This window comes from Xenopus tropicalis, chromosome 8 (assembly GCF_000004195.4).
Source record: "Xenopus tropicalis strain Nigerian chromosome 8, UCB_Xtro_10.0, whole genome shotgun sequence".
NCBI classification, from domain to species: domain Eukaryota; kingdom Metazoa; phylum Chordata; class Amphibia; order Anura; family Pipidae; genus Xenopus; species Xenopus tropicalis.
The window spans coordinates 124,607,035-124,751,213 of NC_030684.2; the positions used below are offsets into that span (position 1 = coordinate 124,607,035).

Below are 144,179 nucleotides of genomic sequence, written 5' to 3' on the forward strand. Positions count from 1 at the left end.
CACCTTATCTCCCACATAACATTAGGTACCAAGAAAACACACCCTAAATATGAAAGCCAAGGGTCCGCTGAACAGTTTGATGCCCATTGTGCATAGGATCAGCACTGTATCTGGCATTTAGAGACCCCATAAGGACGTCAGTGCATAGAGATTGCCCCAGAGGTCTCTTTAGCTACTGAAAATTCAACACGTTTACTGCATTTTCGGTGGGGTAAAAACACAAAAAAATACATTGACCCCCCAAAACCATATATTTTTGGAAAGTACACATTCGGGCGAATTCAAAATTGGTACCCATGTCTTTCTACTCCAAACTACAGAGTCGCAGTGCTTTCCCAAAATTGCTAGTTTTGGTGAAATACCTGAAAATCACATCAAATCTTCCACTTTCAAGCACCTTATCTCCCACATAACATTAGGTACCAAGAAAACACACCCTAAATATGAAAGCCAAGGGTCCGCTGAACAGTTTGATGCCCATTGTGCATAGGATCAGCACTGTATCTGGCATTTAGAGACCCCATAAGGACGTGAGTGCATAGAGATTGCCCCAGAGGTCTCTTTAGCTACTGAAAATTCAACACATTTACTGCATTTTCTGTGGGGTAAAAACACAAAAAAATACATTGACCCCCCAAAACCATATGTTTTTGGAAAGTACACATTCGGGCGAATTCAAAATTGGTACCCATGTCTTTCTACTCCAAACTACAGAGTCGCAGTGCTTTCCCAAAATTGCTAGTTTTGGTGAAATACCTGAAAATCACATCAAATCTTCCACTTTCAAGCACCTTATCTCCCACATAACATTAGGTACCAAGAAAACACACCCTAAATATGAAAGCCAAGGGTCCCCTGAACAGTTTGATGCCCATTGTGCATAGGATTAGCACTGTATCTGGCATTTAGAGACCCCATAAGGACATCAGTGCATAGAGATTGCCCCAGAGGTCTCTTTAGCTACTGAAAATTCAACACGTTTACTGCATTTTCGGTGGGGTAAAAACACAAAAAAATACATTGACCCCCCAAAACCATATATTTTTGGAAAGTACACATTCAGACGAATTCAAAATTGGTACCCATGTCTTTCTACTCCAAACTACAGAGTCGCAGTGCTTTCCCAAAATTGCTAGTTTTGGTGAAATACCTGAAAATCACATCAAATCTTCTACTTTCAAGCACCTTATCTCCCACATAACATTAGGTACCAAGAAAACACACCCTAAATATGAAAGCCAAGGGTCCGCTGAACAGTTTGATGCCCATTGTGCATAGGATCAGCACTGTATCTGGCATTTAGAGACCCCATAAGGACGTCAGTGCATAGAGATTGCCCCAGAGGTCTCTTTAGCTACTGAAAATTCAACAAGTTTACTGCATTTTCTGTGGGGTAAAAACACAAAAAAATACATTGACCCCCCAAAACCATATATTTTTGGAAAGTACACATTCGGGCGAATTCAAAATTGGTACCCATGTCTTTCTACTCCAAACTACAGAGTCGCAGTGCTTTCCCAAAATTGCTAGTTTTGGTGAAATACCTGAAAATCACATCAAATCTTCCACTTTCAAGCACCTTATCTCCCACATAACATTAGGTACCAAGAAAACACACCCTAAATATGAAAGCCAAGGGTCCGCTGAACAGTTTGATGCCCATTGTGCATAGGATCAGCACTGTATCTGGCATTTAGAGACCCCATAAGGAAGTTAGTGCATAGAGATTGCCCCAGAGGTCTCTTTAGCTACTGAAAATTCAACACGTTTACTGCATTTTCTGTGGGGTAAAAACACAAAAGAATACATTGACCCCCCAAAACCATATATTTTTGGAAAGTACACATTCGGGCGAATTCAAAATTGGTACCCATGTCTTTCTACTCCAAACTACAGAGTCGCAGTGCTTTCCCAAAATTGCTAGTTTTGGTGAAATACCTGAAAATCACATCAAATCTTCCACTTTCAAGCACCTTATCTCCCACATAACATTAGGTACCAAGAAAACACACCCTAAATATGAAAGCCAAGGGTCCGCTGAACAGTTTGATGCCCATTGTGCATAGGATCAGCACTGTATCTGGCATTTAGAGACCCCATAAGGACGTCAGTGCATAGAGATTGCCCCAGAGGTCTCTTTAGCTACTGAAAATTCAACACGTTTACTGCATTTTCGGTGGGGTAAAAACACACAAAAAATACATTGACCCCGAAAACCATATATTTTTGGAAAGTACACATTCGGGCGAATTCAAAATTGGTACCCATGTCTTTCTACTCCAAACTAGAGAGTCACAGTGCTTTCCCAAAATTGCTAGTTTTGGTGAAATACCTGAAAATCACATCAAATATTCCACTTTCAAGCACCATATCTCCCACATAACATTAGGTACCAAGAAAACACACCCTAAATATGAAAGCCAAGGGTCCGCTGAACAGTTTGATGCCCATTGTGCATAGGATCAGCACTGTATCTGGCATTTAGAGACCCCATAAGGAAGTTAGTGCATAGAGATTGCCCCAGAGGTCTCTTTAGCTACTGAAAATTCAACACGTTTACTGCATTTTCGGTGGGGTAAAAACACAAAAATATACATTGACCCCCCAAAACCATATATTTTTGGAAAGTACACATTCGGGCGAATTCAAAATTGGTACCCATGTCTTTCTACTCCAAACTACAGAGTCGCAGTGCTTTCCCAAAATTGCTAGTTTTGGTGAAATACCTGAAAATCACATCAAATCTTCCACTTTCAAGCACCTTATCTCCCACATAACATTAGGTACAAAGAAAACACACCCTAAATATGAAAGCCAAGGGTCCACTGAACAGTTTGATGCCCATTGTGCATAGGATCACTGATGTATCTGGAATTTAGAGACCCCAAAAGGAAGTTAGTGCATACAAAGTGTATATACTGCAATATAAGCTACCAGCATGTGCATTATGCGGCATAAGACCCCCTAACAGTAAGGAGACCCTAGAAAACTATACATTTTCCAAAAGTACACAATCTGACAAAACAAAAATGGGTAAATACATCTTTCTACTGCAAACTACCAAACTACAAAGCTATGCTAAACAGAACGTTTTTTTTGACATTTCTGAAAATCCTCACAAAGCTTGCATTTTACCCCATTATGTACCCCCACATTTTGTACCGTATCAACATAAAACATTCTAAATATGAACACCAGGGGTCTACTGAACAGTTTGATGCCCTATATGCATAGATATACCAAACTATGTGGGGTACAGGGGCACCCAAGTAAAAATAGTGCATATGAATTTTCACATAAGACGCTCCAGCTCATGCAGTTTTTGCACCCAGTATGTGTATTATGTGCCATACGACCCCCTAACAGTTAGGAGACCATAGAAAACCATACATTTTCCGAAAGTACACATTCTGACAAAACAAAAATGGGCAAATACAACTTTCTACTGCAAACTACCAAACTACAAAGCTATGCTAAACAGAACGGTTTTTATGGCATTTCTGAAAATTGTCACAAAGCTTGCATGTTACCTCATTATGTACCCCCACATTTTGTAACATATCAACATAAAACTTTCTAAATATGAACGCCAGGGGCCTACTGAACAGGTTGATGCCCTATATGCATATATTGGCCAAACTGCGTGCCGTACAGGGGCACCCAAATAAAAATAGTGCATATGAATTTTCACATAAGACGCTCCGGCTCATGCAATTTTTGCACCCGGTATGTGTATTATGTGGCATAAGACCCCCTTACAGTACCGAGACCATAGAAAACCATACATTTTCCGAAAGTACACATTCTGACAAAACAAAAATGGGCAAATACAACTTTCTACTGCAAACTACCAAACTACAAAGCTATGCTAAACAGAACGGTTTTTATGACATTTCTGAAAATCGTCACAAAGCTTGCATTTTACCCCATTATGTACCCCCACATTTTGTAATGTATCAACATAAAACTTTCTAAATATGAACACCAGGGGCCTACTGAACAGTTTGATGCCCTATATGCATATATTGGCCAAACTGCGTGCCGTACAGGGGCACCCAAATAAAAATAGTACATATGAATTTTCACATAAGACACTCCAGCTCATGCAATTTTTGCACCTGGTATGTGTATTATGTGGCATAAGACCCCCTAACAGTACCGAGACCATAGAAAACCATACATTTTCCGAAAGTACACATTCTGACAAAACAAAAATGGGTAAATACAACTTTCTACTGCAAACTACCAAACTACAAAGCTATGCTAAACAGAACGGTTTTTATGACATTTCTGAAAATCGTCACAAAGCTTGCATTTTACCCCATTATGTACCCCCACATTTTGTAATGTATCAACATAAAACTTTCTAAATATGAACGCCAGGGGCCTACTGAACAGTTTGATGCCCTATATGCATATATTGGCCAAACTGCGTGCCGTACAGGGGCACCCAAATAAAAATAGTGCATATGAATTTTCACATAAGACGCTCCAGCTCATGCAATTTTTGCACCCGGTATGTGTATTATGTGGCATAAGACCCCCTAACAGTACCGAGACCATAGAAAACCATATATTTTCCGAAAGTACACATTCTGACAAAACAAAAATGGGCAAATACAACTTTCTACTGCAAACTACCAAACTACAAAGCTATGCTAAACAGAACGGTGTTTTATGGCATTTCTGAAAATTGTCACAAAGCTTGCATGTTACCTCATTATGTACCCCCACATTTTGTAACGTATCAACATAAAACTTTCTAAATATGAACTCCAGGGGCCTACTGAACAGTTTGATGCCCTATATGCATATATTGGCCAAACTGCATGCCGTACAGGGGCACCCAAATAAAAATAGTGCATATGAATTTTCACATTAGACGCTCCAGCTCATGAAATTTTTGCACCCGGTATGTGTATTATGTGGCATAAGACCCCCTAACAGTACCGAGACCATAGAAAAGCATACATTTTCCGAAAGTATACATTCTGACAAAACAAAAATGGGCAAATACAACTTTCTACTGCAAACTACCAAACTACAAAGCTATGCTAAACAGAACGGTTTTTATGACATTTCTGAAAATCGTCACAAAGCTTGCATTTTACCCCATTATGTACCCCCACATTTTGTAATGTATCAACATAAAACTTTCTAAATATGAACGCCAGGGGCCTACTGAACAGTTTGATGCCCTATATGCATATATTGGCCAAACTGCGTGCCGTACAGGGGCACCCAAATAGAAATAGTGCATATGAATTTTCACATAAGACGCTCCAGCTCATGCAATTTTTGCACCCGGTATGTGTATTATGTGGCATAAGACCCCCTAACAGTATGAAGACCCTAGAAAACCATATATTTTCCGAAAGTACACATTTTGACAAAACAAAAATGGGCAAATACAACTTTCTACTGCAAACTACCAAACTACAAAGCTATGCTAAACAGAACGGTTTATGTGACATTTCTGAAAATTGTCACAAAGCTTGAATGTTGCCCCATTATGTACCCCCACATTTAGTAACGTACCAACATAAAACACTTTAAGTATGAACGCCAGGGGTCTACTGAACAGTTTGATGCCCAATATGCATAGATTTACCAAACTAAGTGGGGTACACAGGATGCCAAATTGAAATACAGCAGACAAAATATCCATGTGCAAAGACAAGTAATAAAGAACAATATGAAAAGCAACAAAATTGATAAAAATAAAGAAAAAATCACTAAAATCATTTTTTTTTTTGCCTAATAATATCTGCGGTCAGAATAACAGTTTGAGTATTCTGGCTTGGGCAAATAGGTTTTACAGACAAAGGTCAAGCGAACAACAACTATGCATAACTGAAAATGCAATAACATGGCTAAACATGCAATAAAATACCCCAAAATGCACCGAAATCACAGAAAATGTAGTAGAAACACCAAAATAATACACAAAAGGTATTGCGCAGTGCGGTTAGCGAATACACTATCCGCAATGGCAATAAAACATTTTTTTCAGGCAAGAATAAAAACGATGCAATAGAAAAAAAAATTTTTTTTACAAAAATACATAAGTGTGTAAGTGAGTGTGTACACATGGTAAAATGTGTTTTGTGTGCATGTGTGCAAGTAAGTGTGACTATGAATGTGTGTGTGCAAGTAAGTTTGAGTGTGAATGTGTGAAAACCACCCCAAAAATGCATGTTTGTGTGTGTAAGTGTGAGTATAAGTGTGTATTAGTGTAATAAGTGTGTGATTGTGTGTTTTTGTGTGTGTATGTGGCACTTACCTGGCAGAAGAATCTGGAAAGACACAGCAGAGGCAGCTGCACACAACGATCTGTGTGTAGGCGTGACAGGAAGCAGGGGGGCCAGAGGGGGAAGCTGCAGAAGGCAGAGGCACTGGAAGGGAAAACATCGTGGACTCCAGGTATTTCCCATGGGGCCCCTGGGCGATCGCACCCCAGGGGCCACTCGTTCCCCACCTCTGACTATTGTCTGGAGGCTGGGGAACGAGCGGGGAGCGAAGAAGCGGCTTGAAAAGCCGCTTCTCCGCTCCCAAACCCGGAAGTGCCCCAGGACGTAGAATCTACATTCTGTGGCACTTTGGTCCTTTAGTACCCAGGACGTAGATTCTACGTCCTGTGGCACTAAAAAGGTTAAAACCTAGAAAAGCCATTTCTGGCCAGAAAACTGATTTTAAAGTTGTTTAAAGCGTGCCACGTCCTGGACAGTGGCATGCAGGAGGGGGATCAAGCAAAAATTTCTCTGAAAAATACTTTGTAAAAAATAACGCCAAAAAAAAAACGCCAAAAAAAAACCGCAAGCTATTCCTATGTATATGCATAGGCGATAAAACGCGGCGGAAAAACGCGGCGGGAAAACCAAGGCGAAAAAACGTGGCGCCAAAAAAAAACGCGGCGAACCCAAAGTGGCGAACATCGGCAAAAGTCCGCGAATTTTCGCGAACGCGAATACCCGATGTTCGCGCGAATTAGTTCGCCGGCGAACAGTTCGCTACATCTCTAATTCGAGCTAGGGAGAGGCACTAGACAGGGGTGCACCCTATCGCCCCTCCTATTTGCTCTAGCCAGAAAGCCATTAGCAGCAAAATTAAGAGAAACACCATTATTTTATCGACAACCCTTGAGAAATTTGTGGAACTAAGTGGTCTATGGATAAACAAGATTAAGTCAACATTATTCCCCTTGGGGAACATTGCTGTCACAGAATGTACCTCCGCACTTACGACAGTAATTTGGGCATTATAGTAATGACAGACTCATCATTATATGTGACTGAGAACCTAAAGCCCATCCTCACAAAATTCTAATTAGTAACTCCACATTGGATCAAGTGGGGGTAGGGTCAATTTATTTAAGATGTTATACTTAACCAGATTTGAATACCCATTGAGGAATTCACCAGTTTATACAACCAACCAGTTTTTTTACAAAACAATGAATAGCAAACTAATATATTTTATCTGGGCCAATAAATCCCTGAGACTAGCATGGCTTACTCTTACTGTTCCCAACGAGAAAGGGGGAATTGCTCTCCCTCATCTACAGCATTACTACTTTGTATCCCGGCTAACCTATATGCACAATTGGCTTAACCAAAAAGCCCCTATGGAGAAATTCCAGACTTTCACACATGAAACAACTAATTAACTTTCATTACTGGCCACAGTGACACGTCAAGCATCTTGATGACCTACTGGTTGAGGGGTGTTTCGTATCCCTAGAGCAATTAAAGGCCAAATTTAACTGTCCAGATATTCAGTTGTTTTGCTACTTTGAGTTGAGACATGCATTTCATGTGCAATTTTGATCCTACCTGCCTCATACCTTCCATGTTGGCATAGGAAGCCAGACTTTGGTCTCTGGACCCCTCATTACTTATATGTATTTTTTAATATCACTCAGAGACAGAATTGTCCAATTTAAGATGGTTCACCAAATTTATGTTACACCTTTGAGACTGAAAGCCATGGGTAGGCTAGAAGGAGAATGTGTGAAATATGGTATAAGAGAAGCAGGATTCCTCCACCTGATTTGGGAATGTCCAAGGGTAGCACCATACCGGATGGAAGTTAATCGCTACATTAATGAATGCCTATCACTTCCTGGAATTAGATCTCCTTAGACCTGCTTACTTGGTATACCAGATGACACAGTACCCCTACAAAAATCTAGAACACTCCTGCGCTCTATCATGTTCTATGCAAAAATTTAGTAATTATGAAATGGATGAGCCCCAATTCTCACATACTCTAACAGTGGGTTGAGCTAATGAACAGTTTACTACCCCTAATTAAACTAACATACAATGCTCGGGGCACACCCGGTATATATAGGAACTGTGGTTTGATGCCAACCCCAATATATCGCTACCAGATGACTAAATTCTATGTAAACCTGATGAATACCCCAATAATTCAATATTACATACGATCTTTGTGCTTTTGAATAAGTCACTGTAATATGATGCAAACTTTTGCACCAAGCCTTGATGTAAGTGCCAAATATGTCTGTTTAATTGTTTTTCTTCTGTTGTTTTTGCTTTTGTAAAAAATAAAATAAAAACCTATTCCACTATTCTAAAAACAACATTTTTGATGAAAATGGCTCCTCAACTTTATCTTATTTATCTTTATTTTTGAAAAAAACAACCTTTATACAGCATGTGAACTTCCCCAAACATTTTTCAAATGTTTATATTTAAAAGAATGTGCAGCAAGATTGTGGTGTTAAGTGAACCTTCTTGCCTTAAGACTTCTACAGTATATATTAAACAGACAACAGATAAAAATGACACAGCAGAAAAACTTTCCTTTGGGAATTTAGATTTTTGGAGATCTCCAAAAGGAGAGTTCAGCAATATCCAAAATACTGTATGTTATTTTCCGCTCCACTTCTGCCTCAGGAATATCCGGTTAAATATATAGCCCTGAGGGTAATTGCGATTCAGTGAAGATTATAGAGTGGGAAATTGTCTCTTTTATTTTTAAATAGCTGAAAGAATCAGAAACCTGAAATTCCGTGTGTCAGAATAACATGCCCTTTTCTGTGGCAATTCAGGACTTACCATACAGATGTACCTCAGGCAGAAATAACATTTGATAGTAATAAGTATTTTACAGCAAAAATGGAAATTGTAAATTATCTTATGGTCTTCTGAGGTCAACTTACTGTAAGGGGAATTTTTGGTCTTACAGTAGAAAGTATGCTTATTTCATTATGTTTTATTATTTAGTCTTGTATGAAGGTGGAGGCAGCTATACCCAATGTGGTTATGCAGAAATGCACCTCTGGTTTTTCTCAACAGGGTTTTTCACAGCCAAATTTACTTTTCAGTTCAGACAATATATATTGTTAAAGGATTCTGTCATGGTTTTTATGGTGTACATTTTATTTATAAATTATACTGTTTACATAGCAAATTATTCACTCTACGATTTAATCTTATTCTTGAACCAACAAGAAGGAGCCAGCGCTACACATTAAAACTGCTTTCAGGAAACCTATTGTTTCTCCTACTCCCATGTAACTGGAGGAGTCCCAAGCCGGACTTGGATTTCTTACTATTAAGTGCTATTCTGATAACTACTGGGAACTGCTTCCTTGTGCCTTTCCATTGTTCTGCGCTCAGCAGTAAAGTGTGACTGAAGTGAATGAATAGCACAAGTCACATGGCTGTGGTACCCTGGGAAATGCAGAACATGGCTGCCCCCAAGTAAAACTGTAAAAAGAAATATAAAAACGTCTGTTTGTGTTTTTTAAAAATGGATTTTAGAATTCTGCTGGAGAAGCTCTATTAACTGATGCGTTTTGAAAAAAACATGTTTTCTCATGACAGTATTTCTTTAACAAGTTAATGTTTATTCTTCTGACACTGGCACAGACTAGACTGTTGCTGTCTGTATACCTCCACAGCCTTATTTCACAAAACCTCACCCAGTCTTAACACAACTCAGAACATGTATTAAATATATCTATACTTACAAGTTTTTCCCTCAACATTTTTCTAGATGCACAAGCCAGGAGGTTCTCCTCATTAGCTGGTCCTCATTATTGGAGAGACATACCTTGCCGCTATTGTTTTTCCATAAATGTGTCCCTCCCATGTTTTACCCCACAGTAAATTTTCTTTTCAAAAACACAACTGGGTGCTCCATATCAGAAGTTACCTGTAATAGTACAGCCCCCTAATCCCACATCAGACATCACTTAATTTCAACACCTGAATTTTTTGTCTGTTTGTTTTTAGCTTTGATATTTCATCTGGCCAGCACTGATTTGTTACCCTTTGTTAAAATCCCCTATATTTAAACCTTGTCTGAATGGGTCTGTAGCATGCAGCTACTATTACCTTGCCTGCCGCTTTGCAATCTGGCTATGCATAAAGATAATTACAGGTCCAGCAGCCCAGTATATTTTCATTGTAAAGATCTAAAGATAGAAGGCTGCAGCAAGTACTCCAGCTCTAAGGGGCATGCAGTTGTGTTAGTTAGGGCCCCATATCATAGTAGTAAATCAGGTTTTATAGGTTTGTAGTAACATTCTGGATTAAAACAATAAAATATAAGGCATTTGCTTTAACATTTGCTCCTCTTTTCTCACTAAGCATATACAAGGTATTATTGATATAGCATTTGCAGTCTTATATCACCCACTATAATTTATGATTATGCAATTCCCCTTTTTCACAAAGTCTCTAGTGTTACATTCAGGCTTTACAAGTATAATATAGCACTTAGGGATAAATATACAGCCCAGTAGTGCCAGGCTAGATGCCAGGATTGCAAATATTTCCGCTGCCACAACATATTTGCCCTTAGCGCTCATGTAGGCCGGAATAAAAGAGACCCACACGCTGCAGAACACCAACATGCTGAAGGTGATAAACTTGGCTTCATTGAAAGTATCAGGCAAGTCCCTTGCAAGGAAAGCAATGATGAAACTGACAGAGGCCAGAACCCCCAGGTATCCCAGGACACAGTAAAATCCAATCAATGATCCTTCATTACACTCAGCAATTATCTTCCCAACTTCATCTTCTATGTTATACTGTGGAAATGGGGGAGAAATTCCCAACCAACAAGCACATATAACAACTTGAACAAATGAGCAGAATATTACGATAGAGACTGACACTTTGGATCCCATTAAGTTCATTAATTTGCTTCCTGGCTTGGTGGCATGAAACACAATGACTACTGTAATGGTTTTGGCCAAGATGGAAGAAAGGGAAATAGAGAAAGTGATGGAAAACACTGTCTGTCGAGTCATGCAGCTTAATTTAATAGGTTGGCCAATAAATAATAAAGGGCAGAGGAAGCACATCTTGAGGGAGAAGAGGAGAATGTAGCTGAGATTTTGGTTATTGGCTTTAACAATTGGGGTGGTCCGATATTTATTAAATACTGCCATAACCAAACACGTAAAAAAAAAAAAAGTATTGATGAAAAAGTTATTGAGATCCCCATTTCTTCTTCATATGATAAATATATAATAACTTTATCCAAACATGTATCTTTTTTTGCATTGGGCCACTGGGTTATGGGACAAGTAATACACCTTTCCATATCTGCAGAAAGAGAGACCATAAATGAGAACCATAAATGAGAACTCAAGGGATTTTTGTAGTATATATGTACAACATTATGATTCCGTATGTTCATTGAAATTGTTCCGAATTGCACTGTTAAAATTACAGTTACATTCTGAAGGTGACTTGAATTTATTTTCTTTGTCTGAAATAGAGTATTTTTAAGAAGAGAATTAAAAAAGAGAAGTAAATTAAGCAGTTTGCTGAATAAAAGGGGTGCATTCGCGGTTATTGTTATTATTAGCAGATTATTACTAATACTATATGTATTGTTCATGTTTTTTTATATTTTTTTTTTGGACATTTTTGTGCTCTCTAACTTAAGAGGCATTTCCGGGCTTCAAAAACAACAAAAAAAATAGCTATTTTAATAATATAGGAATTTATAACAGAAAAATAATTTATTTTGTGTGCAAAAATCCAGCTGATTTGGAAAGCCCCTTGTCTCTCAAATGTGCCAATAACCGATATGTGTAGTTTTATGGAGATTTCTGACTTCTATAGATCAAAAACTCCCAGCAGTAAATTACTGAATTTTCAAAGCACCACAGGAGAATGCGGCATACTGTAGATTTCAAAGCAAAAAATCTTGGAACTGTATGTTTACCCCAGGAAATCATATATTTTTGCAAAGTACAAATTTGTCCGAATCCAAAATGGGTAATCATGTCTTTCTACTTTCACAAATTTGCCGGTTTTACTGTATGGCATGCAGAGGCACCTAAATAGATATATTGCAGACAAAATTTCCATGGGCAACACCAACTAACAAAGAATGCAGGATGCAATAAAATCACTAAAATGCTTTTCCCCCTTATGCAACCAGCAGTCAGAATCACAGTTTGAATATTTTGGCATTATTTGGTCAAATAAGTTTTATTGACAGAAAAAAAGTGAACAACATGTTCACCTACAACAACTGAAAATGCAGTAAAATGGGTTCAGGAAGTGAAGGCAACAGCAGAGATGTAGTTTGCCTGTGTCTGCTGCTGCCTATGGGCCCCTTAGCAATTGCACCCCAGGGGCCACTTGTTCTCATCTCTGCTTGTTGCCTAGGGGCTGGGGAATGAGCAGGGAATGGGTTTAAAAGCCAATCCTATGCTCCCAGACGACCCAAAAGTGCAGCAGAATCTGTGATCTATGGAACTTTGGTACTTTTATATGCAGTTCTGTCACACATATAGGTTTACACTGTTGTATATTTTTGTTTGTTCATAGAAAACAATAGACAGCAACTCGAAATTTATGAAAAGATTCAGTTTTATTCACGTATCTGAAAAAATAATACAGTTAACAGTGGCCTCGCTATTACATTTGTGTATGCTCTGCTCTCCCTTGAATTTTTTTAATTTAATTTTTTCATTTCTATTGGCTCTTTCAGTATTTCTTGAAGTGCTTTATAGCACAAACAAACCTTAAACTTACAGCAATGTCACACCGATGAACACTTCTGTTTATTACAATTGGGAGCCATAATGGTTAATTTAGTGGTGCAAATAATATTACAATTATCAGGAAAACCAATGAAAAGGAATAAAGGCACATTTGAAATCGAATCACAATTTAAAAGTAAGGTATGCAGCCATGTAACTGAATATGCGTGTGAACACATCTTTAAATAGGATTTTTAGCTCTAAACAGGAATGAATGAAAACTGAATACAGGCACCTGTACATAAACACTAATGCCCGCCCTTCTACATTCATAAGAAGTTTTTATCCAGTAAGGGTTGCTATGAAAAATAACATGACCCCATATGACACTTGGGCACACCCAATGTGATTGCCAGTTTGCTCAACCCTGTCCCCAATCCACCCAAAATGCCACTTTCACAAGAAAACCCTGTTTCTTTTTTGGCAATCCAGGGTCCCTTTTTTACTGGGCCCCTGGCAGGACTCCTGGCAAAAGAGCACCCCCACTGCTGATAACAAAAATAACAAAGTCTACTGTTTTGGCAGACATTTTGAACACCTCAATAGAGCCTTCATCATGTACCCTATGTTACATTTTGTGAACCCCAAAAGTTGCAAACTTGCTCACCTGATTGACTAGTAAAGAGAATAAAGAGTCTGATGACTTGAATAGTTGCCAGTACAAAACATAAACAATGTATTTTTTTTAACTGTCTAGCTACTAAACAGTCTCCAAAAAAAAGTACATGCAGGACATTTGACATTTTAGCCATGGAATATTACATTTGTGTTCTTGACACTAAAACTTAAATGTATTCAATCTTTTTTAAATTTATTTTTGACAGATATGTCTCTATGTATATTGATTAATTTCCCTAATGCCTGAATAATGGAGCAGAACTCCTCCATGGGTATAAAAATCCCTGAGTTGCAAGTACGGTAACGTAAAGGGGTTGGAATAGGACAATAACATTCAATGAAATGAGAATAGCAAAATAATAAGTTCAACCTAAAATATGTCCTTTAGTCCATCAGCCATTAAAATTGCCAGAATTTAGTCATGATGAAACCTTTATATAGTGACTACAAAATCTTCCCATTACACTATTTAGAGAATATATACTATGTAAATCATGAACTCTCCTACCTGCCTGAGATACAATCTAGACACTGCTATTTAAATGTTGCTCATGGGTAAAAAAGACTGGAGACCCCTGATCTAGAAACGACTACTCTGCTCCATACCCAGTGGAACTGCCCTTCTCTACAACCTTATTGGCTGGGGTTAACCTCTTACCTGGTAGAGATCACTTAGGTAGAAACTGGATTCTAGGATCTCCTGGCAATCATCCCGGGCCTTTTACTTATAAAGAGATTTAGTTGTTTATATCTAAGGCCCTCTTCCAAGATAGGAGGCTAATAATGTTCCACTAGAAGGATCTTTCACCACCAACAATAACAGCTTGGAGGCAGGCCATGAAAGAGATAGTAAGATGACAAGGGCAATTGTGGGCAAAAAAGGATAAATGTTCAATTATAATAAAATATGGCATTGCTGGACTCACAATAACTCTGCTGCCCCTCTAACCTTCCAAAGTCCCCCCTTAGCTCCAGTCCCAATTACTAAGCTTTCAGATACTGCCTCAGGCGCTTTCTCTACTGCCTCAGGTCAGCCGCTGCTGCTCTACATAATGTATAAATCTAAACCCATACTTACTGCTATAAACAGGTTTCATTTTTCTTTTGAAATGATAATGTGACATGATTACACCATAACAGGTTAATTTGTGGGGAACAAGGGGCAGGGGTGCAGGTCATCAGGGCCAGGTTGGTTTAGGTCCTGTTCAGGTTGGGTTTGCAAAACCAGAGGTCTCTAATGGAGTTGAATCTTAGTGCATTTTTTTTAGAAATTTAAACCTACTCACTACCAACTTCCTTATTGGTAAATATATTACAGAATATAGCATTCACACCTATGAGGCACTAATGATTCCTTCTCAAGATTAGAAATCATTGCTCACTACTCCTATTTGTATCACTAATTTTACCTGTTACATTAGTTATCTGGCCCTCTGGGCAGGGGATGCAGTCATAACAACAAGCTGGATATCCCACTTTAGATGTCTTTCTATATCCTGCAAGGCAGGTTTCACTGCAGGCTGAACGTGGGGTCTGTAAATAAAGAGCGAGTGAGTAGATTTGACTTAGATCTGGGATCATTTTTAATAAAACAGTTAACGAAAGAGTTACAAATAATAACATATTAGTGTATAAAACATTATATAGACCAGGGATCTGTAGCCCTTTTTGCCTGTTAACAACATTTAGCAAAACAAGCATGAAAAAAGTTCCTATGGGGGGGTGTGATTGGTTATTTGGTAGCCCAATGTGGCCTGGCGGAAGACAGAAGGCTCTTTTTGCCAGTACATGGTCTTTATACCTTCCAAACTTGCCCCCAAGTCAAGAATTCAAAAATAACTCCCGAGTTTGGGGGCACTGAGAGCAACATCCAAGGGGTTGGGGAGCAACATGTTACCCCCGAGCCACTGGTTGGGGATCAATGGTATAGACAGAGGGCACAGAATGCAGCTTTTAGCCAGGAAGAAATGGTCTTATAATAGCACAATTTCCTGAAAAAATGACAGTTATGAAGGTGATTACCGTAGCTTTTAATGCAGTAACTGTGAATTTGTGTGTAGCTCCTCGAATACATGAGAAATGAACTGTAAATCTTTCATCCAGTATGGTTGCAACATATAACAACCCCCTCATGGGGAACCCATTAATGTGTCCTCTAGAATTGTTGGCAAATTATTTTACTGTCATGAAAGCCAATGTTTATAACAAGTATCATTAAGTATCGTGATGAGCGAATCTGTCCCGTTTCACTTTGCCCAAAACTTTGTGAAACTGCTGAAAAGTTTGCAAAAAGCACACAACTTTTTTTTGCCATGACCGCAACTTTTTTCTCACTCTTCAAATTTTTGTTGCTCCTAATTTTTGGCAGTTTCGCAAAAAATTTGCCAATACTGAAATGTGGAATTTTGCTGAATCCATGCCTGCCGAGAAAATTCGCTCATCATTAATCAAGTATCATTAACAAATATCTTGCATTACCTGGCTGAATGCTGGGCTCCACCTGATAAGGGTTTCATTGATTATGAATCCTTGGGAAGCATTTTGATGGTCATAACTCCCGACTTTGATACTATGAAGTGTTTGGTTGGAGTAGATCACCCAATTAAGAATGTCAAACTTGGAATCGATTCCGCCATAATCATCAGTAGACATTTTCTCCCCTCCACTATTTGTGAAATTGATATTTTTCAAATATTTATGAAGCTTAACAGAAAAGTAAATCATCAGAACTGACGTAAATCTTTAGAACAGTTAAAAAATCTTAACACACTAATGTGATATACACTTATTATTTACACTTACGGAATGTTTTCTTTTACAGATAACTTCATACATTCATATCATTAGACTTGTTACTTGTCAGGTTGGGCAGAAAACCATGCTGCTTTGGAATACACGTTTCAATAACAGAATGATGAGCTGTCAGCCTTTTAAAGGAGAAGGAAAGGTAAAAACTAAGTAAGCTTTATCAGAAAGGTCTATGTAAATACAGCCATAAGCTGCACTGAGTCCTCTATCAAAAGAAACACTGGATTTATCTTCTTCTTTTGTGTAAACATGTTCTTCAGTGTCAGGAAAAATCCTTCAGGGCACGGGTACAAGTCTGCACAGCTCTATCCTCTCTCCCTCTCCACCTCCCTTCCCCTGCTCCCCCTCCCATCAGAATTCTCTCCCCCTGTGTAATCTGAGCTACCAGCAGCTAGAGCTGCAGAACGGAGGCTACTGAGACCAAGCTTAAATAGCAGCTGCTATCTTAAACAAACAGAGGGAGCTTCTAGGGCTGTTTAATCTGGTATGGTAAAGCTTTCTGCAGAATAAATATAGTGTTCTAGGTGGCACTAATGTGGCAAATGCCAAAATGCCTTTCCTTCTCTTTTAAGTGGGTACAAATTGTAAAGCTGCCTAGAAACTTGTACAGTTTACAGTAGAACTTCTCTGTTAGGTTCATTAGATATAAACCCAATATGTTCTGTCCTAAAGATATATGAACCCTACTACATTTCTTAATAGGAAAATACTTTTGATTAATCAAACCTACCTTCCAAGCTTCAATATCATTTCTGTTTCTATTGGGCTTCATTTTCTCCAAATGCATATGATGTAAGGCGTGGGCCAAGGCATATACAGCATTATATATACTGTAACTGTTATAAGAGAGTTCCTCATTGAACCTTTCATATTGGATTATCTCATTTCCTGTACACAGGTGATTGTAAAGAGTGGCATTCCTAATATAACTACATTGGAAAAGTTCAAACCATGCTCTTAATATAAAGATATCATTGGGGAACAAGTCAGGCTTTATGCTTGAAGTGAATTCCTTGAAGCCAGGAATTGCCCCTTTGTGAGGAGTAAAAGCCAGACTGCCATTGAACGACCCCAGCCCTTTAAAATAACCATCATTTCCAATCAAAACATCCCACTGGGAGGAGATGATCCACACTTTCTCTGATACTTGACTCAGGTACAATATATCTTGTAATATAACAACATAATCTCTGTCACCATACAGAATAATGACATTGGCTGATTTAATCTTATCTGCTATTTTGTGTGCGGCTTCTTTGTCTACTTTGCTTTGATCAAGAAATTCTAGAAAGGCCACACATATATAATTCCTGGTGAGCTCTTCCAGCAGTAATTGGCTGATCTTCAAGCCAAACTCATCATCTGGAACCAATATTCCCACCCATGTCCACGAAAAATATTTTATTAACGTAACAATGGCCATGTACTGGAAATCATCACTGGGCACGGTGCGATAAAAAAAGGGAAACTGGATCTTACCACTTAGTACTGGGTCCAGGGAACTAAAGCTGATCTGAAATAATAGTAGTAAAACATATAGGAGTAATAAGAGTGCAGTTACACATTTGGATGCTTACAATAGAGAAAAATCATAGGGCTCACTTACCAACCAACCTCACCTACCAAAAACAAATTTGTACCTATTAGCTTGAACCAGTTGTACCTATAAAAGGAAATGAGGCGACACTGATAGCAGAACACGCTAACCCCCATATGTAATAAATATCACAAAGTTAGCCCAGGTCCAGTAACTAATAGCAACCAATAAGATGTTTGCATTTAAAGAAGTGACCAATTAGTTCATTATGGTTGTTATTTGTGTTCAGACCCATAGCAAACTTTGTATCTTTTATTATATAACCCCCTAAAAGCAAAATTGAAAGCATTCACCATTAATATTGTAACATAATAAAGTGGGGTTCCTGTGAGGCTGTGACCACATAATGAATGAATACTTTAAAATAGATCCTCTCCACTACAATATATTAAAGGGGTATATACTATATCACTTTATCATGGACAGGGACACAAATATTGTAGGCTGTATTACTTAGGAGCTCATAATTGCAGCACTTTTACACATTTACACATTTGTACCCTTGCTGATAATGCTGCTACAGTTTGTGTGTTGGATTAAACAGAAGGAATTCTGGGAATAAATTCCAAACTCCTAAAAAAAAAAAATCCCATTTACATGGGTATATCCTATAGGCCCACCGGGTGAGCTTTAGCCTATGGGATAAACCCATGTAAATGGGGTTTTTTAGGACTTTGGAATTCATTCCCAGAGAGTTCTAGATTCCAGACAGGCAATCTCCTATAGAGCCCATTAAACCTTGTACATTGTACTTGATGGTAACTATGCTTAATAAAACCATTTTTTGTCACCTATTTTTTAACATAAAAACTCCAGGAATCACAAGACGAAGTAAAACAAATTAAAATCCGGAAAAAATACCTTTTATCACCAGCCCTTGTCTTATGCATCAGAAATCACTTGGATATCAGTTGTATTGTAATTGAGGAGTCTAAACACATTGATACTGACAGTAGCACAACCAAATATTTCTTATTAACCTATTTCATATATCATCAACTCTTTTTGGGCCAAGAATAAACTAAACCAAAAAGAAACATAGGATGAACCAACAAAGCTGGTAGCTCACACAAAGATAGACTTATGTCAAGGGAGTTAAGAAGGCCTGGGGTATATAGACCATAGCAGGGGTCCCCAACCAAGACTTGGAGAGCAACACAAGTATCATAAAAGTTCATGGAGGTGCCAAATAAGGGCTAAGATTGGCTATTAGGCAGCCTCTATGAACACTATCAGCTTACAGGGGGCTTTATTTGGTAGGAAATGTTGTTTTTATTCAATATAAATTTGCCACCAAGTCAAGAATTCAAAAATAACTACCTGGTTTGCATAGGCGGATGGTGACTTTTTTGTTTGGGGAGGCTAATGATGGGCCATACATAGAGTGACCTAAAGCTAATGTGAGACATTTTTTAACTTTTTGTTCAGCAGCTATCTGGTTGGAAGGGATTTATTTACCCTAGCAACCAGGCAGTGGTTTAAATGAGAGATGGGCATATGAATAGTTAAGGGGTCTGCACGGAAAAATAAATAATAAAAATGTACAATAATAATAAAATTGTAGCCGCGCAGAGCAATACTTTTTGGGTGCCAGGGTCAGTGACCCCATTTGAAAGCTGAGAAGAGGCAGAAGAGAAAGGCAAATTATTCAAGAAATATATAAAAAAATAATAATTTGGAAGACCAATTGCAAAGTTGCTAGGAATAGGCCATTCTATAACATACTAAAAGTTAACTTAAAAGTGAACCACCCCCTAGATGTGTTTTAGTTCATTTTATAGAGAGAGAGAGGCAGTGGGTTCTGACACCCCAAGCACATTATATACAATGAGACACAGTCTGTATTTAGGTTGCAGGGACACAATAAGATCTCCTGATGTTAAGAGTTCCAGGACAGTGGGGTTTTTTTGGGGTTTTTTTTTTAAAGTGCCAATCAGGTTTGGGGAGGCTTAGCCTCCCCTAGCTTTACTGAAAATCTGCCTATACATTTGGGAGCAACATCCAAGGGATTCACTGTGCTTGCCACCAAATCAGGAATAAAGAATAACGTGTAGAGATAATAGCCAGTTAACAAAGGAAAGTGTTACTGATCCCCTGCTCTATTAGTAAGGTGAGGTGGTAATAATATCTTGTGCTCAAACCTAAATAATGGCTATTTTAGGGATTTACCTGTGCGTACAGTACAACCCATTACCAATCAATTGACAGCTCTGATCAGTTGAATGCAGTATGAAAAAAAGAGATAAAATCTGCCGTTGCTTAGCTGTTGGTTTTATTGGTGGGTAAATTTCCCAGTGTTTTGCACCTTGTACAGCTGCAAACACAAATATATGTTACGTAACGTTCATTTAAGTGCACTAGAATTGAAGAGGTTGAAGATTTTTGAGGAGAGTGGGGGATAATAATTTACTGGATAACATAACTTTACCCAGTAAAACACATTTTCAGAATAGTTATATGACAGATTCTTCTACTTTCTGTAGGTCCTGCATAGTTTTTATTTTGTTGATTTACCTGTGGGACCTTGTACATCCCAAACATCCTGGCAAACAGTAAGGTCAGTCTTGTGGATATTCCATCAACAAAAGCCACCAAGTTATGTGAGAGCCCACAACGATAGTTGGGTGTTGGTACGTTTCCCCCAGATATAATGTCCAGCATTCCACTTATTGCTCTTTCTTCATTTAAACAATTGTCTACAATATGGAACCCAAGGGTGATATTAGGCAGCAGATCCGGATTGTTGTTAATCTCGTTGATAGCGAAGACAAAGGCCAGAACATTCTGGTAGTTCCAGACATTAAAACTGTCAGAGAAGTTCATAGAATATTACGTTCAACACTGTGCCACATAACCCACCCATTTGTCCTTTGTAGTGAATTGTATTCCTCCACTAGACTATATTGATCTATAACAATTGCATCTGACTTTATATACAGTATTAGTAAAATGTAATGTATTTCTATATATGTGTAAACCAACATACTGTGCTGGCTGGAAGATCTCTCTATCACTATACAAATCATGTTGCACTCATGCCAGTGACTGATCTTAGGGTTATAATATATTGGAGTTCTCCATTGCACTGCCAGGGTAGATGGGGACCTACAGTACCTGGTGAATCTGAGTTTCTACATTGGGCTGTGAGGTACTTGTTAATGAGCTGATACACACACACTGCTTTGAGTTGCTGGAAATGTACAGCAGCAATCCCCTGTTGGATGACAATGTAAGTGAGTGAATACATATTGTGCCAGAGCAAGGGGAAGTATAGTACTGAAATGTTTACCTATTTAAACATTAAAACCTCTCTTGGAAGTTTCTGGAAGTACCATACTACCCCTGACATTTGTGACCATGATGGTACTTTCCATTCCCTTTACTCACTTGCTGCACACTTTATCAACGGCACTCCTTTGGAAGTCCCTGAGAAAATTCGAATAGCATGTATTTACAGTAACAATCCCTGCAATAATGAAATCTCCATCCACATGATAATGAGGAGTGAAAACAAGATTAAGAGCACAGCCATGATTGCTTTGGCCTTGAGCAATGTCAGGAAGCAGCAGAAGGATTATTAGGAAGAAGCAGCACATATCATGCAATCAAGAGTCCGAATATTCTTAACCAACCTTTTGTTTGAGGCACTGTAAATAAAATGAGAAGCAACTGTACAGTGCCTCGGAACATAATCCAGAACATCAGGTATTTATGCACTACTCACACAGCTAAAGGCTGACAGTTGTATAATTTATGGCACTAAAATAAATGAAAATTATACACTGAAAAAAGTTAAGGCCTGTAATTATTTAATTATACTACAAAAACAGTTGTAAAACTTGTTTTTATAAACAACACATCTAGAACTAAAGGGCTATGTTGTGTATGGTGCAAAACTGGATCATGCAGCAACATTTTGCCAAAGTTTAAAACTTTTGGACCTCATTTAGAAAATATGTAAAGTGTTAAAGATATGCACAAAGTTCCCTGTTTTATGTTCTTTGGGTGTTTTCCCTGTGCAAGAATCTGCCATGGGGGCAGAAGGTAGGTGGCAAATAGGTATCCCAAGGACTGACCCCTAGACAGTAAACAGTATATCAAATGGATATAATGGATATTTCTTTCATCGGTAGAGACAAGAAATGTAGGAATGCCCAAAGGCACTAATATGGGCAGCCAATATTGGAAAAGGAACTGGGCAGCAGTTGTAGGAAATGGTATGAGCCCTCTTTAGGTCCATAGGCACAGGAAGAAGACCTCATCATGGGGCAAAAGAAAAATCCTGGAAAAATTGGAAGCCCCTCTCTTTGGAGCACAGGAGTAGGCTCAGGGACTGGTGCAGAAGGCAATTTGAAGTCCACTCCTACTTTTCTACTCTAACAACGTAATGAAAATAACAATGGGGCTGAACTCTGGAATAATGCAAATGTTACCAAAGAAAAACTAGCAAGGAAAAGCAACTAGGGGCATACTTGTGTAGGGAATCAGAGAGTCCTTTCCCCTGTTTCTTTTTTTTTTTTTTTTTTTATAAATGAGCAATTCCAATGTATTGGTAGACTAGGCCAACACAATTCAATTTATTTGGGGCCCAGTAAGATCTAATTATGCCACTTTGGCCAAAGAGACTGTGCTAGGTTTTGGATAGACCCTAAAGGTGCCCATACACTATAAGATCCGCTCGCTTGGCGATGTGGCCAAGCGAGCGGATCTTCACCCGATATCCCCACCTACGGGTGGATGATATCGGGTAGCAAGTAGCTTAAAAAAAAATAATCCAATCGTTTGGCCCTGGGGCCAAACGATCGGATTACATTAGCGCCCATGGGGCAGTTGGTTCGGGGACCGCATCAACGAGCCGATGCGGTCCCCGATCCGACTGGATTTTGTAACCTGGCCGATTTTAGGCCAATTTCAGGCCGCTCGGTTCTGCCCATACACGGCCCGATTAGCTGCCAAATCGGTCCAAGGAGCCGATATCGGCAGCTATAATCGGCCCGTGTATGGGGACCTTAAGGCAGGGTTGCTGTTTATAATAAATACTGTTACATGGTATTCTCTTTATATTAAGTTTATCTTTGTTACTGCAAACTGTGTGACTTATTTTCCTAGTGTGCTCTATGAGTGCTCCTCAGTGCCCACTAGGTGGAGGCACTGAGCTGTAAACCCCCAGTTACCAGTATCTTTCATAAGCAAAGAGGTTCAGGGCTGCTGGATTGCTTAAGGCAGAGATTCCCAACCTTTTTTACCTCAATTTACACTCAAATGTAAAAAGAGTTGGGGAGCAACACAAGCATGAAAAATGTTCATAAGGGATGCCAAATAAGGGCTGTGATTGGCTATTTGGTAGTTCCTATGTGGACTGGCAGCCTAAATGAGGCTGTGTTTGGCAGTGCAACTGTTTTTTTTTTGCCTCCAAAACTTGCCTCCAAGAATTCAAAAATAAGGTCCTGGTTTGAGGCCACTGGGAGCAACATGTTACTCATGAACCACTGCTTGGGGATCACTGCACATTTGTAATGTGTTTCTGGATTGTTAGAGATCACCAGATCTAATATAGCATTAGTTCTGCTTGGATACTTCATGCATGACAAAAGATCATACTACAACAATGTAAAAACTTGTTTCCTTGAAAGTTTGCCCCACAGTCGCTTCTCTTACTATCTGCAACTGGCTGAGCCTCTTCTTCTTCATTTACATGGGTGGGATACATTTAAGGGCAGGTCCAGCAGACCTAGTAAATATTAATTCTAAAGATAAAAGGTTGAAGCAAGACGTGGCATTGTCCCACGATATTAGCACTTTGGAAGGAAATAGAGCAGCAGTTCTCAACCTGTGGGTCGGGACCTCTTTGGGGGTCGGATGACCCTTTCACATATTTCCGATGGTCTTAGGAATCATTTTATGGTTGGGGGTCACCACAACATGAGGAAGTGTATTAAAGGGACGTGGCATTAGGAAGGTTGAGAACCACTGAAATAGAGGGTCTGCTATCCCGCATTATGTTCAAAGACACTCAACTAGATATCTATACTGCTCTAGTGGGTAGGTCAATCTTAGATAATACAGGTGCGGAACAGAGGTTAACAAACTTTATGCTAGCAGCTACTACAAAAAAGTGTAAGAACCCCCTACCTCCCAAGCTTGGAGATGCACTCTCGAGGGTGAGAGATATGGGGGAGATGGAGTACATGACGGCCAATATCCCCGACCGATGCAAACAATGGGAGAAGGTCTGGTCTAGGTGGGATTGCTATATAGCCAGCACAAGGACATAGCGTAAGATATACGCTACACAGGATTAACCTTTTATCTGACCCACAACCATGATCTGCCATTCCCCCCCCCCAAAAGATCTAAATTTCCACCTCCATGTTTTTTTCTTTCCCCCTTTTTCTCTTTTCCTTTTTATTATTACTGGCAATGGCAACTGTTAATTCTAAATTCTACTGTCAACCCAAGAAAATCTAGTTCATTTGATCAAGTCTTTGTAAACAAGGAATGTTGGGGTACTCAGGCTGAGACACTAGAACCCCTTTTTCATATAAGCTTTAAGTATTGCCAGCATTGAGGTATTATTAAAAACCATATAAGATGATTAGTTTGCAAAGGGAGAAAGTATACAGAGAAAATGATAAAAGGCCTAGGACAGAGCCTTGAGGAAGCCCAACAGAAAGAGGTGAGTAGAAGATGGTACAACATTGTAAGATACACTGGAAGAACCATTTGAGGGATAAGATGAAAACCAGGACAAGGCAGTGTCACAAAGGCCAAGAGAATGGAGGGACTGGAGGGGGGGCTGTTTTGTAGATAACAAGTTGTCTAATTGCAGACAGTGTCATTCAGTGGCTACTAAAGCAAATAAAGTGCTGTCTTGTATAAAAAAGGGCATTGACTCAAGGGATGAAAACATAATTTTACCTCTTTATAGGTCCCTGGTAAGGCCTCACCTTGAGTATGCAGTGCAGTTTTGGGCTCCAGTCCTTAAGAAGGATATTAATGAGCTGGAGAGAGTGCAGAGACTGCAACTAAACTGGTAAAGGGGATGGGAGATTTAAAGGAGAAGGAAAGGCAAAGTCACTTGGGGGTGCCAAAATTTTAGGCACCCCCAAGTGACTTTAATCGCTTACCTTTTACCCCGGGCTGGTGCCCCTGTTCGGAGAGGCACCCCCAAGTGACTTTGCCTTTCCTTGTCCTTTAAGCTATGAGGTTAGACTGTCGAGGTTGGGGTTGTTTTCTCTGGAAAAGAGGTGCTTGCGAGGGGACATGATTACTCTGTACAAGTACATTAGAGGGGATTATAGGCAGATAGGGGATGTTCTTTTTTCCAATAAAAAGGATCAGCGCACCAGAGGCCCCCCCTTTAGATTAGGGTTTAACTTGATGGACTCTGGTCTTTTTCCATTCATGCGCCACATATCGCTACCATGTCCAAGTCTGTGGAGTAAATTTTGTTTTTAAAAACACTAGGTGTTCCACATGAGTCATTACCTGTACTAGTTTAGCCCCTAACCCCACATCAGACATTGGTTCATTTCAACAGCTGCAATTTTTTTTTGTTTTTTTCAGCTTTGGTATATCAAGTGGCCAGGACTGATTTGTTGCCCTTTGTTAAAATCCCCTATATTTAAACATGCTGGATTACAAACAATAAAATACAAGGAAGATATTTGCTTTGATATTTGATCCTCTTTTCTCACTAAGTATATGCTTTGCCTAAAGCATCAGCCAAGCCAGAGAATAGCTTAATATAATAACATTTGTACAAGGTATTATTGATATAGAATTTGCAGTCTTGTATTAAAATGCCCATTGAATCACCCACTATAATTCATGATTATGCAATTCCCCTTTTCACAAAGTCTCTAGTGTTACATTCAGGTTTTACAAGTATAACATAGCACTTAGGGATAAATATACAGCCCAGTAGTGCCAGGCTAGATGCCAGGATTGCAAATATTTCCACTGCCACAATATATTTGCCCTTAGCGCTCATGTAGGCTGGAATAAAAGAGACCCACACGCTGCAGAACACCAACATGCTGAAGGTGATAAACTTGGCTTCATTGAAAGTATCAGGCAAGTCCCTTGCAAGGAAAGCAATGATGAAACTGACAGAGGCCAGAACCCCCAGGTATCCCAGGACACAGTAAAATCCAATCAATGATCCTTCATTACACTCAGCAATTATCTTCCCAACTTCATCTTCCATGTTATACTGTGGGAATGGGGGAGAAATTCCCAACCAACAAGCACATATAACAACTTGAACAAATGAACAGAATATTACGATAGAGACTGACACTTTGGATCCCATTAAGTTCTTTAATTTGCTTCCTGGCCTGGTAGCATGAAACACAATGACTACTGTAATGGTTTTGGCCAAGATGGAAGAAAGGGAAATAGAGAAAGTGATGGAAAACACTGTCTGTCGAGTCATGCAGGTTAATTTAATAGGTTGGCCAATAAATATTAAAGGACAGAGGAAGCACATCTTGAGGGAGAAGAGGAGAACGTAGCTGAGATTTTGGTTATTGGCTTTAACTATTGGGGTGGTCCGATATTTATTAAATACTGTCATAACCAAACACGTGAGAAAAAAGAAAAATATTGATGAAAAAGCTATTGGTATCCCCAATTCTTCTTCATATGATAAATATATAATGACTTTATCCAAACATGTATCTTTTTTTGCATTGGGCCACTGGGTTATGGGACAAGTAATACACCTTTCCATATCTGCAAAGAGAGATAAAGAGAATCATAAATTCCATAATCATAAGTTCATTTAAATAGTTCCAAATTGCATTGTTAAAATTACAGTTACATTTATGAAGCTTTAACACCCAGTGGTTGGTATGTTTCACAAAAAGCTACTGGACCCAATCAGGACCCCAGTAGTTGCAAAAACAGGTTCCATGAGTGAACCATTATCTAAACTGATAGATCAACACTTGTATCATTTAGTGCTATGCTTAAAAATGTACATAAAGCAAAGATAGGAAAAGAAAGGAAAGATACAGCTGCAGGCAGTGAGTTTTCACTTGGCGATTATCATGCCTGATGGAAAATCCCTGATGGCCTGTGGGTCAGTCAGTCTGGTATCAAGTGTATTGGACCATGTATACCCACCTTTATTAAGTGATTAGGTGCCCTGTGCTAAGATAGAAGGAAGGTGGTATCTGCCCCACAGACAGTAATATCTAAGTGGGTGCATAAAATACAGAAACAAATAGGAGGGTAAAAATGTGGTGCTTTACTCAAAGGTCTGGCAAGATTGGACCAGAAATTGTTCTAGTAGTAGGAAGTATCTGAGTTAAGGAGATAGCACTGGCTACGGATGGTGAGAAAAGTGTGGATTCAAAAGGAAGAGAGGTGGGGTACACGAGAACACAACTCAAGAAATGTAATGAGGAGCAAAAGAGTGATGGGCTTTAAAAGTTATATACATATATAATGTACATTAATACTTTAAAGAGTAGTTGTTTTTTTAGTGTCAGTATCCCTTTAAAATGATAATAAAGATTACACATTAGGTTAGGGTTAATTGCAGGTGGCGCTCATCATCAGTCTACTCACATTCTAGACTGCAAACAGAATCAGCCCACAGAAGCACATTGTTCATGACCATCTGACTTGGGCACATTTGTTGATACTTCTTGTGTGTTATTAGATCATTTAAGATCCAATGTTATCTATCCTTAACAATGCGTTTAAGAGATGTATGTACCTGTATGTATCCACAAAACATTTTATTAATAAATTTAGTACTATATGTTGTTTGGCCTGTGCAGTAGTAATACCTTACAAAAAAAGCTAATACCTTTGTTTTATCTTTTACCAATATTAACTACCCTATCAAACAATATATAAACTATATTACGAAGAAAGTAATTGATTTAATAACTTGCAAAACATTTTTTTTTACAGGACTCCTGGCTACACCCCCCCCCCCCCCCCCCCCCCCCCCCCCCACTCTAGATGCTGATAACAAAATTAAAAAAGCCTACTCTGAAAACATAGGCTAACATTTTGGACACCTCAATAGACCCTTCATCATGTACCATATACCATTAACAATATATATATATATATATATATATATTACCTGTCGGTAACAGTTCCATTCTGTGGACCCCAAAAGTTGCAAACTTGCTCACCTGGTTGACTAATAAAATGAGCTTAATAACTTCAATAGATGTCACTTCAATAGATGTCACATTCAGGACATTTGACATTTTAGCCATAGATAATAACATTTATGTTCTTGACAGTAAAAATTACATGTAATCAATCTTTTTAAACTTATTTTTTGATAGATATGTTTCTAAGTATATTGATGAATTATCCTAATGCCTCAATAACAGAGCAAAACTCCTCCATCTGAAGTCATGATGAAACCTTTATATAGTGACTACAAATTCTGCCTATTACACAATTTAAAGAATGTATTCTATGTAAATCATGAACTCTCCTATCTGACTGATATACAGTCTAGACCAGTGATCCCCAACCAGTGGCTCGTGGGCAACATGTTGGAAACCATCACGTTTGATGTTGCTCCCAGTAGCCTCAAAGCTGGTGCCCATACTTAGATTTCTGGCTTGGAGGCAAGTTTTGGAGGCATGCCAAATAGAACCTCTTATAGTCTGCCAGTCCACATGGGGCTATCAAATAACCAATCACAGCCCTTATTGGTCACCCCTAGAAACTTTTTTGTTGCTTGCGTTGCTCCCCAACTTTTTTTCATTTAAATGTTGCTTATGGGTAAAAAAGACAGGGGACCCCTGATCTAGAAACTACTACTCTGCTCCATACCCAGTGAAACTGCTCTTCTCTACAACCTTATTGGCAAGGGTTACCCTCTTACCTGGTAGAGATCACTTAGGTAGAAATAGAACTGGACTCTAGGATCTCCTGGCAATCAACCGGGACCTCTTACTTATAAAAAGATTTAGTTGTTTATATCTAAGGCCCTCTTCCAAGATAGTAGGCTAATAATGTTCCACTGGAAGGATCTTTCACCACCAACAATAACAGTTTGGAGGCAGGCCATGAAAGAGATGGTAAGATGAAAAGGCCAATTGTGGACAAAATAAGGATAAATGTTCAATTATAATCAAATATGGCATTGCTGAACTGACAATAACTCTGCTCCCCCTTTACTCCAGTCCCCATTACTGAGCTTCCAGATATCCCTTGCCTCAGGTTCTATCTCTACTGCCTCAGGTCAGCTGCTGCTGCTCTACATAATGTATAAATCTAAACCCATACTTACTGCTATAAACATTTTTTATTTTTCTCTTGAAATGATAATGTGACATGGTTACACCATAACAAGTTCATTTGTGGGGAACAAGGGGCAGGGGTGCAGGTCATCAGGGCCAGGTAGGTTTAGGTCCTGTTCAGCAAAACCAGACATGCACAGGTCACTAATAGAATCTTAGTGCATTTTTTAGAAATTTGAACCTACTCACTACCTACCCTATTGATAAATATACTACAGAATATAGCATTCACACCTATGAGGCACTACTCCATCTTAGCGATGAGCAAATTTTTTCGACAGGCATGGATTCATGGCGAATTGTTTTGCAAAACTTCTGTGAAAATTCGCCGGAGAAAAATTTGTTCCGTAGAATTTTTTTTGTTGCGTGACAAATTGGTAGCGCAAAAATGGGCGTGGCCGTGTCAAAATGGCGCGGTCATGTAAAAAAAAAAAGCACAGGGGACAACAAAATAGCCGCGGTGAGAAAAATAGATGCAGGCGACAAAAAAAATAGACATGGGCAACAAAAAAGACGCGGACGACAAAAAAAAAAATCGTGCAACAAATGCGGTTTGCAATTTTTTTGCCGTTTCTAAAATTTTATGGCAAAGCAAAATGGGACAGATTCGCTCATCACTACTCATTCTCAGTATTAGAAATCATTGCTCACTACTCCTATTTGTATCACTAATTTTACCTGTTACATTAGTTATCTGGCCCTCTGGGCAGGGGATGCAGTCATAGCAACAAGCTGGATATCCCGCTTTAGGGGTCTTTCTATATCCTGCAAGGCAGGTTTCACTGCAGGCTGAATGTGGGGTCTGTAAATAAAGAGCAAGTGAGTAGATTTTACTGACTTAGAACTGGGACAGTTATAGAAAGGGTTACAAATGATATATTAGTATTGTAACAGGCAGGTAGGTAGGCAGGCAGGTGGGTTCCAGTTCCAATAGGCCCTCATTGTAACTAGTGCAGATTTAGGGCCCAGTTAGGGATTTAGGGAATTAGTTTATAAGAACCAGAAGGTTCAGTAGTCAGGTCCCTTCTCTGATCAGAGTAGGTTAGAGCCCCAGGTTCCAGTAGCCGTTAGAGTCAGTCACCCCTGCTTAGTTAGTGGCCCAGTTCTACCCGAGAGGAGAACCAGGACTAAATACTGGACACTGTAATCCCTGGGAACACTGGAGAGATATCCATCAATGGATTATAAATCTAATGTACTGGATCTCAGGGATGTCACACATTGGATTACAGATAAGTGCACACCAACATAAAGTGTACACAACAAGCCGGCCTGAACTCTCAGTTATATGTGGTGCACCACAGGGGTATAAATTGTATAACTGTATTGGTTTGTTCTTACTGTTATTATTTGTACTTGTTCTCTTATGGTTTTCATTTACCTGTTCCAGTAAAATAGACAGTGCTGCATTCACTCTCACCATAAATTCAGCAAGTGTGTCATTTCTACTTTGTACCAGGCTATTAAAGGAACCCATACCTTGCCCGGCTACCCAGAAGGTAACATAATTTGGTACAGTATATATAAAGTGGGAAAGACAGAGGGCACAGAATACAGCTTTCCTCTAGGAACAAATGGTCTTTCCTGATAAAATGGCATTTAACATGTATCATTAAGCATCAGTAACAAGCATCTCGCATTACCTGGCTGAATGCTGGGCTCCACCTTATCAGGTTTTCACTGACTGTCAATCCTTGGGAAGCGTTTTGAGGGTCATAACTCCCGACTTTGATACTGTGAAGCGTTTGGTTAGAGTAAATCGCCCAGTTAAGAATGTCAAACTTGGCGTCGATTCGCCGATTTTCATCAATAGTCAGTTTCTCCCCTCCGCTATTTGTGAAATTGATATTTTTCAAATATTTATGAAGCTTAACAGAAAAGTAAGTTATCAGAACTGATCTGTAAATATTTAGACCAATCAAAAAAATCTTGTGATTGTACAGTTTGCCTACCAGGATTGGGGGCCCACCATAAGACCTTCCATGTACTGTAACTTTTGGCTGAAGCATCCCCCAAAAATGGCAGAACTCTTCTTTGTATCAGCTGGAAGAGGTTAGCCTCACTATAATTTACTTTTCTTAGAACTAAGGGTCCTTAAGGGTATAATTCTAATTTAAAAACAAATCTATTTCAGTAAGCTCAGACTTTTCCTGTATTTTTTACTGCATTATTATATTCAACCTCCCCTGCTTGAGATTAATCCTATAACATGTATTGCAGCAGCTATAGAGGCCCTGGGCCCACTGGTACCTTAAAGTAGCCCTGTGCACAGGTAACAGTAGTTTTGGGCATTGGTGATTGGGCTAGAAGTTCTAGACTGTGCTAAAACTAAACAATGTGTATAAGATACAATGGGCCCGATTCAATAAAGTCCGAAATAAGGAGTGCTATTTATAGCATGCGTTAAAAATCTTATCACTTCTTATTTTTCGCTCGATTCACTAAAAGGACACTTGTCATGATTAAGAAGCGATGTTCTTGGCGTTATTTATCTTACGATGACATATTTTCAAGCAATATATTACGCAGCGCACAAGATATTACGCAGCGCGCGATATTTTACGCAGAGCGCAATATATTACGCACGTAACCATTACTTTCTGAAAACCACCATTTCCCTGAAAACTGGAGGCTGCATCACTCTAGGGCCAACATATACTTGAAAAAATACAACTGCAAACTCCATGTTGTGTTGCCAATAGCTCACGAACCGCAATTTTCTTTAAGTACCGCCTGCCCCAAGTAGGGTTAATATTCACACAGATTAACATGATATTTTGCACGTTTAACGCTTCATATGTGTTTGTGAATCATGCGTTAGTATTATTTCTATTCGCTAATTAACGCAATGTGTTTTTTTTGTGCATGCGATATGCGGATTAACACATGTGAAATGACTTTGATGAATCGGTACTTAATTATCGCATGTTTTTTAATGAAAAAAATTATGCGATAAGCGTTATTGACCTTTAGTGAATCGGCCCCTATAACGCTTATCGCATAGTTTTTTTCATTAAAATATGTCATCGTAAGATAAATAACGCCAAGAACATCTCTTCTTAATTATCACAAGTGTCCTTTTAGTGAATCGAGCGAAAAATAAGAAGTGATAAGATTTTTAACGCATGCTATAAATAGCACTCCTTATTTCGGACTTTAGTGAATCAGGCCCATTGCGTTAATTAGCGAATAGAAATAATACTAACGCATGATTCACAAACACATATGAAGCGTTAAATGTGCAAAATATCGTGTTAATCTGTGTGAATATTAACCCTACTTGGGGCAGGCGGTACTTAAAGAAAATTGCGGTTCGTGAGCTATTGGCAACACAACATGGAGTTTGCAGTTGTATTTTTTCAAGTATATGTTGGCCCTAGAGTGATGCAGCCTCCAGTTTTCAGGGAAATGGTGGTTTTCAGAAAGTAATGGTTACGTGCGTAATATATTGCGCTCTGCAAGTGTCCTTTTAGTGAATCGAGTGAAAAATAAGAAGTGATAAGATTTTTAACGCATGCTATAAATAGCACTCCTTATTTCGGACTTTAGTGAATTGGGCCCAATAGATCCTAACAATAGAACCCTCACGGTTAGGTTCTGTGTTATAGATATATAAACCCTACTACATCTTTTAATAGGAAAATACTTTTCGTTAATTAAACCTACCTCCCAAGCTTCAATATCATTTCTATTGGGCTTCATTTTCTCCAAATGCATATGATGTAAGGCGTGGGCCAAGACATATACAGCATTATATATACTGTAACTGTTATAAGAGAGTTCCTCATTGAACCTTTCATATTGGATTATCTCATTTCCAGTACACAGGTGATCGTAAACAGTGGCATTCCCAATATAACTACATTGGAAAAGTTCAAACCATGCTCTTAATATAAAGATATCATTGGGGTACAGGTCAGGCTTTATGCTTGAAGTGAATTCCTTGAAGCCAGGAATTGCCCCTTTATGTGGAGTAAAAGCCAGACTGCCATTGAATGGATCAAGTCCTTTAAAATAATGATCATTTCCAATCAAAACATCCCACTGGGAGGAGATGATCCACACCTTATCTGATACAGGAAACAGGTACAATATATCTTGTAATATAACAACATAATCTCTGTCACCATACAGAATAATGACATTGGTTGATTTAATCTTATCTGCTATTTTATGTGCGGCTTCTTTGTCTACTTTGCTTTGAGCAAGAAATTCTAGAAAGGCCACACATATGTAATTCCTGGTGAGCTCTTCCAGCAGTAATTGGCTGATCTTCAAGCCAAACTCATCATTTGGAACCAATATTCCCACCCATGTCCATGAAAAATATTTTATCAACGTAACAATGGCCAAGTACTGGAAATCATCACTGGGCACGGTGCGATAAAAAAAGGGAAACTGGATCTTATCACTTAGTACTGGGTCCAGGGAACTAAAGCTGATCTGCAATAATAGTAGTAAAACATATATGAGTAATAAGAGTGCATTGAGTCATTAATTACATGTTTTAATGCTTACAATAGGGAAAAGTAATAGGCTCTCTTATCAACGAATAGGCAGGGTGTAAAGTGCTTATGGCCAGACGTGCAATGTGCATGTTGTTGTGCTAAGGGCATGATCCCTCATATCTAATGTTCTCGGGTTCTTTCAATAATTTGGTGCAACCATTAAAAACAAATTTGTACCTACTGCCTTGAACCAATTGTTGAACCCCATATATAATAACAATCACAAAGTTTACCCAAGTCCATTAACTTATAGCAACCAATAATATAATAATATATAGAGGTGAGCAGTAAGTTCTCACTTGTTATTATAGGTGTTTGGACCTGTAGCAAACTCTGCACCTTTTATTACATAACCCCCAAAAGAATAAATAATAAATAAAATAGATTCTCTCCACTCATACAGTGTATTAAAGGAGTATATACCATAAAAATCATTTACCATGGGCAGGGGCACAAACGCTGTAGGCTGTAGCACTAAGGATGCACTGACAGTCACAAGGAAGCCCAAAACTAAAAGCCTGACCTAAACAGGCATTGAATGTATGAGCTGTTGGTTTTATTTCTGGGTACAATTTGCCACTGTTTTGTATAAGACTCACCTTGTACAGCTGCAAACATAACCATATGTTAAGTAACGTTCACCAGAATTGAAGAGGTTGAAGATTTTTGAAGGGAGTGGGGGATAATAATTTACTGGACAACATCCAGCAAGTAAAACACTTTTTCAGAATAGTTTTATGACAGATTCTTCTATTATCTGCATAGTTTTTTATTTTGTTGATTTACCTGTGGGATCTTGTAAATCCCAAACATCCTGGCAAACAGTAAGGTCAGTCTTGTGGATATTCCATCAACAAAAGCCACCAAGTTATGTGAGAGCCCACAACGATAGTTGGGTGTTGGTACGTTTCCCCCAGATATAATGTCCAGCATTGCACTTATTGCTCTTTCTTCATTTAAACAATTGTCTACAATATGGAACCCAAGGGTGATATTAGGCAGCAGATCCGGATTGTTGTTAATCTCGTTGATAGCGAAGACAAAGGCCAAAACATTCTGGTAGTTCCAGACATTAAAACTGTCAGAGAAGTTCATAGAGTATTAAGTTCTACAATGTGCCACATAACCCACCCATTTGTCCTTTGTAGTGAATTGTATTCCTTCACTAGACTATATTGATCTAGTTCTAACATAGATGCTAAAGTGCACCCTCAACCCATAGTAATCAATCAGACCTTTGCTTTCATGTAGGTAGACTATTCAAGTTAATTTAAGGGCAGCGCTTCAGGGCATAGATTGGGGCATTATGTTTTCTGCTAAAAACACAGAGCAGAAATGGTTGTCATTTAAAATGATATTAAATCATTACTGTTCTCAATTTATTCCATTAATAAGAAAAAGTAGAAGTGTTAAGAATCACCCTATGTGGCTTAACTCTGAGGTAAAGAAGTTAATAGGAAAAAAAAGGAAAGCTTTTAAGAAATATAAGTCAGAGGGGACAGTAGCTGCATTTAATGAATATAAACACTGTAACAAGTGCTGTAAAACAGCAATCCGGAAGGCAAAGATAGAAAATGAGGAGCGCATCGCGGCCGAGGCCAAGACTAACCCCAAAAAGATGCAGGTTGAGGGTGTGGCCCCATTGAGTTATAATAACAATATGGTTACAGCGGATACAGAAAAGGCAGATGTGCTTAACCAGTTCTTTTCTTCTGTGTTTACAGTAGAGGAGCCAGAGGGCCAAGTCCCACCCAATAGCTTCACTGTTGCCTCAGCTCCAACTATACAGTGGTTGGCACAGGATATGGTGCTTAAAGGGTTACACACGATAAATGTAAACAAGGCACCTGGGCCAGATGGAATACACCCTCGGGTACTGAGAGAGCTAGGGGCAGAATTGCAGTGGCCTCTGTCTCTGATATTCTCAAAGCATTTGATACCGTTCCCCACAAACGACTGCTTTCTAAACTAAGGTCTATTGGTCTTAGTGAAGTCGTTTGCACATGGATTGAAAACTGGCTACAGGATCGGGTACAGAGGGTGGTTGTTAATGGTACGTTCTCTACATGGAATAAGGTTCTCAGTGGGGCGTTCAGGGTTCTGTACTGGGTCCACTTTTGTTTAATTTGTTCATCAATACCAGCATCCTTGCAGCAAGATCTTGACCAACTGGCAATCTGGGCGGCTAAGTGGCAGATGAGATTTAATGTGGATAAATGTAAGGTCATGCACCTGGGATGTAAAAATATGCAAGCCCCGTATACCCTTAATGGGACTGCACTAGGCAAATCCATAATGGAGAAGGACCTTGGAGTCCTTGCAGATAATAAACTTGGCTGTAGCAAGCAATGCCAGGCAGCAGCTGCAAGGGCAAACAGGGTTTTGAGCTGTATTAAAAGGGGTATAGATTCACGGGAGGAGGGGGTTATTCTTCCCCTTTACAGAGTGCTGGTAAGGCCCCATCTAGAATATGCTGTTCAGTTTTGGTCTCCAGTGCTCAAACAGGACATTATTGAATTAGAGAGGGTCCAGAGAAGGGCAACTAAGCTGGTAAAGGGTATAGAGAGTGAGGGAATACAGGTTTATGAGAGATAGCTCTCAGTACAAGTGAGGGAATACAGGGGTAGGGGAGATAGCTCTCAGTACAAGTGAGGGAATACAGGGGTAGGGGAGATAGCTCTCAGTACAAGTGAGGGAATACAGGGGTAGGGGGATAGCTCTCAGTACAAGTGAGGGAATACAGGGGTAGGGGGGATAGCTCTCAGTACAAGTGAGGGAATACAGGGGTAGGGGGGATAGCTCTCAGTACAAGTGAGGGAATACAGGGGTAGGGGGGATAGCTCTCAGTACAAGTGAGGGAATACAGGGGTAGGGGAGATAGCTCTCAGTACAAGTGAGGGAATACAGGGGTAGGGGAGATAGCTCTCAGTACAAGTGAGGGAATACAGGGTTATGGGAGATAGCTCTCAGTACAAGTGAGGGAATACAGGGGTAGGGGAGATAGCTCTCAGTACAAGTGACGGAATACAGGGGTATGGGGGATAGCTCTCAGTACAAGTGAGGGAATACAGGGGTATGGGAGATAGCTCTCAGTACAAGTGAGGGAATACAGGGGTAGGGGGATAGCTCTCAGTACAAGTGAGGGAATACAGGGGTAGGGGGGATAGCTCTCAGTACAAGTGAGGGAATACAGGGGTAGGGGGGATAGCTCTCAGTACAAGTGAGGGAATACAGGGGTATGGGAGATAGCTCTCAGTACAAGTGAGGGAATACAGGGGTAGGGGGGATAGCTCTCAGTACAAGTGAGGGAATACAGGGTTATGGGAGATAGCTCTCAGTACAAGTGAGGGAATACAGGGTTATGGGAGATAGCTCTCAGTACAAGTGAGGGAATACAGGGGTAGGGGAGATAGCTCTCAGTACAAGTGAGGGAATACAGGGGTATGGGAGATAGCTCTCAGTACAAGTGAGGGAATACAGGGGTAGGGGAGATAGCTCTCAGTACAAGTGAGGGAATACAGGGGTAGGGGAGATAGCTCTCAGTACAAGTGAGGGAATACAGGGGTATGGGAGATAGCTCTCAGTACAAGTGAGGGAATACAGGGTTATGGGAGATAGCTCTCAGTACAAGTGAGGGAATACAGGGGTAGGGGAGATAGCTCTCAGTACAAGTGAGGGAATACAGGGGTATGGGAGATAGCTCTCAGTACAAGTGAGGGAATACAGGGGTATGGGAGATAGCTCTCAGTACAAGTGAGGGAATACAGGGGTAGGGGAGATAGCTCTCAGTACAAGTGAGGGAATACAGGGTTATGGGAGATAGCTCTCAGTACAAGTGAGGGAATACAGGGGTAGGGGAGATAGCTCTCAGTACAAGTGAGGGAATACAGGGGTATGGGAGATAGCTCTCAGTACAAGTGAGGGAATACAGGGGTAGGGGAGATAGCTCTCAGTACAAGTGAGGGAATACAGGGGTAGGGGGGATAGCTCTCAGTACAAGTGAGGGAATACAGGGGTAGGGGAGATAGCTCTCAGTACAAGTGAGGGAATACAGGGTTTTGGGAGATAGCTCTCAGTACAAGTGAGGGAATACAGGGTTTTGGGAGATAGCTCTCAGTACAAGTGAGGGAATACAGGGTTATGGGAGATAGCTCTTAGTACAAGTTGACCCAGGGACTGGTCCGATTGCCATCTTGGAGTCAGGAAGGAATTTTTTTCCCCTCTGAGGCAAATTAGAGAGGCTTCAGATGGGTTTTTTTGCCTTCCTCTGGATCAACTAGTAGTTGGGCAGGTTATATATATAGGCATTATGGTTGAACGTGATGGACGTAAGTCTTTTTTAAACCCAACTTACTATGTTACTATGTAATTATTGACTATCAGATGTTAGCAAATGAGACTCGCTGCAATATAGCACAGAAATACATTTAAGGACTCTAGATCCCAATGCGTTTCAATATGGGTTCCTAGTCTTGATTTTTTATTTTTGCTGGGTTTCGAATTTTTGCCAGGTAGGGGCTTACGTGGTAAGCTAGTAGATGAAGTATATAACTGTAGAAACCAGACAGAATTGTAAATTTTATGCCAGGCAGAAAAAAAAATTAAAAACAGAAACTATTCAGACTAATCCCCACCCCCAAAAAAAGAAATAAAAAAAAATCAGTAAAATTAAAAGGTTTTTTTAGAATAGATGTGAAGCTGAACATTCATTTCAAGAACTCTCCCATAAACTGTTAGTGTCCAAGGACAGTTTTACTTTGGATTTAAGTGACTCTGCATTTCAGAAGGTGCACTATACTGGAGTTCTACATGGTACAAGGCGACCTACAGTACCGGGTGAATTTGAGATTCTACATTAGACTGTTGGGAACTTGTTATTGAGCTCTGCAGGGTTAATCAAGTAGGGTAATAGCAGATAAACACACAAAGAAGACTGCTTTGGGTTGCTGGAAGCTTTATAGCAGCAAACCCCCAGATAGGAGACATGTAAGGGAGAGAATCCATTGTGGCAGAGCAAGGAAACAAATATTACTGAAATGTTTACCTTTTTTACCAATAGAAGACTCAACCCCCCCACAAACATTTAATTCAGCATAAACTGAAATTACATTTATCCATGTCATTTCTAGAAGTACAATTCTACCCCTGATATTTATGCCTGATGATAAAACTTCCCATTCCCTTTACTCACTTGCTGCACACTTTTTTAAATTCAGGGCTTTGGAAGTCTCTGAGATAATTCAAATAGTTTGTATTTACAGTAACAATCCCTGCAATAATGAAATCTCCATCCACATGATAATGAGGAGTGAAAACAAGATTAAGAGCACAGCCGTGATTGCTTTGGCCTTGAGCAATGTCAGGAAGCAGCAGAAGGATTATTAGGAAGAAGCAGCCCATATCATGCAATCAAGAGTCCGAATGGAATATTCTTAACCAGCCAATAAGCTCAGTCTAGTTATTGAGTCCTTTTCTTCGAGACGCCGTAAATAAAATGAACGGTAAACTGTGAATACTAATGTATATTTATGCACTGCCCACATGACTAAAAGCTGACAGGAGTATAATTTGTGGCACTAAAATAAATGAAAATTAGACACTGAAAAAAGTTAAGGCAAACCTTTAATTTCCTCCTATAATTATACTACAGTTAGGAACTTGTTTTTATGAAGATAAACAAGGAGCTATGTTGTTTATGGTGCAATACTGTATCATATAAATGGGCCCAGACCTAAAACTTTTGTGATCTCATTTAGAAAACATGTAAAGTGTAAAAAACATGCACAAAAATCTGCCATGGGGGCAGAAGGTAGGTGGCACATAGGTATCCCAATGACTGACCCCTAGACTGAGCTGCATGGACCTCAGGAAACTCCAAACAACTTTCTCTGGGGTCAAAACAACCCCCAAAAAAATATTTTTTTATTTAACTGGGACAAACAATTTAAACAAAAAATCAAACTGAACTTCAGAGTTTTAAACAGTATATCAAATGGAAAGTCTTTTCTTTCATCGTTTGAGACAAGAAATGTAGGAATGCCCAGACAAAGGCACTAATATGGGCAGCCAATATTGGAAATGGAACTGGGCAGCAGTTGTAGGAAATGGTATGAGCCCTCTCCGTAGGCGCAGGAAGAAGACCTCATCATGGGGCAAAAGAAAAATCCTGGAAAAATTGGAAGCCCCTCTCTTTGGAGCACAGGAGTAGGCTCAGGGACTGGTGCAGAAGGCAATTTGAAGTCCACTCCTACTTTCCTACTCTAACAACGTAATGAAAATAATAAGGGTGCTGAACTCTGGAATAAGGCAAATGTTACCAAAGAAAAACTAACAAGGTAAAACAACTAGTGGCATACTTGTGTAGGGAATCACAAGTCCCTGTGGAATTTCCCTGAGTGCTCCTCAGTGCCCACTAGGGGGAGGCACTGTGCTGTAAACCCCAGTTACCAGTATCTTTCATAAGCAAAGAGGTTCAGGGCTGCTGGATTGCTTAAGGCAGAGATCCCCAACCTTTTTTACCTCAATTTTATACACTCAAATATAAAAAGAGTTGGGGAGCAACACAAGCATGAAAAATGTTCATAAGGGATGCCAAATAAGGGCTGTGATTGGCTATTTGGTAGTTCCTATGTAGACTGACAGCCTAAATAAGGCTCTGTTTGGCAGTACAACTGGTTTTATGCAACCAAAACTTGCCTCCAATGCAGGAATTAAAAAATAAGCACCTACTTTGAGGCCACTGGGAGCAACATCCAAGGGGTTGGGGAGCAACATGTTCCTCCCGAGCCACTGGTTGGGGATCACTGGCTTAAGGTAACAGCTATTGCAAGTGAATATGATCCTGTTCTACGATAATGTGCTAGAAAAAGGGTTTCACTTGATTACCTGCAAAATGGGTAATGTATATTTTTGGGGAGGTACACCCTCCCTTCATCAGGATCGGAAGAGTGTGACCCCTCAAAACTTTGTTGGTGAATTTAATAAATGGGATGAACTTCCTTCTTTCCAGATAATATTATAGGTGACTCTGCTTTGACTTAATTTGTTATGGCTATGGTTTTAGCACCACTGTGATCTTCAGTATATTGGAAGTGCAGGTAGACCTTGTATTTATATCTATGTGAGAATGCCAGCATCATGCAGTGTTCTGCGGTATTGTAGAGGCAAAGCCAAAGAACCACAGAGCATATGTCCTGGGTTCAGACCCACATGCACATTGAAATTCAACTTTCCATTCCTACTAAATCAATTTCAAGGACTTTCACATGTGGAATGGATTAAGTGTTCTATAACTAAGGTGGAAATGATTTTTGCAGTTTTTGACTTGAGTATACAGATTTGTGACACCACAACATGCTCTTGATATGCCTCATACATTGATAATCCTATATATACTGGGTATTATGGAATTATATTTATATTTTAATGTTTTTATTAGAAATTATTGGAAATTAGATGAAGTGCAAGCTTCAGAAATATTCCGAAAATCTTCTAAAAAAAAATGCAAAGATTTGCAGTTTGGTAGTCTAGAGCAAAAAAACATATTTACCCATTATTATATTTGTCATACATTTCTCTGTATTAAGATTAATATGTATTTTTTCTTTCCTTAATGTTTTAGGGATGTAGAGTAGTGATGAGCAAAATATTATATGTATATATATATATATACGTTGTATATAATATATAAAAAAAAGTTGTGCGTGTCAAAAAAAATTGCCCATGGATTTGAACACGTGTCCACCAGAAATTGGACACTAGATAAAGTACAGGAATTATTTTGCCACTTTTCTAACCCTTGCTAAACAGCAACATTTCATCCAAACTTTGATGCAATTGATGAGTGGTGATTGGTCAGTAATTATAACTAGAAATGGAAGTTTGAGAACAAACTTCATCTTGGGTTGAAAAACTTGAAGTCACTGAATGAAATCTGATCTGTTATTGGCTCGCCCCACTTTTTCTAACCCTGGACCACAGTTATATAGTAAAAATCGTTGTGCAAAGTTTGGGGACCCTGGTTTTAATAGTGTCTGAATAGCAGCAATTTGAATTTTCCCACTGAAAGTCAACGAGTGACTTCTGATTGGTGGTTGGTGGCTCCACCCACTTTTTTCTAACCTGAAACTGCAGTTACCCAGTGACTAACTCTGCAAAGTTTAGTTTGAGCTGCTAGTAAATGAGACTTACTGTGATAAAGTACCGAAACATTCTTCTAAAAGTCTTCGGAAACAAGGAATGTTGGGGTACTCAGGCTGAGACACTAGAGCTTTAAGTATGGCCAACATTGAGGTAGTATTAAAAACCATATAAGATGATTAGTTTGCAAAGGGAGAAAGTATACAGAGAAAATGATAAAAACGGAGCCTTGAGGAAGCCCAAAAGAAAGAGGTAAGTGGAAGATGGTACAACATTGTAAGATACACTGGAAGAACCATTTGAGGGATAAGATGAAAACCAGGACACAGCAGTGTCACAAAGGCCAAGAGAATGGAGGGACTGGGGGAGGGGCTGAGAGGTTTTTGTAGATAACAAGTTGTCTAATTCCATGCAGTGTCATTCTGTGGCTACTAAAGCAAATAAAGTGCTGTCTTGTATAAAAAGGGCATTGACTCAAGGGATGAGAACATAATTTTGCCTCTTTATAGGTCCCTGGTAAGGCCTCACCTTGAGTATGCAGTGCAGTTTTGGGCTCCAGTCCTTAAGAAGGATATTAATGAGCTGGAGAGAGTGCAGAGACTGCAACTAAACTGGTAAAGGGGATGGAAGGGTTAAACTATGAGGTTAGACTGTCAGGGTTGGGGTTGTTTTCTCTGGAAAAGAGGCGCTTGCGAGGGGACATGATTACTCTGTACAAGTACATTAGAGGGGATTATAGGCAGATGGGGGGGATGTTCTTTTTTCCCATAAAAACAATCAACGCACCAGAGGCCCCCCCCTTTAGATTAGAGGAACGGAGTTTCCAATTGAAGCAGCGTAGGGGGTTTTCACAGTGAGGGTTGGGGAATGCCCTTCCTAGCGAAGTTGTAATGGCAGATTCTTATCTTATTTATCTTAACTTTATTTTTGAACAAAACAAACATAATATATACAGCATGTGAACTTTTCTGAATATTTTTCAAATGTTTATGTTTAAAAGTATTAGAAGAAGAATGTGGTGCTCAGTGAATCTTCTTGCCTTAAGACTGGAACAGACCTGATAAAAATTACACAGCAGAAAAAAATGAGTATTTAGATGTTTTGAGATCCCCCAAATGAGAGTTCGGCACAGTGCTACTCAGAATATGTTATTTTGCATTCCACTTCTGTCTCAGGAAAATCCTGTGAAATATTTAACCCTGAGGTCATTGTGATTCAGTGAAGATTATACAGCAGGACCTCTCTTTTATATTTAAACAGCTAGAAGAATTAAAAGTCTTTTTAGATACCTAAAATTTTGGAGTGCCAGAACAACATGCACTTTTTTTGCAATCCAGGGCTTAGCATTCAGATTTATCTCAGGCAGAATTAACGTTAACAAATAGTTCATTATGTTTAACTATTTAATCCTGTATCAAGGAGGATGGCGATACCCAATGTAATTTATGCAGATATATTTAACAACAGGGTTTTCCCCAGCCCAAGTTACTTTTCAGTGTTAATGTTCATTCTTCTGACACTGGCACTGTTTTTGTTTTTTTTCAGCTTTGGTATATCATGTGGCCAGTACTGATTTCTTGCCCTTTGTTGAAATCCCCTATATTTAAAGCTTGCCACAAACTTGCTGCTTTTGTTATGGGGCCCAATGACCCGAAGCATAGCATAGGGAAGCAGGGCATGACAGGGTAAGGAGGGCAGCCCACCCCCCTTTCCCCCCTCCCCTTTTTTACTGTTTCAGATGGCGAGCCAATGGGTGATCAGGAAGATTCCCGGGCAAAGAGGAGGGTCTAACAACGGACGCCATCTTACCTCAGTAGGATCCAGACGGAGGGAGAGTCAGCAGCTCGCAGCGTGGGACCATGGAAACAGCGAGTTTGGACCAGCTGGTGAAGGACTTCCGGGAGGCAGCGAGACAGCAGGGACCTGCCTGGATCCAGGACCAGCTGAAGGATCTCTTCACCGGTGGGGAGTCCGGAAGGCAGGCCAGACCCAGGAGGAGGACCCGCCCACCAGATCGGTTGAGCCCAGGGCCTGCAGGGGAACCAGCCGACAAGACCAGACAGCGCAGAGGGACGGCGCAGAGGGACTTTACAGGAGGGGACCAGCGATGGCAGAGCAGGCAGCACCAGGAGAGGAGTGAGGATGCAGCAGGGGGACCCGGCGCCAGGAGCCAGCAGGCCAGTACCAGGGGCGAGAGGGGGCGGAGCCAAGCGTCCGAGAGGGGGCGGAGCCGAGCGTCCGAGAGGGGGCGGAGCCGAGCGGCCGAGAGGGGGCGGAGCCGAGCGTCCGAGAGGGGGCGGAGCCGAACAGCAGGAAAGAGGGAGCGGGGGCCCAGCAGCAAGGGAGACAGGGGGATGCCCCAACACAGCAGCCGGTCAGCAAAGGAGCGGGCGGGCAGGCAGAGGCACACAGCAGGTCGCAGGGGGAGGAGCTAACACGGCCCCAGATAGAGCGGTGGGGCCAGGTGCCAGTACAGGGAGCAGGGAGGATACAGACCCAGAAAGTGGAGGGGCAGGCCACAGAGGGACTCCAGGACATACAGCAGGCCCTTCCAATGAAGCCCCAGATAAGGGCACAGGGCCGGCCAGCAGCCAGGACCCCAGTGGCAGGCAGGAGAGGGCTGCAGGGGCAATGTCCAGGGCCACAGCTTTGACTGGTGGTCAGGGGGTGGAGGGAACCACGGCCCAGGGACCAGACCAGGCATCAGGGTACAGGGTGGGCCCAGAGGGCGCTGCCAGGACCCCATGTTTGGATCCTGGCACCAACCAGACATCGGTTGAGGGGAGCAGGCAGAGGGACAGCAGGTCCAGGCCCAGGGAAACCAGGAGAAGCCGATCAGGCAGCAGGCACCCCTGGAGGGGTAGGAGATGGGGATCACAGGCCAGGAGTCGGTCACGTACCCGGGAGAGCTGGAGGACTGGCACGGCTGGGGGATCAGCCAGGCGCAGGAGGGAAAGGGGGGAAAGCAGTAGGAGCCCCTCCAGGAGGAGGGATGAGTACCGGAGAAGGGAGCACTCCTGCTCTTGTGTGTCGCACAGGTGCAACTCGGGCGGTTCAGGCCGAAGCCGGTCGCGAGCCAGGTACATCACACCAGAAGAGCGGCGGGTCACCAGGAGCCGTTCACCAAGCATGGATCGGAGGGAGCGGCGTCGCATGGCCAGAGACGAAGCAGGACGGGAACAAGGCACTTTGAACCGCCTCGCCAGTGTGGTGACGGCCCCAGAGGCTTCTACAGCCAGGGGACCAGGAGGTGAGCCACAAGGGGATCCATCACAAGGGGCAGACCAGGTAGCAGGTATGGCAGGATTGCTGGCAGGGCTAAAACAGTTCCTGGCAGGTTGGGAGGGCCAAGGGCATGGCGCAGCGAAGGGGCCATCCCAGGTGTGGGTAGGTGGGGCAGTAGCAACAGGTGCTGACCCAACACCGCAGCCGGCCGCGGTGGTGACGGGTTCAGCGAGCACAGCAAGCGTGACCCCCGGGTCAGGGGGGGACACTGAGGGTAAGTCAGAAAGGGACAAGGAGAGGGAGGCCCTGGTAAGTGGCATAGCGGAGGCAGCCAGACAAAATTCCTACGTAGCATTTGCGGGTCCCTTAGGTGTACATGTTAAGCAGGAAGTAAAGGAAAAAATATGGAAGGGGGAGTATGTGGAACTGTTTTCCCTCCTCCCCCTAGATGAGACTATTGAGTTAAAAGAGGACGAGAAGAAGGATAGCAAAAAAGAGGAGGAGGAAAAGAAAAAGAGGTACAGGAAGCTGCCAAAGACCTTTGGTAATTGGCTCAGGGCCTTCTGTATCCTGGCAAGCATTACTGGGGAGAAACACCCCGATAGATGCTCGTCATTGTTTTGTTATGTGGACGGGATCTGGGAAGCATTCAAGGTTTATGGGGGGCTGGCGTGGTGGCGTTACGACGAACAGTTTCGTCAGCGGCTAGCGGCCAACACGTCAATGAGGTGGGACCAGATGGACATCACCCTCTGGCTCAAACTCATGATGGCACAAAAGGTGAACCCCTTTCAGAGGGGGGCCGGGGGGCCACAACAGAGTGGCACCTCGGCCCCCGCCAAGCTCGGATACTGCTGGCTATTCAACGATAGCCAATGCAAGTGGGGCTCTTCGTGCAAGTACAAGCATGAATGCTCCGGATGTGGGGGGGCACATTCATACCTTCGTTGCTTCAGGAAGGGAAAGGGGCCAGGCAAGCCAGGGGAGACTTCCAAGGGGGAGGACGCCAGTGAGGGTAAACGCGATGCAGCCGTGGCTAGACCGTTACGTTAGGCGGAAGGAGGCAGCTCTGATTGAGACGGGTTTTAGGGAGGGGTTTAGGATTCCGTTTAAAGAAAGGGGGGGGGAGCTGGTTCTACGCAATTTAAAGTCGGCGGTCCAATACCCAGAGGTGGTACAGCAGAAATTGGATAAGGAAATTGAACTGGGCCGAGTGGCGGGCCCCTTCGATTTCCCTCCCATGGGGAACTTGAGGGTTTCGCCTTTGGGGGTGGTCCCAAAGAAGGAACCCGGCAAGTTCAGACTGATCCACCACTTGTCATATCCCAAGGGTGGATCGGTCAACGATGACATAGATAAGGAGCTGTGCTCAGTGTCATATACCTCTTTTGACCAAGCAGTGGCTGTAGTCAAAAAAGCGGGACAGGGGGCGCTAATGGCGAAGGCTGATATCGAATCGGCTTTCCGCTTGCTGCCTATCCACCCTGATTGTCATCACCTGTTGGGTTTATGGTTTGAGGGAGCATTTTTCGTGGATCTATGCCTACCTATGGGATGTTCAATTTCCTGCGCCTATTTCGAGGCTTTTAGCACTTTTCTGGAATGGGTGGTCAGGAGGAAGGCAGGGTACAGCTCGGTGGTCCATTATCTAGATGACTTCCTTTGCGTAGGGCCAGCCGCTTCAGACATTTGTTTCCACATTCTTGATACCCTGCGGGAGGTTGCTGATGATTTTGGGGTTCCCCTGGCGGCAGATAAGACGGAGGGCCCTGCGACCACAATTCAGTTCTTAGGTTTGGAGGTGGACTCAGTGAAGGGGCAATGCCGACTACCAGTTAACAAGGTCACGGATTTGAGGGAAGAGGTCAGGAGGATGAAACAGACTAAAAAACCCACCTTACGGCAAGTGCAGTCTCTCCTTGGCAAGTTAAATTTTGCGTGCCGGGTCATCCCAGCAGGTAGGGTGTTTAGTAGAAGATTGGCTCTTGCAACAGCGGGTGCTACTGCACCGCATCACCACGTGCGGTTGGGCCACGAGGTGAGGGCTGATTTGAGGGTGTGGGAGGTGTTCTTGCGCGATTTTAACGGCGTGGTCCTGTTCCAGGCGCCAGAAGCAACGGCACAGGAGATTCAGCTCTTCACAGATGCGGCAGGTAGCGTAGGTTTTGGCGCGTATCTGGCAGGTCAATGGTGTGCGGAAAAGTGGCCCCCGGAGTGGGAGAAGTCTGGCTTGGTTAAGAACCTGGCGTTTTTGGAGCTATTCCCCATAGTGGTAGCCATGTTTGTGTGGGAGAAGGAGCTGCAGAACAGAAGCATAGTTTTTATTTCAGACAATATGAGCGTTGTACAAGGGATTAACAACTGGTCTGCCTCGTCCCCACCAGTGCTGCGACTGCTGCGAGTCCTGGTACTGCGCTGCTTTAGGCTGAACATCCGGTGCAGGGCACGGCATGTGGAGGGAGTAAAAAATGTCATAGCTGATGCGCTTTCTCGCTCTCAATGGGAGCGGTTTCGGCAGGTGGCGCCAGAGGCAGAGAAGGAGGGCTGCCCTTTCCCGCATCATCTATGGCAGCTGGGGAACGGAAGTTAATGGAGCTGGTGGAGAAGTCAGTGGCCAAAACAACTTGGGCGGCCTACAGTAAAGTATGGGAGGAGTGGAAGCAGTTGGAGCTTTGGGCTGGGGGTTTCATGAACAACACAGACCGGAGGGACGCATTGATATGGTATGTAGTGTGGCTAGCCGAGGGGGGTAAGTCGGTGGCAGTGATCGAAAAGCGGATGGCGGGTTTGGCCTTTTTCTTTAAACTGGATGGGATGGAGGACCTGACAAAAGAATTTATTATCAGGCAGGCTTTACGGGGCCTCAAAAAGGGGAAGGTATCAAGGGACACTAGACGTCCTATTTCCTTTGAGCTACTGCGGAAATTACAGACAGCACTGCCTCAGTGTTGTAAATCTGAGTTTGAGGTTTTGCTGTTCCAGGCAGTTTTTGTATTAGCCTTCTTTGGGGCATTCCGGGTGGGTGAGTTGGTAAGTGGCAGCAAAAAGGCACCAGGGGGTCTCAGGACGGAGGACGTGATGGTTCTGGAGTCTGAAGTGCGGATCCGGCTTCGAAGGTCCAAAACGGATGTGTGGGGAAAAGGTGTGGACATCGCCTTGTATCGATTGGATGGCAGTGTGGTATGTCCAGTGGGGTGCATGATGAGATACCTGGGGATACGGCCCAAGCTGGGGGAGTTTTTGTTCATCCATGGGGATGGGAGCCCACTGACACGCTTTCAGTTTATTAGTGTTCTGCGGAGGGGTTTGCAGGAGATAGGAGTGCAGCCGGCTGACTTTGGCACCCACTCATTCCGCATAGGTGCAGCAACTGAAGCAGCGCGGTTGGGGTTGGGTGATGATACGGTGATGAAAATTGGCAGGTGGGAGTCCAGACGGTTCAAGAGCTACGTACGGCCAGCACTGCTGGTGTGATGGGTGGTAAAGTTAAATTTAAAAAAAAAAAAAAAAAAAAAAAAAACCCTTTGATGTTGGTTGGTATATGGGGAATACCATGTACCATATGCTATAGTGTTTGTGTTTACGTTTGGTTTTCCTTGAACAGGTGGCAGGATCACAGTTTGGCTGATTGGTCATTCCTTCATCTATCGAGCCGGAAGGAGAGCTGCAGTTAAAAAACCTGGGATGCAGCTGGGCTTTCCTGAAGGCAAGGTGGGAGTGCACTGGTTTGGTGTTCGAGGTATGCGGTGGAGCGGGGTTTGGTCCACCCTGCTTCAAAAGGTGAAAGCCGGGAGGCGCCCGGACATTTTGGTAATACATGCCGGAGGGAATGATATGGGGTTAGTTCCGCAGAAGGAGTTGGTGGTGGCTATGAAAAATGATCTGGATAAGATACGGCAAATGTTTCCAGATATAGTTATTGTCTGGTCAGAGATGGTGCCGCGGTTAGAATGGAGGCATGCCAGAGATAGGCAGAGGATCGAGAGAAGCAGGGGCAAGGTAAACAAATTGTTGGCTGCTTATGTAAGAAAGTTCCAAGGGGTGGTGGTGAGGCATAAGGTCCTGGAGGGGAGATTGCCTGGTTATTACTGGAAGGATGGGGTCCACTTGTCGGAAGTGGGGACCGACTTGTTCAACTTGGCACTTAGTGAGGGAATTGAGAGGGCCCTAGGGATTCTGGTTGGCGGGTCATGGCGTGCTTGAGGAGTCAAGCAGTCATGCCTGTGGCGGAGGGTACCTTACTCTGTGCCCCCAGGGGGAAGTTTAAGGGGGGTACTTGACAAGGAGAGTGTAGCCCGGTAGGCCTGGGGTCCTGACCGGAAGGCAGTTAGCCTTGGTTTAGGGCTGGGGAAAAAGGAGGCAGGAACCAGGCGTTACATTTGGGCTCAGGGTCAGTCCCTTGGAGGCGAGTAAGGATTGTTGGTTACTGTAAATGTTTGTTATACAAACGGTTTTGTTACTGTTACAAAATGTTAATTGATGTTAAGTTTTATGTTAATAAATAAATAACTGCGGCCTTCTCTCCCAGCTACTGTGTCTATGTGCGTTGTTTGCAAGGAAGGGTTAGAGGTGTGGGTTTAACTAGGGGAAGGGGTAAGGGTTGCAGGCTCGACAATGCACCTGTCATGGGTCTGAATGGGTCTGTAGCATACACCTACAATTATCCTGCCTGCTGCTTTGCAATCTGGCTATGCATAAAGATGATTATAGATCCAGCAGCCCAATATATTTTTATTGTAAAGATAGAAGGCTGCAGCAAGTACTCCAGCTCTAAGGGGCATGCAGTTGTGCTAGTTAGGGCCCCATAACATAGTATTAAATCACAGGTTTTATAATTATGTAGTAACATGCTGCATTACAAACAATAAAATACAAGGAAGATATTTGCTTTGATATTTTATCCTCTTTTCTCACTAAGTATATGCTTTGCCTAAAGCATCAGCCAAGCCAGAGAATAACTTAATATAATAACATTTGTACAAGGTATTATTGATATAGAATTTGCAGTCTTGTATTAAAATGCCCATTGAATCACCCACTATAATTCATGATTATGCAATTCCCCTTTTCACAAAATCTCTAGTGTTACATTCAGGTTTTACAAGTATAATATAGCACTTAGGGATAAATATACAGCCCAGTAGTGCCAGGCTAGATGCCAGGATTGCAAATATTTCCACTGCCACAACATATTTGCCCTTAGCGCTCATGTAGGCTGGAATAAAAGAGACCCACACGCTGCAGAACACCAACATGCTGAAGGTGATAAACTTGGCTTCATTGAAAGTATCAGGCAAATCCCTTGCAAGGAAAGCAATGATGAAACTGACAGAGGCCAGAACCCCAAGGTATCCCAGGACACAGTAAAATCCAATCAATGATCCTTCATTACACTCAGCAATTATCTTCCCAACTTCATCTTCCATGTTATACTGTGGGAATGGGGGAGAAATTCCCAACCAACAAGCACAAATAACAACTTGAACAAATGAGCAGAATATTACGATAGAGACTGACACTTTGGATCCCATTAAGTTCTTTAACTTGCTTCCTGGCTTGGTGGCATGAAACACAATGACTACTGTAATGGTTTTGGCCAAGATGGAAGAAAGGGAAATAGAGAAAATGATGGAAAACACTGTCTGTCGGGTCATGCAGGCTAATTTAATAGGTTGGCCAATAAATATTAAAGGACAGAGGAAGCACATCTTGAGGGAGAAGAGGAGAACGTAGCTGAGATTTTGGTTATTGGCCTTAACAATAGGTGTAGTTCTATATTTATTAAATACTGCCATAACCAAACATGTGAGAAAAAAGAAAAATATTGATGAAAAAGATATTGACATCGCCAATTCTTCTTCATATGATAAATATATAATGACTTTATCCAAACATGTATCTTTTTTTGCATTGGGCCACTGGGTTATGGGACAAGTAATACACCTTTCCATATCTGCAAAGAGAGATAAAGAGAATCATAAACTCCATAACCATAAGTTCATTTAAATAGTTCTTAATTGCATTGTTAAAATTACAGTTACATTTATGAAGCTTTAACACCCAGTGATTGGTATGTTTCACAAAAAGCTACTGGACCCAATCAGGACCCCAGTAGTTAAAAAACATGTTCCATGAGTGAACCATTATCTAAACTGATAGATCAACACTTGTATCATTTAGTGCTATGCTTAAAACTGTACATAAAGGAAAGTGTGAATGTACTATATGTTACTTTGTCATCTCTCTTTGGAAAGATACAGATGCAGGCAGTGAGTATTTCACTTGGGGATTATCATGCCTGATGGAAAATCCCTGATGGCCTGTGGGTCTGGTATCAAGTGTATTGGATCATGTATACCCACCTTTATAAAGATTAAGTGATTAGGTGCCCTGTGCTAAGAGACATAGAAGGAAGGTGGTATCTGCCCCACAGACAGTAATATCTAAGTGGGTGCATAACATACAGAAATAAATAGGAGGGTAAAAAGGTGGTGCTATACTCAAAGGTCTGGCAAGATTGGACCAGAAATTGTTCTAGTAGTAGGAAGTATCTGAGTTAAGGAGATAGCACTGGCTACGGATGGTTACAAAAGTGTGGATTCAAAAGGAAGAAAGATGGAGTACACAAGAACACAACTCAAGAAATGTAATGAGGATTAATTATCCTAATACCTCAATAATAGAGCAAAACTCCTCCACCTGTATAAAGATCCATTAGTTGTAAGTACTGTAACTTCAAGAGGTTGGAATAGAACAATAACATTCAATAAAATGAGAATGGCAGAATAATAAGTTCAACATAAAATATGCCTTTTAATCCATCAGCCATTAAAATTGGGCTTCAGTGTTTTGTCACTGTAACACTCTAAGCTGACTTGATCATGCAACATTTTTTTATATTTATAAAGGCGGTGCAGCCCTCCCCAGTCAAACTACATAAAGTCATGATGAAACCTTTATATAGTGACTACAAAGTCTGCCCATTACACAATTTAAAGAATGTATACTATGTAAATCATGAACTCTCCTATCTGCCTGAGATACAGCAACATGTTGGTAACCATTACCTTTGATGTTGCTCCCAGGGGTGCAGGTCATCAGGGCCAGGTTGGTTTTGGTCTTGTTCAGGTCCTAATGGAGTTGAATCTAGAAATTTGAACCTACTCACTATCAACTTCCTTATTGATAAATAGACTACAGAATATAGAATTAACACTACTCATTCTCAGTATTAGCAATCGTTGCTCAATACTCCTATTTGTATCACTAATTTTACCTGTTACATTAGTTATCTGGCCCTCTGGGCAGGGGATGCAGTCATAGCAACAAGCTGGATATCCCGCTTTAGATGTCTTTCTATATCCTGCAAGGCAGGTTTCACTGCAGGCTGAACGTGGGGTCTGTAATTAAAGAGCAAGTGAGTAGATTTGACTTGGACAGTTATAGAAAGAGTTACCAATGATATAATAGTACAGGTATCGGACCCCTTATCCGGAAACCCGTTATCCAGAAAGCTCCGAATTACGGAATGCCCGTCTCCCATAGACTCCATTTTAATCAAATAATTCAGAATTTTAAAACTGATTTCCTTTTTCTATGTAGAAATAAAACAGAACCTTGTAATTGATTCCAACTAAGATATAATTAATCCTTATTGGATGCAAAACAATCCTATTGGGTTTAATTAATGTTTTATTGATTTTTTAGTAGACTTAAGGTATTGAGATCCAAATTACGGAAAGACCCCTTATCCGGAATACCCTTGGTCCCGAGCATTCTGGATAATGGGTCCTATACCTGTATATATAAAGTGGGCTAGACAGAGGGCACAGAATGCAGCTTTCCTCCAGGAAGAAATGGTCTTGTCATAGGATAATTTCCTGATAAAATGGCAGTTATGAAGATGATTACCTTGGCTTTTAATGCTTTGGAATTTATGGTAACTTTGAATCTAGGGGGCCCATTCATTAAAGCACAAATTTTTATTTTGAGAAAAAAAATTGTATTTTTTCTAATTGATAGAACTTTTCGTGATGACCGCAATAATATTGTTAAAATTGCACGACTTTTACATGGTTTTCACGAAAAAGTTGTAATTTTTGCAAAGACTACAACAATTTCGGAATTCATTCAAGCTTTGGTATCGTGACTTTCCTTGGGCCAGGTTGGAGCTGCAGAGTGCCATTGAGCCCTATGGGATACTTTCCTTGGGCCAGGTTGGAGCTGCAGAGTGCCATTGAGCCCTATGGGAGACTTTCCTTGGGCCGGGTTGGAGCTGCAGAGTGCCATTGAGCCCTATGGGAGACTTTCCTTGGGCCGGGTTGGAGCTACAGAGTGCCATTGAGCCCTATGGGAGACTTTCCTTGGGCCGGGTTGGAGCTGCAGAGTGCCATTGAGCCCTATGGGAGACTTTCCTTGGGCCGGGTTGGAGCTGCAGAGTGCCATTGAGCCCTATGGGAGACTTTCCTTGGGCCGGGTTGGAGCTGCAGAGTGCCATTGAGCCCTATGGGAGACTTTCCTTGGGCCGGGTTGGAGCTGCAGAGTGCCATTGAGCCCTATGGGAGACTTTCCTTGGGCCGGGTTGGAGCTACAGAGTGCCATTGAGCCCTATGGGAAACTTTCCTTGGGCCAGGTTGGAGCTGCAGAGTGCCATTGAGCCCTATGGGAGGCTTTCCTTGGGCCAGGTTGGAGCTGCAGAGTGCCATTGAGCCCTATGGGAGACTTTCCTTGGGCCAGGTTGGAGCTGCAGAGTGCCATTGAGCCCTATGGGAGACTTTCCTTGGGCCAGGTTGGAGCTGCAGAGTGCCATTGAGCCCTATGGGAGACTTTCCTTGGGCCAGGTTGGAGCTGCAGAGTGCCATTGAGCCCTATGGGAGACTTTCCTTGGGCCGGGTTGGAGCTGCAGAGTGCCATTGAGCCCTATGGGAGACTTTCCTTGGGCCGGGTTGGAGCTGCAGAGTGCCATTGAGCCCTATGGGAGACTTTCCTTGGGCCGGGTTGGAGCTGCAGAGTGCCATTGAGCCCTATGGGAGACTTTCCTTGGGCTGGGTTGGAGCTGCAGAGTGCCATTGAGCCCTATGGGAGGCTTTCCTTGGGCCAGGTTGGAGCTGCAGAGTGCCATTGAGCCCTTTGGGAGACTTTCCTTGGGCTGGGTTGGAGCTGCAGAGTGCCATTGAGCCCTATGGGAGGCTTTCCTTGGGCCAGGTTGGAGCTGCAGAGTGCCATTGAGCCCTATGGGAGACTTTCCTTGGGCTGGGTTGGAGCTGCAGAGTGCCATTGAGCCCTATGGGAGACTTTCCTTGGGCCGGGTTGGAGCTGCAGAGTGCCATTGAGCCCTATGGGAGACTTTCCTTGGGCCGGGTTGGAGCTGCAGAGTGCCATTGAGCCCTATGGGAGACTTTCCTTGGGCCGGGTTGGAGCTGCAGAGTGCCATTGAGCCCTATGGGAGACTTTCCTTGGGCCGGGTTGGAGCTGCAGAGTGCCATTGAGCCCTATGGGAGACTTTCCTTGGGCCGGGTTGGAGCTGCAGAGTGCCATTGAGCCCTATGGAAGGCTTCCAAAATCATGCATTGAAGTTCAAAGCCTGAAAGGTTTTTGCGCCGTTTATCATTCGGATGTAAAAAAATTTTCATGACATTTTCGAACATCAGACATTATCGTGGTTACTCTGAATTTTTTCCAATCGTGCTTTTAACCACCCAAAATTTGTGCTTTCATGAATGGGCCCCTAGGTGTAGTTCCTTAAATACATAGAAATATACTGTTAGGGGCATATTTATTATGCTTTGTACAATGAATTCATCAAATAAAATGGCGTAAAAAGCTGTGTAAAATAAATGAAGATCGCCGCTTGAATGCCCGATTTTATGTAAGTTCCAGCAGAAGAAAAAAAGCGTAAAAAATTACACTGATTTTACTCCGGTTTTTACACAGCGAAGACTGCCGATTAATGGCAAATTTTCTCACTGTTTATTACACAGCATAATAAATATGCCCCTAAATCTTTCATTCAATATGGCTGCAACATATAATAACCCTCCAATGGGGAACCCATTAATGTGTCCAATATGTGGATCAATATGCTGAGACATAAGCCAGAGGTAAATATTGACATGATTTGGAAGACCTAGCTATAAAGCAGATTGAATACAATCATTGAAGTCAACCCTAAATTTCCAGTTTTTACCAATAAGAAGTATAAAACAACTGGACATGATTGATCTTCCTCTTATCCCATTGGTTTCTACTTGCAGGCTCTGTTAGCGCACTCCTCCAGTGAGGGAAATAGTATTTTGGTAAAAGGTGCCCTAAACTATAATGTGCTCAACATGCTCTCCGTTTCACACATTTTTTTTTTTTTGTAACTTACAATTTTTATTGAAAAATTTGGGGGGTACAGAAAGGAAGAAGGGAAAGGGTTAGCAGTTTCACTTCCGCAAATGAACAAAGCACAGTAAAGCATTTTATATCATTGTTTATACATTTGTCGTCTGTTACAGTCATACATTGAGAAAGAAAAAAAAGGGACAATAGAAGGGGAGTATATGGGTCGGGGGGGGGGGGAAGATGTTTAACCATAGATTAAGGGGAGAGGGCCCCGGGGGGCTTTGTCTTATCTATATAGGAGTACACAGGTCTAAGTTTGTGTTGGCTGTACGAGTAGGTCCCAGGGTGACCATATTTTTACGCACAGTGGAGTTCTGTTTTGCAGCCGGGCCATATAATTAACATTTTGTTTTACTTCTGAGAGCGAGGGGATATTGGTCGTCTTCCATTTGGCTGCAATGGAGATGCGGGCCACCGAGAGCACCTGGTTGTCTGTTTCACACATTTTTTGTCGTTTCGGGAATCTTTTGAAAGATTTGTGAATTTTTCTGTGAAACTGGACAGATTCGCTCACTACTAATCACAACATTTATTTAAGTAACACAAAAGGTGACAATGATCTAATTAAATGAAGGAACATGATATGACATGGTCAACCATCTGAGCCAAATGTCAGTATGTATTTACCTTTCCTTGTAATCTTAAGACATCAATGGCATATAACAAGTATCATTAAGTATCAAGCATCAGTAACAAGTATCTCGCATTACCTGGCTGAACGCTGGGCTCCACCTTATCAGGTTTCCATTGACTGTTAATCCTTGGGAAGCGTTTTGATGGTCATAACTCCCGACTTTGATACTATGAAGCGTTTGGTTAGAGTAAATCGCCCAGTTAAGAATGTCATACTTGGCATCGATTCTTCGATTATCATCAATAGTCAGTTTCTCCCCTCCGCTATTTGTGAATTTGATATGTTTCAAATATTTATGAAGCTTAACAGAAAAGTAAGTTATCAGAACTGACCTGTACATTTTTACAACAGTTAAAAAATCTTGTGATTGTGCAGTTTGCAGCCAACAAAGCAATTGCTGATAAGCCCAGCAATGTGTGTCTGTAATATTAATCTAGTTTTAAAGATCTAATTTCCTTAAGCTTACATTTTCTAATAGGAAAATACTTTTCGTTAATTAAACCTACCTCCCAAGCTTCAAGATAATTTCTTTTGGCCTTCATTTTGTCTAAATGCATATGATGTAAGGCGTGGGCCAAGACATATACAGCATTATATATACTGTAACTGTTATAAGAGAGTTCCTCATTGAACCTTTCATATTGGATTATCTCATTCCCTGTACACAGGTGAACGTAAAGAGTGGCATTCCTAATATAACTACATTGGAAAAGTTCAAACCATGCTTTTAATATAAAGATATCATTGGGGTACAGGTCAGGCTTTATGCTTGAAGTGAATTCCTTGAAGCCAGGAATTGCCCCTTTATGTGGAGTAAAAGCCAGACTGCCATTGAATGGATCAAGCCCTTTAAAATAACGATCATTTCCAATCAAAACATCCCACTGGGAGGAAATGATCCACACCTTATCTGATACTGGAAACAGGTACAATATATCTTGTAATATATTAACATAATCTCTGTCACCATACAGAATAATGACATTGGTTGAATTAATCCTTTCTGCTATTTTATGTGCAGCTTCTTTGGATAATTCACTTTGACTAAGAAATTCTAGAAAGGCCACACATATATAATTCCTGGTGAGCTCTTCCAGCAGTAATTGGCTGATCTTCAAGCCCAACTCATCATTTGGAACCAGTATCCCCACCCATGTCCACGAAAAATATTTTATCAACTTAACAATGGCCAAGTACTGGAAATCATCACTGGGCACGGTGCGATAAAAATAGGGAAACTGGATCTAATCACTTAGTAATGGGTCCAGGGAACTAAAGCTGATCTGAAATAATAGTAGTAAAACATATATACATAGTTACATAGGGTTGAAAAAAGACCAGAGTCCATCAAGTTCAACCCATCCAAGTAAACCCAGCACACAACCTATACTTACCAATCTATACACTCACATACATAAACTATATATGCTGTACAACCCCACTAATACTAACTATATGAGTAATAAGAGTGCATTGAGTCAATAATTACACATTTTAACGCTTACAATAGGGAAAAATAATAGGCTCTCTTACCAATGAATAGGCAGGGTGTAAAGGGCTTATTACCAGACCTGGCCAGACGTGCAATGTGCATGGGCTCTAAGGGCATGATCCCTCATATCTAATGTTCTTGGGTTCTTTCAATAATTTGATATAACCATTTAAAAACAAATTTGTACCTATTGCCTTGAACCAATTGTACCTGTAACTGTGAAATGTGAAAGAGGCACCTATTACCACAGAACACACTCACTTTGTAAAAAGAAAAGAACTAAGTAACAAATCCCATCCCATGACTTTGATTAACTCTTAATATATCTGCTGTTTTAAAACAAATACTATGTGAGAGGGCTGCTTCATACAAGGCATGCATTTAAGTAAGCCATTAATCATTATCTGTAGGGATTCATGTGGACAAGCAAAAACAGTTATATGAAATGGAATGCTGCAGATACACTAACCCCCGTATATATAAAAACCATCACAACGTTTACCCAAGTCCATTAACTAAACGCAACCAATAATATGTTTGCTTTTAAAGAGGTGAGCAATAAGTTCTCTCTGGTTATTATAGGTGTTTGGACCTGTTGCAAACTTACATAACCCCCAAAAGCTAAGTGGGGTTGCAGTGGGGCTGTAACTCATTAACCTATTTCATATATCATCAACTCTTTCTGGGCTAACAATAAACTAAATTAAAAAGAAACATAGCATGAACCAACAAACCCCGTAGCTCTGTCAGCGGGGGCCTCTGGCACCCACGGGAGGGGTGAAGTCAGGATCAAGGAGGAAGGCCGCTTCCAGCGAGTCCGAGCGAAGTACAGATGCAGGATAATCCAATAGAGAGGCCAGGTTCAGGCAAAGGTCACTTAAGGCAGGCAGCAAGGTTCAAGGTCAGGAACAGGCAATTAAACAGCAACAGGAAAGCAGATGAGAATATTAGAGACCCAGGAACACAATAGGTATGTTGAGCTATACTCGGGCATTGAACCTGGGTCTCTGGCGTCCTTTTAAGTTTGAATTTGGCGCCATAGTGTGTGACGTCATCGCGCTGGCGTCCTTGCGCCCACGTGGAGCCCTGGGCGCCGCCATCTTGGATTCGCCGCGCCGGGAGGGAGGACGCCGCCGCACGCCAGGTAGGGAGCGTCGCCGATCCATGACAAGCTCACACAAAGATAGACTTATGTCAAGGGAGTTAAGGAGTCCTGGGGGATATACACTATAGGCAGGTCCCATTCAATTCACTGTGCTTGCCACCAAATCAGGAATTAAAAATAACGTGTAGAGATAATAGCTAGTTAACAAAGGAACCTGTTACTGATCCCCTGCTCTATTAGTAAGGAGGTGGTGTTCAAACCTAAATAATGACTATTTTAGGGATTTACCTGTGTGTACAGTACAACCCATTACCAATCAATTGACAGTTAGCTCTGATCAGTTGAATGCAGGATGCCAAAAGAGGTAAAATCTGACTGGTTGCTTAGCTCTTGGTTTTATTGCTGGGTATAATTTGCCACTGTTTTGTATAAGACTCACCTTGTACAGCTGCAAACATAACCATATGTTAAGTTACGTTAACCTAAGTGCACAAGAACTGGAAAGTTATTTTTGAGGCAGGGATAATAATTTATTGGATAACATAACTTTATCCAGTAAAACTTTTTATCAGCAATGTTTTATGACAGATCCTCCTACTTTCTGTAGGTCCTGCATAGTTTTTTACTTTGTTGATTTACCTGTGGGACCTTGTAAATCCCAAACATCCTGGCAAACAGTAAGGTCAGTCTTGTGGATATTCCATCAACAAAAGCCACCAAGTTATGTGAGAGCCCACAACGATAGTTGGGTGTTGGTACGTTTCCCCCAGATATAATGTCCAGCATTCCACTTATTGCTCTTTCTTCATTTAAACAATTGTCTACAATATGGAACCCAAGGGTGATATTAGGCAGCAGATCCGGATTGTTGTTAATCTCGTTGATAGCAAAGACAAAGGCCAGAACATTCTGGTAGTTCCAGACATTAAAACTGTCAGAGAAGTTCATAGAGTATTAAGTTCTACACTGTGCCGCATAACCCACCCATTTGTCCTTTGTAGTGAATTGTATTCCTTCACTAGACTATATTGATCTATAACAATTGCATCTGACTTTATATACAGTATTAGTAAAATGCAATGTATTTCTATATATTTGTAAACCAGCATACTGTGCTGGCTGGAAGATCTCTCTATCACCATGCCAGTGACTGATCTTAGGGGAGAAGAATTATTCAGACTGTAAGGCCACCAGAATATGTTCTAACATAGATGCTAAAGTGCACCATTGACCCATAGTAATTAATCAGACCTTTGCTTTCATGTAGGTAGACTATTTAAGTTAATTATGTTAACATTATTAATCAGCTGTAAATGAGACTCGCTGCAATATAGCACAGAAATACACTTGAGGACTCTAGATCCCAATACATTTAAAGGAACAGTAACACCAACAAATTAAAGTGTATAAAAGTAACTAAAATTTAATGTGCTGCTGCCCTGCACTGGTAAAAGTTGTGTGTTTACTTCAGAAAGTCTACTATAATTTATATAAATAAGCTGCTGTGTAGCCATGGGGGCAGCCATTCAAAGGAGAAAAGGCACAGGCACATAGCAGATAACAAATAAAACACTATTGTATTCTACAGAACTTATCTGTTATCTGCTACACAACCTGTGCCTTTTCTCCTTTTTTCCAGCTTGAATGGCTGCCCCCGTGGCTACACAGCAGCTTATTATATAAATTATAGTAGTGTTACTGTAGCAAACACACCAGTTTTAAAAGTGCAGGGCAACAGTACATTATATTTTTATTACTTTAAAGCTCTTTCATTTTTTGGTGTTACTGTTCCTTTAATATGAAAAACCATAGAAACCAGACAGAATTGTAAATTTTATGCCAGGCAGAAAAAAAAAAATAAAGAACAGAAATTATTCAGACTAACCCCCATCCCCAAGAAAAGAAATTAAAAAAAAAATCAGTAAAATGAAAAGTCGTTTTAGAATAGATGTGAAGCTGAACATTCATTTCAAGAACTCTCCCATAAACTGTTAGTGTGACTTTGCATTTCAGTAGGTGCACTATATTGGAGGTCTACATGGTAAAAGGCGACCTACAGTACCGGGTGAATTTGAGATTCTACATTAGACTGTTGGGAACTTGTTATTGAACTCTGCAGGGTTAAACAATAGGGCAATAGCAGATAAACACACAAAGAAGACTGCTTTGGGTTGCTGGAAGCTTTATAGCAGCAAACCCAGATAGGAGACATGTAAGGGAGAGAATCCATTGTGGCAGAGCAAAAGAAAGAATATTACTGAAATGTTTACCTTTTTTTTACCAATAGGAGTACAATTCTACTGCTGATATTTATGCCTATGATAAAATGTTCTATTCCCTTTACTCACTTGTTGCACCCTTTTTCAGTGGCACTCCTTTGGAAGTCTCTGAGAAAATTCAAATAGCATGTATTTACAGTAACAATGCCTGCAATAATGAAATCTCCATCCACATGATAATGAGGAGTGAAAACAAGATTAAGAGCACAGCCATGATTGCTTTGGCCTTGAGCAATGTCAGGAAGCAGCAGAAGGATTGTTAGGAAGAAGCAGCACATATCATGCAATCAAGAGTCCGAGCGGAATATTCTTAACCAACCTTTAGTTTGAGGCACTGTAAATAAAATGAGAAGCAAATGTACAGTGCCTCGGAACATAATCCAGAACATCAGGTATTTATGCACTACCCACACAACTAAAGGCTGACAGTTGTATAATTTGTGGCACTAAAATACATGAAAATTATACACTGAAAAAAGTTAAGGCCTGTAATTATTTAATTATACTACAAGACCAGTTGTAAAACTTGTTTTTATAAACAACATATCTAGAACTAAAGGGCTATGTTGTGTATGGTGCAATACTGGATCATGCAGCAACCTTTTGCAAAAGTTTAAAACTTTTGGAAAGTTTTAAAAGTGTTAAAGATATGCACAAAGTTCCCTGTTTTATGTACTTTGGGTGTTTTCCCTGCCATGGGGGCAGAAGGTAGGTGGCAAATAAGTATCCCAATGACTGACCCCTAGACTGAGCTGCATGGACCTCAGGAAACTCCAAACAACTTTCTCTGGAGTTTTATCTGGAACAAACTAGTTTAACAACAAACCATACTGAATCACAGAGGTTTAAAAATATATCAAATACAAAGTCTTTATTTTTCATTGTTGGAGACAAGGAATGTTGGAATACCCAGACAAAGGCACTAATATGGGTAATATTAGCAATGAATACAGGAATTGGAACTGTGCCACAGTTGTAGAAATAGTTTAAGCCCTCTTCAGGTCTTTAGGCCCAGGAAGAAGACCTCATCATGGGGCATAAGGACCCAGAGAGAGACAGGGTTTAGAGCCAAATGCATGGGGTGGGCCAGTAGTGGTTGTAAAGGAAATCCACCTGCAGCATCCATCCATAATCAGAGAAACAAAGAACAACAAAAAAGGGAAAAAGCTGCCAGTAACACTGACTGGATTTCTGTGAGAGGCTGTGGTGTGCTTGGCTTGGGAGAAGCCTAGAGCTCCAGCCATATAGAGAAAGTGTACCTGCCATGTGGGACTAACTGCCTCATCCAAAGGAGAGATACTCTAGGGCAGGTAGCACTACCTGGGGTAGAAACACATAGCCAAGGACTGAACTGAGAAATTGTATTGTCTGTCCTAAGTGGACTGTGGAACTGTGGCTCTTAAAGAGACTGTGCTAGGTTTTGGATAGATCCCATATATCCCTAAAGGTCCCCATACACGGTAAGATCCGCTCGCTTGGCGAGATCACCAAGCGAGCGGCTCTTCCTCCGATATCCCCACCTACGGGTGGGCTATATCGGGGAGCTTGAAGTTAAAAAAAAAATCAGATCGTATGTATGTATGTATGTATATCTTTATTTATAAAGCGCTACTTATGTACGCAGCTCTGTACAGTAGAATACGTTAATACAAACAGGGTGTTTATAAGATAATAGATAAATACAAAGTATAATAATAAATACAGATAAATACAGCAGCAATAAGTTAAAAGTCGAGGACACAAGAGGAAGGAGGTCCCTGCCCTGTAGAGCTTACAATCTATATGGGAGGGTAACTTACAGACACAAATAGGCAAATATAAGTGCTGTAGGTCACAGTGGGTGACACTACAATATAAGTGCCAGTTCCCAGATCAGGTGCTGGGTGAGTGCTCCAAAAGGGAGTCTTTAAGTTTAGTTTTAAAAAGACTGAGGGAGGATTCTCACCGGAGGAAATCAGGGAGGGCATTCCCAATGTAAGGGGCAGCAAGGCAGAAAGGTTTAAGGCGGGAAACAGCAGTAGTAGTGGGGGGCGCAACCAAACGATTGCTCTGCGAGGAACGAAGAAGTCGGCCGGGAACATACGGAGACACAAGGGACAAGATGTAGTGAGGAGCAGAGGAATGGAGGGCTTTGAAGGTTAAGAGAAGAAGTTTGTAGGATTTTTTGGTTTAATAGGAAGCCACGATAAGGACTTTAGCAGGGGAAGGGCCTGAACTCTCCTGGATGAGAGGAGGAGAATTCTGGCAGCAGTGTTTAATATAGACTGTAGGGGGGAAAGATGGGAGTTAGGGAGGCCGGTTAGTAGCAGGTTGCAGTAGTCCAGTCGTGACAGGATGAGAGCATGCATGAGCAGCCTAGCTGTTGCAGTAGAAAGAAAGGGACGAATTTTTGCAATATTGCGTAAGAAAAAGTGACAGGTTTTGACAGTGGAGTTAATATGGTCAGAAAAGGAGAGACAGGAGTCAAAGATCCCCCCCAAACAACGCGCCGAATCGACGGGGTTGATGAGGGTGCCATCAATAGAGAAAGAAAAGGGGGGGGGGTAGGACCAGGCTTAGGCGGAAAGATCATTAGTTCAGTTTTTGTTAGGTTGAGTTTGAGGTGGCGTTGGTTCATCCAGTTAGAGATGGCCAGGAGGCAGTTAGAGATTTGAGTCTCAGTGGGGCCAAACAATCGGATTATGTAGGCGGCACTGGGGCAGTCGGTTCAGGGACCGCATCAACGAGCCGATGCGGTCCCTGATCCGACTGGATTTTCTAACCTGGCCGACCGATAGCTGGCCAATTTCAGGCCAGATATCGGTCGACCAGCCCGCTCGTTTCTGCCCCTACACGGGCAGATAGGCAGCTACAATCTGCCCCTGTATGGGGACCTTTAGGCAGGGTTGCTGTTATTATAATAAATACTGCATGTTATTCTCTTTATATAAATGTAACCCCTATTTGGCTGTAAAACAGTCAAACCACGGCTAGTATAGGGTTTAGAGCATGGGGTACATGCTCTATTTATGTTCAGTATACAAAATACAGCATTTCTAATGATTTTTAATTTTAGACTTTAGTTGTCCTTTAATGGCACATCCAGCAGCCCCAGTATCAATTCATTAGAAAAAATAAAAGGTTGCAGCAAGTACTCCAGTCCTAGGGGGCATACAATTATGCTAGTTAGGACCCATCCATGGAAAACATTGTGTCCATGGGATTGGCAGTGCAAGCTGTGCTCTTCACCTTATTTTAGGTTAAAGATCTGGACTCAGTGCTGTCTGGCAGGCAGAAGTACAGTGCCCCCCTGCATCTTCTGCCCCCTGGCACTCCTTAGCCTGTGTGCCTCTTCTCTTGTCTGTGTGCCCCCCACCACCTACTCAATCCATGCAGTAATGCATTTAGATCAAAGCACAACTTTATTTTAGGAGCACAAAGAGCTAAGCCCCAGGGTAATGGTAAAGATGATAAAAATCTGTAAAAAGGACAAACTCAAACTCAGAATGAGCACATTGCACATTTATTGGGTATACAGGTTTGTATTAGAGATAGGCATATGTTGTATTGGAACCTGAAAATAGTACAGGTATGGGACCCGTTATCCAGAATGCTCGGGACCAAGGGTATTCCGGATAAGGGGTCTTTCCGTAATTTAGATCTCCATACCTTAAGTCTACTAAAAAAATCAATGAAACATTAATTAAACTCAATAGGATTGTTTTGCCCCCAATAAGGATTATTTATATCTTAGTTGGCATCAAGTACAGGTACTGTTTTATTATTACAGAGAAAAGGGAATCATTTAACCATGAAATAAACCCAATAGGGCTGTTCTGCCCCCAATAAGGGGTAATTATATCTTAGTTGGGATCAAGTACAGGTACTGTTTTATTATTACAGAGAAAAGGGAATCATTTAACCATGAAATAAACCCAATAGGACTGTTCTGCCCCCAATAAGGGGTAATTATATCTTAGTTGGGATCAAGTACAGGTACTGTTTTATTATTACAGAGAAAAGGGAATCATTTAACCATGAAATAAACCCAATAGTGCTGTTCTGCCCCCAATAAGGGGTAATTATATCTTAGTTGGGATCAAGTACAGGTACTGTTTTATTATTACAGAGAAAAGGGAATCATTTAACCATGAAATAAACCCAATAGGACTGTTCTGCCCCCAATAAGGGGTAATTATATCTTAGTTGGGATCAAGTACAGGTACTGTTTTATTATTACAGAGAAAAGGGAATCATTTAACCATTAAAAAAACCCAATAGGGCTGTTCTGCCCCCAATAAGGGGTAATTATATCTTAGTTGGGATCAAGTACAGGTACTGTTTTATTATTACAGAGAAAAGGGAATCATTTAACCATTAAATAAACCCAATAGGGCTGTTCTGCCCCCAATAAGGGGTAATTATATCTTAGTTGGGATCAAGTACAGGTACTGTTTTATTATTACAGAGAAAAAGGAAATCAGTTTTAAAATTCTGAATTATTTGATTATAATGGGAGACGGACTTTCCGTAATTCAGAGCTTTCGGATAATGGGTTTCTGGATAAGTGATCCCATACCTGTACAAATTACTGGTGATGAATTAATATATTTTTATCCTTTTTTTTAATAAAGTCTCTAGTGTTACATTCAGGTTTTACAAGTATAATATAGCACTTAGGGATAAATATACAGCCCAGTAGTGCCAGGCTAGAAGCCAGGATTGCAAATATTTCCACTGCCACAACATATTTGCCCTTAGCGCTCATGTAGGCTGGAATAAAAGAGACCCACACGCTGCAGAACACCAACATGCTGAAGGTGATAAACTTGGCTTCATTGAAAGTATCAGGCAAGTCCCTTGCAAGGAAAGCAATGATGAAACTGACAGAGGCCAGAACCCCCAGGTATCCCAGGACACAGTAAAATCCAATCAATGATCCTTCATTACACTCAGCAATTATCTTCCCAACTTCATCTTCTATGTTATACTGTGGGAATGGGGGAGAAATTCCCAACCAACAAGCACATATAACAACTTGAACAAGTGAACAGAACCCTATAAAAGAGACTGAACCTTTAGATCCAATGTAGTTGTTTAACTTGCTTCCTGGCTTGGTAGCATGAAACACAATGACTACTGTAATGGTTTTGGCCAAGATGGAAGAAAGGGAAATAGAGAAAGTGATGGCAAATACTGTCTGTCGAGTCATGCAGGTTAATTTAATAGGTTGGCCAATAAATATTAAAGAACAGAGGAAGCACATCTTGAGGGAGAAGAGGAGAACGTAGCTGAGATTTCGGTTATTGGCTTTAACGATTGGGGTGTTCTGGTATTTAGTAAAAACTCCCATAACCAAACACGTGAGAACAAATAAAAAGACTGATACTGAAGTCATTGATGTACCCAGTGCTTCTCCATAAGATAAATAGATAATGTATTTATTTACACACTTTTCTTTCTTCTCATTGTGCCACTGGGTTTGGTGACATTTGATACAGACTTTCATATCTGCAAAGATTGGGGGGGGGGGGGATGAAAGAATAAGTTGAAGAAGAATAAATGAATATTGATATGTACTGTATATATAAGATGAAAACAAAGCTAAAGGTGGCCATACACGTGGCGATCTGACGATGTTTCGTACGACCATCGGTCGCACGAAACATCGTAAGATCCGCCACACACCATTCAGGGCTGAATCGGCAGGTAAGGAGGTAGAAACAGTAGGATTTCTACCTCCTTCTGCCGATTCAGATCTGAAGGGAGAATTTTGGTCAGGCGCCTTCTATGGCGCCCGATCAAAATTTTCCAGCTGGTCCGATCGGCGAGTCGGCCGATATCAGCAGCTTCCTGCGATATCGGTCAACTCACCGACATACCATACACGCACCGAATATCGTACGAAACGAGGTTTCGTACGATAATATCGGTGCGTGTATGGCCACCTTTACCATTGGGTACAACTGCTAAAGAAAACAATGGAGAAGATTGCTCAGAAGTGCATTTCTGGCAATTTTATGGGGATTGTTTGGTTCCCCCTTAAATAATGAATTATTATTTTTATGATTAAATAATGAATATATGAAAAACTGTTACTAAAATATAAACTACTAATACTTACTACCAATACTAGGGGGCCCATTTACTTACTCACGAACGGGCCGAATGCGTCCGATTGCGTTTTTTTCATAATGATCGGTATTTTGCGATTTTTTTCGGAAAATTATCGCGACTTTTTCGTTACCAATACGATTTTTGCGGAAAAAAGCGAGTTTTTTGTAGCCATTCCGAAAGTTGAGATTTTTTCGTATCGTTAAAACTTGCGCAAAAAGTTGCGATTTTTTCGTAGTGTAAAAACTTGCGCAAAACATCGCGCCTTTTAAGTTTTAACGCTACGAAAAAAGTGCAACTTTTCACGCAAGTTTTAACGCTACGAAAAAATCGCAACTTTCGGAATGGCTACGAAAAACTCACGTTTTTTCGCGCAAATCGTATTGGTAACGAAAAAGTCGCGATAATTTCCGAAAAGTCATAAAGGCGCCGAAAAAATCGCAAAAAATACGAAAAAGTCGCAAAATGTTCGTTTTCCAATCGGAATTTTTCCAATTCGGTCGGAATTCGTGTCTTAGTAAATCAGCCCCTATAAGTAGGCAGACAGTTTCTACAAAAAGATGTTGTTAATATGTAGACAAAACACGATTTGTGTGTCTGAGCTTGTGTATTACAAATCTCCAGTGATGAACGAATCTGTCCCGTTTCGCTTCACCATAAAATTTGCGAAATGGCAAAAAATGCATTTGTTGCGCAATTTTTTTGTCGCCAATGATTTTTTTGTCGACCGCGTATAATTTTTTTGTCGCCCACACTTTTTGACGCGACTGCGCCCAATTTTGATGCGACCGTGCCCTTTTTCCATGCAACCACGCCCTTTTTTTGACGTGACCGCGGCTGATTTGACGTGCGACAAAAAAATTCTGCATGCTGAATTTTTCCCCGCTGAATTTTCACTGAAGTTTCGCAAAACAATTCGCCAATGGCGAGATGCAGAAATTCGCTGTGAATCCATGCCTGGCGAAAAAATTCACTCATCACTACAAATCTCCCATTACTGCTCCTGGTTTGTCTTTTTCAGGCATTTTAAGGTAAATAACAGTATGGTTATATTGCAATAACTCGGTATGGCATGACAATATGTACTATAGTGGTCATAGGCTATTATGAGAGTTTAGATGAATGCCGTTGTTATATATGGTGGGGCTTCAATAAATCTATAAGTATTGGTGTATTTTCTGTATCACATTTATTGTTTGGATATAAATTTTTTTTTTCCTCTTCTTTGGAATGCACTTTAAACATGATTGTAATTAACTAAGGAATTCACTAGTCACGTTGTATTTTTTATTGAATGAATTTAGAATTTGATTAGAATTAATTGAGGTATACTTATTTGTATTAGAGATCTTTTTATATGATGATGTACTATTGATAACCAAAGCTTGAACACATTTCTCCTACTTGCTAATTAGTAATTATACACATCATCTTGGATGAACTACATGCTACTGTTTTTTTAATTATGTATTTTGATTTTAAATAAATAAATTGATTGATTTTATCACAAGTGGTGGTTTCTGAGCGCCAACTCTTAGGGGAGACTGTCACCCCTTAGCCTGTGTGCCTCCTCTCTCGTCTGTGTGCCTCCCACCACCCACTTAATCCATGGAGTAATGCATTTAGACCAAAGCACAACTTCATTTTAAGAGCACAAAGAGCTAAGCCCCAGGGTAATGGTAAAGATGATGTTGAAATCTGTAAAAAGGACAAACTCAAACTCAGAAAGAGCACTTTGCACATTTATTGGGTATACAGGTTTGTATTACAGATAGGCATATGTTGTATTGGAACCTGAAAATAGTACAGGTATGGGACCCGTTATCCAGAATGCTCGGGACCAAGGGTATTCCGGATAAGGGGTCTTTCCGTAATTTAGATCTCCATACCTTAAGTCTACTAAAAAAATCAATGAAACATTAATTAAACCCAATAGGATTGTTTTGCATCCAATAAGGATTAATTATATCTTAGTTGGGATCAAGTACAGGTATTGTTTTATTATTACAGAGAAAAGGGAATGATTTAACCATTAAATAAACCCAATAGGGCTGTTCTGCCCCCAATAAGGGGTAATTATATCTTAGTTGGGATCAAGTACAGGTACTGTTTTATTATTACAGAGAAAAGGGAATCATTTAACCATTAAATAAACCCAATAGGGCTGTTCTGCCCCAATAAGGGGTAATTATATCTTAGTTGGGATCAAGTACAGGTACTGTTTTATTATTACAGAGAAAAGGGAATCATTTAACCATTAAATAAACCCAATATGGCTGTTCTGCCCCCAATAAGGGGTAATTATATCTTAGTTGGGATCAAGTACAGGTACTGTTTTATTATTACAGAGAAAAGGGAATCATTTAACCATTAAATAAACCCAATAGGGCTGTTCTTCCCCCAATAAGGGGTAATTATATCTTAGTTGGGATCAAGTACAGGTACTGTTTTATTATTACAGGGAAAAAGGAAATCAGTTTTAAAATTCTGATTTATTTGATTATAATGGGAGACGGGCTTTCCGTAATTCGGAGCTTTCGGATAATGGGTTTCTGGATAAGTGATCCCATACCTGTACAAATTACTGGTGATGAATTATAATATTTTTATCCTTTTTTTTAATAAAGTCTCTTGTGTTACATTCAGGCTTTACAAGTATAATATAGCACTTAGGGATAAATATACAGCCCAGTAGTGCCAGGCTAGATGCCAGGATTGCAAATATTTCCGCTGCCACAACATATTTGCCCTTAGCGCTCATGTAGGCTGGAATAAAAGAGACCCACACGCTGCAGAACACCAACATGCTGAAGGTGATAAACTTGGCTTCATTGAAAGTATCAGGCAAGTCCCTTGCAAGGAAAGCAATGATGAAACTGACAGAGGCCAGAACCCCCAGGTATCCCAGGACACAGTAAAATCCAATCAATGATCCTTCATTACACTCAGCAATTATCTTCCCAACTTCATCTTCCATGTTATACTGTGGGAATGGGGGAGAAATTCCCAACCAACAAGCACATATAACAACTTGAACAAGTGAACAGAACCCTATAAAAGAGACTGAACCTTTAGATCCAATGTAGTTGTTTAATTTGCTTCCTGGCTTGGTGGCATGAAACACAATGACTACTGTAATGGTTTTGGCCAAGATGGAAGAAAGGGAAATAGAGAAAGTGATGGCAAACACTGTCTGTCGAGTCATGCAGGTTAATTTAATAGGTTGGCCAATAAATATTAAAGAACAGAGGAAGCACATCTTGAGGGAGAAGAGGAGAACGTAGCTGAGATTTCGGTTATTGGCTTTAACTATTGGGGTGTTCTGGTATTTAGTAAAAACTCCCATAACCAAACATGTGAGAACAAATAAAAAGACTGATATTGAAGTCATTGATGTACCCAGTGCTTCTCCATAAGATAAATAGATAATGTATTTATTCACACACTTTTCTTTCTTCTCATTGTGCCACTGGGTTTGGTGACATTTGATACAGACTTTCATATCTGCAAAGATTGAGGGGGGGGGGATGAAAGAATAAGTTGAAGAAGAATAAATGCATATTGATATGTACTGTATATATAAGATGAAAACAACGCTTAAATAATGGATTATTATTATTTTTATGATTAAATAATGAATATATGAAAACTAAAATATAAACTACTAATACTTACAATACAATACAATACTATTAGTAGGCAGACAGTTTCTACTAAAAGATGCTGTTAACATGCAGACCAAACACGATTTGTGTTACCGTCTGAGCGTGTGTATAACTATCTCCCATTACTGCTCCTGGTTTGTCTTTTTCAGGTTGCAATCATGCCCCGGACTTGAATAAAAAGTGACCCCCTAGGCTTGTGTCTATTGCCGAATGCAATCTGCTATGGCTTCTTTTCGCAGCTTTCCTTCTAAACTGGTGTAAGTGACAAAAGCTGCAGCTGTAATAAGGGACTACTTATTATTAGTGATGGGCGAAATGTTTCGCCAGGCATGGATTTGTGGCGAATTTATGCGTTTCACCATTGGCGGATTGTTTCACGAAACGGATGAAAACATTTGCTGTGGAAAAATTCGCTGTTCGACAAAATAATAGCCACGGTTGACGAAATAATAGCCGCGGGCGATGAAATAATAGCCGCACGACAAATTAATAGCCGTGAGCGACAATTATTTTTTGACTCGCGACATTTTCGCCTTTTTGCAAATTTTTCGCTGTTTCGGGAATTTTTTGAAAGATTTGCGCATTTTTTGGCGAAGCAAAATGGGACAGATTCGCTCATCACTACTTATTATTAATTCATTTACAGCAAGGCCAATGCAGAAAAATGTCTACAATTGATTATTTCTTGCACACTACCTTCATTTGTGGCTCTGTTTCATCTACCTCCGGAATACCGTCTTTGCTCAAAGGGGGGGTGTGTGGGAAGAGGCACATAGACATCCACCATCCTGCCCCATACTTCCCACCTCCCCTTCCCTTGCACATCATTCAGACATGCAGCTAAGGGAGTGATAGAGGGGAGGGTGCTGGCTTCAACAGGGCTCTCTCCTTACTATACAGGCGGGTCATGAAAGACTGTGAATACAAACTCATTTATTATTTCAGGGTTCATGTTTAGTGATGAGGGAATTTTTTCACCAGGCATGGATTCGCAGTGAATTTCCGCATTCCATCATTGGCGAATTGTTTCACAAATCTTCTGTGAAAATTTCTTGCAGAAAAGTTCGCCGCACGTAAAAAAATTTTGTTGCTTGCCAAAACTGGGCACGGAAAAAGCGAGAGCGACTAAACAAAAAAAGATTAGTCCTGGAATTTACAGTCACGGCCAACAGACAGGCGCCATTTTGTGTAACCTGCTCTGCTATAGGGCGAAGAAGTGTGGAGAGTTTGGGTGTTGTACCCCTAAAACTGTAGGAGGAGTAGCGTTTAGAAAATGGGGGGCACTAAGAATAATAAGAAGTAGAAGAGCGAGCGACAAAACAAAAAAAGATGCGGGCGACCAAAAAAGACGGACTGCAAAAAAATTGCGAGACAAATGTGTTTCGGGTGAAGAAGTGTGGCGAGTTTGGGTGTTGTACCCCTAAAACTGTAGGAGGAGTAGCATTTAGAAAATGGGGGCGCTAAGAATAATAATAAGAAAAAGCGCGAGCGACAAAACAAAAAAGATGCGGGTGACCAAAAAAGACGGATGGCAAAAAAATTGCGAGACAAATGTGTTTCGGAAATGTTTCGCCATTTCGCAAATTTAATGACTAAGCAAAACGGACAGATTTGCTCATCACTATTCATGTTTAATGGGTTTGTATTTCTTACTTGTATCAGTGCCTTTACCTGTTTGGTTGGTTATCTCACCATCTGGGCAGGGGATGCAGTCATAGCAACAGGCTGGGTATCCCGCTTTAGATGTCTTTCTATATCCGTAAATGCAAGTTTCACTGCAGGATGAACGTGGGGTCTGTTAAGATGAAGAAAACTAGAACTTTTCTGCATTGAAACAGTGGGGCTCAGTTTCACTGGAGCAAATATTGAGTGGGTCAAATGTATGCAGTAGTGATGAGCGAATCTGTCCCGTTTCGCTTTGGTGAAAAATTTGCAAAACGATAGGAAAATTTGCCAAATGTAGAAAAATCCACGAATCGAGTTTGTCGAGTATGCCTATTTTGCCACGACCTCGACTATTTGTGACGCAACAGCGATTTTTTTGACATGCGCCCAAAAATTGGTGCCGGATTTTCGCTGTACTTTTGCAAAACAACTCACCAATGGCGAAATGTGGAAATTCGCTGCAAATCCATGCCTGGGGAAAAAAATTTGCTCATCACTAGTGTGCAATATTTATCGCAAAACTAAATTTATACAGCTGGCGATTACAGCAAAGATAAGAAACTATTAAATGATATTTAAAATGGACAACATCAAGATATTCCAATACTAAGGGGCACATTTACTAATCCACGAATGCTCCAAAGGCGTCCGAATGCGTTTTTTTCGTAATGATCTGTATTTTGCTATTTTATTCGTAAATTGTCGCCACTTTTTCGTAGCCGTTACAACTTTTTCGTAAATTGTTGCGACTTTTTCTTAGCCATTATGATTTTTTCGTAGCCATCGCGCCGAGTACAAAAGTTTCGGATTCAAAAAGTTGCAAAATGTTCGTTTCCAATCCAAATTTTTCCCATTTGGATTCGGATTCGTGGATTAGTAAATCAGCCCCTAAGGCTGATTCAGAAAAGGTCAAAACAAAAATTCTTGTGAGTTTTAGCTTGCAGTAAAAATGGCATCACTCCTTAAAGGGGACCTGTCACCCTAAAAAATAATTCCAAATCCTTTTCCATCATGTTAGTAGAGCAAAATAAACTTCACTTACACTATATAAACGATTTAATTTTTTTCCCCTTTAGTCCTGGAATTTACAGTCACAGCCAACAGACAGGCGCCATTTTGTGTAACCTGCTCCGCTATAGGGCGAAGAAGTGTGGGGAGTTTGGGTGTTGTACCCCTAAAACTGTAGGAGGAGTAGCGTTTAGAAAATGGGGGGCGCTAAGAATAAGAAGAAGAAGAAGCGGAAGAAGAAGCTGAAATGGAAGAACAGTAAGTTGGGTTTTTTCAAACCAACATAATAAATAAATGTGCAAAACATTACCTGACTGAATGCTGGGTGCCACCTTATAAGACTTTCATTAATCGTTAAACCGTTTAGCTGGTCATAACTTCCGACTTTAATACTATGAAGATTGTCATTGGGGGAAAGCACCCAATTCAGAACGTCAAACTTAGAGGGAATTTCTCCATATTTATCAAAAGAGAGTGTGTCCCCTCCGCTGTTTGTGAAACTGATATCTCTTAAATATTTATTGATCTACAATTAGAAAAATACTTCCTTCACGTCCTATACTGCAGCACATATGGGTTAAGTCCCCCTCCTGTTAGGTAGGACGAGTGAAAACAATTAAACATATTATAATACCCCCGCCCCCCTCACATGACACGTGTTTTTTTCGTCCTACCTTCTCAGGTAGTGAGTGAAGTTGCTGCCGAGTTTTTTTCTTGGGCAGCATCTATCCAGGGCCACAGCGCCTTGCAGACCGTTTGGGGGACTTCCTGACAGGCAGTCTTCCCACGGGGCCCCCATCCATCCCCGCAGGTTGCAGCCACAGCAGGCAGGAGGCGTTGCAGAGTGCGCATGCGCAATGGAAGCGCTCGAGTGCAGGGGCGCGCGCTGATGACGTCATCGCCCGGGAAATTTGAAAAGGTACTGTGCTTTCCCTTACAGTCTGCCCTTGCTGCAGACCTGGCGTTTCTGCTCCCAAGGGCTGTGGCTGCCTGCAAAGCATCTAAGGTACTGATAGTAGCCTTTTCTATTGCTTTTGTATTATTTGCCTTTTTTTCTTTTTCTATATTCTATATATATATGCAAAGTTTTACAGATGTCCAGCCAGATGGAACATTCTAAGGCTAAAAAGACCTCTAAGACCAGACATCTTGCCTGCAGGGAATGTCAGACCCCCCTTCCGGATAGCTATTCTAGGGGACGTTGCGAGGATTGTCTGTCTAAGGAGACTACTTCTGCCCCTCAGCCTGAGCCTTCTATGCTATGGTTTAAGGAGTTATTACAGCAAACCTTTATGGAATTCAAACAATCTATTCTGAAGGAAATTCCTAAACCGGCTGCTGAGGATACCCCCTCCTCTGTTGAGGAAGGTGAGTTTTTTGTCATTGATGAAGTAGCTTCTTCTTCTTCTGCTGATGAGATAGTTGATACCTCCATTTTTCAGCCGGATAATATTTCCAAGCTTATTAAAGCTGTGAGAGGAGCAATTGAGGCTCAGGAGGGGAAGGGGGCTGATACTGAGAGATCTCAGGATGCCGCAAAAAAAGTTAAAACTTTTCCTTTTCACCCTGTTATAAAAGATTTAATAGAATTTGAATGGAAAAGTCCCGATAAAGCCCCTGTTATTAATAAAAGGTTTAAGTCATTGTTTCCTATAGACGAGGAAGCTAAGACTTGGGAATCCCCTCCAGTGGTAGACGTAGCAGTGGCTCGTCTCTCTAAGCGCACTACCATCCCTGTAGAGGATGGGTCTGGTCTTAAAGACCCAATGGACCGCAGAGCAGAGTGTTCCCTGAGACGCATTTATACTTCTGCCTCAGCCCAGTGTAAACCGCTGGTTGCAGCCTCTGCGGTCTCTAGAGCCTTAAGGAATTGGCTCACACAGTTGGAGGAGGATATTGAAACCAAGGTCCCTAGGGACCAGATGTTAAAATCCCTTAAAGGGATAAGACTGGCATCTGAATTTTTATGCGATGCATCCATTGAATCACTGAAGTTAGCCTCTAAAAGTATGGCCCTTTCCACCACAGCCAGGAGAGCTATTTGGCTCAGACCATGGTCAGCTGATACCACATCTAAGAATAATCTGTGTAATATGCCCTTTGAACCAGGTCATCTTTTTGGTTCTAAACTAGACACTCTTATGGATAAGATGTCTAATGATAAGGGTAAAACCCTGCCTCAAGACAGGCAGAGGATGAGGTGGAGAAGTAATTTTTTTCGTCGGCAAAAGAGGTCACCAGGCAGATTCAGACAACAGAAGTACGGCGAAAAGGAAAAAGATAGGTCCCAGCCTTCCAGATCACAAGGAGCATCCAGGGCGCAAAGAGGCAGGGGTAAGTCCTTGTCATCAGGCCGTAAGTGGGAATTCTGACGCCAGAAATCTTCCGGTGGGAGGAAGACTAGTTTTTTTCTTAGACCACTGGACAGAGATGGTTTCAGATCTGTGGGTTCTACAACTAGTAGAACAGGGGTACAGAATCGAGTTTTTTGTTTTTCCCCCTCCACGGTTTCTTCCCACCATGAAAAAATCTTCCCCAGAAAAGCAAAGTGCCTTAGAAGAGGCTATAATTACCTTCTACGAAAAGAGGGTTTTGGAAAGAGTTCCAATTCTGGAAGAAGGCTGTGGCACTTACTCTACAGTCTTCCTAGTCCCAAAACCAGATGCTTCTTTTCGTACCATCATAGACCTCAGATTTGTAGATCGTTTTATTCGGAAGAAACATTTCAGGATGGAAACAGCAAAGTCAACCTTGCAGATGATAGAACAGGGAGACTACCTTGCCACCTTAGATCTGAAGGACGCTTATCTCCACGTTCCTATTTTTCCAGCTCACAGGAAATTTCTAAGAATTGCAGTCTTCCTAGGGAATCAGCTTCAGCATTTTCAATTTCGCGTCCTACCCTTTGGCATTACATCTGCTCCAAGGGTGTTCACAAAGGTAGTTGCATCTGTTACTGCGGTTCTTCATCAAGAAGGTATTCATGTGATACCATACCTAGACGATTGGTTGTTCCGGGCAGTGTCAGCTTCCCTTCTCCGGAAGCATCTGCAGAGATCTTTGGAAGTGCTTCAGTATCTGGGCTGGATTGTCAACGAAGAAAAGTCTGCCTTAATTCCTTCAAGACAAAAACAGTTTCTAGGAATGAACATCAATACGGAGGAAATGACAGTTACTTTAACCCCCCAAAGAGTTGTCAATGTCATGCATTATATAACTCAACTCAAACATCTGGCTCCTGTCTCCTTGAGACAGATGATGAAGGTACTAGGTCTAATGACAGCTTCAATAGAAGCCCTTCCTTGGGCCAGACTGCATATGCGACCCCTTCAGCAGGAGATCTTGACTCTCTGGGACAGGACAGAAGAATCTCTGGATTCCACATGGATAATCTCCCAAGAGGTGAGAGACTCTCTAGACTGGTGGCTTCAGCCAGTCAGATATGCCAGAGGGAGGTCGATTCAGGATCCCCCAGGGATCTTAATAACAACAGATGCTTCAGCCAAAGGTTGGGGTGCTCATCTGGGAAAACAGACGGCACAGGGTCTTTGGGATGTCATGGAGAGCTCTCTTTCATCCAATTTCAGAGAGATGAGGGCAGTGTTCAAGGCTCTCATAGTTTTCTCCAATGTTATTCAGGGGCAGGCCGTAACAATACGCTCCGACAATTCAACAGTGGTCTCTTACCTGAATCGCCAGGGGGGAACCAGATCCCAGATACTCCTGAAAGAATCCCAGAGAATTCTTTGCTGGGCAGAGAGGAATCTATTAAGCATTGCTGCTGTCTTCATCAGGGGGAAGGACAATGTTCTTGCAGATTATCTGAGCAGAGTGGTGATAGATCCGAAGGAGTGGTCCTTGAATCAGAGAGTATTCAACACATTAGTCAGACGCTGGGGAGTTCCAGAGGTCGACTTGATGGCAACCAGGAGGAATGCCAAGCTCCCCAAATTCTGCTCCCTGTATCACCAGGATCACCCATGGGTACTAGATGCAATGTCAATCAGATGGCAGTTTCATCTGGCATATATTTTCCCTCCTGTTCCTATGATCAGCCGGGTTATCAAGAAGATTCGGAGGGACCAGACCTCAGTTATTGCTATTCTCCCCTTCTGGCCAAAGAGAATATGGTTCTCACATCTGATGAACATGTGCCATGGGGACTATTGGGTTCTTCCCCAGACCGAGGATCTACTGTTTCAGAACCAGGTTCACTGTCCCGAGCTCAGTCGCCTAAGGCTAACTGCTTGGAGGTTGATAGGCCCTTATTAACCACCTCAGGATTATCTGAGAAGGTTCTTAATACGCTCCTTCAGTCCAGGAAGCCTTCAACTAATAGGGCTTATTCAAGAGTCGTCAAGACCTTTCAAAAGTGGTGTTTTGTGCAGAAAGTAAATGCTGACAAACCATCTGTTTATGAAATTTTGGAATTTTTGCAGCAGGGGCTGGATAAAGGACTAAGTCCTAATACCCTCAAAGTCCAGATTTCTGCCATTTCTGCCTACCTGAGTTCTCAGTTATCGGCTGACCCATTAATACAAAGATTCCTTAAGGCAGCCCAGAGGATCAGACCTCCTGTTCTAAATCCGGTTCCCCAGTGGGACCTGAACATTGTGCTGGAACAATTATGTGAACCACCCTTTGAGCCTTTGGAAGAAATAGATCTAAAGCATCTCTCCCTTAAAACTGCTTTTCTCACGGCTATAACTTCTGCCAGAAGGGTGAGTGAGATTCAGGCTTTAGCCTTTAAAGAACCGTACTTTCAATTTTTTCCCGATCAGGTAGTCCTGAGAACCCTTCCGGATTTTTCTCCTAAAGTTGCCTCAAAGTTAAACATAAATCAGGAGATTAGGCTTCCCTCCTTTTGCCCGAACCCATCTACAGAGGAGGAACTGAGATACCATTCCCTGGATGTCTGCCGTGCTCTTAAGAGATATTTACTACAGACAGAAAACTTTAGGAAATCGGAGAATCTATTTGTAGTTTTTTCAGGCAAAAATAAAGGCCTTACAGCTTCTAAGTTAACCCTGTCTAGATGGTTAAAAGACACTATTCAGACATGCTATATAGCAGCCAAATTGTCTCCTCCAATATTCATCAAAGCCCATTCTACCCGGGCGACATCAACCTCATGGGCAGAACGTCTTCTTGTTTCTACAAACCAGATCTGCAAAGCTGCCACGTGGTCAAGCCTTCATACTTTCTCCAAGCATTACAGGCTGGACATTGATGCTTTGCAGGAAACAGCCTTTGGGAGAGCTATCCTTCAGTCGGTGTATCAGAAGAAATAATTATTACCCACCCTGATTACTTGCTATTTCCCATATGTGCTGCAGTATAGGACGTGAAGGAAAGGTGAAATTTACTTACCGTAATTTCTTTTTCCTTCAAGTCCATACAGCAGCACAAGTTTGTTCCCACCCTAATAAATCTCTTTTTTGTGTCCTATGGTAGTACTTTTTTATAACACGTGTCATGTGAGGGGGGCGGGGGTATTATAATATGTTTAATTGTTTTCACTCGTCCTACCTAACAGGAGGGGGACTTAACCCATATGTGCTGCTGTATGGACTTGAAGGAAAAAGAAATTACGGTAAGTAAATTTCACCTGTCATTTTACATAACGATCTTAGAAGTTGAAACAAAAAATATTAGAATTTGGAAACTATGACAAACTTGGAGACATAATAATACTTGGAATATACTGGAATCTCACCATAATGACGAAAAATGCCCATTTGTTCCACTATTGATTTTTGTCCTTTGCACCTTGCCTCGTGGCTGGAAATTAGACCTATAATCTAAAACAATGTTTAATATACACATGGCTGTTCCCAGTGTGTACAGTGTGTTATTAAATGTGTCATAAATAGCATTGCCATAGCATTCCCACTATTTTCTGGGCTCTGACAATTACAGTGTAGTTCTGTAGAAAACAATGACAATTTGTATGTACAGTTATGGGACCTGTTATCCAGAATGCTCGGGACATGGGGTCATTTAAATATTGAATAAAACCAATAGGGCTGTTCTGCCCCCAATAAGGGGTAATTATATCTTAGTTGGGATCAAGTACAGGTACTGTTTTATTATTACAGAGAAAAGGGAATCATTTAACCATTAAATAAACCCAATAGGGCTGTTCTGCCCCAATAAGGGGTAATTATATCTTAGTTGGGATCAAGTACAGGTACTGTTTTATTATTACAGAGAAAAGGGAATCATTTAACCATTAAATAAACCCAATAGGGCTGTTCTGCCCCAATAAGGGGTAATTATATCTTAGTTGGGATCAAGAACAGGTACTGTTTTATTATTACAGAGAAAAGGGAATCATTTAACCATGAAATAAACCCAATAGGACTGTTCTGCCCCCAATAAGGGGTAATTATATCTTAGTTGGGATCAAATACAAGGTACTGTTTTATTATTACAGAGAAAAAGGAAATCATTTATAAAAATGTGAATTATTTGCTTATAATGAAGTCTGTGGGCGATGGCCTTTCCGTAATACGGAACTTTATAGATAATTGTTTTCCGGATAAGGGATCCCATACTTGTATTTTTGTGGCTGAATTGTTACACTTATTATTATTGAACTTATTGAGCGCTATAGTTTTCTGGCCGTATTCATTTGGTCTGCTTTTGTTACACAGACCTTGCCCTGTTTTGCTACAAACTTCCCACCTTCCTATTTCACATTTGATATTGAAGGTTAGCGGTTAGCGGTTGGCTAAAAATTGCACTGCCCAGGGTATTTCTTTAGGATCTTACTTATTCCTTCTTTGGCTTCTTCCATCTTCTCTTTGCTCTGGTCCAAGTGCACATGCACAATACAGTGAAAAGTCGGGCTTAGAAGCAATGATTACGCTTTTTTTCAGCTTGGAAGATGGCAAAATATGTCTTTTAGGTGAACATAGGTTATATTTAGTTTGTCCAGCAGGTGGCACCAACCCTTAAGGTGGGCCTGTAGAGTGGATTCCCCTGCAGGAGTCTATTTAAGAAAGAAAGCCTTATCAAGAATATATCTTCCTAACTCTGTATTGTCTGCCTCTCCAGTTGATGTTCTTAGACCAAAGAGAAAGTACTCTTTGGTCTAAGAACATCAACAGGAGAGGCAGACAGTACAAAGTCAGGCCAAGTAGGAAGATATATTCTTGATAAGGCTAATTAGAGAAGTTACTTGTATCAGCTCGCTGTAGGCGCAAGAGATAGTCTGAGTAGCCATCAAGCACAGCCTGTGTCCCAACGAGGAGTGAGTATTTGTGGAAGAACCCCCAGGTGATTGTATGCCAATTAGGAAACTGGAGTTTGTAGACTAGATTAGTGAGAACTTGGTAGAGCTGCTGTGAGAGAAAAGGGGGAACTGGATTAGGAGAGGAGACCCCCTCAAAAGCTAATGGCAAGAGAGAATATGGTGAGTGCAGAAAAGAGAGGATATTTCACGCTGTGCTTATTGTGTAAATACTAAGTTCTAGTCAACAGTTTGTGCTTCAGTCTGCCCCTGTGACACCTGTGAGAAGTGCTGGGTAAATGCCGGCTTGGTTATTCCCACTGACGAGCCCAGCGGTTACTACACTCCCTAACTCGCCTGTCTAAACATAGAAGTCAGGGGAGTATGCCCTAGCATATAAGAAAATATAGCACCAGTGTTTCCTGGCATATGAGTGAATATTCCACTTTCACTTCCACTGTGTACTCAAGGATATACAATAAGGAGGAGAATAATTATGTATCTGCATTTAAAGGGGACGTTCACCATCGTGCAGGCTGCTTTTTATAGAAACAATGCTATATTTTACATATAACCTAAATTTAACTTACCTCCCAAGGTTTAATAACGTGTCCATTGCTGCCTTGTCTCCTTTTCTCTAACTGCATGACATGTAAGGCGTGGGCCAAGGCATATACAGCATTATATATACTGTAACTGTGGTAAGCAATTTCCTCACTAAAGCTTTCATATTGGTTTATCTCTTCTCCTGTACATGTGTCAGTACCAAATCCAATAGTTACATTGTAGGCACACTGATAGAGTTCAACCCAGGCTGAAAAAATAAAGATATCACTGGGATACAGGTCAGGCTTTATGCCTGAAATAAATTCCTTGAAGCCAGGCACATCACCTTTATGAGGAGTAAAAGCCAGACTGCCATTGAATGGCTGCAGCCCTTTAAAATAATGATCATTTCCAATCAATACATCCCACTGGGAGGAGGTGATCCACACCTTACCTGATACAGGAAATAAGTACAGTATACTTTGTAATTCAGAAACATAATCTCTATCACAATACAAAATAATGACATTGGTTGAATTAACCCGTTCAGCAACTTTTTTTCTAGATTCATTTTGCATTTCTCCTTTAGTGAAAAATTCGAGGAAGGTCACACAAATACCATTCCTTGCAAGCTCTTCCAGCAGTAATTGGCTGATCTTCAAGCCAAACTCATCGGCTGAAACCAATATTCCCACCCATGTCCAGGAAAAATATTTTAGTAACTTAACAATGGCCAAGTACTGGAAATCATCACTTGGTACAGTCTGATAAAAAGAGGGAAATTGGATCTTATCTCTTAATTTAGGGTCCAGGGAACTGTAGCTTATCTGAAATAAAAATATAGCACATAAATCAGTTACAGTGCAAATCATAATGAAAAGTTTCTTTTCTATATGCTGATATAATTATAATAATGATTATCTGATTATATAAATATATAGGTTTAATAGCATATAGTTTATAGTAGTTTGCGTATAGTAGAACCCTGATTTTACATGCCCGGATTTAAAGTTCTTTCTAATAGCAACAGTCACTTCATGACTCTGTGCATACTACAGGAAAATAAGAGTGTACCCAATAGTGTACCCAAAAATAGAGCATCCAATCCTCTTCGTATTGCTTCCAAAAAAAAAAAACAGATAAGGGGATTAAACCACCACTACTGTAGTATGCAGGACCAATATCCGAAGTGTTCTTTATCAATAATACAGTCAAACTTCAAATCCCATATTTTACTTTTTCCAGTGAGACCTGGATATGGGTGCAGTGTAGGGGGAGGGTCGGCATGACAGGGCAGGCTGGGTGAGTGGGGATTGGGCAGGTTAGGATATGGGTCAGCGGGGTACAAAAGTAGGGGGAAGGGGGGCCATTCAGCGCGGGAAGCGGGTACCCAGCTTGCCAGGCAGCAGCCGCAAGAGTCCCACCCTCCCTATAAAAAAAAAAATAAGGAAAAGCTATTATTTAAGTTGGGCGTAGGAGACAGAATGGTAAGATTAAGGGGATCCCAGCAAGCAAGCAGTCACAGCGTTGGCGGGTCTTTTGCTAGTCTGCTGGGCATGGAGGTGTGGTATTGGGATAGCGATAATATCACTATCCCATCCATGGTGAAGAATAGTCAGTTGTCTACATAAAAATTAAAGCAACCAATTCAACAAAGTTTATGTAGGCCAAAGATGAAAAACCAAAAATATAAAATGTGAGGAGGGAAATCCTACCTTTTTGCTCAGTGAAAGAAAAGAATAATATCTGTGAGAAGGAAGTCACGTGGTCTTATAAATCCCTTTTTAATTTGTATTGGATAAATTACTGGTCCTACCTCTTTGTCTGGATTTGCCAGTTCTACCCATAGGTTTGTACTGGCATGGAAGGGATGTAGATGAAAAAGCCTTGTTACACTACCACTAGGTTTTAACATTTTAGGTTTAATTGTCTGAATCTGTATCAATCACTATATATTAACATTTATTTGTTTTCTTACCTGTGGGATCTTGTAAATACCCAAAATCCTGGCCAACAGTAGGGTCAGTCTTGTGGATATTCCATCAACAATAGCCACCAAATTATATGGGAGCAGACAGCGATAGTTGGGTATTCGCATGTTTCCTCCACAGAGAACGTCAATTATTCCAAACATTGCTTGTTCTTCATTTAAACAATTGTCAACAATATGGAAGCCAAGCGTTATATTAGGCAAAAGATAAGGATTCTTATTAATTTCAGTGATAGCAAAGACAAAGGCCAGAACATTCTGATAATTCCAGACATTCAATCTGTCAGAGAAGTGGAAGGCTTGTCAGAGAAATTGATTCGTAAAGGACTCTCTCTAAAGCTGAAATACATTAAGACCAAGCCATTTAAATGTGCAACATGCTGCACCTTGTTCCAAATCTGTTCATACATAACATACTTCATGTTAGGGGGAATTGATTGAAATTATTACCTGTTATTAGTATAGCACCAACACATTTTGTAGCATATCATCTGTGGTGGATGTGAGCAAATTGCCATTTTAGGAGCTTGTGTTAAATCCCAACATATTTTCTAGATTGTGCAAGAAGATGAAGAGGAAAGTAAATGCAGGAATAAGAGTTTTAGATGGAGCTGATCTTTCCAATAGCCGGAGGACCAGCCTCTCTAATGGTAAGATGGAGGAGAGGAGGGAAAGGTATTGACAGATTGTGAATATAGCGAATGGGGTATCTGTTATCCAAATTGCTTCAACCAAACAGTTTTCCTTCTCCCTGGTGCCAGGGTTCAGCATCTAAATCAGCGGTGGGCAAACTACAGCCCGCGGGCCACATCCGGACCGCTGGCCTTTTTTAACCGGCATGCCAACACGGGCACGATAAAAGAAATATGGGCCCTGATTGTTTGCGCCCCATGCATGTGTGTGACGTCAGCGCGTACGGGGCGCAGCCATATAAAAGGATGCCGGGGGGGACAGAAGTTGGGACAGAAGCAGCCACAGGGAGCCTCAGGTCCCTGGGGGGGGGTGATGGGGGATGCTGGGAAGGATGCTGGAGGGAGGATGCTGGGGAATGGAGCTTGAGGATGCTGGGGAATGGAGCTTGAGGATGCTGGGGGTGGAGCTGGAGGATGGTGGAGTGGGAACTGCAGGAAGCTGGGGAGTGGAGCTGGAGGATGTTGGGGAGGCGCTGGCCCAGCCTGGCTCGTCTGTAAGTGAATGTGGCCCCTGAGCTAAAAAGTTTGCCCACCCCTGAGCTAACTGATTGTGTAGACAAATTATTGGATGGGGTAGACATGACCTAGCTGTCTTAAAACATATTGGTACCTTAAAGAGTGAGTTCAGGGATATAGGATCTAAGATTAAGGAAAGGTCTTCCAGTGTCAATTCTCTGACATTTTACCTGTGCAATTTTAGGAAGACAGTGGTAGCTTAGGAAGCTAAATGCTTGGCTAAAGTCCTGGTGTAGGAAAGAAAGGTTTGAGTTCCTAGAGCACTGGGCTGATTTTTCATTTAGGGTACAATTAATAAAGGAAATTGCACATTAATGGAAGGGGCTGTCAAGGTTGAGGTTGTTTTCTCTGGAGACAAGGCACCTGTAAAAATATTAGTCTGTTCAAGTACATTAGATTACATACAGAAATCAGGAGATCTTTTCTGCCTTAGAAAAGATCAAAGAATGAGAGGCCCCCCCTTTAGACTGAAGCAGCATAGGGGGTTCATCATGGTGAGAGCAGTGAGAAAGTGAAATGCCCTGCTGAGTGATATTGTGATTCTATTAATGCTTTTAAGACCGTCTTCTTGAAAAAGCATTATATCCCAAGCTATAGAGATTTTAGAATTAACAATTAGGGGGTGATTTAGTGCGACAACTCACACAATTCGAATTATGGATAAAACACTCAAATGTGTGATGTTTATTAAGGGAAAAAAAAATCTGAAAACTCGAATGTAAAACTTCAGCATCTAAAAGTTTGCGAGTTATCCTAGGCAATGTCAAGTCATATTTTCATATTTTTTTCAAATATAAAAACTTGCAAATTTAAGATATTTGAGTTTTTTATTTGGACGAATTTTCCTTATTAATAAATGAGCGAGCATTTGACGTACAAGTTTATTCGAATTAGAAAAACAATCTCGAATTCACAAACTCAAAAATTGATAAATAAGCTCATTTGTATAGTTACATGATCAACAATTAGGGGGACATTTACCGTATATACTCGAGTATAAGCCGATCCGAATATAAGCCGAGGTACCTAATTTTACCTAAGAAAACTGGAAAAACTTATTGACTCGAGTATAAGCCGAGGGAAATGCAGCCGCTACTGTTGAAGTTGAAGTGATATCCCCACCTCCCAGCAGCCAATTAGCAGAACAATGTGAAAGCATCAAGATAGCAGCTCCCAGTAGGTATCAGAATAGCACTCAATAGTAAGAAATCCAAGTCCGGCTTGGGACTCCTCCAGTTACATGGGAGTAGGAGAAACAATATGTTAGCTGAAAGCAGTTCTAGCGCTGTGTAGCGCTGGCTGAAAGCTCAGACTTGGGCACTGAGATGGCGCCTACACACCAATATTACAGCTAAACATACATTTGTTGGTTCAAGAACACAATTTTATTTGCTATGTAAACAGTGTAATTTAGAACTAAAAGTATACCATACAAATCATGACAGTATCCCTTTAAAATTTACTTGATATGTTGTGTATAAAAACCTCACTAATCTTTTCCTTCAACATTTAAATTTAATTAAGATAGTCTCACCTCTGTCCTTTTTTTTTTTCCCCCCAGACGACCATAATGATAGTTTCTCACCTGCAATGGCACATGATTTGGAGGCTCATGCTGTGTGTATAGAGAAGGGGGGGACGGGACGGGACACACACAAGATCGCGCCTTTACACACAGCTCATGCCTGCAGCCACTTATTAACTCCTTCCCTCTCCCTCAGCTAAAACCCAACCTTGTATCCTTAACCCTCTTTCCTCAGCGCTCTGTGTAGGGATGGAAGGAGTTAATGAGGATGTGCATGCTGAGATTTGGTGGGATAATTGCCATTTATCCCCTGCCCCGAGCGATAGCACCGGTAATGTAGAAGCGCCGCGTATAATGCCGCCGATGCGCGCCCTGCCTATACTCGTACCTTTGTTGAGAAGGCGATGCTGCCGAAGCTGCAGATGCGCGTCACCTGAATTGTCCAACGATGCACGCGCAGGCGCACGCACCTTATGCGCGCAACGGCCGCATTTCTAGATCGAATCCATATACCGTATATACTCTAGTATAAGCGCGAGTATAAGCCGAGGTTTACTTTTTCAGCACATTTTTAGTGCTAAAAAACTCGGCTTATACTCGAGTATATACGGTACTAATCCACGAACGTCCGAAAAGTGTCGGAATGTGTTTTTTTCGTTATGATCGGTATTTTTGCGATTTTTTCATCGCCATAGCGATGGTTTTTGTGAATTGTCGCGACTTTTTCGTCGTCGTCACGTCTTTTTTCGCGAATTGTCACAACTTTTTCGTCGCTGTCGCGAAATAATCGTACTGTCGCGCCGAGTACGAAAGTTTCGGATTCATTCAAGCTTCAGTTGCGACAATCCGTGAAAAAGTCGTAACGGCAATGAAAAAGTTGCGACAATTCGCGAAAAATTCAACGAAAAAATCACAAAAAATACGAAAAAAATCGCAAAAATTTCCAATCCGTTTTTTTCCCATTCGGGATTTGGATTCGTGGATTAGTAAATCTCCCCCTTAGTATAGTTACATACATAGTTACATAGGTAAGTTGGGTTGAAAAAAAAAAAACAAAGTCCATCAAGATCAACCTCTCCATAAAAACCCCAGTGCACATACACGTACTGACTCACATACATAAACCATCCAGAAAGCTCCGAATTACGGAAAGCCCATCTCCCATAGACTCCATTTTAACCAAATAATTCAGAATTTTAAAACTGATTTACTTTTTCTCTGTAATAATAAAACAGTACCTGTACTTGATCCCAACTAAGATATAATTACCCCTTATTGGGGCAGAACAGCCCTATTGGGTTTATTTAATGGTTAAATGATTCCCTTTTCTCTGTAATAATAAAACAGTACCTGTACTTGATCCCAACTAAGATATAATTACCCCTTATTGGGGGCAGAACAGCCCTATTGGGTTTATTTCATGGTTAAATGATTCCCTTTTCTCTGTAATAATAAAACAGTACCTGTACTTGATGTATGTATGTATAACTTTATTTATAAAGCGCCACAAGGGTACGCAGCGCTGTACAGTCTTACAGAATACAAAATTACACACAGGGAGGACAAGTGATATAAAAAATAAATACAATAAATACATATATGTATATATATATATATAAGTGCCATATGGTATGAGACACAGTAGGAAGGAGGTCCCTGCCCCGTAGAGCTTACAATCTAAATGGTTGGGTAACATACAGGCACAAATAGGAAGGTAAGAGTGCTTCAGGTATGGCATTTGCCCTTAAGCGCAGGATTGGGCAGAATAATGTCTTAGTGCTCCAGAAGGTAACAGCTGAGTTTTATCTTAAAGAGAGTGGGTGAGTGTTCCCTACGGAGGGATTCAGGGATAGAGTTCCAGAGGGAAGGAGCAGCGAGATAGAAAGGTTTAAGCCGAGAGAGCGCAGTGGGTGTGGATGGTGTAAAGAGACGGCGGCTCTGAGAGGAGCGGAGGAGACGACCAGGAACATGTAGGGAGACCAGTGAAGAAATGTAGTGAGGAGCAGAGGAGTGAAGGGCTTTGAATGTCAGCAGAAGGATTTTGTAAGCTATCCTTTGCTTTACAGGCAGCCATGCTAGTGAGCTTAATTGAGGCTGAGCAGGTTCCCTCTTAGGAGAGAGCAGGAGGATCCTGGCAGCAGAGTTTAAGATTGATTGCAGGGGAGAGAGGTGGGAGTCTGGGAGGCCGGTTAGTAGAAGATTGCAGTAATCTAAGCGGGAAAGGATAAGGGCATAGATTAGTGTTTTAGCTGTTGCTTGTGAAAGAAAGGGGCGTATCTTGGCAATATTGCGGAGGAAAAAGCGGCAGGTTTTGGCAGTGTTATTAATATGGTTAGAGAAGGAGAGAGACTGGTCAAAGATAACCCCAAGGCAGCGTGCAGAATTTACAGGGTTGATGGTCATGCCATCAATAGTAATGGTGAAAGGAGGAGGAGGGCCAGGTTTGGGCGGGAAGACCATGAGCTGTTTTAGCTAGGTTAAGTTTGAGCTGGTGTCGGTTCATCCAGGAGGAGATAGCCAGGAGGCAGTTACCAATCTGGGTTTGGACATCAGCAGTTAGTGCAGGGGTGTCTAAATATATCTGGATGTCATCTGCATATAGGTGGTATTTAAGACCAAACGAAGAAATAAGGTCTCCTAAAGAGAGAGTGTACAGGGAGAACAGCAGGGGACCAAGCACAGAGCCCTGAGGCACCCCCACACTAAGCGGAACCGGGGTAGAGGATTTGTTAGTATGAGCGACAGAGAAGGAGTGGTTAGAGAGATAGGAAGAGAACCAGGATGCAGCCTGATCCCGGATACCCAGAGAATGGAGAATTTGCATAAGAATAGAATGGTCGACAGTATCAAAAGCAGAGGAAAGGTCTAGGAGAATGAGAACCGAGTAGCGTCCTTTGGCCTTGGCAGTCTGGAGATCATTTGCCACTCTACATAAGGCCGTCTCAGTGGAGTGCGCAGGCCGAAAACCAGACTGCATAGGGTCCAGCAGATTATGGGTGCAGAGGAAGTTAGTTACACGAGAAAACACAAGACGTTCCAGGAGTTTAGAGGCTAGGGGCAGGAGAGAGACGGGATGGTAGTTAGAAAGGCAGGACGGGTCCAGTGTAGCCTTTTTAAGAATGGGTTTGACACATGCTTGTTTGAAGAGAGAGGGAAAAGTACCAGAAGCCAGAGAGGAATTGAATATGTGGGTAAGAGCTGGAGTAAGGGCAGGGGCACACTGTTTTAGTAGGGATGAGGGCATAGGATCCAGCGAGCAGGTAGTAGGCGGAGAGGATCGGAGAAGCTGAGAAACTTCAGACTCTGTTACGAGACTGAAGGAGCTGAATACGGAGAGAGGAGATTTAGGAAGGTTGAGATTACCGGTATCTGAGGGTTGGGAAAATTGATTGCGGATAGAATCGACTTTGCTTTTAAAGAAGTCAGCAAAGTCCTGGGGGGTGTGTTCAGATATGATTGAGTCATTAGGTGAGGGATGAAGTAGTGCGTTAAATATGGAGAATAAGCGCCGCGGGTTTGATTTATTATTATTTATAAGTGTGTTATAGTATGCTTGCTTGGCCTGGGATAGGGCAGTATTGAGGCACACCATAAGAAATTTATAGTGGAAGAAGTCAGCTTTAACGCGTGATTTCCTCCAAATGCGCTCAGCAGATCGTGCACAGGAGCGCAGAAATCGCGTCTGAGGGTTAAGCCAGGGACGGGGATTGTGGGCACGACTGCGTTGTGGCTGCAGGGGGGCATGGGTGTTAATTGCAGATGATAAAATTGAGTTGTAGGTATTTACCAGTAACTCAGGATCAGAGGAAGCACAGGAGGAGGAGAGGCTAGAACTAAGAGAGTTAGAGAGAGCAGTTATATCAACCATTCGCGTGTTGCGAATCAGGGTTTTAGGCTGAGAGTTAGAGGGAGAATGAGACACGTGCGAGATAGAAAAGGAGATAAGATGATGATCTGAAAGAGGAAAAGGCTCACTGTTAAATGTAGATAGATCTAGATTTTTAGAAAAGACCAGATCTAGAAAATGACCATCCTTATGGGTAGCTGTATTAGTCCATTGCCGGAGATCAAAGGAGGAGGTTAGATGGAGAAATCGAGAGGGCCAGGGCTGAGAGGGGTCATCTATGTGGCAATTGAAGTCGCCTAAAATGATTGTAGGGGTGTCAGAGCATAGAAAAAAAGAGAGCCAGGATTTAAAGTCAGAGAGAAAAGTAGCCAAGGATTTTGAAGAAGGAGGTCTGTAAACAACTGCCACCCGCACAGAGAGAGGGGGGAACAGCTGAACCGTATGCACCTCGAAAGAAGGAAACCTGAAAGTAGGGGGTATAGGGATTAGTTTAAACCGGCAATGAGGGGAGAGCAGAACCCCTACCCCTCCCCCACAGCCAGTAATGCGGGGAGTGTGAGAGAAGGAAAGGCCGCCATAGGAGAGAGCTGCCTCAATAGCATTATCATTCTGAGAGAGCCAGGTCTCTGTTATGGCAAAAAGGTGAAAAGACTTGGAGTAAAACAGATCATGAATAAAAGTGGCTTTGTTAGTTATAGAGCGGGTATTGAGAAGGGCACAACAGAAGGGGAGATAAGAAGAGGAGAGAGTGGGAATGTGAATAATGTTAGACTTGATCCCAACTAAGATATAATTGCCCCTTATTGGGGGCAGAACAGCCCTATTGGGTTTATTTCATGGTTAAATGATTCCCTTTTCTCTGTAATAATAAAACAGTACCTGTACTTGATCCCAACTAAGATATAATTACCCCTTATTGGGGGCAGAACAGCCCTATTGGGTTTATTTCATGGTTAAATGATTCCCTTTTCTCTGTAATAATAAAACAGTACCTGTACTTGATCCCAACTAAGATATAATTACCCCTTATTGGGGGCAGAACAGCCCTATTGGGTTTATTTCATGGTTAAATGATTCCCTTTTCTCTGTAATAATAAAACAGTACCTGTACTTGATCCCAACTAAGATATAATTACCCCTTATTGGGGGCAGAACAATGTTTAAATGATTTTTAGTAGACTTAAGTTATGGAGATCAAAATTACGGAAATATCCCTTATCCAGAAAACCCCAGGTCCCGAGCATTCTGGATAACAGGTCCCATACCTGTAAATGTAATGTTTACATTTAAAAAAAAAAAAGGTGAAATCTGCTAAGTGCTAAGGGTGTGGTGCAATTTTCAACAGCAGAAAGGCCAGACAACAACCCTTTCTTAAACCAAACTATCTACAAATCAATTTGATTTTTATATCAGTACATTGACTTGGCTTCATATACAGGTATAGGACCCGTTATGCAGAAAGTTTGGGACCAAGGGTATTCCGGATAAGGGATCTTTCAGTAATTTGGATCTCCATACCTTAAGTCTACTAAAAAATTAATAAAACATTAATTAAACCCAATAGGATTGTTTTGCGTCCAATTAGGATTATTTATATCTTAGTTGGGATCAATTACAAGGTACTGTTTTATTATTACAGAGAAAAGGGAATCATTTAACCATGAAATAAACCCAAAAGGCTGTTCTGCCCCCAATAAGGGGTAATTATATCTTAGTTGGGATCAAGTACAGGTACTGTTTTATTATTACAGAGAAAAGGGAATCATTTAACCATGAAATAAACCCAATAGGATTGTTCTGCCCCCAATAAGGGGTAATTATATCTTAGTTGGGATCAAGTACAGGTACTGTTTTATTATTACAGAGAAAAGGGAATCATTTAACCATTGAATAAACCCAATAGGGCTGTTCTGCCCCCAATAAGGGGTAATTATATCTTAGTTGGGATCAATTACAAGGTACTGTTTTATTATTACAGAGAAAAAGGAAATACGTTTTAAAATTCTGAATTATTTCATTAAAATGGAGTCTATGGGAGACGGGCTTTCCATAATTCGGCGCTTTCTGGATAATGGGTTTCTGGATAAGGGATCCCATACCTGTAGTCTTTTATTATTACAGAGAAAAGGAAATCAGTTTTAAAATTCTATATTATTTGATTAAAACGGAGTCTATGGGAGACAGGCTTTCCATAATTTGGAGCTTTCAGATAAGGGATCCTATACCTGTACAGGGATTTTGGCCAAATAGAAGGGTGTCTATGAGTCATTTTTGAGATTGAAAACTATATCTCTCAAAGAGGATGATTTTAAATGTAGATGATGAACTATTTCCACAGAATTAGCATCCATTAAACCCCCCCCCCCAAAAAAAAACCAATTACAACAACTGAGACAGTCTGGTACATTTAGGCACATTCTAATAAGATAATGCTTGTTTGTTAGAGAGAAATTAAACATTGGGACAATCAGCTCTACTACTACACAGAAAAGCATTTGCCAACTACAGTGTTTTTCTGTTTCTAAATAGGAATTATATGGGCACTCTCAGGCCGGTAACCCACCAGTACACCCTGGTCTCTTATGCAAAAGAAATCTGGTACAAAGTGTGCATTAATCAAACAGTAACACACATGACTGGATTCAAGCAGGGATAATCATATGTTTAATCATATGTAATTGATAGCACTATTCATAGTGTATTATTCATAGTGTAGTATGCAGTGCACTTCCCTTTGATGTTTAGGTCTATAACAAAATACATCGCCAGCTATTGTATATACTTACTGGCTGCAGTCTCTGGACATTGTACTGTGTCGGAAATCTCGGAGATAAAGCAAATAACGTACGTGTACTGTAATGATTCCTCCGATAATCACATCTCCATTCACATAATAATTATCAACAGTATCAAGTTTCAGATGACATCCGTGTGTGCCTTTTCCTCCCACGATGTGCGGAAGCAGCAGCAGGACTAGTAGGAAATAAGTGATGCAGTACTTATCAGGCATTTAGCAGTTTGCGCACAATGTTCTCAGCCAGATGATAACCAAACTACCCAATAGTGTCCATAATAAAGGTGCTGTATGTAATGTGGCAAGAAATTGAGCAGCAAAAGGTTGGGTGACAGAAAGGGTAGGGTGCTTCTGAATGTGAATCCACGATGCCCTGAGTATTTAAGCTCTACCAAGCTGCAAGGTGTGTTATTTATTACTTAAAAATGACTACAAGTATAATGCTCCAAACCTATAATTTGAGTAAACTATAGGTAACACATTTAGAAATCTTAAAATGTACTCTGCATGGAGTGATACTGAATGATGTAACTGACATAAAGAATTGGCAGTTTCTTGTCATGTGAAGCAACCCAAACCCAAAGTGCATGCAAAGATACCGGGCTGGGTACAATCTCCTTTCTAACTGCCCCCAGTGCCTTCAAGAGAAGCCTTTAGATTCTCTGCTGTCAACATGGACGGTTCCAAAAGTAGGCAAAATTATAAGGATAGGCAAAGGCGTAGAGTGAGCAAGTGGAGAACAGCCAGGCCAATTGCTGAAAACCAATAATAAGAACTATAGACAGATGAACAAAAAGAAAAGTCTGAGATAGGACCAGACCAAAGCTGAAAGGGAAATTAGGACTAGATCATCAGGCTTACCAAACAAAGAACATGACCCAGGCATCACCCACAGCATCCTCACGCTAACACTCTCTAACCAATAAAATGCGTGACAATATCACCTTTGGAATGATACTGGCCACAGCTTTATTAATTTTCAATACAATTCCAAGTACATAACAATTGAATAAAATACAATATCATAATTTACATCATTTATAACAAAACATATTATATTAACATATAACATCAGTAACATCCATATAACTTGAACCCCTGTCAGTCTGCCCCTCCTTACCTGAAGCACTATCCTCTAGCCGTAAAGCCTCCTAGCCCAGAGGATAGGCCGCCAAACCGTACTTACAAAAGAGACTCCACCTTACCTGGAGCCCCCCGCCATCACCTTTTAATATTTCACCCGTAATCCATCTGCAACAATGGCCACCCACCTTAGGGGTTAAACCATCCCACCAAGGTAAGCCTCTCTTACCGGCCCAAATATTTACCCGGCAGACTGACAAGGGCCCGCCCTTTGCTGTGACGAATATCCTTCTGAATTTAAGTCTCCAATTTGCCTATGACCCAACTTAACTAGCTAACTATAACTTGTGTACCCCTGCCCTCATTGGCCACATTTGTGACAACTAATAAAATAACAAACCCTTACATAAATCCACCCCCTTCTAGGGAGGGCGGGTGGGGATCTTTACTTTACTACCTGCTTCCACAAAATGGTTGCAGGTTCACCTTGCCTAGCTCTAAAGATGGCCCCTTACTCCTCCCCCCAGGCTTAACCCTTCCCCTTAAATTGAAAGCACCTATGGGGCTCCGGCTAGGGATGAGCCTGGGTCATGGTGCCCCTCCTCCTAGCTGGGCTGGTATCCGTGGCTTACTGGATCAGGTATTTAGGAATAAAAAGCTCACCAAGGAAATAATAAAAATGAGACATATAATGGAAAAGGGAGGAGTTCAGGACTAGGGTTTAAGTAGACAGTTCCAGGCCCGGATTTGTGGTGAGGCCACAAAGGCCCAGGCCAAAGGCAGCACAAATAAAGGGGCGGCATGCTGCCTAACCGCACTTAAATTGTGCTCCCATATGGAGCAGTAGGGACCGGACACGCAAAAACTTTACTCACATATGGAGCAGAGGGTATGAACCTGTTGTTTAACTCTTTGCCTGCCTGGCTTATTACTGTTATGGGAAGATGGACTTATACAGGTACAGGTATAGGACCCCTTATCCAGAATGCTCGGGACCAAGGGTATTCCGCATAAGAGGTTTTTCTGTAATTTGGATGTCCATACCTTAAGTCTATTAAAAAATAAATAAAAAATAAATTAAATCCAGTAGAATTGTTTTGTATCCAATAAGGATTATTTATATCTTAGTTGGGATCAAGTACAGGTACTGTTTTATTATTACAGAGAAAAGGGAATCATTTAACCATTAAATAAACCCAATAGGGCTGTTCTGCCCCCAATAAGGGGTAATTATATCTTAGTTGGGATCAAGTACAGGTACTGTTTTATTATTACAGAGAAAAGGGAATCATTTAACCATTAAATAAACCCAATAGGGCTGTTCTGCCCCCAATAAGGGGTAATTATATCTTAGTTGGGATCAAGTACAGGTACTGTTTTATTATTACAGAGAAAAGGGAATCATTTAACCATTAAATAAACCCAATAGGGCTGTTCTGCCCCCAATAAGGGGTAATTATATCTTAGTTGGGATCAAGTACAGGTACTGTTTTATTATTACAGAGAAAAGGGAATCATTTAACCATTAAATAAACCCAATAGGGCTGTTCTGCCCCCAATAAGGGGTAATTATATCTTAGTTGGGATCAAGTACAGTTACTGTTTTATTATTACAGAGAAAAAAGGAAACCATTTTTAAAAATGTGAATTATTTGATTAAAATGGAGTCTATGGGAGATGGCCTTTCTGTAAATTGGAACTTTCTGGATAATGGGTTTCCGGATAAGGGGTCCGATACCTGTACTAGCAAATGTGTTGTGTTAATTTTGGCCAAATGCATATCTATTCTCCCTAAAACAGAGACGGACAATTGTGCATCTGCATGGATGTGTAACATATTAACTGTACTTTCCTTCATTTTCAACAGAAAGGGAAAACCCAACATACTGTTCTTCCACTTTAGCTTATTCTTTTGATTCCTAATCTTCTTTCTCTTCTTATTCTTAGCGCCCCCCATTTTCTAAACGCTACTCCTCCTACAGTTTTAGGACTCTGCACTCTCTCCAGCTCATTAATATCCTTCTTAAGGACTGGAGCCCAAAACTGCACTGCATACTCAAGGTGAGGCCTTACCAGGGACCTATAAAGGGGCAAAATTATGTTTTCATCCCTTGAGTCAATGCCCTTTTTTATACAAGACAGCACTTTATTTGCTTTAGTAGCCACAGAATGACACTGCCTGGAATTAGACAACTTGTTATTTACAAAAACCCCCACATCCTTCTCTATTAAGGATACCCCCAAAACACTACCATTTAGCATAAAATGCACATTTATATTATTTCTACCAAACTGCACTTTTCAACATTGAACCTCATTTTCCATTTTGTTGCCCAGTTTTCCAATTTTGTCAAATTGCAAAGTGGCAGTTCTGAGAAAAGGGCATAGCCAAAAACAGAAACAAAGACTTTATGATTACACTTTGCTTTAATTGCCTGCATACACAAAAGCAGATACATTGCTTAGATTGCCCCCCAAGTCATTAATAAATGAATTATGGCAAACAGAAGTGAATACAAAACACTGCAGCACCCCACTAAGAAACCTACTTAAAGCAGGGTGGTTATTTGCACTGGGGCTCCCTGCCAGTACTAGCAGATTTTGAAATGGTTTACATTGCTTCTAAATGGTAAAGATTCCCCATCGATGATATTAGAAAGGTGAGGATGATATGATGAGAAGGTGTCCCAGTGCTTTCCCGGTTGGTATAGTTTTTATAGAGAGTAATAACTCTGTCTGTCCTTAAGGCAGGGTAGTGCGGTCCAGTCAATAGACAATCTGTTTTTAAAAAAAAACAAAACATGTAAGTGAAGGGAAAATATACAAACACAAATTTTAGTACCATGGCTGGAATTGCCTCTGTAAGGCAGCATTCATCCAAATGTTTGCCTTCCTGTGTTAAACTTAATATTTACACTATCATATAGGTCACTACACCAGAAAAATGTTTATTGGAACATTTACTTAGACTGTGCACTATTCAGTGTAACAAGGAAAGCGGTCCATTTTCATTGTGAGCCACACTCAGATGTAAAATGTTGGTGTGCCACACAAGCATAAACAAGTTCTTTGGGGATGCCAAATAAGGACTGTGATTGGCTATTTGGTAGCTGATAGGGAATCTACTGGCTTCAGAGGTCAACCAGATAGGAAAGATATAGACAATGGTGAGATGAATATCGAAGTCAGCAGCTGTATTGTCACTGTGGAAATGGTGTTTCTGTCCAATAGATAAAATAGTTCATTGCACAATTCTGGAATCTGTAGCTGGGTTATATTTCCTTAACTTTAGCTTTGTGCTCAGCAGTAACACTGGCATTTGATGCACTTAATGAAATACTTTAGGTTACTGAATTAGTAGGGAAACATTCAAAGTTACTGCCTTCTGGTAGGCAAAAATAAAACTCAATAGGGCACCACCCAGAGGGGTTTGTTGGGCTATTCATGGTGTTAGACTGTGTGCACTGTCCAGACTGTCATTTCCTCCCAGAAACAATGGTATTTGAATTTGTACTCATTTCTTTAGCTTGAGTTGAATAGAGTATATATTTACTCCTCATGCATTCATCTTTTTTTGAGCAGTACTGGAAATCCATCCCAATCTCCCATCCAACCTCCCATTCTATTTTTGAGCAGTACTGGAAATCCATCCCAATCTCCCATCCAACCTCCCATTCTATTTTTGAGCAGTACTGGAAATCCATCCCAATCTCTCATCCAACCACCCATTCTATTTTTGAGCAGTACTGGAAATCCATCCCAATCTCCCATCCAACCTCCCTACCTATTTTTGAGCAGTACTGGAAATCCATCCCAATCTCCCATCCAACCTCCCTACCTATTTTTGAGCAGTACTGGAAATCCATCCCAATCTCCCATCCAACCTCCCATTTTGAATAATTTGCCTTAAGATTGTTTGCTACTGCTCATCTCAAGCATTGCATTATGGGTCTGAGTGGAATAGTAACACGAGATGAAGAACAGATGTGAGAAGTGTTCATCCATCTTTTCTTTTGGTCTAGAATTGTGCTCATAAATGATATACTGAAGAAGCCACTCGGATGAGTTTTTAAACATTTTCTAGAAAACTTAGAAAGTCCAGCTGCTTTAGACTTAATTCTGCTAGATACTGCCTTCCATGCAACATTATTAGACTTGTGGCTTTGTGTTAGATATAAACATCTGAGTCTCAAATAAGTAAACGATCCGCATTGATTGCCATATGACAGATTTCAATTCTTTTTCTACCTAAAGCTGGCCATACACGCACCGATAATATAGTAGGAAACCTCGTTTCATACGATATTCGCTGCGTGTATGGCATGTCGGCGAGTCGACCAATATCGCAGGAAGCTGCTGATATCGGTCGACTCGCCGATCGGACCGGTTAAAAGATTTTGATCGGGCGCCATAGAAGGCGCCTGACCAAAATCTGCCGTCAGGGCTGAATCGGCAGAAGGAGGTAGAAATCCTATTGTTTCTACCTCCTTATCTGCTGTTTCAGCCCTGACGGTGTGTGGCAGATCTGACGATGTTTCGTGCGACCGATGGTTATCGTGACTTTCCTTGGGCAAGGTTGGAGCTGCAGAGTGCCATTGAGCCCTAAGGGAGACTTTCCTTGGGTCGGGTTGGAGCTGCAGAGTGCCATTGAGCCCTATGGGAGACTTTCCTTGGGCCGGGTTAGAGCTGCAGAGTGCCATTGAGCCCTATGGGAGACTTTCCTTGGGCCAGGTTGGAGCTGCAGAGTGCCATTGAGCCCTATGGGAGACTTTCCTTGGGCCAGGTTGGAGCTGCAGAGTGCCATTGAGCCCTATGGGAGACTTTCCTTGGGCCGGGTTGGAGCTGCAGAGTGCCATTGAGTCCTATGGGAGACTTTCCTTGGGCCGGGTTGGAGCTGCAGAGTGCCATTGAGCCCTATGGGAGACTTTCCTTGGGCCGGGTTTGAGCCGCAGAGTGCCATTGAGCCCTATGGGAGGCTTACCTTAGGTCGGGTTGGAGCTGCAGAGTGCCATTGAGCCCTATGGGAGACTTTCCTTGGGCCGGGTTGGAGCTGCAGAGTGCCATTGAGCCCTATGGGAGACTTTCCTTGGGCCAGGTTGGAGCTGCAGAGTGCCATTGAGCCCTATGGGAGACTTTCCTTGGGCCGGGTTGGAGCTGCAGAGTGCCATTGAGCCCTATGGGAGACTTTCCTTGGGCCGGGTTGGAGCTGCAGAGTGCCATTGAGCCCTATGGGAGACTTTCCTTGGGCTGGGTTGGAGCTGCAGAGTGTCATTGAGTCCTATGGGAGACTTTCCTTGGGCCAGGTTGGAGCTGCAGAGTGCCATTGAGCCCTATGGGAGACTTTCCTTGGGCCAGGTTGGAGCTGCAGAGTGCCATTGAGCCCTATGGGAGACTTTCCTTGGGCCGGGTTGGAGCTGCAGAGTGTCATTGAGCCCTATGGGACACTTTCCTTGGGCCAGGTTGGAGCTGCAGAGTGCCATTGAGCCCTATGGGAGGCATTCCTTGGGCCGGGTTGGAGCTGCAGAGTGACATTGAGCCCTATGGGAGACTTTCCTTGGGCCAGGTTGGAGCTGCAGAGTGCCATTGAGCCCTATGGGAGACTTTCCTTGGGCCAGGTTGGAGCTGCAGAGTGCCATTGAGCCCTATGGGAGGCTTTCCTTGGGCCGGGTTGGAGCTGCAGAGTGCCATTGAGCCCTATGGGAGACTTTCCTTGGGCCAGGTTGGAGCTGCAGAGTGCCATTGAGCCCTATGGGAGACTTTCCTTGGGCCGGGTTGGAGCTGCAGAGTGCCATTGAGCCCTATGGGAGGCTTTCCTTGGGCCGGGTTGGAGCTGCAGAGTGCCATTGAGCCCTATGGGAGAGTCTCCTTGGGCCGCGTTGGAGCTGCAGAGTGCCATTGAGCCCTATGGGAGGCTTTCCTTGGGCCAGGTTGGAGCTGCAGAGTGCCATTGAGCCCTATGGGAGACTTTCCTTGGGCCAGGTTGGAGCTGCAGAGTGCCATTGAGTCCTATGGGAGGCTTCCAAAATCATGCATTGAACTTTCAAAGCCAGAATGGGTTTCGCGTCGTTTACGATCGCTTGGATCCAAATATTTTGTGACTTTCGGAACGCAACAACAATCTTTTTGTACGACCGATAAAAGAATTTTTGTGACATTTTCGAACATCAGAAATTATTGTGGTTACTCCGAATTTTTACTATATCGTGATTTTAAGCCCAAAATAATCGTGGTTTAGTAAATGGACCCCTAAAAGTCATAATTATGAGTTTAAAAGTCATAATTCAACAGAATTATTTTTTTTTTGGTGACCCCACTGCTCTCATAACCAAAGAAAAGTTATGGAACCTTTTGACAAGTAGAAATTAAACATTTTAAAATAAAAAGAAATAAATAAAAATAATAATTAAAAAACAATATATATATATATATATTAACCTGGGTTCAGGCTATTGCTTTAAAACATGAGCAACACTGCAAATAAGTTCCTAGATTTTTATTCATATACAGGTATAGGACCTATTATGCAGAATGCTCAGGACCAAGGGTATTCCGGATAAGGGTTCTTTCTGTTATTTGGATCTCCATACCTTAAGTCTACTAAAAAATAAAATATTAATTAAACCCAACAGGATTGTTTTGCATCCAATAAGGATTAATTATATCTTAATTGGGATCAATTACAAGGTACTGTTTTCTTACTACAGAGAAAAAGGAAATCAGTTTTAAAATTCGGAATTATTTGATTAAAATGGAGTCTATGGGAGACGGGCTTCCGTAATTCGGAGCTTTCTGGATAACGGGTTTCCGGATAAGGGGTCCGATACCTGTACTAAGCAACAATGTAGGGTTTTAGTACCTGTGGGAATCTGTAAATGCCAAACATTCTGGCTATAAGGAGAGTCACTTTGGAAGATATGCCATCCACAACAGCCACCAAGTTAGGTGAAAGGCCCCAGCGATAGTTAGGGATGGGAAGCCCTTTTCCACTCATAATGTCAATCATTCCAATTGTTGCCATTGCTTCAGTCAAACAGTGATCTACAATATGGAAGCCCAGAGTGATATTGGGCAGCAGTCTTGGGTTTTTGTTTATTTCAGTGACAGCAAATACAAAGGCCAAGAGACTCTGATAATTCCTGATGTTTATTCTGATGGGAAAAAAACAACACAAGAAAATCTTAAATTGAATAAATATATAAAATAAGGAAAACGTAAAAAAAACTGCATTTCAACATTTCACTCACTGCCAATATTGATATTTTAGCCGATGCACAGAAAAGTAAAGTAAGAGGCAGTCTGTGCTGCACAATTAGAAACATATTTTGCACTAAATACAAAAAAAAAGTATTGGTGGCCCCCATACATCTAAATCAGTGGCACACAAGCAATCAGGCAAACAAACTAAACAAATAAAGAAATGCAAAAGAACTTACTCGTGTTTTTTTATAATTAAATACCTGATTGTGAGTCTTAAGTATTAATCAGTAGCCTCGCTAACCTTTTTTTAAAATACTGTATATATTTTTTTCAAAGCAGCAAAGAATTTGTACAGGTATGGGATCTTTTATTCGGAAACCCATTATCCAGAAAGTTCCGAATTACAGAAAGGCCATCTTCCATAGATTCCATTATAAGCAAATAATTCTAATTTTTAAAAATGATTCCCTTTTCTCTGTAATAATAAAACAGTACCTGTACTTGATCCCAACTAAGATATAATTACCCCTTATTGGGGGCAGAACAGTCCTATTGGGTTTATTTCATGGTTAAATGATTCCCTTTTCTCTGTAATAATAAAACAGTACCTGTACTTGATCCCAACTAAGATATAATTACCCCTAATTAGGGGCAAAACAATACTGTTGGGTTTATTTAAGTTTTAAATTATTTTTTTTTAGCAGACTTAGGGTATAGAAATCCAGATTACAGAAAGACCTCTTATCTTGATCCCAGGTCCCAAGCATTCTGGATAACAAGTTCCATACCAGACCATAGGCATGTTAGGCACTGTCCTTGGTTGAAGATGTGGCAAGTATGGGACCCAAGATTATTTAAAGTTTGTCCAGGCAACCTTTACTCAGATAGATCATCTAATAGAGGAGAGGGCCTAGTGTATTAAATATTTCCAGAATTTCAAAGTAGATAGGCTTCTAGGATAGGGTAATTACTTTTCAGGTATTGAAGTATAAATGCCTCAGGAGGATACACTGGTATCTGCCAGAATTTTGCTCTCAACCAATCCTAGGAAGCATGCTTCTGAGAAACTCACATTTGACATATTTAAGGTCTACACTAAAAAGTGTATGTGTAAGATGTGTTCCGTGTATCGTATTATATTGTACCAACAAGAAAGGGAAGTTTGAGAACAAACATCATGTTGGGTTGAAAAGCATGATGTCACTGAATGAAATCTGATCTGTTGTTGGCTCCGCCCACTTTTTCTAACCTTGGACCCACAGTTATATAGTAAAACCACTGAAAAAAGTTTGGGGACCCTGGTTTTAATACTGTCTGAATGGGAGTAATTTAAATTTCCCCACTGAACGTCAACAAGTGACATCTGATTGGTGGCTCCACCCCCTTTTTCTAACCTGGAACTGCAGTTACCCAGTGACTAACTCTGCAGAGTTTAAGGACCCTAGGAATTATAGATACAGAACGGCAGCAGTTTAAATTTAAACCAATAAAACTCAATAGGTAAATTGTGATTGGGGGCTGGTGGCTCTGCCCACTTTTTCTAACCTTGAGTCGAAGTCAAGCAGTGACAAACAGTGGGCACCCTGGCATAAATAGTGTGAGAATGGCAGCATTTTATATTTAAATGAATAAAATTCAATGGATGGAATCTAAATGGCTGTTAGTGGCCCAACCCACTTTTCCTATTTTTGAACTGCAGTCCCCCAGTGACAAACTGTGCAAAGTTTGGGGACTCAGGCATAAAAATTGTGAGACTGACAGCATTTTACACTTCACCATTGAAAGTAAATAGGTGAAGTTGAACCGCCCACCCCTCAGAAAAGTCATACCACACAAGCCGTACGGTTTGACACCTCATTCATGGGTCTACGACAAACGGTGGTTAATTGCCCCCTGCTGGGGCAATTAACCGCCCACCCCTCAGAAAAGTCATAGCACCCCATTCCCGAATAAGCTGCACGGTTTGACACCTCATTTATGGGTCTATGACAAACGGTGGTTAATTGCCCCCTGCTGGGGCAATTAACCGCCCACCCCTCAGAAAAGTCATAGCACCCCTTTCCGGAATAAGCCGCACGGTTTGACACCTCATTCGTGTGTCTACGACAAACGGTGGTTAATTGCCCCCTGCTGGGGCAATTAACCACCCACCCCTCAGAACTCAAACTAGTTGAGGCAAACATAGTTGGCCTCAATGTTAAGCCAATGGGAGTTGGAGCCAGAGTCTCCCAAGCAAGGCGCCTGAGCATTTCCGAGAATCTAAGCAACCATTTCTATAGTAACGCTTTCACGGCCTTTTGGCCTCCCACGTAGATTTATGCTAATTAGAATATCAAACCACCATTGTTACCATGACAACTTTATCAGTGGTCAGAGGTTTTGCATGGTGTCGAGTTTCACAGCTGTTAGACCACCCACATAGATTTAGCATCACACCACCTGTGTTACCATGACAACCAATCAGAGGTCTCTTAACCCCTGCTAAGGTTGTCATGGTAACACTCTGTTACCATGACAACCTTATCAGTTAATCAGATAAGAACAGAGTTTATGGCTTCACAGCTGTCATTTGACATCTAGATGTCGACGGATGCAGTCACCTCTTAGTACTCAGTGCTAAGTACACAGTGACCATCCATTTTCCTGACATATCGATCCAGGTGATATGGATCCAAACAAAAACACTAGTTCCCCTTCGGGGAAAAGAAATCGTTTTGGACAACCAGTGAAAACAGCAATGACTGTTTTTCAGAATGCCATTGCAAGAATCATTGGCATTTCATCAGGTACTAATCCTGTTGCAGCTCCAGTTGGAGCCAATGCTGGCATTGTGACTGGTCAATCATCCAGTGCAAATTTGCCCAGCAATTCCAGTGCAGGTCCAAAGACCAGCTCTTCCAGAAGGAAAAAAGCATATTCTCCTCAGGTTCATCCCCGATCAGAGGCAACTCCTAGTACTAGCTCCTCAGGGACACAAAAAGCTTGTTCCAGATCAGAGGCAACTCCTAGTACCAGCTCCTCTGGAATTCCATTGCCAGCAACAGATACCAGAATAATACCAAATATTAGTTTTTCCATGGCCCGGAAAGACTATTCTAGTCAACAGCAATGTAACATTATGAAATCTAATCAGTGCAATGTTCAAAATAAAGACACAGCCCCTCAGAATCCTTCTAATACAACCAGAGGAATATATGAATATATAGCATTAAGTGACAGGGAACGTGCCATTCAAGCACATCAGCAGCAGATTGCTCTACATCAACAAATGGAACATCTCAGACAGTGCCCATATGAAGATTCCCCTCTATTTAGGATCCCAATTCCTGAAACAAGGAAGAGAAAGTTGCACCCCAACCCTGGTGATGTAGCTTTATGGAACCCCAAGCGTTTAAGGCTGAGACTGGGCAAAGGACCTAGGGTACGTCCCAAAGCCCTAGAGACAAAGCCAGACACACAACATGTACAAGACAAAGAAGATGATATATTTCCACCCGCATCAGTAATAATGGCAAGATTAAGGGCAAGGGCACAAGGAATGAAGAGAAATGATCTCAGCAGGTCTGAACAGTCTGACAAAAAAGATGATTCCCCATCAAATTAATTATACTTGCAGCGACCATTAAAGAAATGCACAAGAAAAGCAAGGGATAAGAAATATAATTTTCATCACTGTATTTAATTTATGAGCACAATTCTAGACCAAAAGAAAAGATGGATGAACACTACTCACATCTGTTCTCCATATAATGTTACTTTTCCACTCAGACCCATAATGCAATGCTTGAGATGAGGAGTAGCAAACAATCTTAAGGCAAATTATTCAAAATGGGAGGTTGGATGGGAGATTGGGATGGATTTCCAGTACTGCTCAAAAATAGAATGGGAGGTTGGATGGGAGATTGGGATGGATTTCCAGTACTGCTCAAAAAGATGAATGCATGAGGAGTAAATATATACTGCATTGAACTCAAGCTGAAGAAATGAGTACAAATTCTAATACCATTGTTTCTGGGAGGAAATGACAGTCTGGACAGTGCACACAGTCTAACACCATGAATAGCCCAACAAACCCCTCTGGGTGGTGCCCTGTTGAGTTTTATTTTTGCCTACCAGAAGGCAGTAACTTTGAATGTTTCCCTACTAATTCAGTAACCTAAAGTATTTCATTAAGTGCATCAAATGCCAGTGTTACTGCTGAGCACAAAGCTAAAGTTAAGGAAATATAACCCAGCTACAGATTCCAGAATTGTGCAATGAACTATTTTATCTATTGGACAGAAACGCCATTTCCACAGTGACAATACAGCTGCTGACTTCGATATTCATCTCACCATTGGCTATATCTTTCCTATCCAGGTGACCTCTGAAGCCTGTAGGTTCCCTGTCAGAACTGCAGCAGAAAGTTCCGGGGCCCCAAAAGGGTGTCGGTGAAGACCAGTGCTGACAGGGGTTCTCTAGCTTCATGGGAGAGGTCTACCTACAGCTGTCTCCTTAACATTCCACATAGACACTTTTAACATAGGAGAGTAGAAGAAAGTGTTTCTTTTGCACAATATCTAGATTACAGATAGAAGGAAACAAGTCTTTAAGATCTATCACCCTTAGACAGTGATCCCCAACCACCCCCTTTGATGTTGCGCCCAGTGGCCTCAAAGTAGATGCACACTTTTTATTTCTGCCTTGGAGGCAGGTTTTGGGAGCACGGAGTTCTACTCCTAGCAGTCTATATGGGGCTACCAAATAGCCAATCATAGTCCTTATTTGGCATCCCCAAAAAACTTTTTTATGCTTGTGTGGCTTACCAACATTTTACATCTGAGTGTGGCTCACAATAATAAAAATCTTGGGATCACTACCCTAGACTTACCTTAGACTACAAAGGATATAGATTTTCTGCTAAAGTCAGCAAGCTTAAAGAAGAATGAAAGTAAAAAAATCACTGGGCGGTGCCAAATGATAGGTACAACCGAGAAAAGAATTATCGGGACATTTTAGAACATCAGAAATTATTGTGGTTACTACAAATTTTTACCATATCGTGATTTAAGCCCAGAAACCATCGGATCTTAGTGAATGTGCCCCCAAGTATTGGTATATTTTCCCTTAAGTGGGGTTTTTTTTTGGGGGGGGGTACTCCAGTTTTAAAAACAGATTGGCAATTGAATTGGCTCTTGGTAACACTGACCATAGAGAGTGTAAATGTGACAGGGATATTAGAGTGTAAGCCCCACTAGGGCAGGGAATGGTGTATCATCGCTATAAAGTGCTGCTTAACATGTCAGCACTATATAAGTAAGAATAACTAAACAATCTCTGTGACTTGGTTTCCTTGGAACAGTAGCTTTGTGTATATTCTTTACTTGCTTTACTTTGCCTTTGTACCAACAATCTGTATTGCTTACACTTGAAAAATATCACCAGAGCCATATATTTTTCCACCATATGGGGTTTACCTTGACGTGGTATGGTGGCTTGGCAATTTTATGATCATAAACTTTCTCTTTTTTTAGCCTCTCTTTTGTATATTTGTATTTACTTTTGATTTAAGTAAATTAAAGTAAGTTAATGAGGTTTCCCTTAATTTGGTACGGAGGCTTGGTGATTTTATGATCATAAACTTGTAACTAAAAACCCCTGTGTAAAACAATTCAAATGTAAAAAGATATTGTTCATTTATACATATATATACACATATATCATGTTTCAAATAGTATCCTGTCTAAATAAAATCATTATATTATAATACTATTATTGCACACTTTTATTATATTTAATATTTGTATTTTTTTTTTTTTTTTCTGTTTTGTTTGTCTATGTAAAGTTGGGAGGAACACGGGTCAAAAAAATTTCATTACAGTAATGATGCTTCATTGTTATTTGTATATGACAATAAACTTGAAACTTGAAACTATAGCAGCCATCAACAGCCTTTAGTAGGGTCCAGGGGTTTATATACTGTTTCTTTCATGTCCCTCTATAAAGATATTTTTTACATTGTAAGTTCTTTTGTGGAATTAGCCTCTTTACCTCTTGTATTGGTTATTGGTTGCTTTTTATTATGTAATCTGTTCAATATATGCACCCATTTGTTGTACTGCAGATTTTGGCACTTTGTAAATACATATTATCAAATATAATAATAATAATGAAGACACTATATTTCTTCCAGGGGCAGGAAGCTGTTATTCTGCCCATTATAAAAATACAAGCCATGACATTTTTGGAAGCCTGCATTGTCCCCGGAAGCACACATGGTGCCACCTTCTCATCATATCCCCCTCACCTTTCTGATACCGTTGGATGGGGCATCTTTACCATTTAGAAGCAATGTAAACCATTTGGACCATTCTGCTTCAGAAAATGATTTTCTTAAAGTTCTGAATAGCTTGGTATTCACCTGAATTTCATTTCTCCTGCCACAGATACTGTTAATGTAATTGTTGTGTTTAGGGTTTCCCAGGGCCTTTCAGAATCTGCTAGAACTCTCTGTAGTAATATTTGATTTCTCGTAGCATTAAACCCATGTTTGAGCTGACTGTGCCTGAGGTTATTTAAAAAAAAATCATTGAATTTCTGGGCACAAGATCACAGATTGGTGTGGGCAGTGAAGAATCTTAAGGGCAGATTAGAGCGTACCTCAGAAAAATTCATCTTTTTTCTATTCAGTCTCTTGGGATTTTTATTTATCAATGGGTGCAAGTTAGAGATTGACATTTAATGAATACCCTTCTATCTACATAGAAACTGCCAATTACTTAGCCCATGGCCATTTAAGGATTAGCTATGATGGGTGTCAATGGATCTAGTGAAAATGTTTGGCCCTAATGAGGGTCTCATGAAAAATAAAAGCTAGAATTCCCATGGGGGGGGGTAATGAAAATCCCACTCCAAGGGCATTTGAGTTTACACTGTATGGCCTGTTTATCAAAGTGTGTTACATGATTTATTTTAAAAAATAGTGCAATCATAATGGCGGGTATCTACTTTTAAGTGGTCTGAGTGCCATATTTGAAGCCATTATTTGACACCACCTTAGACCTCAGGGGACCATGGAGTAAAACACAATAGATCAGTGGTTTTATACAGCATTTTCAAGCAGTTGCTGCTTTATACACTGTCATTTTATGTGACCTTGAATTATTAACTTTACATCACTTTAATAGCACAAATTGCTGCCCCAAGCTTTTTGATGATGTTTTTTTACATTTCAGTTTTGTACAGTTTTGACGTAAAAGAAATAAAGAAAAATGCACGATTCTTAAATTGAAAAAATATTTTTTGTAAACTTTACTGCACTGAGGTTTACAGGGCAACATGTAAGAAGTTCAAATATATATAAATATAAATACAGTACTGGTTATGAACAAGCAATGCACTGAGGGAAAGAGCCCAACAGCACTGAGTTAGGTACTTCTCTTTGTTCTGCTTCTCTCCCATTGTTCTTGAATGATGTATTGGTGCTTTTTATTTATGTTCCAGCTTAGAAATTATTGGAAACAATTACAGTATATGACACACTGCTGAATTGCATCAGGGCAACGGGGAAATAAATTACTTTTATAAACAAAAAAAATAACTACATTCTCTTCCTTTTTCGTGTTGCGTTTTTTACTAATACACAGTGACATATTTAGGTTGAAAAAAACCACATCCGCGAAGTCCAACCATAATGCCTATATATAACCTGCCTAACTGCTAGTTGATCCAGGGAAGGCAAAAAACCCCATCTGAAGCCTCTCTAATTTGCCGCAGAGGGGAAAAAATTGACTCCAAGATGGCACTCAGACCAGTCCCTGGATCAACTTGTACGAAGAGCTATCTCTCCTACCCCTGTATTCCCTAATTCTACAGTAGAATACAAAAAGATTCAGTTCCAGGAGAAAACATTATTTTATGGTTTATCATGTGAAAACTTATAGAGGAGATTTAATTTGGGGAGAATTTTTTTCCTAAGTTCCAGTTATGATAAACAGTGAGGTCAGTCTTTTCTCATTGAATTGCATCTGGTTTTATGGAAAAATCTGGAATTGAATTTGGACATAATCTTTTCTCACCAAACTGAATCTGATCCATTATACCCTGTTTCCCCGAAAATAGGACATCCTCTGAAAGTAAGGCACCCCCCCGATTTTTCACCCCCCTCGGAAAATAAGGCACCCCCCGAAAATAAGACACCCACCTAGGGCTGGGCGATAAATCTCGCCCAAACGATGGAATAAATGTGTACTGTATTCTTCTTCATGGAAAAATAAGACATCCCCTGAAAATAAGGCCTAGTGCATATTTTGGAGCTTAAAAAAATATAAGACAGTGTCTTATTTTCGGGGAAACATGGTAGTTTATTATGACATAAAGAACATGTGAGACACGTAGGGACATATTTTAAAAGTGGTTCTTTCAGAATGCGTGCCCTATGTGGCTATATGAATCAAACAGGTATGTTTTGCCCTCTTTAATCCAGAATGAATCTATTAGTCATAGGTTCAATTGATTTTTAAGACAGAATGTCATAGGTTCAATTCTCAGTTTAATTTATTTCTAACAGTTAATGCAAAAAGTAATTTGTGACTGACTGATTTTGGGATATTGATTAATCTACAGTATACTAATGAGCATATTCATCAATAACTACATTCATTACAGTATTATTATGAATGTAACTGCACAAGCTCTTTGTGCTTGGGATCACTAGCAGGGAGCCACAATGGAAATAACCAGCCTGACTTAAATAGGTTTCTTAGCGGGGTGCTGCAGTGTTTTCTGTTAACTTTTGGTTGCCATAATTAATTTATTAATGACTCAGGGGCAATTTAAGCAATGGGCCTGGTTTTGTTCTGCAGGCAATGAAGGCAAATTGTAACCATAAAGTCATTGTTTTGGTTTTTGGCTATGCCCTTTTCCCAGAGCTGCAACGTTTCAGAGCAATTTGACAAAACTGGAAAACTGGGCAGCAAACTGGAAAATGAGGTTCAATGTGGACAAGTGCAAAGTTATGCACTTTGGTAGAAATAATATAAACGCAAACTATCTACTTAATGGTAGGTTGCTGGGGGGATCCTTAATGAGAAGGATCTAGGAGTTTTTGTAGATAACAATTTGTCTAATTCCAGGCAGTGTCATTCTGTGGCTACTAAAGCAAATAATGTGCTGTCTTGTATAAAAAAGGGCATTGACTCAAGGGATGAAAACATAATTTTGCCTCTTTATAGGTCCCTGGTAAGGCCTCACCTTCAGTCCTTAAGAAGGATATTAATGAGCTGGAGAGAGTGCAGAGACTGCAACTAAACTGGTAAAGGGGATGGAAGATTTAAGCTATGAGGTGAGACTGTCAGGGTTGGGGTTGTTTTCTCTGGAAAAGAGGCGCTTGCGAGGGGACATGATTACTCTGTACAAGTACATTAGAGGGGATTATAGGCAGATGGGGGGTGTTCTTTTTTCCCATAAAAATGATCAGCACACCAGAGGCAGCATAGGGTTTTTGTCATGATGAGGGCAGTGAGGTTGGGGCTCTTCCTAGTGATGTTGTGATGGCAGATTTTGTTGATACCTTTACGAATACCTTGGATGATTTCTTGAACAATTCCTTTGGGATAGCCAGCTCTTTAATTGAACAAAACTGACCACCTTAGGACCTATCCATGGAACACAAATGCCCATGGGATTTTGGAGAAGACTGCGCTGTGTTTTCCAATAAAAGTGATCAATGCATCAGAGGCCCCCCCCTTTAGATTAGAGGAACGGAGCTTCCATTTTAAGCAGTGTAGGGGGTTCCTCATGGTGAGGGCAGTGAGGTTGGGGAATGCCCTTCCTAGAGATGTGGTAATGGCAGATTCTGTTAATGCCTATAAGAGGGGCCTGGATGAGTTCTTGAACAAGCATAGTATCCAAGGCTATTGTCATACTAATATCTACAGTTAGTATTAGTGGTTGTATATATAGTTTATGTATGTGAGTGTATAGATTGGTCAGTATAGGTTGTGGGTGCTGGGTTTACTTGGAAGGGTTGAACTTGATGGACTCTGGTCCTTTTTCAACTCTATGTAACTATGTAACTATTACACAGTTTGGCATTGCCCATTTGTGGACAGGCGACTGCGGATGCACTAATATCACTATAACTCCCTGCATCTCTTGTACCGTCTCCTGTCGGCCCTTTACGCTCCCTGTTAACCCTCGTATGTCTTTCTCACTTTTGTGATTTTAGTGTGAAAATTTTCTGAAATATCTCTACAAAATACATCTATATTAAATGTACTTATATCAAAAATCATCTATACTTTAGATAGTGATAATAAAAAGTCTCCATAATTAATGGATACAAGTAAAAAAGCAATAAGGAGTGAAATAATAACCACACGGTAATTAGTAATAACAACCATATTCACTGTTAAAATAGCATTAAGTTACAATATAATACAATTAATTTGCTATATTATGATCATAAAAACCCTCTAAAATAAGCAATATCCAAATACTACCCATATTTTAAAAAGCCATAATGACAGCCTACATGTAAATAGTACAACGGGCAATGACTAACAACACAATATTCAAAAACACGCCCATACCTAAAATGGAATACAGTGATTACAAAAGTCATAAGAAAAGTTATTTTAAATTAAATTATATTTAGATAGTTTCTTATTTCAGTAAATGTTCATTTTTGCGAAAGTTCCCCTTTAAACACAACAAAAGGCCACACCTTAAATAAGCCCTATAATAAATACCAATGACTTAATAATAACATAGTGATATCAAGAAATTATAAATATGTAAGACATGAAAAATACCTTTTCATAATAATAGAAATATTAAAAAGCTTTCCATAACTTGGAAAGTCCCAACAAAAGGCCAATCTGATTGGTTATAGTTCAACTGAATAATGAGATAACTGCAATGGGGCTTTTTTGCCCAACCCCCAGTGTACATGTGTATAGGCTGTAAGTTAGATACATAGCCCAAAGTGTATACAAGTCCAATTCATAGTCCAATGAAGGATAAGTCCAAACAGTTTCCCCTTGTACCCTTGTATTGCGTACAGCCGACATAGAGTCCATACACTGGGAACTGTAATCATAATACATCGAACATTTGGCTCCACAAAGAAAACAATGCTATAAAGCAAATGGCCCAATTACAATTATGAGGCTCAAACGATGTACAAATTGGCAAAAGCAAAAAAAATGGTGATATTGAAACTTTAAATAGAGCCAGCCAATCTCTATTCATACAATAACTCTGATATTTACTAAGCACCCATAATTAAGTAGACATTACAAAAATGAATACAATTGTTATTTAAACCTAAAAGCAGAATGTCACTGTCAAACTAGAATTTTTCAAATAGTATCCATAAATTCCAAAATCTATTGCATCCTAAATTTTCATGAAATTTTAATAAAATGAATTTCCTCTATATTGCTTGTGTGTGTTATTTATTCTTCCGTACATTCATTTTTCCTATTACTACATAGCCCCAAGTTCAGCAGGTGAAACTAGGGTTGCCACCTTTTTTCCTATTAATACCAGGCTTTAGAGAGGGGGCGGGACATGAAGTAATTTGGGGGAGGTGAAATGGGCGGGCTAGACAGTGGAATGGACGGATGGGGAAATGGGCAGATTGGAGATTGGGAAGTGGGCTGGGACAGAGGCTGGCCTCTATATAAAGTCAGGGAGGAATTTAGTCCTTAGGTGGGTGCCTATCAACCAGCCCCCAGGAGCAGAAGACTAGGCACTGGTCTCAACTTGTATCAGTCGGTTAGGCAACTAACTGCTAGTGACAATAATCACCTCCCTACAGGTGTCAAATACATGATATCAGAGCTGGCTTAAGGGAAACTGAGGTACTATGTAAGGTAGGGCAGAGAGGAGCACAATCCTAAAAATGTAGTTAACTGCCTGGGTGCTGGTCAAAATAAACTAAATATAGAGACAGAGCGTCAACTTTTTTTCTGTACATTACATCCCAGCGTGTGCTGGGATGTGTACCACTCACACTCTCTCTATATAGTAAATTTGAGTTTGTTTCTCTAAATTGAATAAACTCGCAAATGGTCCCTTATTTATTAATAAGGAAAACTTGTTTGAATAAAAAACTTGACTTTGCCTATGGCAACTCCCACTGACCACTGAAACTCTCAAGCTCAAACTAATATTCAGCAAGTGGTTGCAGAAAGCAAAAGCACCAATCAGATTGCCCTTCACTAATCTAGGCAGAGTATAACTGATCCAAACAGATTACGCCTACCTTTGGATTGCAATGTCCCTGGCCGCAGGTCTTTGCCACATTATAAACGTACTGCCGACAAACTGCCCGGCGGGTGTACATGTCGGCCATTTTCCCTTGCATTAGCTGCCAAAATAGATGGATTCCCTTATTAAAAAAGTACCATTTTCCCTGCAAATGTCTTAAGAGCCAAACAATATATATTGTATTCCCAACAGGGTAGATCCAATAAAAGGGAATATATTCCACATTTTTGAGGAGTGGTTATCATCCATATTGGTACAGGTTACTGTGCTCACAAAGGGCAAATCATATAGCAGTCCTGAAGCAAGGGTTAAACTCACTGGCAAGATGTATTTAGGGCTTTTATCTGTGCTTGAACTTACCGACTCCGAGGCATGCCAGTGCCAGGATATTGAATATAGGTGCCTCCCAAACCAGCCCTCACCCTGGTATCACTGCCCAGTGTTTGGCCGTGCTGCCTCGTTGCCCAGGGCTACCATTTCTAGCTGTCAGCAGGTCACTGAGGAAGAGCCTGTGTCTTCTTCTGAGGTGAGGAGTTTTCCTTACCTGGAAATGGCTGATTTTCTGCCCAAAGGCCTCTCTGGTGCGCAGATAGGGAACTGCATGGGGTAACACAGCCTGCATGATGGGCAAGAGATACACAAATAAAATATTCTAATTTCCTACACACGTTGAAAATTCCCCTTTTACACTTCTACAGAACCTTTCAATAAACCTGTAAAGCTGCTTTATGGGTCACACTGAGTTACACCTCACTGAGCTGCCTTTCTCATAAAGCCAAAAACAAAAGTGGCAGCCAAACTGGGCTCATCTGTTTGGGTTTGGACTTAGGGTTCCCACCTTTTTAGTGGGGCCACGAGTGGATGGACAGTGTTGTGTTTTCAAAGGGGGAGGGGCCAGGCTGCAAGGATTAGGTGAGTGTCGGAGTAAAAAGAGGCTGATTGGAGGCTGGTTGGGGCAGAGTGACAAGTTATTACAAATTTACCAGCAAGTACATTGCCAGCATATTTGTAATGCCAGCCGTGGCTTGGCTGGTAAAATACCAGCCACGCAGCAACACTACTTGGGCTACCGACTGTAACATTTGAGAAGCCTTTGCAGTCTTGTTCACCACTGACCCCATTCTATGGGCAGATGATGCCCTACCAATATTTGGTTGAGACCCAATCAGTTTTTGGCAGGGGAAGGAGTCATTTAGGACAAAGGCCCACATCTGTGGGATTTTATTAAAATATATATAGTGTGAGTTTATTTCCCTCAACTAACATGATAGCATATCATTTGGAATTATTTTTTAGGGTGACAGGTCCCCTTTTAGGAAGAGGTACATGATGCTGGGCCCTGGAAAACAGTGGCTCTGAAGCAGATAGATATTGGGCGAATACTCCTAACTAGTAAGTTAGAAAAAATTTATTTTTAATAAAAAGAAAAAATAAAGATGAGTTATGAAACAGAAAATTGAAAGCATTACCCATGATGCACTACTTAAAGGGGTTGTGACCCCAACCATAACATTGTCCCACTGCGCCCCCTGGTTTTGCTATAGAAATTGCTGAAAAATATATAAATAGATGCAAGAAAATTCACCAATGAGTTCTTTTTGTTAATATAATAATAATAATGTACAGTTTGGTCATTTCCCTATGGGACCAAACTATATATATTTATTATATCACATTATATCCTTATAAATGGTGCTTAGTAATGTCATTAGTTATAATCGGAGCTTAGTGATGTATATATATATGTAACCTCTATTTCAGCTACAGTAAATACTGTAGCTGGCTTTCTGGACTAGTATCAGTAGAACATGGGTTACACTGTACTCTCTCGCCCAGAATGGGCCTTCGCTAAGTGGAAGAGGAAGGTGAGGGTGTTGTGCAACTACACCTCTCTTGCTGCTATGCAGAAAAATAAAAACAGAGGGCGCCAGAGGTTCTTGCAAATAACAAAATAAGTGTTTATTGAACATCCACAGGGTTACTCACAATACAGCTTCTCAGGGGCCAGTGGTACAGGCAATACCCCAAACAGAGTGTAATACAGACTGACACTCCCCTGCGGGCAGACTTGGCAGGAATCTCACTTCCCCTCTGCCACACCCCATAGTGGATCCCCTCAGGGAATTCTCTATCCTGATTCCCTATTCACTGGGATCCCTACACTACAGGCTCTTTCTAGCTCAGCCCTAACTGCCTTACACCCCTAGTGTAAGGCTCTGCTGGGGACTGATCCCGGGACCTGGTGGTTCTTGGCTGCTCTCCCTAACTGTTGAGCCAGGAGAGCAGCTGATGAGAGGGGTTTGCTATGTAATCCCTTTCACCAGTGTCCTGGGCTTCATTACATTACCTCAGCAGCCTTATTGGCTAGGTGGGGTCAGCCAATCAGGGCTGACTCTGCCCTATATAAGCTCAGCCCTCCTCACAATCAGTGCCTGAACATTAATCATTTAGCACTGTGGCCTGCCCCTAGCTGGTGTTCCTGTTCTGGCTCCTTTGTCCTACTTCTTCTTCTCTTTGTTCTTCTTAGCCTTGTTCTCTTGCTTCCTTGCCCATTGCCTTGCTCTTGTTTCACTCCTTGCTCCTCATTCCTCTCCTCAGTCTTCACTCTTGTCCTTGCCTTTGTCTGCTCCGTTCTGTTCTGCCTGATCTTGCCTTGTTCCACTCCGTCCCTTGCTGTTCCCATCTGATCTACGCCCGCTCCGTCCCTTGCTGTTCCCATCTGATCTACGCCCGCTCCGTCCCTTGCTGTTCCCATCTGATCTACGCCCGCTCTGTCCCTTGCTGTTCCCATCTGATCTACGCCCGCTCCGTCCCTTGCTGTTCCCATCTGATCTACGCCCGCTCTGTCCCTTGCTGTTCCCATCTGATCTACGCCCGCTCCGTCCCTTGCTGTTCCCATCTGATCTACGCCCGCTCCGTCCCTTGCTGTCTCATCTGATCTACGCCCGCTCCGTCCCTTGCTGTTCCCATCTGATCTACGCCCGCTCCGTCCCTTGCTGTTCCCATCTGATCTACGCCCGCTCCGTCCCTTGCTGTCTCATCTGATCTACGCCCGCTCCGTCCCTTGCTGTTCCCATCTGATCTACGCCCGCTCCGTCCCTTGCTGTCTCATCTGGTCAACGCCCACTACGTCCTGTCCACGCCTCCTCCATCTTATAGCAGCCCCTGCCTGAAGGACTCACCTTACCTTTCCTCACTCACCACAGTATACTCGTGACACCTAGAGTGGTACTAAAAAGGGGGCTACACCTGCCCCTATCTAATGCCTCATTCATGGGGGCCCTGTTCCCCGACTATAACTAGGCCCGAGCCCCGGGCTCACAGCAACACCCACCCTGTTCCTCAGGTGGAAGCAAAGAGGAAGTGCCACTCCTTTCCCAGCACTATACCAAAGTGAGGCAGGAAGTGGTTACCATCCCTGCTAGCCAATAGCAGACATATGTTAATGAACTTACATTAAAGCTATAGGGGGGCATTTAACCGTATGGGTACCTATATATATATATATATATATATATATATATATATATATATATATATAGATATTGACACATATATATGATATTAGAGAGGACACATGCCAACCACTATAATAACCTGGCACCGTGTGTTGTTGTTCAAACTACCATCGGAAGGGAAACTGTTTGAAAATGGTAAACTCAATATAAGCTTTTTCTCACCGAAATAAGAATCTTTATATATATATATATATATATATATATATATATATATATATATATATAATCAATTTTTTTCTGAAATAATCTCATTATTCTTGTCTCTCTTCACTGTCTCTTATTTCATGAGTCAGACTTGGGCTGACAGTTAAGTCTAATACATCCTTTTGGGGGCTCCGTTTGCCTAGAAGATGTATTATTATTTCAAAATAACCAACTGCAATTCTGAGGATCATTTATTAACACCGGGCAAATTTGCCTGCAGGCAGTAACCCATGGCAGCCAATTAAATTGTTGCATTCATCGTTCTACCTGCAGCTGGTTGAAAAAAGCTAATTACTGATTAGTTGCTATGGATAGGAAGCCCCCTAAAAGATGTATTAGATCTACCTGTCAATCAAAATCTGACCCCAACTCCTGCATTAAAGGGGGTTTTCACCTTTGAATTAACACTCAGTTTAATGTAGAGAGTGATAGTCTGAGACAATTTGCAATTGGTCTTAATTTTTTATTATTGCCAGTTTTTTAATTATTTCAGTTTTTGTTTAGGAGCTCTCCCGTTTGGCTTTTCAGCAGCTATTTGGTTGCTAGAATCGAATTAGCTTAGCAACCAGGGTGTAGTTTAAATGAAAGACAGATATATTAATAGGGATTAATTGCTATTGGCAAATTGTTTTGAGAAAAAAAAGGCAAAAAATGCATAGAAGAGCAAACCTTCGGCCTGTTATCTTAAACATTTAAAAGTTCCCAGAGTGCACCCATATTTTCAATATAAACAGATATGTCTTGATTAAGCTTCCCGCGAGGAGAGAAACATTGACTAAGAACACTGGTTTATTATGATTAAGTCCAATGAATGCACCATATGCAGTATTATGTATGTAATGGGTGATAAAGATCAGAAAATGAGCATAAAAACTGGTTATTTTGGTGGCTCTCCCCCACTCTCCTGTCCCCCCAGCAGCATTCTGGGGGCATTCCAGCTGTGCTCCCCCTGGATACTGACGTTGGGAACTTGACAACTCCGTGTGTAATCAGGCTAATATAACCAGTGTTCTCTCTGCCAAGGAAGCAGGAAGTAGGAAGTTAGGGTGAGAGACAGGATGTTGCCAGGTCTGTGTAAAAACTCAAGGTATCACCCTAGTTCTTTGTAGCCACGTTGATTTCATTCTAAATATCAGGTGCCATGAACTCCTCAGGTGTTGATGTGAATAATGGGGGGTGGGAGATGATATGACGGATGGCTGTGGGCTGGGTGTGTGGGACAAAGCCAAATAGGTGAATTCACTTGTAGAATAGTAAGACCAGGCCTTAAACAGATATGGTTGTTAATATGCCAAGCTCTATCTCCTAGATACAACAAGTGATAATTGTTACTGCAGGTCGTCCCTATCAACTTAGCCCCCTATAGCCACGGCAATCTAAATTTTCCCAGTACATCATACTAATGGGAATCACACCAGTTCTCATCCTGCCTTGCCCTTCATTTTTAATCAATTTTCTTTTGACATACTTTATTGTTTTATATGTAGAATTAAAAGTTAAGTTTTAATTATTGTAATCAGAAATCTGAATTAGCACAAAGTGAGTGGTGAAAAATGTGGCTCACTTGGTGGTTTCTTCTCACTATTTTATTGTTTAGCACTGATTCTGATCCTGCACATTCGCTGTAATTTACTTTGTCCCTGGGTAAGTAGAAGGGGTTCCCATCAGTATTTAATTGGTATTTTGTTACAAAATCCTAAGGAGAGCCAGGTCTGTGTCAAAACAGTTTTGTTTGGAATAAACAACTAACGTGTAGCAGGAACTTTACCAAGGAGCAAGTCCTATAGAGGCAGACTCAGACTAAATGTCCTTGGGTAGGATTATATCAAAATGATGAAGTCGCATACAGCAGTCTATACAGCCCTTAGACAGGCAGTAGATCTTTAAAATATGTGTTGGAGGGACACATTCAGGCCTCCTGTTGATCCTTCCTGCGTCATCAAATGCCTCCTTTCTGGAGCAACAAGTCAGGAGCAGGTCCCCCTCTAACGAATACCTTTGCCCGCAATATCCTGGGGCAAATGCTTGTGGCCCCAGACGTGTGTGCCTTGGTTGCTGTAAAGCATTTTGTGCCCCACAAGAGAAAAGTGCTATATAAATGATTTTCCTTCCTACACAGTTTGTTTAATGTGCAGTAAATTTAATTTGAGGCCAACCCAATCAATAACTAGAACTTGGAAGATGCAATGTCTATTTTGTTGCAACTGATAGATTTGAAATGACATCTGTCTACCTACAAAATAGATCCCCAACATAATTATAAAGCCATTGCCCTTTATGGAACAATTTTATAGACCTTTTCCTACAGCTCCAGTATAGCCCTAAAGCCATGTTACCTTTTTGGTAATCACATTGTCCAAAACCCACGTTTGTCCTGGCAAAACTTACCTAACTGCCAGGTTGATCATTTTTAGCACACACAAGGGGAATAGACAAAAATTTTTGTACAGATCACTTGTGTTCATGGGGGGCCCCCATTCAAATTACTTGTATGGGGCCCCAAAGTTTCTGATAGTACAAAATGGAGGAAAACATTGCAATGAATAAAATATATAACAAATAGAAAATGCTAAGATCTATATTAACAATTAATTATACACTTTAAAACTTGGCTGGCCAGCCTATAACTAATGAAATAACTGCTAACAAATTAGTTAATAAGGCATCATAAGAATTCAATTCATCACAAGATTTCTTCTATGTTTGTACAGGTATAGGCACAATTCAACAATTCAACCCACAGTGTTATTTTATCTTCTAACAATAGGTGGCAAATTCTGTTGCTGGGCTTTCCATCATTAAGGTTTAATTGGGTTTAAATATGGCACAAATTCCCTATCATCTATCTATCTATCTATCTATCTATCTATCTGTCTATCTATCTGTCTATCATCTATCTATCTATATATCTATCTATCTATCTATCTATCTATATATCTATCTATCTATCTATCATCTATCTATCTATCTATCTATCTATCTAATCAATCTATCTATCTATCTATCTAGCTATCTATCATCACATGCAAATGTGAATACTACTGAACTAATTAATCTGAGTTCTTTTTTTTAAGACTGTTTTGTTCTTGTCAGCTCTAAAAAGGATGATATAGCACTTGGGAATAAATATACACCCCAAAATTCCAGAGCTAGAAGATAAGATAGCAAATATTTCCACTGCCACAACATATTTCCCTTTAGTGCTTAGATAGGCTGGAATAAAAGAGACCCACACACTGCAGAACAGCAACATGCTGAAGGTGATAAACTTGGCTTCGTTGAAGATATCAGGTAATGTCCGAGCAAAGAAAGCGATAATAAAACTAAGAGCTGCCAATAATCCCATAAATCCCAGAATGCAGTAAAATCCATAGCTTGAATGTTCATGGCACTCGGCTACTATCATCCCAACTATATCATCGGTGTTATAATAAGGAAATGGGGGAGAGTTGATTAACCCGCTGGTGCATATAATCACTTGCATCAATGAACAGAATATTACAATGGAATTAGACACTCTGGGTCCCAAATAATTCTTCAGTTTGCTTCCAGGCCTGGTGGCATTGAAGGCAATGACCACTGTTACAGTTTTAGCCAAAACTGAAGAAATAACAATAGAGAAGATGACACCAAACACTGTTTGTCTTAGAATGCAGGTCACATGGCGGGGATGGCCAATGAACATCAGATTACATAGAAAGCAAATCTTGAGGGACACAAGGAGGATGTAGCTGAGATCTCGGTTATTGGCTTTAACAACCGCTGTGTTCCTGTATTTAGTGAAGATCATCAGAACCAAACAAGTCATGATACAAAACAGAACAGATAACAAAGCCAGTGATGCACCTAGGGGCTCATGATAGGATAAGTAAATGATCACTTTATCAGTGCAAATGGTTCTATTTAAATTAGGCCATTGGTTTATTGGACATTTAAAACAAGTTTCTCTATCTGTAAAGAAAAACAATTATCAATTATTTATTTTTACTATTAATTGTATATTTTATATATTTCTTTTTGTTTGTTTGCTTTTAATGTAAATGAAGTAAAAAAAAATATTGAATTGTTTCCAAGAGCAGTATCCCGGCAATACATTAATTGTAGCGGTGACCATTAGCAGAGGAAATACGTCAGGAAAAGAAGTTCTGGTGTGTGGGCAAATGAAAAGGGTTGGATTTTTAGAAAGCCTCAAATAGTGGGCCCTGGGCATGGGCCTGGCTAACTCAAAGGTATATCCTTAATGAAAATGTGTAAGTTTCCACCAGGGACAGTGAAATTCACAAGACTCTTCTAGATTGCAAGGATAGGCTATTTTATGTATGTATTGGGTATGTATTACCATCTGGAGTTAAATTTTTGGGACATTCCTCATAATTTAGATGTTTTATAAGCTTTATATATATTTAAAAAGATGTCCTTCTATTCTATAGAGGTAAGAGCGATATTTAATTCTGTTTCCCATTCCTTAAGGAATATCTAGTATAAGTAAATCTAATGCAACTGGACTCGATAAGTTATCATTGAAGACGTCTCACTACTCATCCGAGCAGGATTAGTGGAAGAGTACATATGCTGAGGACTTCCCATACCAGTCAGTTGAACTGAAGAAGCTTCTCGGATGAGTAGTAAAGTGTCTTCAATGATAACTTAGCGAGTCCAGTTGCTTTAGATTTACTTATACTAGATATACCCTGACCTGGATGAATGAAAACCTTCATAGTCATTCCTTGAGGACAAAATTTCTCAATAAGTATAATTTTATAGAAAGATATCAAGGGTAATATAGTCTTATTTTCCCCAATAGTGTATCTTCCTATTTTATATAATTATTGGCCCTGTTTTTAAACTGTGGTCCCCTCAGAAAATGATAGAGTTGGTGGTAGCTTCACTGTTTCCTGGGTTGGTGGCCCAATAATGTGAATTAGAGCTGGTTTAAGTATATATATTATTTTGCCTAGTTAAGATTTCTAAGAGCAATTAATGTTATTGTGTGTTCTACTTCTAACAATTTTTGCCATTATCTTGCAGGTACCGGTGAAAGATGCAGACTATGGGACAGATTTATCAAATTGTCATTTGGCATTTGCCATTATTAATTCTATCAAGTAGCTTGCATAATATTTCATTCAAAGTGCAAATCCTTACATCAATTAATAATTAAGATTATTATTTTAATCTGGCAATTATAGACCTGTAAGTCTGACATCTATGTAGTGGGCAAGTTATTTGAAAGTTGTTAAGGGATCACATTTATAAATAGATTATGTCAAACAAATGATGGTGTAAGGTGGAACTTGGAGATGATCTGCTTATCTTGATGTAGTTGGATGATACCAAAGTTACAGTGCAGCATAAATGTTTTGTTTTTTATCTAAGGTCTGTTGGTTTTAGCACTGCAACTTGTACATGGATAGAAATCTGGCTCTGTATTGGATCCACTTTTATTCAACTTTTTTTTTATTAAGACTTGGGGGAGGGCATTGTAAGTTATGCACAAAGCAATGTATGGAAAGTCTTGATTAGGCAAAGGCTGACCAAGTTGTGATTATGTACATTGGAGAAGATGTGCTTTAGGGGGACATGATAACTAATTAAAATAGTAGTAAATAAATTATAAAATATAGAAAATATTCTGATGAATTATATCTTTAGGTCACTCACCTGTCTGGTTGGATATCTCGCCCTCTGGGCAGGGTGCACAGTCATTGCAGCACTCAGGGAATCCTTCTTTAGGTTTCTTCCTAAACCCAATAAGGCAGGTTTCACTGCAAGGTGTACGTGGGGTCTGAATAATATGTATGTTTTATTGTGTTATAATATAACTACATAGATATAATATAATGACTCTAATAACATACATGCTTAGACTTATTTCTGACAGAGACTACAAACAAATGAACTACTTTATCTTAATGTATTGATTACTAGCTGAGGGGCCTGGCATTGCCCGGGAAATCTGATCTTATATTTATACAATAACAGTTGTTGCAAATGATTTGAACTACTCTAGTGCAATGGAATGCTGCAGTGCCATTAGTCAGATAGGTAGGCAGCTATGAACAGCATTGCCTAGCAACTGAATCAGGTTTACAGGCAAATAAAAATAAAAACCCAACTCAGCACCCTTATAAACCCTGGTGTATATAGTTTCTACTTTGCAATTATTCACTGCTACATAGTTCTCTTCATAAATACTATGGAATTGTGTATTCTCATGTGATGTTAAAGTAGAAGGACAGCAGACTGAAGCCCCATCCCCTTGAAAAACATCCAGTAGGTCAATGGTTTTCCCTTTGCCACAATGTCCAGTTTGCCAGGCATGGAGTGACAGCGAATTTCCGCATTTCGCCATTGGTGGATTATTTTGTGAAATGGGCAAAAAATTTGCCGCACAATGAAAAATTGTTGTTTACTTTGCCCAAAAAACACATGCGCAACAATTTTTTTTGACACACAACATTTTTGCCGTTTCACGCATTTTTCACTAGGGGTGAGTGATTTTCGGGTAAATGTATGGCAAATGGAAGCACAGTACCTTTGAAAATAATTGGTTCATTTTGTTGAGTTTGATCTTACCCTACAAAATGAAAAAATGTTTAGGCTAAGATCTGCCCCAGCCAAGTGTTACATAATGAAGTGGTGAATTAGCACTGATCCCAAATACATTTATTGTTTGTTGCCACGCTGGAAAGAACAAGTAATAAGAGATACCTGTTATTTATAATTATACATAACTTTATACAGTAATATAAGACTCTGGAGAATCTGAAAGCTGCTATATAACCCTTGTGCTGTTTGTTTTGACACATTAAAGCAAATGAGTTACATCCCACTTTTTCAGATCATCAATGTGACATGAAAGGGTTTTCCATCCCAATTTTCGCTTCCTGTACTGCTTTGGCAAATGTATAACGGGAAGTCAGGTGTCTTATAGGGCAGATTCATTTTAATTGGTATAAGTATGGTTTAAGTCCTACCTCCTGTCTGGGAGGGGCAATGCTGCCCATGTATACTGACATGGGGGAGGCAGAAGAAAAGGAGTTTCTTTTACAATGTGGGGCAATGTATATGCTATTGTAGAGCAATCATGATTTATCTGCTGTCTGATTTCCCCTTCCCATTGATGCATTTCAACTAAATGTCAAGTTTATGTAAACTTTTATGAAAAAATTTGTTATGTGCGTCAATTTTCGTTGACGTGCGAGCAACAAATGTTTTTGACTCTTGTCAATTTTTTTGATGCGCATGATAATTTTTTGTCACATGCCGAATTGTTCCACAGTGAATTTTTTCGAACAAATCTGCCAATGGTGAAACATGGAAATTCGTAGACAATACATGCCTACCGAAAAATTTTGCTCATCGCTACTGCTAATTATATAGCCCCCCATCTGCCCCAGTGGCATTGTAAGGCATTTTTACGTCTATGATTATACATGTTCTCCATGCATCTTACTTCATTAAAAGATGGGCTCCATCGTATTAGACTTTCATTTATTCTCAGTTCCTGGGAGGCAGATCTCTGTGCATATGTTCCTACTTTGATGCCATTAAGAGTCTGATTTGGGTAGACAATCCAGTTTAAAATGTCAAAGTCAGAAGGCATATCTCCATTCTCATCAAAATGTAACTCATTCCCGTCACTGTCTGTAATACTGACTTTCTTTATATACTTGTGCATCTAAATAGAGAAAAACATTCTGTCACTGGTCAAATAATATTTTCAGTTCTGACTCACTTCCCATGCCTGTATTTTATGTGCACCACGGTTTCTTCCCTTTTCTGTAACTGCAAATAATGCAAAGCATCTGATAAAGTGTACACTGCATTATATATACTGTAGCTGTAAATGGATATATCTCTGTAAAAATGCTCATATTGACTCTGTAGTTGCTCTGTGCCGGTGCATTTCAAATCTGTTGCATTGGTTTTCCATGAACAAATGTACAGTTCCCACCATGCAGCATCAATAAAGATATCATTTGGAAAATCATTCAGAGTTATGTTTAGTAAAAACTCCTGAAAACCTGGAATGGAACTGGCATGAAGCGTTAAAGCCAAACTGCCATTAAAGTGGACCTGTCACCCAGACATAAAAAGTTGTATAATAAAAGTCCTTTTCAAATTAAACATGAAACCCAAAATAATTTTTTTATTACCACATCCATACCCATTATAAAAGCATTTTAAAATCCCAGCTGTCAATCATATAATGCCTGCCCCGCCTCTATGCCTTAGGCATAGAGGTGGGGCAGACAGTTACTATCACTTTCAATTCAGAACTTCTTAGATGTTGCTGCCCTCCCCACATTCCCCCTCCCTCCTCACCATGTAATTATGTAACCAGTGCATGGACATGGGCATCAGGTCCCCCCATACTGGCACAGAAACAAGATTTTGGCAGGATGCAATGCCTGCTTTGATAACAGTGTCCACAAAATGGCCCCTGCCTGCTTGCTGCAATTGTGAATTCCAAGTATGAAGAAAATAAAATTAAAATAATTTATACAGTGTAAGTAAAGTTTATTTTGCTTGCCAAACACAACAGAAAACAATTTGAAATTATTTCTTAAGGTGACAGGTCCGCTTTAAAAGCGTCAAAACATAAAAAAGAGAAATCAAATCCACTGGCAACATCCCACTGGGAGGAAATGATCCACACCTTTTCAGATATAGGAAACATATACAATATAAGATGTAATGTAACCATGTAGTCTCTGTCACCATAAGCAATGATAACACTGACAGCTGAGTTACTCAGACTTCTAACAATCTGTAATTTCTTGGTATCATCCAAGGCATCACGGTATGGAATGAACTCAAGGAAGGCAAAACATATTCCATTGAGTGCAAATTCCTTCTGTAACATTTGGCTCATTTTTAGGCCGGATTCATTGTCTGAAACCAACACACCCACCCATGTCCAGGAAAAATGTTTTATTAGCTTTACAAGTGCATCATACTGTGCAATTTCATTAGGCACAGTGCGGTAAAAAGATGGAAACTGATTTTTATCACTTAATACTGGATCCATGGATGCATAACTAATCTGCAAAGACAACACAAAGCCAGAATTTATTATGGTTAAATTGAAATACTAAAAACTGTTAAATTAGTTCTGGTCAAAGCTAATCTGTACTGCTTAGCCATCAACAAATTAATGATGGAGTACATTAAAGGGGTTGTCATTGGCCAACACTTTGTCAGAAGGTATAGAGCTTAGTCTTCTCCAAAATCCCATGGGCATTTGTGTTCCATGGATAGGTCCTAAGGTGGTCAGTTTTGTTCAATTAAAGAGCTGGCTATCCCAAAGGAATTGTTCAAGAAATCGTCCAAGGTATTCGTAAAGGTATTAACAAAATCTGCCATCACAACATCACTAGGAAGAGCCCCAACCTCACTGCCCTCATCATGACAAAAACCCTACGCTGCCTCTGGTACGCTGATCATTTTTATGGGAAAAAAGAACATCCCCCATCTGCCTATAATCCCCTCTAATGTACTTGTACAGAGTAATCATGTCCCCTCGCAAGCGCCTCTTTTCCAGAGAAAACAACCCCAACCCTGACAGTCTAACCTCATAGTTTAACCCTTCCATCCCCTTTACCAGTTTAGTTGCAGTCTCTGCACTCTCTCCAGCTCATTAATATCCTTCTTAAGGACTGGAGCCCAAAACTGCACTGCATACTCAAGGTGAGGCCTTACCAGGGACCTATAAAGAGGTAAAATTATGTTTTCATCCCTTGAGTTAATGAGGCTTGAAGAGAAATTCTCACTATATGCAGAAGATATACTTTTATATCTAGCAGGCCAAAAGAAGTCACTTTCAAAGATGCTGGCAGTGGTCATAAAATTTGGAGACTACTCAGAAATTGCTGCTGTTTCCCATTGATCCAGGGGCCCTCAGGGACCCATACCATTGTCCTTAATTACAATAGGAAAAATCCTTTACATACCTGGTGACTGTAATCCTTCACGACCCCCTTAAATATGTAGATGTAAACTATGCCCCAATTTCTAGATCCATCAAAATGAAGCTTCAAAATTAGACTTGCTCACAACTATCCCTCCCAAGTCACATCAGTATTTTGAAAATGTTCACTGAAACTCCTCAATGCTTTCCATTATTCACCAGTCATACCCAACAGGCAATGGTTCACAGGACTGGACACATGCATAACAAAATTGGTATGGACTGGGGAGAGGCCGCAACTCAACATGCAGATGCTATAAGACTTATACAGGGAGGCCTTACCCTCCCAAATATTCTGTTGTACTTCTATGCCAGTCAGCTATTATATCCCTGGTGGTGGCTTAACCCGGACTCAAATATCAGCCACTAGCCTCCAGGCACTAACTACTTGGTATAAATCTTAACTCATCCTGGTTTTTGAAAGGACTGTAGCGTCCACTTAGCCTTGTTCAGCTGGTCTAAATGGACACCATTGTGGGGCAATGACACCCTCCCAGGCTGGGTCATGGGCAGGGGCCAAGGAGTCATTTGGTGAAATCATTTGCCCAGTTGAAAGTGGAATTCATACTCTGCAACCATATGTAATACCAGCTTCTCCAATTAAGGCCTGCCTTAAATGTAAGTGGGAGGGTTGTGTTCCTGAACCCCAAAAGCTTGGCTACAGAACAAGGCATTTTGGACTTAAAGGCACTAGAATCCTCTGAAGAGACAGCCTTCAATAACCCAAATCAATTAGGAAAGAAAACAATGCTACCCTAAATAGAGCAATGCATGGAACAATGTCAACCTTCAGAAAGATATTGGGAGAAAGGCAGCTGGCTTTAAAATATAAATTATTCCATTTAAAGAAAAAATAAATGCCCCTGTGTCAGGGAACACAGGACAAGAGGTCATAAAGCTCACACCCTAATTATAGATCCCTTGCCACAGACAATGCTAACAGCTGAATGGAATCTAAAGTTGGCCATACATGCTAAGATCCACTCGCTTGGCGAGGTCGGCAAGCTAGCGGATCTTCACCCTGGGGCCAGATGATCAAATTAGAATGGGTATAACACGAGCAAGTTATTCAGTCCCCAATCCGACTAAAATTCAAACCTGCACGATCAATCGGCAGCTATAATTGCCTGTGTATTGCCACCTTAACAGGCACTCTTCTCTTCAACCCATAAAAATGATGAGTGGTATAGGAAGTGGATTAGGGAATCAGCACCAACCACCAGGCATTCTGTGAGCAAGAACAAGAACAAAGTAAAAGATCCCAAGGATCTAAACCTCATTCCCTAGGATGCCTTGATGGCAGGCCTAATGCTTTCCCGATGTTGAGTCCTAAGGGAGACTTTCCTTGGGCCAGGTTGGAGCTGCAGAGTGCCATTGAGCCCTATGGGAGACATTCCTTGGGTCGGGTTGGAGCTGTAGAGTGCCATTGAGTCCTATGGGAGACTTTCCTTGGGCCGGGTTGGAGCTGCAGAGTGCCATTGAGCCCTATGGGAGACTTTCCTTGGGCCAGGTTGGAGCTGCAGAGTGCCATTGAGCCCTATGGGATACTTTCCTTGGGCCAGGTTGGAGCTGTAGAGTGCCATTGAGTCCTATGGGAGACTTTCCTTGGGCCGGGTTGGAGCTGCAGAGTGCCATTGAGCCCTATGGGAGACTTTCCTTGGGCCAGGTTGGAGCTGCAGAGTGCCATTGAGCCCTATGGGAGACTTTCCTTGGGCCGGGTTGGAGCTGCAGAGTGCCATTGAGCCCTATGGGAGACTTTCCTTGGGCCAGGTTGGAGCTGCAGAGTGCCATTGAGCCCTATGGGAGACTTTCCTTGGGCCGGGTTGGAGCTGCAGAGTGCCACTGAGTCCTATGGGAGGCTTCCAAAATCATGCATTGAAGTTTCAAAGCCAGAATGGGTTTCGCGCCGTTTACGATCGCTTGGATCCAAATATTTTGTGACTTTCGGAACGCAACAACAATCTTTTTGTACGACCGATAAAAGAATTTTTGTGACATTTTCGAACATCAGAAATTATTGTGGTTACTCCGAATTTTTACTATATCATGATTTTAAGCCCAAAATAATCGTGGTTTAGTAAATGGACCCCTAAAAGTCATAATTATGAGTTTAAAAGTCATAATTCAACAGAATTATTTTTTTTTGGTGACCCCACTGCTCTCATAACCAAAGAAAAGTTATGGAACATTTTGACAAGTAGAAATTAAACATTTTAAAATAAAAAGAAATAAATAAAAATAATAATTAAAAAACAATATATATATATATTAACCTGGGTTCAGGCTATTGCTTTAAAACATGAGCAACACTGCAAATAAGTTCCTAGATTTTTATTCATATACAGGTATAGGACCTATTATGCAGAATGCTCAGGACCAAGGGTATTCCGGATAAGGGTTCTTTCTGTTATTTGGATCTCCATACCTTAAGTCTACTAAAAAATAAAATATTAATTAAACCCAACAGGATTGTTTTCCTTCCAATAAGGATTAATTATATCTTAATTGGGATCAATTACAAGGTACTGTTTTCTTACTACAGAGAAAAAGGAAATCAGTTTTAAAATTCGGAATTATTTGATTAAAATGGAGTCTATGGGAGACGGGCTTCCGTAATTCGGAGCTCTCTGGATAACGGGTTTCCGGATAAGGGGTCTGATACCTGTACTAAGCAACAATGTAGGGTTTTTGTACCTGTGGGAATCTGTAAATGCCAAACATTCTGGCTATAAGGAGAGTCACTTTGGAAGATATGCCATCCACAACAGCCACCAAGTTAGGTGAAAGGCCCCAGCGATAGTTAGGGATGGGAAGCCCTTTTCCACTCATAATGTCAATCATTCCAATTGTTGCCATTGCTTCAGTCAAACAGTGATCTACAATATGGAAGCCCAGAGTGATATTGGGCAGCAGTCTTGGGTTTTTGTTTATTTCAGTGACAGCAAATACAAAGGCCAAGAGACTCTGATAATTCCTGATGTCTATTCTGATGGGAAAAAAACAACACAAGAAAATCTTAAATTGAATAAATATATAAAATAAGGAAAACATTAAAAAAAACTGCATTTCAACATTTCACTCACTGCCAATATTGATATTTTAGCCGATGCACAGAAAAGTAAAGTAAGAGGCAGTCTGTGCTGCACAATTAGAAACATATTTTGCACTAAATACAAAAAAAGTATTGGTGGCCCCCATATAACTAAATCAGTGGCACACAAGCAATCAGGCAAACAAACTAAACAAATAAATGCAAAATAACTTACTCGTGTTTTTTTATAATTAAATACCTGATTGTGATCCTTAAGTATTAATCAGTAGCCTCGCTAACCTTTTTTTTAAATACTGTATATATTTTTTTTAAAGCAGCAAAGAATTTGTACAGGTATGGGATCTTTTATTCGGAAACCCATTATCCAGAAAGTTCCGAATTACAGAAAGGCAATCTTCCATAAACTCCATTTTAATCAAATAATTCTAATTTTTAAAAATGATTCCCTTTTCTCTGTAATAATAAAACAGTACCTGTACTTGATCCCAACTAAGATATAATTACCCCTTATTGGGTGCAGAACAGCCCTATTGGGTTTATTTAATGGTTAAATGATTCCCTTTTCTCTGTAATAATAAAACAGTACCTGTACTTGATCCCAACTAAGATATAATTACCCCTTATTGGGTGCAGAACAGCCCTATTGGGTTTATTTAATGGTTAAATGATTCCCTTTTCTCTGTAATAATAAAACAGTACCTGTACTTGATCCCAACTAAGATATAATTACCCCTTATTGGGGGCAGAACAGCCCTATTGGGTTTATTTCATGGTTAAATGATTCCCTTTTCTCTGTAATAATAAAACAGTACCTGTACTTGATCCAAACTAAGATATAATTACCCCTAATTAGGGGCAAAACAATACTGTTGGGTTTATTTAAGTTTTAAATTATTTTTTTTTAGCAGACTTAGGGTATAGAAATCCAGATTACAGAAAGACCTCTTATCTTGATTCCAAGCATTCTGGATAACAAGTTCCATACCAGACCATAGGCATGTTAGGCACTGTCCTTGGTTGAAGATGTGGCAAGTATGGGACCCAAGATTTTTTAAAGTTTGTCCAGGCAACCTTTACTCAGATAGATCATCTAATAGAGGAGAGGGCCTAGTGTATTAAATATTTCCAGAATTTCAAAGTAGATAGGCTTCTAGGATAGGGTAATTACTTTTCAGGTATTGAAGTATAAATGCCTCAGGAGGATACACTGGTATCTGCCAGAATTTTGCTCTCAACCAATCCTAGGAAGCATGCTTCTGAGAAACTCACATTTGACATATTTAAGGTCTACACTAAAAAGTGTATGTGTAAGATGTGTTCCGTGTATCGTATTATATTGTACCAACTAGAAAGGGAAGTTTGAGAACAAACATCATGTTGGGTTGAAAAGCATGATGTCACTGAATGAAATCTGATCTGTTGTTGGCTCCGCCCACTTTTTCTAACCTTGGACCCACAGTTATATAGTAAAACCACTGAAAAAAGTTTGGGGACCCTGGTTTTAATACTGTCTGAATGGGAGTAATTTAAATTTCCCCACTGAACGTCAACAAGTGACATCTGATTGGTGGCTCCACCCCTTTTTCTAACCTGGAACTGCAGTTACCCAGTGACTAACTCTGCAGAGTTTAAGGACCCTAGGAATTAAAGATACAGAACGGCAGCAGTTTAAATTTAAACCAATAAAACTCAATAGGTAAATTGTGATTGGGGGCTGGTGGCTCTGCCCACTTTTTCTAACCTTGAGTCGAAGTCAAGCAGTGACAAACAGTGGGCACCCTGGCATAAATAGTGTGAGAATGGCAGCATTTTATATTTAAATGAATAAAATTCAATGGATGGAATCTGATTGGCTGTTAGTGGCCCAACCCACTTTTCCTATTTTTGAACTGCAGTCCCCCAGTGACCAACTGTGCAAAGTTTGGGGACTCAGGCATAAAAATTGTGAGACTGACAGCATTTTACACTTCACCATTGAAAGTAAATAGGTGAAGTTGAACCGCCCACCCCTCAGAAAAGTCATACCACCCCATTCCCGAATAAGCTGTACGGTTTGACACCTCATTCATGGGTCTACGACAAACGGTGGTTAATTGCCCCCTGCTGGGGCAATTAACCACCCACCCCTCAGAACTCAAACTAGTTGAGGCAAACATAGTTGGCCTCAATGTTAAGCCAATGGGAGTTGGAGCCAGAGTCTCCCAAGCAAGGCGCCTGCGTTTTTCTCAGAATCTAAGCAACCATTTCTATAGTAACGCTTTCACGGCCTTTTGGCCACCCACGTAGATTTATGCTAATTAGAATATCACACCACCATTGTTACCATGACAACCTTATCAGTGGTCAGAGGTTTTGCATGGTGTCGAGTTTCACAGCTGTTAGACCACCCACATAGATTTAGCATCACACCACCTGTGTTACCATGACAACCAATCAGAGGTCTCTTAACCCCTGCTAAGGTTGTCATGGTAACACTCTGTTACCATGACAACCTTATCAGTTAATCAGATAAGAACAGAGTTTATGGCTTCACAGCTGTCATTTGACATCTAGATGTCGACGGATGCAGTCACCTCTTAGTACTCAGTGCTAAGTACACAGTGACCATCCATTTTCCTGACATATCGATCCAGGTGATATGGATCCAAACAAAAACACTAGTTCCCCTTCGGGGAAAAGAAATCGTTTTGGACAACCAGTGAAAACAGCAATGACTGTTTTTCAGAATGCCATTGCAAGAATCATTGGCATTTCATCAGGTACTAATCCTGTTGCAGCTCCAGTTGGAGCCAATGCTGGCATTGTGACTGGTCAATCATCCAGTGCAAATTTGCCCAGCAATTCCAGTGCAGGTCCAAAGACCAGCTCTTCCAGAAGGAAAAAAGCATATTCTCCTCAGGTTCATTCCCGATCAGAGGCAACTCCTAGTACTAGCTCCTCTGGGACACAAAAAGCTTGTTCCAGATCAGAGGCAACTCCTAGTACCAGCTCCTCTGGAATTCCATTGCCAGCAACAGATACCAGAATAATACCAAATATTAGTTTTTCCATGGCCCGGAAAGACTATTCTAGTCAACAGCAATGTAACATTATGAAATCTAATCAGTGCAATGTTCAAAATAATGACACAGCCCCTCAGAATCCTTCTAATACAACCAGAGGAATATATGAATATATAGCATTAAGTGACAGGGAACGTGCCATTCAAGCACATCAGCAGCAGATTGCTCTACAACAACAAATGGAACATCTCAGACAGTGCCCATATGAAGATTCCCCTCTATTTAGGATCCCAATTCCTGAAACAAGGAAGAGAAAGTTGCACCCCAACCCTGGTGATGTAGCTTTATGGAACCCCAAGCGTTTAAGGCTGAGACTGGGCAAAGGACCTAGGGTACATCCCAAAGCCCTTGAGACAAAGCCAGACACACAACATGTACAAGACAAAGAAGATGATATATTTCCACCCGCATCAGTAATAATGGCAAGATTAAGGGCAAGGGCACAAGGAATGAAGAGAAATGATCTCAGCAGGTCTGAACAGTCTGACAAAAAAGATGATTCCCCATCAAATTAGTTATACTTGCAGCGACCATTAAAGAAATGCACAAGAAAAGCAAGGGATAAGAAATATAATTTTCATCACTGTATTTAATTTATGAGCACAATTCTAGACCAAAAGAAAAGATGGATGAACACTACTAACATCTGTTCTCCATATAATGTTACTTTTCCACTCAGACCCATAATGCAATGCTTGAGATGAGGAGTAGCAAACAATCTTAAGGCAAATTATTCAAAATGGGAGGTTGGATGGGAGATTGGGATGGATTTCCAGTACTGCTCAAAAATAGAATGGGAGATTGGATGGGAGATTGGGATGGATTTCCAGTACTGTTCAAAAATAGAATGGGAGGTTGGATGGGAGATTGGGATGGATTTCCAGTACTACTAAAAAAGATGAATGCATGAGGAGTAAATATATACTGCATTGAACTCAAGCTGAAGAAATTAGTACAAATTCAAATACCATTGCTTCTGGGAGGAAATGACAGTCTGGACAGTGCACACAGTCTAACACCATGAATAGCCCAACAAACCCCTCTGGGTGGTGCCCTGTTGAGTTTTATTTTTGTCTACCGAAGGCAGTAACTTTGACTGTTTCCCAACTGATTCTGTGACCTAAAGTATTTCATTAAGTGCATCAAATGCCAGTGTTACTGCTGAGCACAAAGCTAAAGTTAAGGAAATATAACCCAGCTACAGATTCCAGAATTGTGCAATGAACTATTTTATCTTATGGACAGAAACACCATTTCCACAGTGACAATACAGCTGCTGACTTCGATATTCATCTCACCATTGGCTATATCTTTCCTATCCAGGTGACCTCTGAAGCCTGTAGGTTCCCTGTCAGAACTGCAGCAGAAAGTTCCGGGGCCCCAAAAGGGCGTCGGTGAAGACCAGTGCTGACAGGGGTTCTCTTGCTTCATGGGAGAGGTCTACCTACAGCTGTCTCCTTAACATTCCACATAGACACTTTTAACATAGGAGAGTAGAAGAAAGTGTTTCTTTTGCACAATATCTAGATTACAGATAGAAGGAAACAAGTCTTTAAGATCTATCACCCTTAGACAGTGATCCCCAACCACCCCCTTTGATGTTGCGCCCAGTGGCCTCAAAGTAGATGCACACTTTTTATTTCTGCCTTGGAGGCAGGTTTTGGGAGCACGGAGTTCTACTCCTAGCAGTCTATATGGGGCTACCAAATAGCCATCATAGTCCTTATTTGGCATCCCCAAAGAACTTTTTTATGCTTGTGTGGCACACCAACATTTTACATCTGAGTGTGGCTCACAATAATAAAAATCTTGGGATCACTACCCTAGACTTACCTTAGACTACAAAGGATATAGATTTTCTGCTAAAGTCAGCAAGCTTAAAGAAGAATGAAAGTAAAAAAATCACTGGGAGGTGCCAAATGATAGGCACCCCCCCTAGTGATTGTGACTTTCGGAGCGCAATTGCGATATTTTCGTACAACCGAGAAAAGAATTATCGGGACATTTTAGAACATCAGAAATTATTGTGGTTACTACAAATTTTTACCATATCGTGATTTAAGCCCAGAAACCATCGGATCTTAGTGAATGTGCCCCCAAGTGTTGGTATATTTTCCCTTAAGTGAGTTTTTTTTGGGGGGGTACTCCAGTTTTAAAAACAGATTGGCAATTGAATTGGCTCTTGGTAACACTGACCATAAAGAGTGTAAATGTGACAGGGATATTAGAGTGTAAGCTCCACTAGGGCAGGGAATGGTGTATCATCGCTATAAAGTGCTGCTTAACATGTCAGCACTATATAAGTAAGAATAACTAAACAATCTCTGTGACTTGGTTTCCTTGGAACAGTAGCTTTGTGTATATTCTTTACTTGCTTTACTTTGCCTTTTTACCAACAATCTGTATTGCTTACACTTGGAAAAACTATCACCAGAGCCATATATTTTTCCACCATATGGGGTTTACCTTGACGTGGTATGGTGGCTTGGCAATTTTATGATCATAAACTCTCTCTTTTTTTAGCCTCTCTTTTGTATATTTGTATTTACTTTTGATTTAAGTAAATTAAAGTAAGTTAATGAGGTTTCCCTTAATTTGTTATGGAGGCTTGGTAATTTTATGATCATAAACTTGTAACTAAAAACCCCTGTGTAAAACAATTCAAATGTAAAAAGATATTGTTCATTTATACATATATATACACATATATCATGTTTCAAATAGTATCCTGTCTAAATAAAATCATTATATTATAGTAGTAGGGTCCAGGGGTTTATATACTGTTTCTTTGTTTACTTTGTTAAAAAATTCTTTAAGTTCTTTTGTGGAATTAGCCTCTTTATCTCTTGTATTGGTTATTGGTTGCTTTTTATTATGTAATCTGTTCAATATATGCACCCATTTGTTGTACTGCAGATGTTGGCACTTTGTAAATACATATTATCAAATATAATAATAATAATGAAGACACTATATTTCTTCCAGGGGCAGGAAGCTGTTATTCTGCCCATTATAAAAATACAAGTCATGACTTTTTTGGAAGCCTCCATTGTCCCTGGAAGCACACATGGTGCCACCTTCTCATCATATCCCCCTCACCTTTCTGATACCGTTGGATGGGGCATCTTTACCATTTAGAAGCAATGTAAACCATTTGGACCATTCTGCTTCAGAAAATGATTTTCTTAAAGTTCTGAATAGCTTGGTATTCACCTGAATTTCATGTCTACTGCCCCATATACTGTTAATGTAATTGTTGTGTTTAGAGTAGTGATGGGCGAAATGTTTCACCAGGCATGGATTTGTGGCGAATTTCCGCGTTTCGCCATTGGCGGATTGTTTCGCGAAACGGCTGGAAAAATTTGCCGTTGAAAAATTCGCCGCACGTCCAAAAATTGTTGCCGGCGTCAAAAAAAGAATTGTCGCCGGCATCAAAAGAATAGCTGTGCAACGAAATAATAGCCGCGCGACAAAATAATAGCCGGGCGACGAAACAATAGCCGCGGGCGACGAAATAATAGCCGTGCGACAAAATAATAGCCACGGGCGACGAAACAATAGCCGCACGACAAAATAATAGCCACGGGCGACAAAAGAATAGTTTTTTTTGTCGCACGTCATTATCGCCGTTTCGCGAATTTTTCGCCGTTTCGTGGAAACGGAACAGATTCGCTCATCACTAGTTTAGAGCCTTTCAGAATCTACTAGAACTCTCTGTAGTAATATTTGATTTCTCGTAGCATTAAACCCATGTTTGAGCTGACTGTGCCTGAGGTTATTTAAAAAAAAATCATTGAATTTCTGGGCACAAGATCACAGATTGGTGTGGGCAGTGAAGAATCTTAAGGGCAGATTAGAGCGCACCTCAGAAAAATTCATCTTCTTTCTATTCAGTCTTTCTATTCAGATTTTTATTTATCAATGGGTGCAAGTTAGAGATTGACATTTAATGAATACCCTTCTATCTACATAGAAACTGCCAATTACTTAGCCCATGGCCATTTAAGGATTAGCTATGATGGGTGTCAATGGATCTAGTGAAAATGTTTGGCCCTAATGAGGGTCTCATGAAAAATAAAAGCTAGAGTTCCCATGGGGGGGGGCAATGAAATTCCCACTCCAAGGGCATTTGAGTTTACACTGTATGGCCTGTTTATCAAAGTGTGTTACATGATTTATTTTAAAAAATAGTGCAATCATAATGGCCGGTATCTACCTTTAAGTGGTCTGAGTGCCATATTTGAAGCCATTATTTGACACCACCTTAGACTTTGTATAAGCCTCTAATGTTAATGGGAAAACCTCAGGGGACCATGGAGTAAAACACAATAGATCAGTGGTTTTATTCAGCATTTTCAAGCAACTGCTGCTTTATACACTGTCATTTTATGTGACCTTGAATTATTAACTTTACATCACTTTAATAGCACAAATTGCTGCCCCAAGCTTTTAGATGATGTTTTTTTACATTTCAGTTTTGTGCAGTTTTGACGTAAAAGAAATAAAGAAAAATGTACGATTCTTAAATTGAAAAAATATTTTTTGTAAACTTTACTGCACTGAGGTTTATAGGGCAACATGTAAGAAGTTCAAATATATATAAATATAAATACAGTACTGGTTATGAACAAGCAATGCACTGAGGGAAAGAGCCCAACAGCACTGAGTTAGGTACTTCTCTTTGTTCTGCTTCTCTCCCATTGTTCTTGAATGATGTATTGGTGCTTTTTATTTATGTTCCAGCTTAGAAATTATTGGAAACAATTATATGACACACTGCTGAATTGCATCAGGGCAACGGGGAAATAAATTAGTTTTATAAACAAAAAAAATAACTACATTCTCTTCCTTTTTTGTCTTGCGTTTTTTACTAATACACAGTGACATATTTAGGTTGAAAAAAACCACATCCGCGAAGTTCAACCATAATGCCTATATATAACCTGCCTAACTAATAGTTGATCCAGGGAAGGCAAAAAACCCCATCTGAAGCCTCTCTAATTTGCCGCAGAGGGGAAAAAATTAACTCCAAGGTGGCACTCGGACCAGTCCCTGGATCAACTTGTACGAAGAGCTATCTCCCATAACCCAGTATTCCCTAATTCTACAGTAGAATACAATAAGATTTAGTTCCAGGAGAAAACATTATTTTATGGTTTATCATGTGAAAACTTATAGAGGAGATTTAATTTGGGGAGAATTTTTTTCCTAAGTTCCAGTTATGATAAACAGTGAGGTCAGTCTTTTCTCATTGAATTGCATCTGGTTTTATGGAAAAATCTGGAATTGAATTTGGACATAATCTTTTCTCACCAAACTGAATCCGATCCATTATAGTTTATTATGACATAAAGAACATGTGAGACACGTAGGGACATTTTTTAAAAGTGGTTCTTTCAGAATGCGTGCCCTATGTGGCTATATGAATCAAACAGGTATGTTTTGCCCTCTTTAATCCAGAATGAATCTATTAGTCATAGGTTCAATTGATTTTTAAGACAGAATGTCATAGATTCAATTCTCAGTTTAATTTATTTCTAACAGTTAATGCAAAAAGTAATTTGTGACTGACTGATTTTGGGATGTTGATTAATCTACAGTATACTAATGAGCATATTCATCAATAACTACATTCATTACAGTATTATTATGAATGTAACTGCACAAGCTCTTTGTGCTTGGGATCACTAGCAGGGAGCCACAATGGAAATAACCAGCCTGACTTAAATAGGTTTCTTAGCGGGGTGCTGCAGTGTTTTCTGTTAACTTTTGGTTGCCATAATTCATTTATTAATGACTCAGGGGCAATTTAAGCAATGGGCCTGGTTTTGTTCTGCAGGCAATGAAGGCAAATTGTAACCATAAAGTCATTGTTTTGGTTTTTGGCTATGCCCTTTTCCCAGAGCTGCAACGTTTCAGAGCGATTTGACAAAACTGGAAAACTGGGCAGCAAACTGGAAAATGAGGTTCAATGTGGACAAGTGCAAAGTTATGCACTTTGGTAGAAATAATATAAACGCAAACTATCTACTTAATGGTAGGTTGCTGGAGGGATCCTTAATGAGAAGGATCTAGGGGTTTTTGTAGATAACAATTTGTCTAATGCCAGGCAGTGTCATTCTGTGGCTACTAAAGCAAATAATGTGCTGTCTTATATAAAAAAGGGCATTGACTCAAGGGATGAAAACATAATTTTGCCCCTTTATAGGTCCCTGGTAAGGCCTCACCTTCAGTCCTTAAGAAGGATATTAATGAGCTGGAGAGAGTGCAGAGACTGCAACTAAACTGGTAAAGGGGATGGAGGATTTAAGCTATGAGGTGAGACTGTCAGGGTTGGGGTTGTTTTCTCTGGAAAAGAGGCGCTTGCGAGGGGACATGATTACTCTGTACAAGTACATTAGAGGGGATTATAGGCAGATAGGGGGTGTTGTGTTTTCCAATAAAAGTGATCAACGCACCAGAGGCCCCCCCTTTAGATTAGAGGAACGGAGCTTCCATTTGAAGCAGTGTAGGGGGTTCCTCACGGTGAGGGCAGTGAGGTTGGGGAATGCCCTTCCTAGTGATGTGGTAATGGCAGATTCTGTTAATGCCTATAAGAGGGGCCTGGATGAGTTCTTGAACAATCAGAATATCCAAGGCTATTGTGATACTAATATCTACAGTTAGTACTAGTGGTTGTATATATAGTTTATGTATGTGAGTGTATAGATTGGTAAGTATAGGTTGTGGGTGCTAGGTTTACTTGGAAGGGTTGAACTTGATGGACTCTGGTCCTTTTTCAACTCTATGTAACTATGTAACTATTACACAGTTTGGCATTGCCCATTTGTGGACAGGCGACTGCGGATGCACTAATATCACTATAACTCCCTGCATCTCTTGTACCGTCTCCTGTCGGCCCTTTACGCTCCCTGTTAACCCTCGTATGTCTTTCTCACTTTTGTGATTTTAGTGTAAAAATTTTCTGAAATATCTCTACAAAATACATCTATATTAAATGTACTTATATCAAAAATCATCTATACTTAAGAAGTGATAATAAAAAGTCTCCATAATTAATGGATACAAGTAAAAAAGCAATAAGGAGTGTAATAATAACCATACGGTAATTAGTAATAACAACCATATTCACTGTTGAAATAACATTAAGTTACAATATAATACAATTAATTTGCTATATTATGATCATAAAAACCCTATAAAAAAAGCAATATCCAAATACTACCCATATTTTAAAAAGCCATAATGACAGCCTACATGTAAATAGTACAAAGGGCAATGACTAACAACACAATATTCAAAAACACGCCCATACCTAAAATGGAATACAGTGATTAAAAAAGTCATAAGAAAAGTTATTTTAAATTAAATTATATTTAGATAGTTTCTTATTTCAGTAAATGTTCATTTTTGTGATAGTTCCCCTTTAAACACAACAAAAGGCCACACCTTAAATAAGCCCTATAATAAATACCAATGACTTCATAATAACATAGTGATATCAAGAAATTATAAATATGTAAGAAAGTCCCAACAAAAGGCCAATCTGATTGGTTATAGTTTAATTGAATAATGAGATAACTGCAATGGGGCTTTTTTGCCCAACCCCCAGTGTACATGTGTATAGGCTGTAAGTTAGATACATAGCCCATAGTGTATACAAGTCCAATTCATAGTCCAATGAAGGATAAGTCCATATAGTTTCCACTTGTACCCCTGTATTGCGTACAGCCGACATAGAGTCCATACACTGGGAACTGTAATCATAATACATCGAACATTTGGCTCCACAAAGAAAACAAAGCTATAAAGCAAACGGCCCATTTACAATTATGAGGCTCAAACGATGTACAAATTGGCAAAAGCAAAAAAATGGTGATAATGAAACTTTAAATAGAGGCAGCCAATCTATTCATACAATAACTCTGATATTTACTAAGCACCCATAATTAAGTAGACATTACAAAAATGAATACAATTGTTATTAAAACCTAAATGCAGAATGTCACTGTCAAACTAGAATTTTTCAAAAAATATCCATAAATTCCAAAATCTATTGCATCTTTAATTTTCATGAAATTTTAATCAAATGAATTTCCTCTATATTGCTTGTGTGTGTTATTTATTCTTCCGTACATTCATTTTTCCTATTACTACATAGCCCCAAGTTCAGCAGGTGAAACTACGGTTGCCACCTTTTTTCCTATTAATACCGGGCTTTAGAGAGGGGGCGGGCCAGGATGTCATTTGGGGGAGGGGGAATGGGCGGGCTAGACAGTGGAATGGACGGATGGGGAAATGGGCAGATTGGGAAGTGGGCTGGGGCAGAGGCTGGCCTCTATATAAAGTCAGGGAGGGATTTAGTCCTTAGGTGGGTGGCTATCAACCAGCCCCCAGGAGCAGAAGACTGGGCACTGGTCTCAACTTGTATCAGTTGATTAGGCAACTAACTGCTAGTGACAATAATCCCCTCCCTACAGGTGTCAAATACATGATATCAGAGCTGGCTTAAGGGTAATTGAGATACTATGTAAGGTAGTGCAGAGAGGAGCACAATCCTAAAAATGTAGTTAACTGCCTGGGTTCTGGTCAAAATAAACTAAATATAGAGACAGAGCGTCAACTTTTTTTCTGTACATTAAGTCCCAGCGTGCGGTACACTCACACTCTCTCTATATAGTAAATTTGAGTTTGTTTCTCTAAATTGAATAAACTCGCAAATGGTCCCTTATTTATTAATAAGGAAAACTTGTTTGAATAAAAAACTTGACTTTGCCTATGGCAACTCCCACTGACCACTGAAACTCTCAAGCTCAAACTAATATTCAGCAAGTGGTTGCAGAAAGCAAAAGCACCAATCAGATTGCCCTTCACTAATCTAGGCAGAGTATAACTGATCCAAACAGATTACGCCTACCTTTGGATTTCAATGTCTCTGGCCGCAGGCCTTTGCCACATTATAAACGTACTGCCGACAAACTGCCCGGCGGGTGTACATGTCGGCCATTTTCCCTTGCATTAGCTGCCAAAATAGATGGATTCCCTTATTAAAAAAGTACCATTTTCCCTGCAAATGTCTTAAGAGCCAAACAATATATACTGTATTCCCAACAGGGCAGATCCAATAAAAGGGAATATATTCCACATTTTTGAGCAGTGGTTATCATCCATATTGGTACAGGTTACTGTGCTCACAAAGGGCAAATCATATAGCAGTCCTGAAGCAAGGGTTAAACCCACTGGCAAGATGTAGGGCTTTTAACTGTGCTTGAACTTACCGACTCCGAGGCATGCCAGTACCAGGATATTGAATATAGGTGCCTCCCAAACCAGCCCTCACCCTGGTATCACTGCCCAGTGTTTGGCCATGCTGCCTCGTGGCCCAGGGCTACCATTTCCAGCTGTCAGCAGGTCACTGAGGAAGAGCCTGTGTCTTCTTCTGAGGTGAGGAGTTTTCCTTACCTGGAAATGGCCGATTTTCTGCCCAAAGGCCTCTCTGGTGCGCAGATAGGGAACTGCATGGGGTAACACAGCCTGCATGATGGGCAAGAGACACACAAATAAAATATTCTAATTTCATACACACGTCGAAAATTCCCCTTTTACACTTCTACAGAACCTTTCAATAAACCTGTAAAGCTGCTTTATGGGTCACACTGAGTTACACCTCACTGAGCTGCCTTTCTCATAAAGCCAAAAACAAAAGTGGCAGCAAAACTGGGCTCATCTGTTTGGGTTTGGGCTTAGGGTTCCCACCTTTTTAGTGGGGCCACGAGTGGACGGACAGTGTTGTGTTGTCAAAGGGGGAGGGGCCAGGCTGGCAGTAAAAAGAGGCTGATTGGAGGCAGGTTGGGGCAGAGTGACAAGTTATTACAAATTTACCAGCAAGTACATTGCCAGCATATTTGTAATGCCAGCCCTGGCTTGGCTGGTAAAATACCAGCCACGCAGCAACACTACTTGGGCTACCGACTGTAACATTTGAGAAGCCTTTGCAGTCTTGTTCACCACTGACCCCATTCTATGGGCAGATGATGCCCTACCAATATTTGGTTGAGACCCAATCAGTTTTTGGCAGGGGAAGGAGTCATTTAGGACAAAGGCCCACATCTGTGGGATTTTATTAAAATATATATAGTGTGAGTTTATTTCCCTCAACTAACATGATAGCATATCATTTGGAATTATTTTTTAGGGTGACAGGTCCCCTTTTAGGAAGAGGTACATGATGCTGGGCCCTGGAAAACAGTGGCTCTGAAGCAGATAGATATTGGGCGAATACTCCTAACTAGTAGATTTACAAGTTAAAAAAAATGTATTTGCAATAAAAAGAAAAAATAAAGATGAGTTATGAAACTGAAAATTGAAAGGATTACCCATGATGCACTACTTAAAGGGGTTGTAACCCCAACCATAACATTGTCCCACTGCGCCACCTGGTTTTGCTATAGAAGTTGCTGAAAAACATAATAATAGATGCAAGAAAATTCACCAATGAATTCTTCTTGTTAATATAATAATAATATACAGTTTGGTCATTTCCCTATGGGACCAAACTATATATACTTATTATATCACATTATATCCTTATAAATGGTGCTTAGTAATGTAATCAGTTATAATCGGAGCTTAGTGATGTATATCCTGAATGGGCCTTAGCTAAATGGAAGAGGAAGGTGAGGGTGTTGTGCAACTACACCTCTCTTGCTGCTATGCAGAAAAATAAAAACAGAGGGCGCCAGAGGTTCTTGCAAACAACAAAATACCAAGTGTTTATTGAACCCCCACAGGGTTACTCACAATACAGCTTCTCAGGGGCCAGTGGTACAGGCAACACCACATACAGAGTGTAATACAGACTGACACTCCCCTGCGGGCAGACTTGGCAGGAATCTCACTTCCCCTCTGCCACACCCCGTAGTGGATCCCCTCAGGGAATTCTCTATCCTGATTCCCTATTCACTGGGATCCCTACACTACAGGCTCTTTTTAGCTCAGCCCTAACTGCCTTACACCCCTAGGGTGGTACTATAAAGGGGGCTACACCTGCCACTATCTAATGCCTCATTCACGGGGCCCTGTTCCCGACTATAATTAGGCTCCGAGCCCCGGGCTCACAGAAACACCCACCTGTTCCTCAGGTGG

The 144,179-nt window shown here is 40.7% G+C and overlaps 4 protein-coding genes and 1 pseudogene across 4 annotated transcripts; all 5 read right to left on the minus strand.

Annotated features, from left to right (window-relative positions):
- Positions 1 to 10,663: 10,663 nt before the first annotated feature.
- Positions 10,664 to 20,885, minus strand: LOC100495097 (annotated as a pseudogene).
- A 5,011-nt stretch (positions 20,886 to 25,896) lies between these two features.
- On the minus strand, positions 25,897 to 43,798 carry LOC101730405 (vomeronasal type-2 receptor 26). Its single transcript, XM_031891782.1, has 7 exons — positions 43,725 to 43,798; positions 34,642 to 34,933; positions 34,455 to 34,463; positions 33,659 to 33,790; positions 30,991 to 31,215; positions 30,026 to 30,149; positions 25,897 to 26,798 (listed from the first exon to the last, which is right to left on the minus strand). Exons 1-7 carry the CDS (start codon positions 43,796 to 43,798, stop codon positions 25,897 to 25,899), a joined length of 1,758 nt encoding a protein of 585 aa, XP_031747642.1.
- A 6,472-nt stretch (positions 43,799 to 50,270) lies between these two features.
- Positions 50,271 to 59,784, minus strand: LOC101730463 (vomeronasal type-2 receptor 26). The gene is made up of 4 exons (XM_031891783.1): positions 59,476 to 59,784; positions 56,316 to 56,540; positions 52,496 to 52,619; positions 50,271 to 51,172 (listed from the first exon to the last, which is right to left on the minus strand). The coding sequence occupies exons 1-4, from the start codon at positions 59,782 to 59,784 to the stop codon at positions 50,271 to 50,273; spliced, it is 1,560 nt and encodes a 519-aa protein (XP_031747643.1).
- A 10,005-nt stretch (positions 59,785 to 69,789) lies between these two features.
- Positions 69,790 to 74,445, minus strand: LOC100496226 (vomeronasal type-2 receptor 26). The gene is made up of 4 exons (XM_031891784.1): positions 74,320 to 74,445; positions 73,857 to 74,072; positions 72,545 to 72,668; positions 69,790 to 70,712 (listed from the first exon to the last, which is right to left on the minus strand). The coding sequence occupies exons 1-4, from the start codon at positions 74,443 to 74,445 to the stop codon at positions 69,790 to 69,792; spliced, it is 1,389 nt and encodes a 462-aa protein (XP_031747644.1).
- A 45,548-nt stretch (positions 74,446 to 119,993) lies between these two features.
- Positions 119,994 to 132,595, minus strand: LOC105945589 (vomeronasal type-2 receptor 26). Its single transcript, XM_018096465.2, has 5 exons — positions 132,546 to 132,595; positions 129,615 to 129,906; positions 124,404 to 124,628; positions 122,609 to 122,732; positions 119,994 to 120,898 (listed from the first exon to the last, which is right to left on the minus strand). Exons 1-5 carry the CDS (start codon positions 132,593 to 132,595, stop codon positions 119,994 to 119,996), a joined length of 1,596 nt encoding a protein of 531 aa, XP_017951954.1.
- Positions 132,596 to 144,179: the final 11,584 nt, after the last annotated feature.

Coding starts and splice junctions, on each gene's coding strand:
- LOC101730405 (XM_031891782.1), bottom strand. CDS start 43,798: ATGGCGTCCGTTGTTAGACCCTCCTCTTTGCCCGGGAATCTTCCTGAT. Junction 31,216..33,658: donor AATATTTTTCATGGACATGG/GTGGGAATATTG, acceptor TTTTCTGTTAAG/CTTCATAAATATTTGAAAAA. Junction 26,799..30,025: donor CCAGATAACTAATGTAACAG/GTAAAATTAGTG, acceptor CTCTCTTTGCAG/ATATGGAAAGGTGTATTACT.
- LOC101730463 (XM_031891783.1), bottom strand. CDS start 59,784: ATGAACTTCTCTGACAGTTTTAATGTCTGGAACTACCAGAATGTTCTG. Junction 52,620..56,315: donor GGAGCCCAGCGTTCAGCCAG/GTAATGCGAGAT, acceptor CTTTAATTACAG/ACCCCACGTTCAGCCTGCAG. Junction 51,173..52,495: donor CCAGATAACTAATGTAACAG/GTAAAATTAGTG, acceptor CTCTCTTTGCAG/ATATGGAAAGGTGTATTACT.
- LOC100496226 (XM_031891784.1), bottom strand. CDS start 74,445: ATGACGTCATCAGCGCGCGCCCCTGCACTCGAGCGCTTCCATTGCGCA. Junction 74,073..74,319: donor GCCCCGTGGGAAGACTGCCT/GTCAGGAAGTCC, acceptor TTCTAATTGTAG/ATCAATAAATATTTAAGAGA. Junction 72,669..73,856: donor GGCACCCAGCATTCAGTCAG/GTAATGTTTTGC, acceptor TCATCTTAACAG/ACCCCACGTTCATCCTGCAG.
- LOC105945589 (XM_018096465.2), bottom strand. CDS start 132,595: ATGTCAGGAAAATGGATGGTCACTGTGTACTTAGCACTGAGTACTAAG. Junction 124,629..129,614: donor GCATTTACAGATTCCCACAG/GTACAAAAACCC, acceptor TTCTCTATTTAG/ATGCACAAGTATATAAAGAA. Junction 120,899..122,608: donor CGAGATATCCAACCAGACAG/GTGAGTGACCTA, acceptor TTTTCTTTACAG/ATAGAGAAACTTGTTTTAAA.